Source organism: Anomaloglossus baeobatrachus, chromosome 3 (genome assembly GCF_048569485.1).
Source record: "Anomaloglossus baeobatrachus isolate aAnoBae1 chromosome 3, aAnoBae1.hap1, whole genome shotgun sequence".
Classification (NCBI taxonomy): domain Eukaryota; kingdom Metazoa; phylum Chordata; class Amphibia; order Anura; family Aromobatidae; genus Anomaloglossus; species Anomaloglossus baeobatrachus.
This window is the reverse complement of record NC_134355.1, coordinates 671,689,230-671,833,408: the sequence shown is the minus strand read 5'-3', so window position 1 is coordinate 671,833,408 and position 144,179 is coordinate 671,689,230. Positions and strand designations below refer to the sequence as shown.

Here is a 144,179-nt window from a genome sequence, read left to right as displayed (position 1 = left end):
GTTCTTTGGTCTTTTCTTTCTTTATTACTGTCTTTCCTTTCTTCCTTGGGACATGGTACTACATCTAGCGCGTACCAGCCTCTTTCACCTTGATGCAGGGTAAACTGTACGGAGTCTCCCATTTTTAAGTTTCTGCCAGGGTGTCCTCTGGGCAGATTAGCTCTGACGTCTCTTCTATTGACGAAGATACCTTCTTTGATACCAGGTGCTACGATGAACCCGTATCCTGACTTGAGGCTGAAGTCCTCCACTACTCCTCTGCAAAGGGGTCCTCGGACCTGTGCTTTGGCTCTTCTCAGGAACCTTTTTTCTTGTAGGTCTCTGGCCGTGATGTCATCTCTCTGCTCTGGGGATGGCGGTGCAGGGGAAAACTGAGTTCTGCGGCGGCGCTGTGTCTCGCGGGCTGGATTCTGCGAAGTGCAGCTTACAAGCTCCCAGGTGGGGCGGTTGGGCAGGTCTTCTTCTTCAGCAGGAGGTGTCAGGTCTTCCTCGTCCCAGCGGGAATATGGCAGCATCTCCGGCTCTGGGACTAGCACTGCTGCTGGCTCCGGGGGCAACTCCTCAGCTTCTTGCCCTCCTCTCCCCCTTAGTTCTTCGCTGCACTCTGGTCGTGGCAGCGCTGGGGATGAGTGTTCCTCAGCTGGCCCAGGCGGTGGACTCTTCAGCGTGGTTGCTGCAGGGGTTGCCTTAGGGGTGTGCGGAGGGAGCATGTACTGGTCCACCATCTCCTGTGGGAACTTGGCCTCCAGGTCAGCCTTCAGCTGCCAGTATGCGGGGTCCTCACCTACCAGGGATTTCCTAGTAGGGACTTCCTTAGGCTGGGGAGCGGTGTCTGCTCTGGCCCTGCAGGCCGGGATAAATGGTGATGTAGTCTTGTCTTGGCGGGCCGCGCAGGGCATCGCTGCGGCGGCCTGGTCTTGGCGGGCCGCGCCTGGCATGGCGGCGGCCTGGTCTGTGCGGGCCGAGCCTGGCGTGGCGGCGGCCTGGATCTGCGTCGCTGTTGCGGCCAGTTCTTGGCGGGCCGGACTGGGCATTGCAGCCGCGGTCTGAATTGGCGTCGCATCCTCGATGGGGTCCGTGCAGGTGGAGCTGGGCGTCGCTGCAGTGATCGGGGCTTGACGGGCCGCACCTGGCGGGGCTGCGGCCTGGTTCAGCATCTCACTTGCGGCTCGGACGAGCGTCGCTGCTGCGGTGGGGTCTTGGCGGACTGGGCTCAGCAGGGTGGCAGCCTGGGTCAGCGTCACACCTGCGGCACGGATGAGTATCGCCGTGGCAGTCGGACCTTTGCGGGCCAGGCGGGGTGTCGCTGCGGCGGCCTGGATTTGGCGGGCCGCACCTAGCGCGGCTGCGGCCTCGCTCAGCGTCGCCGCGCCGGGCGCCTCTTCTGGGACCGCGGTCGTAGCAGCAGGGGTCGGAGCACTTGCGCTGGCCGGGGCAACTCTGGACTCACCCATCGGTGGCACCATCGGGATCTGAGTCGTCGCCGCTCGGTCTGGCATGCGTCGCGCGGCTCCCTCCTCGTAGGTCCGAACCGCCGCAGCCATCTCCAGAAGCTCCATGCGTTCCTCTCTGAGCTGTCGTATAATCCTGGCCTCCAGCTGATCGCAGAAGATAGCAAGCTCCCGGCACCACCAGGCAGCAGAGCCTGGTTCTGGGTATCCACGTCCGGACTCCATTTCTTCTCTCTGCAGCAGCAGGCTTGTGGCTCTCTTTCCTTCCCGCCGTCTCTGGACGCTTCCGCTCTCTTCACAAGTGAGGTCCGAACTCTGCAGGGGATCTCTGGGTAGCCACACCTCTTCGTGGGCGGTAACTTCTTCCAGCGCGGGCTGCTGTTGTTTTTCAGCGCGCTTTTCATGGTGGCAATATGGCGGCGCTTCCAATTTTTCAAGCGGACCGCCCAGGCACATGGTCACCTGTCTGAACAGGTCTAGTCCTTATCCTGTTCGTGACGCCAGATGTGAAGCCCCACAGGTGTAGTGTCGGTGCATTACCTTCAGGGACTCCACTCGGCTGGATCTGTCACAGGTAGGAGATCTTCTTCTTGTCGTGACGCCACTCTCAGTATTGCGGTCAGTGGGGGACCGCCACTGCAGGTTGAGGGACGCCTGGGGCTGATGGTGAGTGCAGTTAGTTGGAATAGCCCCCTGAGAGTGAGGCAAGCCCCAGGGCCCTGTGTAGATGTGTAGAACTACAAGGCGCAGAATGACTCAACACAGGCAGGATGTCTTTCAGGGTTTTTACTCACAGTTGATGGCAGGGTGAGTGACCCGGGCGTAGCTGGGATAAACCAAGTGGGAACCAGGTGTCCTTCAGGCTGACTTGTGAGGGTGACTACTAACTCGCCTTCCTTAGCCCTTGGTGGTTTGGGGTAACCCCGACTTTGAGTCCCTATGGGGGTCACCCAGGGAAGATGCTGCAGCCTCTCTCCCCTTCGTTTGCCGTTTGCTTGTCGCCTGGACCAGGCCACTCCAGCTGCTTGCCTCCTGTGACCTATGGGCCCTAACTGTGGCTACGTGGCTGCGGCTTTTGTGGTGTTGTGGCGTGGGCTTTGAGAGCCCCACACCGGCAGGTTTAGCAAAAGAAAGCTGGATCTATCTCCGCTTCGGGATCTGCCGCCCGTTTGGGCCTGGTACTCTCTAGCAGTCTCCTTACTTCCCACTCCGTGCTCTCTCTTTAGCTGAAGATGGATTTCGGGTAGCACTCCTAGTTGACCGTTCTCCCCCGTCGGTAGCCACTGCGCGGACGCTGTCAGACTACAGCAGCCCACGGGATCTGCTCCTCCTTCTCTTTTCCCTTTTGTGCCTGCCTACGCCACCTAGCAACCAGGCTCTCTTACCACACCCCTTGAGAGGAGATGGAGGCTTTTGGCCCCCTCCACTATTCCAGTGGAGGTGAAGGCTTTTCCCCCTCCTGGGATCCCCAGGGGTCCTCTCATAGGTACATGTGTGAGAGCTGATTACTATGCGCCTGTGTAGTCACACCTCGGTCAGCCTTCTGGATTACCTGTATTGTACTGTCCCCAGCATGGGTGCAGTACTCAGTGGTGCCTGACCAGGTCAGGGGCGCCACAGACACATGAGGCATTATACACGGTTACAAGATATATGAGACGGTATACACGGTATATGAGGCGGTATGCAGGGATATATGAGGCAGTGTGCCCGGTATACAGGATATTTTTTTTTTTTTCTTTCCTCTTCTTTCCTCTCTCCTTAACTTTCTGTCTGCTCCTTCCTCCCCTTCTCTCCGCCCACCATTGTTCATGTCTGGTTCTTAGCTTATTTTAATCAGTCCATTTCATTCATTAGCTAGAGACAGACTAAGAACTATACAGTTCGAAACGCGTCCTCTCCGTTTCTTTGCTCTGGACCCTATTTGGACTTTTTAATATGTTTCAATAAACGTCATTAATTTTTAATACATTTCCTGGATTCGGTGCTGGATTTTTTTGAAAAAGTCTCCATACAAGATTGCCAGCTGGTTTATCCTTGCACGTGTCTGGGAAGAATTGGTCTCCTTCATACCACAGGTGAGCGGATACATACACTTTCCTTGTACCATGCTCAGGTGCTCAGTACTCGTAACTAGTGATGAGCGGGCACTACCATGCTCGGGTGCTCAGTACTCGTAACTAGTGATGAGTGGACACTACCATGCTCGGGTGCTCAGTACTCGTAACTAGTGATGAGTGGACACTACCATGCTCAGATGCTCAGTACTCGTAACTAGTGATGAGTGGACACTACCATGCTCAGGTGCTCAGTACTTGTAACTAGTGATGAGCGGGCACTACCATGCTCAGATGCTCAGTACTCGTAACTAGTGATGAGTGGACACTACCATGCTCAGGTGCTCAGTACTTGTAACTAGTGATGAGCGGGCACTACCATGCTCGGGTGCCCTGTACTCGTAACTAGTGATGAGCGGGCACTACCATGCTCAGGTGATCAGTACTCGTAACTAGTGATGAGCGGGCACTACCATGCTCAGGTGCTCAGTACTCGTAACTAGTGATGAGCGGGCACTACCATGCTCGGGTGCTCAGTACTTGTAACTAGTGATGAGCGGGCACTACCATGCTCAGGTGCTCAGTACTTGTAACTAGTGATGAGCGGGCACTACCATGCTCAGGTGCTCAGTACTCGTAACTAGTGTTGAGCGAGCACTACCATGCTTGGGTGCTCTGTACTCGTAACTAGTGATGAGTGGACACTACCATGCTCAGGTGCTCAGTACTTGTAACTAGTGATGAGGGGGCACTACCATGCTCGGGTGCTCAGTACTGGTAACTAGTGATGAGCGGGCACTACCATGCTCGGGTGCTCAGTACTCGTAACTAGTGATGAGCGGGCACTACCATGCTCGGGTGCTCTGTACTCGTAACTAGTGATGAGCGGGCACTACTATGCTCGGGTGCTCAGTACTCGTAACTAGTGATGAGCGGGCACTACCATGCTCGAGTGCTCAGTACTGGTAACTAGAGATGAGCGGGCACTACCATGCTCAGGTGCTCAGTACTCGTAACTAGTGATGAGCGGGCACTACCATGCTCGGGTGCTCAGTACTCGTAACTAGTGATGAGCGGGCACTACCATGCTCGGGTGCTCAGTACTCGTAACTAGTGATGAGCAAGCACTACCATGCTCGGGTGCTCTGTACTCGTAACTAGTGATGAGCGGGCACTACTATGCTCGGGTGCTCAGTACTCGTAACTAGTGATGAGCGGGCACTACCATGCTCGAGTGCTCAGTACTGGTAACTAGAGATGAGCGGGCACTACCATGCTCAGGTGCTCAGTACTCGTAACTAGTGATGAGCGGGCACTACCATGCTCGGGTGCTCAGTACTCGTAACTAGTGATGAGCGGGCACTACCATGCTCGGGTGCTCAGTACTTGCAACGAGTGATGAGCGGGCACTACCATGCTCGGGTGCTTGGTACTCGTAACTAGTAATGAGTGGGCACTACCATGCTTGGGTGCTCAGTACTCGTAACTAGTGATGAGCGGGTACTGCCATGCTCGGGTGCTCTGTACTCGTAACTAGTGATGAGCGGGTACTGCCATGCTCAGGTGCTCGGTACTCGTAACTAGTGATGAGCGAGCACTACCATGCTCAGGTGCTCAGTACTCGTAACTAGTGATGAGCGGGCACTACCATGCTCAGGTGCTCAGTACTCGTAACTAGTGATGAGCGGGTACTGCCATGCTCAGGTGCTCTGTACTCGTAACTAGTGATGAGCGGGTACTGCCATGCTCGGGTGCTCAGCACTCGTAACTAGTGATGAGCGGGCACTACCATGCTCAGGTGCTCAGTACTCGTAACTAGTGATGAACGAGCACTACCATGCTCAGGTGCTCAGCACTCGTAACTAGTGATGAGCGGGCACTACCATGCTCAGGTGCTCAGTACTCGTAACTAGCGATGAACGAGCACTACCATGCTCAGGTGCTCAGCACTCGTAACTAGTGATGAACGAGCACTACCATGCTCAGGTGCTCAGCACTCGTAACTAGTGATGAGCGGGCACTACCATGCTCAGGTGCTCAGCACTCGTAACTAGTGGTGAACGAGCACTACCATGCTCAGGTGCTCAGCACTCGTAACTAGTGATGAGCGGGCACTACCATGCTCAGGTGCTCAGTACTTTTAACTAGTGATCAGCAAGTGTGACACCCCAGTGGTCATGGGAGCCACGGTGGTGTTGTTCCCCTCACCAGGGGGGCAGTGCTATGCTTGGAAGCAGTGGGGAAAATCTTCATGTCAGCTACAATTACACACAACACCTCCTAACTCAGGCCAGAAGGGGGAGCTCAAGTCCTGTTTGGGGAGAGCTTCCCTGTGCATTCTGGGCTGGGGAGGGGTTAGACAGAGGAACAGGAAGAGGGACCTCAGAACAAAAGTGGTGAGGAAGTAGAACGGTTGCTGTAAGAGAGCTGTCTGTAAGCTTTCCAGGACCAGGCACAGAAATCGGGACACTGGGGTCATCGATTGTTGGGTGCAGCAGTATAACCCGGAGGGCAGGAGATTCCACATACCCTGGCTCAGCAGAGACTCCCAAGGCGAAGTAGCACTATAGAGCCCTAGGCCGCAGAAATATAAGCAGGCCACACATCCAGCTCGCGCTGCCAGCCACAAGGTTCAAGGCAAACTGCATCTAGGAAGAGGGACGCTGCACTGCTTCAGACCACAGCGACCCACACACAGAGCGCGTTAAGGAAGGCCTCCAATCCACCGGGCAACCAGATTCCTCACGGCTTACCTGCTGACCAGACCACTGTAACTTTGGGACCATCACAACTGACCAGTAAAGGTAAAGGAAACTACCGGCCTGTGTTGTCCAGTTACAGTCGGCGTCCTCAGCCCTGCACCCCAACGTACAACACCATAGACTGTCACCCCTATCATCCTCCCTGGGGCCTGGCTCTACCTGTTGGGAGCCAAACTCTCTGAGCTGCGTTACCATCTGCCCCAGAGGACATCACCGGCAGCAGTGGCTAATCCCCAGCCACACAACACAGGTGGCGTCACGAGACAACTAATCACATCATCCCATCATCCATCATGTCACGAAACCGAGCAGGGCCACCTATGACATCCCCTGACCCTCACCGGCCCGGTGACGAGTATTCCCAAGACCCCGTGGCGCCCATCACAAGCTCTACCATGCTTGGGTGCTCAGTACTCGTAACTAGTGATGAGTGGGCACTACCATGCTTGGGTGCTCAGTATTCGTAACTAGTGATGAGTGAGCACTACCATGCTTAGGTGCTCAGTACTCGTAACTAGTGATGAGTGAGCACTACCATGCTCAGGTGCTCTGTACTCGTAACTAGTGATGAGCGGGCACTGCCATGCTCGGGTGCTCAGTACTCGTAACTAGTGATGAGTGGGCACTACCATGCTCGGGTGCTCAGTACTCGTAACTAGTGATAAGTGGACACTACCATGCTCGGGTGCTCAGTACTCGTAACTAGTGATGAGCGGGCACTACCATGCTCGGGTGCTCAGCACTCGTAACTAGTGATGAGCGGGCACTACCATGCTTGGGTGGTCAGTACTGGTAACTAGTGATGAGCGGACACTACCATGCTCGGGTGCTCAGTACTCGTAACTAGTGATGAGCGGGCACTACCATGCTCGGGTGCTCAGTACTCGTAACTAGTGATGAGCGGGCACTACCATGCTCGGGTGCTCAGCACTCGTAACTAGTGATGAGCAGGCACTACCATGCTTGGGTGGTCAGTACTCGTAACTAGTGATGAGCGGGCACTACCATGCTTGGGTGGTCAGTACTGGTAACTAGTGATGAGCGGGCACTACCATGCTCGGATGCTCAGTACTCGTAACTAGTGATGAGCGAGCACTACCATGCTCAGGTGCTCAGTACTCGTAGCTAGTGATGAGTGAGCACTACCATGCTCAGGTGCTCTGTACTCGTAACTAGTGATGAGCGGGCACTACCATGCTCAGGTGCTCTGTACTCGTAACTAGTGATGAGCGGGCACTACCATGCTCAGGTGCTCTGTACTCGTAACTAGTGATGAGTGAGCACTACCATTCTGTGATCATAATTTACCCCCATGGTTAAACATTAAATTCTCTACTTGTGTGGAGCCCTGGACTACCCAGGTCGTCACAGGTACTGTAACACACACCCCCCACCCCGAAACGGGCATATCAGCCAGACACAAAAATCCTTGTTGCCTCCCTCCAGGGGCTGATGTCCACACCAGGTGGGGTGGAGACAGGCGATTGGCCCCACCCACTGAGGAGTTCACAGTCCTGCAGGCGGGAAAAGGAAGACGGAGTTGAGCTAGGGAAGTGCAAGGGAGAGGAGTGAAGGAGTGGAAGGAGTAAACTGACCGTGTCCGGGTGTGTGGCCCGGGCACTAAGAGCAAGGTTGGCAGACGGTGGTGGCCGTCTGCAGGAGAGGCAAATCAACGCGGAACCGTAGGACCGGGGTCGGGGGTGGCCCGCCGGTACCAAACCGGGGAGCGAAGTGAAGCCAGCACACACCGGCAGGGCCTGTGGACCCCGACCAGGCTTGTAGTCGCCATTAAGAGGTCAAATCCGTCAGTGACCGGAACCCCAGGGGTTTCCTAACATCCAAGACCCGATAGAAGGCAACTGTCCGACCAGTAGAAGGAAATACAGCTACCGCCACAGCTAGAGTTCCAAGGGCCAGAGCCTGCGGGCAAAAGGGCTCCTCCGGCACATATATGTCGCGGGCGGGGAGGAACGCCGCTGCGCTCGCTAACGCTCGGGTCCGGCGCTGCTGAGGTGGCGGCTCGGTGGCTCGAGCGGTGGGCCGGATCCGGGGACTCGAGCGGCGCTCCTCGCCCATGAGTGAAAGGGGGTAGTTTGGTTTCGGGATTTGGTCCGTGACGCCACCCACGGGTTGTGGTGAGGTTGGGCACCACCGCTGCTGATGACGGGGATCCCGGGAGCGATGGCAGGGAGCAGCTGGGATGTTGTTTTCCCCCTCCGTGGGTAGGGGTTGGTGGTCCCGGGTCCCGGTGAAATGACGGGGAGGCAGGGTTGGATGGGTGCAGGGTCGCTTGGACTGCGCAGCGCGGTGCCAGACGGCACGGTAGTACTCACTCAGCCACAAAGGTACGCAAAGTCTCTGGTAAACCAAACGGCTGGATGGACGGGTCCCGCAGCCGGCTGCTGTGGCTTCTCCTGGACGGTTAGTGGTGGCTGCCTTTCCCTGCACCTTTGTGTATGTTCGGTCCCGATGGATTCCCACCGGTAACCCGCTCCCCAGCGTATATATGTGCCGGAGGAGCCCTTTTGCCCGCAGGCTCTGGCCCTTGGAACTCTAGCTGTGGCGGTAGCTGTATTTCCTTTTGCTGGTCGGACGGTTGCCTTCAATCGGGTCTTGGCTGCTAGGAAACCCCTGGGGTTCCGGTCACTAACGGATTTGACCTCTAATGGCGGCTCCAAGCCTGGTCGGGGTCCGCAGGCCCTGCCTGAGTGTGCTGGCTTCACTTCGCTCCCCGGTTCGCCTGTCCCCAGTCCTACGGTTCCGCGTTGATCTGCCTCTCCTGCAGACGGCCACCACCGTCTGCCAACCTTGCTCTCAGTGCCCGGGCCACACACCTGGACACGGTCAGTTTGCTCCTCCACTACTGCTTCACTCCTCACTCCTTCTCTTCCCTAACTGATCTCTACTTCTCACTCACTGATCTGAACTCACTTCCTTTTCCCGCCTCCAGGACTGTGAACTCCTCAGTGGGTGGGGCCAACCGCCTGGCTCCACCCCACCTGGTGTGGACATCAGCCCCTGGAGGGAGGCAACAAGGATTTTGTGTCTGACTGATGTGCCTGTCTCAGGGTGGGGGTGTGTGTTGTAGTACCTGTGAGGACCTGGCTAGTCCAGGGCGCCACATATACACGCTGGGGAGCGGGTTACCGTTGGGAAGCCATCGGGACCGAACATACACAAAGGTGCAGGGAAAGGCAGCCACCACCAACAGTCCGGGAGAAACCACAGCAGCCGGCTGCGGGACCCGTCCATCCAGCCGTTTGTTTTACCAGAGACTTTGCGTACATTTGTGGCTGAGTGAGTACAACCGTGCCATCCGGCACCGCGCTGCGCAGTCCAGGCGACCCTGCACCTTGCCAGCCCTGCCTCCCCGTCACCTCAACGGGCCCCGGGACCACCAACCCCTACCCACGGAGGGGGAAAACAACATCCCAGCTGCTCCCTACCATCGCTCCCGGGATCCCCGTCACCAGCAGCGGTGGTGCCCAACCTCACCACAACCCGTGGGTGGCATCACGGACTAAATCCCCCAAACCAACCACCCCTTTCACTCAGGGGCGAGGAGCGCCACTCGAGTCCCCGGATCCAGCCACCGAGCAGCCATCGCAGCAGCGCCGGACCTGAGCGTTGCAGTGGCATCCTCCCCGCCCGCAACACTTGTATCTTCTCCAATGTTGAAAACCACTCTGAGTAGGGGCAATCTTACAAAATATTATGGGAGGGTACCAACCACTGCATCCTGCTTACCCCACACAAGACCTGACATTCACGAAATGCCCTGGACTAGTGGTCACAATTTGGTCCTTGTTCTAGTCACTAAGATCCCTCATCTTGCAAAGTATCTTACCTCCCAGCTTTTAAAAATCAGGGATACGCACTCATTTGTATACAAATGAGAGAAAAAACAGGGGTTTAAAGTCCATATAAAAAAATGGGAACATTTAATATGGAAAGATAATTGCAGGGATACATGGGGGGGCCTAAAAGTATGACCTTCACCCTGATCCCAAGAGTCACCAAATAAATGTAGTGTCACCGGGCCAGTGGTTTCGTGGGGTCGCTGTGACTGGCCTGACCCGGCTCCATGGTACCGTCGTCTACATGTAAAGGACAAACGAACGGGTGTCCACTGTAAATGGAGGGATGGAAGGAGGGCGGAGGGTCCTTGGAAGGAGTCACTGGTTGCAGCGGTGACTGGGGTCTTGGGCGCTGACCCCTGCTGCGACTTTTCTTCTTCCAGGGGCGGTGTTGGATGGCAATGGGGGATGCTTTGCAGCGCCACCCGTGGTGTGCGGCCAGGAATTAGCCACTGCTGCGAGATGTTGCTCTCCTCCTGGGCTGATATTAACGCAGCACAGATTGACCAGCTCCCCACAGGTGGAGCGGGCCCCAGGGAGGATGAGGACAATGAAGACAGCTGATGGTGCCCAAGTGCGGGACAGCAGCGCTGGCAATGACAAGAACGACACGGGGCTGCGGTTCAAAGTTCCGTTTACTCACAGTTCTTAAAGCTCCCCGGAGGTGCCGCTTTCCGCCGCCATGGATGGACTCCAGCCGTTCCCGGGTGAATGGGAAGCAATCACCGGTGTCTGTGGAAATGTGTGACACCTTCCTCCTTGTGCTGAATCACGGCTCCCCGTGGCCTGAAGCAACTTGAGGCTTCCGCTCTGTGTGTTAAGTGTCCCGTCCCGTACGCAGGTGACGCGGGTCCTCGCCGTGGGGCCTGGCTATAAACCCAACCTCGGATCCTATATGTCACTGTGCTACAGGAAAGTGGGTGGTGGGCGATGGGACATGAAATCCCCAAGCCGTGCAGATTTGTTAGAGTCCATGAAAGTTTCCCCAACTGAGGGTTCTGCACCCAGACTGCGCTGGCACTGTGGAAGCGGTTAAGCTCCCCCACAGCTGCCATTTCTCCTGTGTCTCACCATCTCCACCGGTCGCCTCTATCTCTCACTCTCTATAGTAGCCGTGGTACTACAAGTCCCATGATATTCTGGCACTCTCTCTTCCCCAAGATAGCTCCTAGGCATGCATCTCGGGTGGTCCCCCTGAGGGGAGCTGGGTGTAACTCTCCCCCAGGGGACCTGTTCTCTTCACTATCTCCCGCTGAAGTGGAACTGTTTGTGTCTTTCTACTCACTCACTGTGAGCAGCCCCCACCCTCTGGAATGACTCAGCAGTGCTAGGGAATTACCCGTTGCTATGGTGCCCACCTGCAGTCTGGCTTCCTGTATGTGGTGGCTCATGCTAGATGTTCTGTGTAAGGGTACTTTCACACCTCCGGTTTTTCTTCTGCGGCACAATCCGGCACTTTGCAGGAAAATCGCAACCGTTTTTTTTTGCTGACGGTTGCGATTTTCCTGCATAGACTTTAATTAGTGCCGCATTGTGCCGCATGGCCTTGCGTTCCATCCGGTTTTTGCCGCATGCGGCAGATTTAGCCGATGCGGCGGCCGGATGGAACGTTGCCTGGCACGTTTTTTCGTGCGGCAAAAAAAAAACGCATCGCGCCGCATTCGGCCGATGCGGCACATCTCTCAATGCATGCCTATGGCGGCCGGATGCGGCGCGATGCGGCAAATACCGCATCCGGCCGCCGCATGCGGTTTTTGCCACTGCGCATGCTCAGTAGCATGCCGCAAGCGGCAAAAACCGGGCGGGCCGCATGTAAAAAACTGATGCAAAGGATGCGGTGTTTTCACCGCATCTGTTGCATAGCTTGCACAGCCGGATTGAGCCGCAGGGCTCAAGCCGGATGTGTGAAAGTAGCCTAAGTGGCAAAAACCAGTGGTTAACCTCTTCTCACCTGGGAGAGAATTACAACTTAAACCAGATGCAATTCCCTGTGGCGACTTAGCCTCAGGGGTGCCACATAAACACCAACAAATGCTAGCAAAGATACATCAGATGCTAGGATAAACATGTAAAGTGCCACTATGTATATATACTACCGGTATATTAATTTTATCAAGTAAATTGACCAGTCTCTAGCTAAGCAGAAAATTGAGGAGAGAATGGAAGCATGTAAAGTTGGCACTTACCCCTTCAATATTGGTGATTCAGGGTAACAGGGGGACCTGGAAATGTGACCCCTGACAGCTATTTTGCAGGACTTCTTCCGGGAGGAGTGTGTATAGTACTCCTCCTGGAAGTATTATATACACTAGGTATAGTACTAGTACTATTAGGTCTGGCAGGACCTATTTAAAAGGACCTTTCCAACCGGTCACATGATCAAGTCGTGATTGGTGGAGCCAATCGCGCATGCGCAATCCCGTGCTGACACCAGACACAGAACAGGTTAATGCGCATGTCTAGGGGAGTCACCTGCGTCACAGGACCAAGGCAACAGGAGGAATGAGCGTGCATGCGCTCCCAGCGGGCAAACACTGGGAACAGCGCAAAATGGTGTCCATAGCTATCGCTAAAGACCACATTGCGCACTCGTGTCCCATAAATCGTCCAGACCTGCACCATAGAGGGAGTGAACCTGTCCTCAACACAGAATTTATGCAGGCCAAGGGACGCTCCCATTAGTCACCATGAGGACTACACATCTCCAAGTGTCCACAAGGCAAACAAAGGGGGGATGCGTCATCAGCCTTAGGCTAAGCGGACGCTCAAGGAGGGAAGCAGTCTCCATGGGGACAAGATGTCAAAAAAATTAAGTGCAGGTAAATAGGTACTGAGCGAGCAGGATAGCGCCGCTCAGTGCCCGAACTGACAATAGAAGGCAATTAAGAAGACAACTGAAATGGTAAGTTACACTGAGAAAAATAAATAAGTAAATAAATATGGGTGAACCACCCATTTAAGCCTATATAAATGAAGGGGCAATCACATGTGGCATAGTATACCATGTGAGTGGTGGTACATGAAATGTATTCTCTGATTTGGAAGGTTCGAGTCACGTCGGCAAAAGAAAAAGAATTCCCCCTGCCGATGTTCTCACATGCTACACAATCCCCACATGGAAAGCATCCCCTTCTTGGAGTACTCGAGCCAAAAAGGTTAGTGGTCACCTGGACATAGTGACTGTGCACCAGGAGGTCCCTACGATTCCTGGACCTCCTCGACGTCATAGACGAGGCATCAGGGAGCCAATGTCGAATGTAAGGTTCAGCTTGTAAAATTGGCCAATGTTTTCTTAGTATTGAGCGCATAGTGTCCCACTGCTGGTTATAGTTAGACATTAATCTGATTTTATCACTGTCACTTTTCCTAAGTCTCGATGGCTGAAGAAGTAGGTCTCTGGTGCTCTTGGTGGTTCTATTGAAGCCATTCCTGATTGGCCACCCACTGTACTTGTGATCCTCAAATCTACCTTTTAGGTCATTGGTTTGATGTTGAAAATTGGCCTCAGTGGAACATATCCACCTCATCCTAAGGAATTGACCAATTGGGATTGCCTTAACCCCTTAACGACTGTGGGCCATACAGGTATGCCCTAAGCCATATAGGTGTAATCACCTGCGGCTGCTGCGGCAGCCGGCGGTGATTCCTGCACATGCCAGCTGATTTGAACAGCTGACATGTGTGCCTCGCCTGTTAATTGCATTGTCAAAATGTGAGAGTGCTATGTAAATGTCCACCGCGGTAAATCACTCACCCGGTTCCATAGGCGGCGCCGTGACTTGATCACTGTGAGCCGACAGTTGCCATGGTAGCACAGGCTCACGTGATGACTCCTGTCACTATCATGACGTAGTTCCTGTTACAGCTGGCAGAGCAGCCGCTGTTACAGAAGACGAGCATTTCTCCTGTTCTGACATGTGCATCTATGATCAGGAGAAATGAATCTGTGATCAGACTGCTGATCCTTATAGTTCCCTAGAGGGACTAGTTAAATAAAAAAAAAAAAAAAGTTTTAAAAAATTAACACAAAAATTAAAAAAAACTAAAAGTTCAAATCACCCCCTTTCACTCCATTGAAAATTAAAGGGATAAAAAAACAAAAAAAATATACACATTTGGTATCGCCACATTCAGAAATGCCCGATCAAAATATAAAATCAATTAATCTGATTGGTAAACGGTGTGGCGGCAAAAATTTTTCCAAATGCCAAAATTACGTTTTTTGGTCGCTGCAAATTTTGTGAAAAAATGCAATAACAGGTGATCAAAATGTAGCATCTGCGCAAAAATGATGCCTTTAAAAACGTCAGCTCGAGACACAAAAAATAAGCCATCACCGAGCCCCATATCCCGAAAACTGAGAATGCTACGGATTACGGAAAATGGCGTAAAACGTGCGCCACTTCTTTTGGACAAACTTCTGATTTTTTTTTAACCCCTTAGATAAAAGTAAACCTATACATGTTTGGTGTCTACGAACTCGTACCGACCTGAGGCATCATACTGACATGTTAGTTTTACCACATAGTGAACATGGTGAATAAAATATCCCAAAACAATCGTGCAATCACACTTTTTTTTTGCAATTTTTCCGCACTTGGAATTTTTTTTTGCTGTTTTTGAGTATACTATATGGTAAAAGTTATGGTTTCATTTAAAAGTTCAAATCGTCCCGCCAAAAACAAGCTCTCACATGGCAAGATTGAGGGACAAATAAAAAAAAAAAGTTATGGCTCCCAGAAAAAGAGGAGCAAACAAAAAAAAAAACACACACACAAAAAAAAAAACACGAAACGCGGAAAATTGCCCGGTCATGAAGGGGTTAAATAAAATGAAAAATATGCAAGTTTGGAATTGCACTTACCCGGAGAATCATCTTATCAGGTCATTCTTACCGCAGAAAGAAAATAAAAAAAACAATGATGGATTTGCATTTCTTCACAAGGGATTTTTCTACCAGAGATCACACTACCGGTAATATCTTGACTGTTGTAGTTTCAACTATCGCCAAAAGAGGGCAGTGTTCATAGAAGGAGAAATATTACGGAAGGTTCTACCAAAAATTCATCCTTTCTGGCCACAGAATTAACAAACAAAGTAATATGAAGATTTGAGGGGTGATGTCACACCAACCATGGAAAAAAAATGCCCTAAAGATACATCCATTAATTTACAGAATTACTCTAGCAAGGGTGGGGTATTGATTAAATATTGATAATATTTATAAAGAGATGCTATAAGCTTCACACACCTTAGATCAGGGGTCTCAAACTCGGCTGGGTGTATGGGCTGCACAGAGGAAAAAAAATATAATTTGGGGGGGCCGCATTCTTTGCAGGACAAAGTGACATTTTTATTGGTACCATATTTTTCTTTCATGCACCTTTGGATCACGGTTTTTAACATTATTCACTTGTTTATTATAACAAACGTGCTCGTTTTTTGTTTAAATATACAAAAAAAAATACAGTTTTGATGGTGAAAAGAATTTCATGCCTTATTTTGATTTTTCTTTTCTTTTTACATTTTATTCCTTTCTTGTAACTAATAGTTTTACAGTTAGCACCATATAGTAATTTTGACTTTGGCCAACGTCACATTATGTAGTAATGTCCCCATCCTGTAGTAATGTGCTCATCGTACAGTATTGTGCCCATCGTAGTCCCCACCCGATAATAATGAGCCCATCTTTGTCACCAACCTAAAGTAACGTTTCCATCCTGTAGTAATGTGCCCATCCTGGTCCCCTATCCTGTAGTAATGTGCCCATCCTGGTCTTCTTCTTGTAGCAATGTCCCCATCCTGTAGTAATGTGCCCATCCTGTAGTAATGTGCCCATCCTGGTCCCCCATCCTGTAGTAATGTTCCCATCCTGGTCTTCTTCTTGTACCAATGTTCCCATCCTGTAGTAATGTCCCCATCCTGTAGTAATGTGCCCATCCTGGTCCCCCATCCTGTAGCAATGTCCCCATCCTGGTCCCCCCATCCTATAGTAATGTACCGATCCTTGTCTTCTTGTAGCAATGCCTCCATCCTGTAGTAATGTGCCCATCCTGGTACCCCATCCTGTAGTAACGTACCGATCCTTGTCTTCTTGTACCAATGCCCCCATCCTGTAGTAATGTGCCCATCCTGGTCTTCTTGTAGCAATGTCCACATCCTGTAGTAATGTCCCCATCCTGGTCCCCCATCCTGTAGTAATGTGCCCATCCTGGTCTTCTTGTAGAAATGTCCCCATCCTGTAGTATTGTGCCCATCCTGTAGTAATGTGCCCATCCTGGTCCCCCATCCTGTAGCAATGTCCCCACCCTGTAGTAATGTGCCCATCCTAGTCCCCCATCCTATAGTAATGTACCGATCCTTGTCTTCTTGTAGCAATGCCCCCATCCTGTAGTAATTTGCCCATCCTGGTCCCCCATCCTGTAGTAATGTGCCCATCCTGGTCTTCTTGTAGAAATGTCCCCATCCTGTAGTAATGTGCCCATCCTGTAGTAATGTGCCCATCACTGTCCCCTTTTACTAATTGCCCATGCAGGTCCTCTTCTTGTAGTAATATGCCCTTTCCTGGTCCTCTGTTTGTAATGTCCCATCCTAGTCCCCTATTGTGCCATTTTTCACATACACATAAAAAAAACAAACAAAAAAACCCCCCAAAAACACACCATTTTTCTCACCTGTCCCCAATTCCCTCGGCTGCCTCGTCTCTGCTTTTTGCTGCCCGCAGGCCAACAGTGGCACGGGCCTGTGAGCAGCAGGAAGCAGCCTGAGGGGTCGAATTCGGCGAGTGTTTGAGACCTCTGCTTTAGAGCATAATTCACACTGGAAATATAAAAGTCACAAAACAAAAGAAAAACAAAAGCACATAAACGTGTGTGGATACAACTCAGCGGTAGAGCACATGCTTCACATATATGAATCCCCGGCATCTCTATTATATGAAAAAGTTAAAGGGTTATTGTTTCCCATCTTGTAAATACAAGCACTTTTGTAATTTATTGCATGTTAAAACTTGCAGCTGTTCTTGAGATATTAATGCTCATCTTTGTTTACAGCTTGTTGCCTAGGAGACAGACCACTGCTATGGTCTAGCTTGTAAGCACTGCTCTGAAATTGCCTTGATTAGGAGGTAATAACAGCACGCTTAAGAGATCCTATTAGGGGCAGAACAATCGCAGTCGCAGGGACCACCAAGCTATGTGGGGACCACGGGGAAGACTATTCTCCTTATGGAGACCTGACAAGCCAGCTATAAGTCCCCTCACTGGCAGCCAGACTGGTTTGTCAGGTCTCTATAAGGAATATAGTCTTCCCCATGGTCCCCAGATAGCTTCTCATAAGCCAGATCAGATACCCACACTTTGCACCGACGAGGAGCAATCACCCCAAAACACTGTGTCTGCAAATTGGGATTCTGATCTGGCAAATAAATCCTAAGTCTTATGAAAAGGCTTGTTTAAAAAGCCACATTTGACGTTTAGGATTCCTACTTCCAATAGGTGGCGCTAGAGTTTGTCTCCTTCCTCACTGGAGAGACAGAACAGAGACATACTTACCAGAATGGGGACATATATACCAGGAGGGGGACAGTATATACCAGGAGGACCCCCCTGGAGGGGTCAGTAGATACCAGGAAGGGGACAGTCTATACCAGTAGGGTCCAGGATTTGGAAATATATACCATGATTGTGGACAAATATACCAGGATTGGGGACATTTTTACCAGAGTGGGGTCATACATCCCAGGATGTGGCCTAGAATGGGGAATATATAAACCAGGATGGGGAACATATATACCAGGATGGGGAACATATATACCAGAATGGGGAACATATATACCAGAATGGGGAACATACAGTCATGGCCAAAAGTTTTGAGAATGCTACAAATATTAATTTTTACAAAGTCTACTGCTTAAGTTTTTCTAATGGCAATTTGCATATACTCCAGAATGTCATAAAGAGTGATCAGCTTAACAGCAATTACTTGCAAAGTCAATATTGGCTAAGAAAATGAACTTCAACCCCCAAAACACGTTTCAACATCATTGCATTCCTGCCTTAACCCCTTCACGACCGCGGGCCGTAAAATTACGTCCTATTTTAACGTGACTTAACGACCAGGGACGTAATTTTACGGCCTAAACTTCATTTGATTGCCGTGGCCATAGCAACGGCTTTCAAATGATGTCCCCTGCTGTTTCTTACAGCAGGGGACCTTTGCTTGACCCCAGGGGGGGCGGCATCGCCACCCCCTATCGACGATCGATGTGATTGGCTGTTCAAATCTGAACCGCCAACCACATCGATCGCACTAATTTCGGCAAAAATAATGCCCGAATTAGTGCGATCCTGTGAGATCCAGCTATGAGATGCCGCAGCTGCAGCAGCATATCATAGGTGGACCTCAAACATGCCGCCCCCAGCCCCTGCAGCACTGATTGGAGCGATCGTGCTATGACGCGCAATCGCTCCAATCAGTGTGCAGTGGGGCGGTCTGATCTGCCGGTGGCCGCCCTCCCCAGGCCTGTGCTGGCCTGTGAGCCCTCCCCCAACATGTCTGCAGCGTGGAGTGGCTGGTACTTTTGGTACCACACCACCGCTGCTGCCGCCGCCGCCGCCTCTGATGTCTCCGCCGCTGCAGCTCTAATGGTAAGTATTCCGCTCCCTGCGCGCTCCCGTGAAGGCCCCTGCGCGCTCCCGTGAAGGCCCCTGCGCGCTCCCGTGAAGGCCCCTGCCCGTGCCCCCCCCCCGATCTGCCCCCCCTACGCCCCGATCTGCCCCCCCCGGCATCCCGATCTGCTACCACCGCTGCTGCTGCAAAGTGAGTACTGTGCTCACTTTGCAGCCCGTGCGCGCTCCCGTGGTGCCCCTGCGCGCTGCCGTGATAGCCCCTGCCGTGCCCCCCCCCGCGATCTGCTCCCCCCAACCACCCCCCCCCCCCCCCCGACATCCCGATCCGCTCCCCCCGCGATCTGACTGCCTCCCCCATTATTTCTATTCTGCTTCTGCAGCTCCCTCTCCGGTCTCCCCCTCTGCTCTCCCCCCCTCCCCCTCTGCTCTCCCCCCCCTCCCCCTCTGCTCTCCCCCTCTGCTCTCCCCCCTCCCCCTCTGCTCTCACCCCCCCCCCCCCTCTCCCCCTCTGCTCTCCCCCGACGCCCTCTTACCTGTCTTCACCGGCCTGATCACATCTGCGTCCATCGCTGGGTCCTTCCTGGGCATTCTGCTGATCTGCCTGCTGCTCCTGTAAAGCTGTCCATCTCTCTGCCATCTGTTCCTCTGCAGCTCTTCTGGTCAGTGATCCTCCTGCTAGTCCTGTGGGTACTGTGAGTATAACTTTTTTTTTTTTTTTTCCGTATCCCCTGTCCATTTTTACACCTCATCCGTCCGTGCGTCCCGCCAAGCGCTGATCAGGGATGCAGATAACGGATCTGCATCCCTGCTCAATTTTTGGCGTGACTTTTTTTTCCGTATCCCCGACGCTTTTTGTATCGCATCCGTCCGTGCGTCCCGCCAAGCGCTGATTAGGGATGCACATAACGGATCGGCATTCATGGTCAATTTTTGGCGTGACTTTTTTCCGTATTCACGACGCTTTTTGTATCGCATCCGTCCGTGCGTCCCGCCGAGCGCTGATTAGGGATGCAGATAACGGATCGGCATCCCTGCTCAATTTTTGGCGTGACTTTTTTCCGTATTTGCGACGCTTTTTGTATCGCATCCGTCCGTGCGTCCCGCCAAGCGCTGATCAGGGATGCACATAACGTATCTGCATCCATGGTCAATTTTTGGCGTGACTTTTTTCCGTATTTGCGACGCTTTTTGTATCGCATCCGTCCGTGCGTCCCGCCAAGCGCTGATCAGGGATGCACATAACGTATCTGCATCCATGGTCAATTTTTGGCGTGACTTTTTTTTTTACGTATCCCCGACGCTTTTTTTTATCGCATCCGACCGTGCGTCCTGCAGCGGCCGATCAGTGCACTGCGTCTGTGCGTTTGAAAAGTCAAATGGCGCTCCTTCTCTTCTGAGCCCCGCCATGCGCTCAAACAATTACTTTCCACCACATATGAGGTATCTGCGTACTCAGGAGAAAATGCACAATACGTTTTATGGTGCATTTTTTCCTGTTACCCTTGTGAAAAAAAAAGCTACCTAGTTGAAGCAACCGTTTTGTGGTAAAAAAAAAAAAATTCTTTTCACGGCTCAACGCTATAAACTTCTGTGAAGCCCCCAGGTGTTCAAAGTGCTCACCAAACATCTAGAAAAAATATTTGAGGGCTCTAGTTTCCAAAATGGTGTCACTTGTGGGGGAGCTCCACTGTTTAGGCACCATAGGGGGTCTCCAAACGTGACATGGCGTCCGCTAATGATTCCAACCAATTTTGCTGTCAAATGGCGCTCCTTCTCTTCTTAGCCCCGCCATGCGCCCAAACAATTACTTTCCACCACATATGAGGTATCTGCGTACTCAGGAGAAAATGCACAATACATTTTATGGTGCATTTTTTCCTGATAGCCTTGTGAAAAAAAAAGCTACCTAGTTGAAGCAACCGTTTTGTGGTAAAAAATTTTTTTTTTCTTTTCACGGCTCAACGCTATAAACTTCTGTGAAGCCCCCAGGTGTTCAAAGTGCTCACCAAACATCTAGAAAAATTATTTGAGGGCTCTAGTTTCCAAAATGGTGTCACTTGTGGGGGAGCTCCACTGTTTAGGCACCATAGGGGGTCTCCAAACGTGACATGGTGTCCGCTAATGATTCCAACCAATTTTGCTGTCAAATGGCGCTCCTTCTCTTCTGAGCCCCGCCATGCGCCCAAACAATTACTTTCCACCACATATGAGGTATCTGCGTACTCAGGAGAAAATGCACAATACATTTTATGGTGCATTTTTTCCTGTTACCCTTGTGAAAAAAAAAGCTACCTAGTTGAAGCAACCGTTTTGTGGTAAAAAAAATTTTTTTTCTTTTCACGGCTCAACGCTATAAACTTTTGTGAAGCCCCCAGGGGTTCAAAGTGCTCACCAAACATCTAGAAAAATTATTTGAGGCCTCTAGTTTCCAAAATGGGGTCACTTGTGGGGGAGCTCCATTGTTTAGGCACCTCAGGGGGTCTTCAAACCCGACATGGCGTCCGCTAACAGGTGCAGCTAATTTTGCACTCAAAAATTCAAATGGCGCTCCTTGCCTTCCGAGCACTGCTGTGTGTCCAAACATTTGATTTCCACCACATATGAGGTATCTGCGTACTCAGGAGAAAATGCACAATACATTTTATGGTGCATTTTTTCCTGTTACCCTTGTGAAAAAAAAAGCTACCTAGTTGAAGCAACCGTTTTGTGGTAAAAAAAAATTTTTTTCTTTTCACGGCTCAACGCTATAAACTTTTGTGAAGCCCCCAGGGGTTCAAAGTGCTCACCAAACATCTAGAAAAATTATTTGAGGCCTCTAGTTTCCAAAATGGGGTCACTTGTGGGGGAGCTCCATTGTTTAGGCACCTCAGGGGGTCTTCAAACCCGACATGGCGTCCGCTAACAGGTGCAGCTAATTTTGCACTCAAAAATTCAAATGGCGCTCCTTGCCTTCCGAGCACTGCTGTGTGTCCAAACATTTGATTTCCACCACATATGAGGTATCTGCGTACTCAGGAGAAAATGCACAATACATTTTATGGTGCATTTTTTCCTGTTACCCTTGTGAAAAAAAAAGCTACCTAGTTGAAGCAACCGTTTTGTGGTAAAAATTTTTTTTTTTCTTTTCACGGCTCAACGCTATAAACTTTTGTGAAGCCCCCAGGGGTTCAAAGTGCTCACCAAACATCTAGAAAAATTATTTGAGGCCTCTAGTTTCCAAAATGGGGTCACTTATGGGGGAGCTCCATTGTTTAGGCACCTCAGGGGGTCTTCAAACCCGACATGGCGTCCGCTAATGAGTGCAGCTAATTTTGCGTTCAAAAATTCAAATGGCGCTCCTTCCCTTCCGAGCTCTGCCGTGCGCCCAAACAATTGATTTTTACCACATATGGGGTATCAGCGTACTCAGGAGAACATGCACAATAAATTGTAGGGTGCACTTTCTCTTTTCTCCCTTGTAAAAATGAAAATTTTATGGCTAAAGTAACATTTTTGTGTTAAAAAGTAAAATTTTCATTTTTTCCTTCCACATTGCTTTGGTTCCTGTGAAGCACCTAAAGGGTTAATAATCTTATTGGATGTGGTTTTGAGCAGTGTGAGGGGTGTAGTTTTTAGAATGGGGTCACTTTTGGGTATTTTCTGTCACCTCGGCCTCTCAAAGTCACTTCAAATGTGATGTGGTCCCTAAAAAAATTATTTTGTAAATTTTGTTGGAAAAATGAGAATTTGCTGATGACCTTTGACCCCTTCTAACTTCCTAACGGAAAAAAAATTTGTTTCGAAAATTGCGCTGATGTAAAGTAGACAAGTGGGAAATGTTATTTAGTAACTATTTTGTGTGACATATCTCTCAGATTTATGGGCATAAATTTTCAAAGTTTGAAATTTGCGAAATTTTCAAAATTTTCGCCAAATTTCCTAAATTTTCACAAATAAACGCAAAAAATATCGGCCTAAATTTACCACTGACATGAAGCACAATATGTCACGAAAAAACAGTCTCAGAATCGCCAGGATCCGTTGAAGCGTTCCAGAGTTATAACCTGTCAAAGTGACACTGGTCAGAATTGCAAAAAATGGCCCGGTCATTAGGGTGTTTTAGTGGCCGGGGGTGAAGGGGTTAAAAGGAGCAGCTAACATTGTTTTAGTGATTGTTCCAGTAACACAGGTGTGGGTGTTGATGAGGACAGGGCTGGCGATCAATCAGTCATGATTAAGTAAGAATGACACCACTGGACACTTTAAAAGGAGGCTGGTGCTTGGTATCATTGTTTCTCTTCAGTTAACCATGGTTATCTCTAAAGAAACACGTGCAGCCATCATTGCTCTGCACAAAAATGGCCTAACAGGGAAGAGTATCGCAGCTACAAAGATTGCACCTCAGTCAACAATCTATCGCATCATCAAGAACTTCAAGGAGAGAGCTTCCATTGTTGCCAAAAAGGCTCCAGGGCGCCCAAGAAGGACCAGCAAACGCCAGGACCGTATCTTAAAACTGTTTCAGCTGCGGGATCGGACTACCAGCAGTGCCGAGCTAGCTCAGCAATGGCAGCAGGCTGGTGTGAGTGCTTCTGCACGCACTGTGAGGCGGAGACTGCTTGAGCAAGGCCTGGTTTCAAGGAGGGCAGCAAAGAAGCCACTTCTCTCCAGAAAAAACATCAGGGACCGACTGATATTCTGCAAAAGGTACAGGGAGTGGACTGCTGAGGACTGGGGTAAAGTCATTTTCTCAGATGAATCCCCTTTTCGATTGTTTGGGACATCTGGAAAACAGCTTATTAGGAGAAGAAGAGGTGAGCGCTACCTCCAGTCTTGTCTCATGCCAACTGTTAAGCATCCTGAAACCATTCATGTGTGGGGTTGCTTCTCAGCCAAGGGAATCGCACCACTCACAGTCTTGCCTAAAAACACAGCCATGAATAAAGAATGGTACCAGAATGTCCTCCAAGAGCAACTTCTCCCAACTGTCCAAGAGCAGTTTGCCGCCCAACAATGCCTTTTCCAGCATGATGGAGCACCTTGCCATAAAGCAAAGGTGATCACTAAATGGCTCCTGGAACAAAACATAGAGATTTTGGATCCAAGGCCTGGAAACTCCCCAGATCTTAATCCCATTGAGAACTTGTGGGCAATCATCAAGAGACGGGTGGACAAACAAAAACCAACAAATTCTGGCAAAATGCAAGCATTGCTTATGCAAGAATGGACAGCGATCAGTCAGGATTTGATCCAGAAGTTGATTGAGAGCATGCCAGGGAGAATTGCAGAGGTCCTGAAGAAGGGTCAACACTGCAAATATTGACTTGCTGCATTAACTCATTCTAACTGTCAATAGAACCTTTTGGTCTCATAATATGATTGCAATTATATTTCTGTATGTGATGTAAACATCAGACAAACACAATTAAAAACCAGAGGGCAACAGATCATGTGAAAATATAATTTTGATGTCATTCTCAAAACTTTTGGCCATAACTGTATATACCAGCATGGGGAACATATATACCAGGATGGGGAACATATATACCAGGATGGGGGCGGAATGTGTGTCTTTATAGGACTTAGAACAATAAATGTACACATACATACATACCTCTAGCCATCATGTGGGTGGAAGGTCCAAATTTTGCATCTGGGCCCATGGAACACTAGTTACGCCACTGGATCCTGCCCAGCTTCAAACAGTGGTTACAAACTGAATGGAAAAAAAGCTTGAAACCACAGTAGATATCTCAAGAACAGATGAAAATTTTAACTAGGAGTCAAAAGCAAAATATATATATTGTGAGGCAGGGGATATAGCTCAGCTGGTATCTTTGCTTTGGTCCAAGTGAGTGGCTATGGAGCCACAGATAACAGCGCAGACTGGCAGGCTCCACACAGGTACGACCACAGCCGGGTTTACACTTATCTCTCAGTGTTACACATGCAAAAACAGGAAAATAAACGTCTAAGGGACTGTGTGTGCCGCCCTGGCAAAACCAGGGTGTTACAGAGGTCTACATCCATCCTTTTGGTTCAGAGCCCACTCTCCCTTGGGGAGTTTCCCACACAGATACACACCAGCCAATCAGGCCCTACTCACCCCCTCCCCAGGAAAATGGGAGGGGGCGAGAGGAGCTTAGAAAGAGCAGAGCAGAGTTTAAGCAGCAGTCAGTCTGCACAGGAGGAGAGAGGTCTAGGAGCAGCCCCTGTGTGGAGCTAGGAAAAGTGGCAGTGAGGGCCTCAGGAATATATAAGAATAAGGCTGCACATCAAACTTAGATAATGGTATAATGCCTCAAGCATATGGAAAAATGTTGGAATATACAATGAAAAATGCTACTTGCTAATTTGAACATGTGAATAATGAATTGCATACCTGCTATGAATATTAGGAAAAAGGAGATATTTAGCAATCGCATTGATCAATGTAACTGAGCCCCAAAACCTCGTCAAGGTACATCTCTATATTGGGGTCCCTAGCTCTGTGACCCTAACTGTGTGTCATCTCATTGCAATTAAAAACTGCTATGGGTGGAGAGGGGTAACTAAGGACTTTCTTATATAGGAGATGGAAAAAACATGGCCGAAAGGGGCGGAGCTGTGTTCACATTCAGAAAAAAAACTACATATAACTGAATAGGATAACTGAAGTGAGCACTAATATATATATATGAGTGCAAGCCAAAAATACATACTATATATAAGAATAAGGCTGCACATCAAACTTAGATAATGGTATAATGCCTCAAGCATATGGAAAAATGTTGGAATATACAATGAAAAATGCTACTTGCTAATTTGAACATGTGAATAATGAATTGCATACCTGCTATGAATATTAGGAAAAAGGAGATATTTAGCAATCGCATTGATCAATGTAACTGAGCCCCAAAACCTCGTCAAGGTACATCTCTATATTGGGGTCCCTAGCTCTGTGACCCTAACTGTGTGTCATCTCATTGCAATTAAAAACTGCTATGGGTGGAGAGGGGTAACTAAGGACTTTCTTATATAGGAGATGGAAAAAACATGGCCGAAAGGGGCGGAGCTGTGTTCACATTCAGAAAAAAAAACTACATATAACTGAATAGGATAACTGAAGTGAGCACTAATATATATATATGAGTGCAAGCCAAAAATACATACTATATATAAGAATAAGGCTGCACATCAAACTTATCTAATGGTATAATGCCTCAAGCATATGGAAAAATGTTGGAATATACAATGAAAAATGCTACTTGCTAATTTGAACATGTGAATAATGAATTGCATACCTGCTATGAATATTAGGAAAAAGGAGATATTTAGCAATCGCATTGATCAATGTAACTGAGCCCCAAAACCTCGTCAAGGTACATCTCTATATTGGGGTCCCTAGCTCTGTGACCCTAACTGTGTGTCATCTCATTGCAATTAAAAACTGCTATGGGTGGAGAGGGGTAACTAAGGACTTTCTTATATAGGAGATGGAAAAAACATGGCCGAAAGGGGCGGAGCTGTGTTCACATTCAGAAAAAAAACTACATATAACTGAATAGGATAACTGAAGTGAGCAATGAAAAATGCTACTTGCTAATTTGATGACACACAGGGTCACAGAGCTAGGGACCCCAATATAGAGATGTACCTTGACGAGGTTTTAGGGCTCAGTTACATTGATCAATGCGATTGCTAAATATCTCCTTTTTCCTAATATTCATAGCAGGTATGCAATTCATTATTCACATGTTCAAATTAGCAAGTAGCATTTTTCATTGTATATTCCAACATTTTTCCATATGCTTGAGGCATTATACCATTATCTAAGTTTGATGTGCAGCCTTATTCTTATATATAGTATGTATTTTTGGCTTGCACTCAGAATATATATATTAGTGCTCACTTCAGTTATCCTATTCAGTTATATGTAGTTTTTTTTCTGAATGTGAACACAGCTCCGCCCCTTTCGGCCATGTTTTTTCCATCTCCTATATAAGAAAGTCCTTAGTTACCCCTCTCCACCCATAGCAGTTTTTAATTGCAATGAGATGACACACAGTTAGGGTCACAGAGCTAGGGACCCCAATATAGAGATGTACCTTGACGAGGTTTTGGGGCTCAGTTACATTGATCAATGCGATTGCTAAATATCTCCTTTTTCCTAATATTCATAGCAGGTATGCAATTCATTATTCACATGTTCAAATTAGCAAGTAGCATTTTTCATTGTATATTCCAACATTTTTCCATATGCTTGAGGCATTATACCATTATCTAAGTTTGATGTGCAGCCTTATTCTTATATATAGTATGTATTTTTGGCTTGCACTCATATATATATATATTAGTGCTCACTTCAGTTATCCTATTCAGGGCCTCAGGAATAGGCCAGCCGCTTGTGGGACCCGAAGTGGACCGGGAGAGGGTAGTGCCCCCCCCTCGGTGCCAGCTGTTGGGGCCCTATCCGGACCTGTGTACAAAACAGACACAGACATCAGGCAGGAGAACAACACCTGAATTACACGCACGGGTGTGGGACCCGTCCTCACAGCATCTGTGGGCACCAGTTACCAGCAATTTGGTTTACAAAAGACTCAGTATTTCTTCCATCTGCGTTCCTGACCCTCCACACCAATCCAGCTTCATCCAGCACCACGATAACCGAACGGTGAGTGTACTACTCCCTGCAATCCCTGCCACCACCACAACTCCCAATTGGGCCTCAGGACTACACCTCCCCTACCCGTGGAGGGGATCCCACCTTGCTGCCCCACACCACCAGTCCCGGGCACGGTCCCCAGGGGCAGCGGCGGTGTCACCATCTCATCACCGCAACCCACGGGTAGCGTCACAGACAATTTCCCTTACCTAATCCCCTTTTTGCTGTGGAGCCTGGGATCACAGACCGGGTCACGCCACCATGATACTCACAGAAGTGACCCCTTGGCCCGGATCTGAGTACCCCCTATCCCTGAGCGACACATGTACGCACTGGGAAATTTGTGTTTCTTAACTAAAATTCGCACCCTCTGGAAAAATTCCGCACCCGCAAAATTACTGCGGTTTGTTGCGGTTTTGGTGCGGTTGGTCCCTGCGTTTTTTTTACCATTATCTATGGCAAAACTGCATGTACCTGCGGAAAAGAAGTGACATGCTAGTTTTTGCTGCAGAAATTCTGCAGCAAAACCTATAGGGAAAAAACGCAACATGCGCACAGGATTTTGGATTTCCTTTAGATTTTGTTGGGGAAGGACCGCAGCAAGGTTATGAACAAAAACTGTACCAACTCTGCAGCAAAAACCGTGGCAAATAATGTGGTGTGTGTACAGGGCCTAAGGCCGTCTGGCCACTAATTAACAACAGAATGCGGACTACAAAATAAACCTATGCAATAAACAAAACAGTATTCTCTTACTGTGTGGGTTCCTCAGCACAGCAAGCGGAGGTATGGTGTCTCAGCACCAGCAGCCTTCAGCCTGGACCGTTCTCCTCAGCACAGCAAGCGGAGGTATGGTGTCTCAGCACCAGCAGCCTTCAGCCTGGACCGCTCTCCTCAGCACAGCAAGCGGAGGTATGGAGTCTCTGCACCAGCAGCCTTCAGCCTGGACTGCTCTCCTCAGCACAGCAAGCGGAGGTATGGAGTCTCAGCACCAGCAGACTTCAGCCTAGACCGCTGTCCTCAGCACAGCAAGCGGAGGTATGGAGTCTCTGCACCAGCAGCCTTCAGCCTAGACTGCTCTCCTCAGCACAGCAAGCGGAGGTATGGAGTCTCTGCACCAGCAGCCATGAGCCTGGACTGCTCTCCTCAGCACAGCAAGCGGAGGTATGGAGTCTCAGCACCAGCAGCCTTCAGCCTGGACTGCTCTCCTCAGTAGTCTCTTTGCATTGAATGCCTCCTGGTTACTTCACCTGATCCAGTGAGGAATCAACCTGGACTGAATGTGGAGAGAGGCGCGACCTGTTCTCTAGCACCTCTCCCCTCGGCATCGCACTATATCTATCTATATATATATACAGTGCCTACAAGTAGTATTCAACCCCCTGCAGATTTAGCAGGTTTACACATTCGGAATTAACTTGGCATTGTGACATTTGGACTGTAGATCAGCCTGGAAGTGTGAAATGCAGCAAAAAAGAATGTTATTTCTTTTTTATTTTTTTTTTTTTAAATTGTGAAAAGTTTATTCAGAGGGACATTTATTATTCAACCCCTCAAACCACCAGAATTCTGTTTGGTTCTCCTAAAGTATTAAGAAGTATTTCAGGCACAAAGAACAATGAGCTTCACATGTTTGGATTAATTATCTCTTTTTCCAGCCTTTTCTGACTAATTAAGACCCTCCCCAAACTTGTGAATAACACTCATACATGGTCAACATGGGAAAGACAAAGGAGCATTCCAAGGCCATCAGAGACAAGATTGTGGAGGGTCACAAGGCTGGCAAGGGGTACAAAACCCTTTCCAAGGAGTTGGGCCTACCTGTCTCCACTGTTGGGAGCATCATCCGGAAGTGGAAGGCTTATGGAACTACTGTTAGCCTTCCACGGCCTGGACAGCCTTTGAAAGTTTCCTCCCGTGCCGAGGCCAGGCTTGTCCGAAGAGTCAAGGCTAACCCAAGGACAACAAGGAAGGAGCTCCGGGAAGATCTCATGGCAGTGGGGACATTGGTTTCAGTCAATACCATAAGTAACGTACTCCACCGCAATGGTCTCCGTTCCAGACGAGCCCGTAAGGTACTTTTACTTTCAAAGCGTCATGTCAAGGCTCGTCTACTGTTTGCTCATGATCACTTGGAGGACTCTGAGACAGACTGGTTCAAGGTTCTCTGGCCTGATGAGACCAAGATCGAGATCTTTGGTGCCAACCACACACGTGACGTTTGGAGACTGGATGGCACTGCATACGACCCCAAGAATACCATCCCTACAGTCAAGCATGGTGGTGGCAGCATCATGCTGTGGGGCTGTTTCTCAGCCAAGGGGCCTGGCCATCTGGTCCGCATCCATGGGAAGATGGATAGCACGGCCTACCTGGAGATTTTGGACAAGAACCTCTGCTCCTCCATCAAGGATCTTAAGATGGGTCGTCATTTCATCTTCCAACAAGACAACGACCCAAAGCACACAGCCAAGAAAACCAAGGCCTGGTTCAAGAGGGAAAAAATCAAGGTGTTGCAGTGGCCTAGTCAGTCTCCTGACCTTAACCCAATTGAAAACTTGTGGAAGGAGCTCAAGATTAAAGTCCACATGAGACACCCAAAGAACCTAGATAATGTCACGCTCCCCGGGTCCCCTGTGCTGCCCTCCGGCTCACCTGTCACGCTCCCCGGCTCCCCCGCCTCGCTTCCCGGTTCCTTGGTCCGGTCACCGCCGCTCCCCGCTCTCCAGCACCCTTTGCCAGCGCGTCCCCAGCGTCCTGGTCCCCGCACCCGGCGTCCGTCGGCTTCACAGCCCCAGCCTGGCCCTGCTGCTTCCTCCTCGCAGCTTCCTGCTCTGGCTTCTGGCACTCGGGCCGCGCGCATGCGCATTAGGGCGCGCGCGCGGTCATTGACCCTTTCTTAAAGGGCCAGCGTCCATTAACAGGAAATGATGCAAAACAGGTACAGGGTATAAAGGGGTTTAATGTCCAAGGGGGCGGGGCCTGATCTTCGTGTTTCTTAAGCTAGGAGTCAGGTCTCCTGGTGTCTCTGTGTATATACTCACCTATCTCTCTTGTAGAGCCGTGCCTGCCTCGCCATCCGGTCCTGACCGAATCCCGAACCCCGAACGCTGTCCATCTGCCATCCTGACAGTCCGTACCATCTCGGATCCCTGCGGTGACCCGTCATTTCGCTCCAAAAGGTTCCGGACCCCGCCTGACATCTTCTCGGCTTCCGAACCTGAGCTGCGTCACCCGGACTACCACCAGTGACTCCGTGGTCCCAGGGACTTCTCCGTTATACTCGTGTGCACGGACTGTTCTGCTGCCTATAGTGCTCCAGCTACCGGACCCCTTACCACCATCTAGGAGTTCGGCCCAGTGGATCCACCTCCTGGGTCTGCCCGTCCACCTGGTCCTGACAGTAAGATCAGGCCATGGATCCCGCTGCAGCACTAGCAGCCGTACAGGAGGAACTCACACGCCAGCGTGAGACTCAGACCCGCATGCTGCAATTTATGTCTTCTGTGGACGCCCGCCTGAACACGCTACAAGCGGCAGTTACGTCTTCAGCATCCCGGGCCTCCACTAGTCAAGCCACGGCTCCAGCTCCCGTGGCGACGTCTTCAGATACTTCCAGACTTCGTTTGGCCTCACCACCCCGGTACGCCGGAGACCCCAAGACCTGCAGGGGATTCTTAAACCAATGCTCCCTCCATTTCACGCAGCTGCCGCATTTGTTTGCCTCTGACCAAGCCAAGGTCTCCTTCATCATGTCCCATCTAGAGGGTGAGGCACTGGCGTGGATGAACCCCTTGTGGGAGAAGGGGGATCCTGTGACCACGAACATCCAGGACTTCCTGCAGGCATTCCGTGGCACCTTTGATGAGCCCGGACGCGCCTCCGCGTCTGCTTCGTCTCTTCTCCGGCTACGTCAGGGGACTCTGACGGTGGGCCAATACGCAATCCGGTTTCGCACCTTGGCTTCGGAACTCGGGTGGAACAACGAGGCCCTAACCGCCGCCTTCTGGGAAGGACTCTCGGGGCGAATTAAAGATGAGCTGGCGGGTCGTGACGTACCGACCACCCTGGATGCCCTGATCGCCCTAGCGACTCGAGTGGACATTCGCTTTCAGGAGCGATCCAAGGAAGTGTCCCGTGAGAGACGTCCGGTACGGCATTCCTCTCCTCCGCAGAAGCCCGCCGTACTTCAGTCTTCGACAGCTGGGGTCCCCGTCCACGAGCCCATGCAGATCGACAGAGTGCGGCAGTCTGAACAACGTCGAGCTGAGCGGCTCGCCAAGGGCCTCTGCTTTTACTGCGGAGAGGGCACACACCTGCTACGCTCCTGTCCAGAGAGGCCGGGAAACTCCAAAGCCTAGGGTTGGTAGGAGAGGCCACCCTAGGTGCTGGGACTCTCTCAGACCCGGTTACGTGGACTGTGCAAGTGACAACGGGAGAGACGCGGTTCACGGCTGAGGCATACCTCGATTCCGGGGCAGCAGGCAATTTCATCCAGCAGGCCACGGTGGACAAGTACCAGGTGCCTGTTACTCCACTCGACAAGCCCCTCGTGATTGCCTCTGTGGATGGGAGACCCCTCTCTGACACCATCTCCTGGATCACCAAGCCGGTGGAACTGCGTATCGGTGCCCTGCACACCGAGAACATCGCTCTCTACGTCCTCCCACACATGTCCCATCAAATCCTGCTGGGACTTCCCTGGTTGCGGACACACGAACCATCAGTCAGCTGGGGCACTGGCGAAATCACCCAATGGGGCTCTTCGTGCCATGAGAAGTGCCTGAAGACCATACAACCCATCCGACGACCTCCGGTTCCAGAGAACCTACCGGGGCTGCCCTCGGCCTATTGGTCCTTTGCAGACGTCTTTGATAAAAAGGAATCCGAGGTACTTCCGCCACATCGTCCTTACGATTGTGCCATCGACCTGCTCCCTGGAACAACACCACCTCGAGGACGGATATATCCATTGTCTCCAGCCGAAACAAGGGCCATGTCTACTTACATCACAGAGAGCCTGGCAAGGGGATTCATTCGGAGATCCTCCTCTCCGGCTGGAGCAGGTTTCTTCTTCGTCAAGAAGAAAGAGGGCGACTTACGCCCATGCATAGACTACCGGGGTTTGAATCAAATCACCGTAAAAAACAAGTACCCTCTGCCGCTCATCCCCGAATTGTTTGACCGGCTTAGAGGAGCTCGTGTGTTCACCAAGCTGGATCTTCGGGGTGCTTACAATCTGGTACGCATCCGCTCTGGGGACGAATGGAAGACCGCGTTCAATACGTGCGATGGGCACTATGAATACTGCGTGATGCCCTTCGGCCTGTGTAACGCCCCAGCCGTCTTTCAAGAACTGGTGAACGACGTTTTCCGGGACCTTCTTTACGTCTGTGTGGTAGTGTATCTGGATGACATCCTTGTCTTCTCTCCGGACCTCCAGACCCACAGAGAGAACGTACAGCTGGTTCTACAAAGACTGAGAGAGAATCGTCTGTACGCGAAGTATGAGAAGTGTGTCTTTGAGCAGTCTTCTCTCCCCTTCCTGGGGTACATCATCTCTGATACCGGACTGCAGATGGATCCAAAGAAGGTCTCCTCCATTCTCAACTGGCCTCCTCCTTCTGGACTGAAGGCAATCCAACGCTTCCTGGGATTCGCCAACTACTACCGCCAGATCATCCCTCACTTCTCGGCTCTGACTGCTCCTCTCTCCGCTTTGACCAAGAAGGAGGCTAATCCAAAGGACTGGTCACCTGCGGCCGACGCCGCGTTTGGCTCTCTGAAGCGGGCATTTGCCTCCTCTCCTGTACTCCACCGTCCGGAGTTAAACCGCCAGTTCACCTTGGAGGTGGATGCCTCCTCCTCAGGAGCCGGAGCAGTGCTCATGCAGAAGTCCTCCTCCGGGAAGATGGTGACTTGCAGATTCTTCTCCAAGAGCTTCTCAGCGCCTGAACGCAACTACACCATCGGTGACCGAGAGCTCTTGGCAGTCAAACTGGCTCTGGAGGAATGGCGCTACCTTCTGGAAGGAGCAGTGTACCCCGTGATTATTTACACGGACCACAAGAACCTGGAATACCTACGGTCCGCTCAGCAACTGAACCCACGGCAAGCCAGGTGGTCCTTATTCTTTGCCAGGTTTGATTGTCAGCTCCATTTCCGACCCGTGGACAAGAATGTACGCGCTGATGCCTTGTCCAGGTCTTTCATGCCCATGGAGCAGGAGGAGGAGACTACCCAACCCATTATCTGTCCTAGCAAAATCATTCCGGTGGCCCCTGTCACCCTGGCCCAGATACCGCCCGGGAAGACCTATGTCTCTGAGACAGACAGGCAAAAAGTGTTACACTGGGGTCATGCCTCGAAAACAGCCGGTCATGCTGGTCAGAAGAGAACATGGGGTGCGATTGTACGTCATTACTGGTGGCCATCCCTTCGCACGGACGTCGCTGCTTTTGTCTCTGCCTGCTCCTCTTGTGCCAGGAACAAGACGCCCAAACACCTGCCATATGGCCGTCTTCTGCCTCTGCCGATACCCTCAGTTCCGTGGCAACACATAGCGATGGACTTTATTACGGACTTGCCATTGTCCTCCGGACACACAGTCATATGGGTCGTGGTGGATCGGTTCTCTAAAATGGCTCATTTCGTCCCTATGGCTGGATTGCCCTCTGCTCAGGAACTCGCGGACGCCTATATACATCACATCTTCCGCTTGCATGGCTTTCCATCACACATCGTATCCGATAGAGGAACTCAGTTCACCTCCCGCTTCTGGAGGGCTCTCTGCAAACATCTGGGAGTGACTCTGGACTTTTCATCTGCATACCATCCTCAGACTAATGGCCAAGTGGAGAGGGTCAATCAAATCTTGACCTCTTTCTTACGTCACTATGTCAACGCCCATCACGACGACTGGTCCACGCTTCTTCCTTGGGCTGAATTCTCCCATAACCACCACATCAGTGAGTCGTCCTCCAGCTCTCCCTTCCATGTCGTTTACGGACTTCAGCCCTCCGTCCCATTGCCTGTATCCCCTTCTTCGGATGTCCCTGCTGCTGATACTGTAGCCCGTGACTTTGCAACCATTTGGGACTCTGTCAAGGCGTCCCTTGGGCGTGCTTCCCTGCGGATGAAGAGACACGCAGACAAGAGACGTCTGGACCCTCCGTGTTTCTCTCCTGGAGATCTAGTCTGGCTTGCATCCAAGTACGTCCGATTGAAGATACCATCCTACAAGCTGGGTCCTCGCTACATCGGGCCGTTTAAAGTCCTCAACAAGATCAATGAGGTCTCCTACAAGCTACAGCTCCCGGCCACGATGAGGATACCCAACTCATTCCACGTCTCCCTGCTCAAGCCGGTTGTCCTGGGCCCCTTCTCCGCTTCTGCCAGTTCGGCTCCTCCACCTATTGCCGATGACGACATCTATGCGGTAAGGGATATCGTGGCCATGAAGACCGTACGGGGTCGACAGTTCTTCCTGGTGGACTGGGCAGGGTATGGTCCTGAGGATAGGTCCTGGGAGCCCCGGGAGAATGTGGGTACTCCGCTGATCCGTGCCTTCCTGTCCCGGTTGCGGGGAGGGGGGCGTGGGGGGGGGGTACTGTCACGCTCCCCGGGTCCCCTGTGCTGCCCTCCGGCTCACCTGTCACGCTCCCCGGCTCCCCCGCCTCGCTTCCCGGTTCCTTGGTCCGGTCACCGCCGCTCCCCGCTCTCCAGCACCCTTTGCCAGCGCGTCCCCAGCGTCCTGGTCCCCGCACCCGGCGTCCGTCGGCTTCACAGCCCCAGCCTGGCCCTGCTGCTTCCTCCTCGCAGCTTCCTGCTCTGGCTTCTGGCACTCGGGCCGCGCGCATGCGCATTAGGGCGCACGCGCGGTAATTGACCCTTTCTTAAAGGGCCAGCGTCCATTAACAGGAAATGATGCAAAACAGGTACAGGGTATAAAGGGGTTTAATGTCCAAGGGGGCGGGGCCTGATCTTCGTGTTTCTTAAGCTAGGAGTCAGGTCTCCTGGTGTCTCTGTGTATATACTCACCTATCTCTCTTGTAGAGCCGTGCCTGCCTCGCCATCCGGTCCTGACCGAATCCCGAACCCCGAACGCTGTCCATCTGCCATCCTGACAGTCCGTACCATCTCGGATCCCTGCGGTGACCCGTCATCTCGCTCCAAAGGTTCCGGACCCCGCCTGACATCTTCTCGGCTTCCGAACCTGAGCTGCGTCACCCGGACTACCATCAGTGACTCCGTGGTCCCAGGGACTTCTCCGTTATACTCGTGTGCACGGACTGTTCTGCTGCCTATAGTGCTCCAGCTACCGGACCCCTTACCACCATCTAGGAGTTCGGCCCAGTGGATCCACCTCCTGGGTCTGCCCGTCCACCTGGTCCTGACAGATAACTTGGAGAAGATCTGCATGGAGGAGTGGGCCAAGATAACTCCAGAGACCTGTGCCGGCCTGATCAGGTCTTATAAAAGACGATTATTAGCTGTAATTGCAAACAAGGGTTATTCCACAAAATATTAAACCTAGGGGTTGATTAATAATTGACCCACACTTTTATGTTGAAAATTTATTAAAATTTAACTGAGCAACATAACTTGTTGGTTTGTAAGATTTATGCATCTGTTAATAAATCCTGCTCTTGTTTGAAGTTTGCAGGCTCTAACTTATTTGCATCTTATCAAACCTGCTAAATCTGCAGGGGGTTGAATACTACTTGTAGGCACTGTATATATATATATACATACATACAACAACAGACGAAATGGAGGAAAGCTTGACACGCCCAATGGAATAGGTCACCACACATCCATGGAGTGCAACGATATGAAGTCTGCCAGGTGGACTATAACTTGAATAAGAGGAAAAATATCGGCACATCCAACGTAAAATAATTTCTTTCTTTATTTTCACATGGTATTAAAAAAGTCCATCCATATACAGAAGACCCTGACGCGTTTCCGACGCAAAAGAGCGTCCTTAATCATAGGCTAACATTTTTAGTGAGCTCTAGACATTTATAGGTAAAGATCAACAATATAGTTAGAGACAATCAGTAACACATGACTAAAAATCACACACTAAAAACAAAAAGTAGGATTGGACAAAAAGAAGGGGGAAGGGAATGTGAAACACCATAGTATAGAGTATCTCATATAAAGTACCATTAATAGTATCTCAGCAATGACATAGAGCAAGTCGTATTTAGGCTCTGTGCGCACTAGTGCGTTTTACCCGCGGATTTACCCCCGGATTTGCCGCGGAAATTTCTTGAGAAATGTCTGCAATCTTTGTGCAGACATTTCCAGCAAATTCTATGACAAAAAAAAAATAGCTGTGTGCACTGGTGCGGATTTTTCTCAAGAAATTTCCTTGAGAAGAATTTCTCGAGAAAATTTCTTGAGAAAATGAGCATGTCAATTCTTTTCCGCAGGTACCTTGCGGATTTCGGCAGTACAGCCTGCAAAATCCGCAGGGAACCACCCGCGGGAAAATCGCGGCTATTCCGCGGCAAATCCGCATGCGGATTTGGTGCGGATTTTTTCCGGAGGTCCGGAAATCTTTCACTCCCAGAAGTTTCTCAAGAAATTTTCTTGAGAAACTTCACATTTCTAGTGCGCACAAAGCCTAAAGTCCACTTTACACACAGAGATAAATCTGCGGCAGATCTGTGGTTGCAGTGAAATTGTGGACAATCAGTTCCGGGTTTGTGGCTGTGTACAAATGGAACAATATGTCCATGATTTCACTGCAACCACAGATCTGCCAAAGATTTATCTCTGTGTGTAAAGTGGCCTTAAATCTCATTGCAATGACCTGTGTGACTGAACACATTGGAAGGAGAGAAAAAAAAAAAAAAGGAAAAAGGGGGATTTTTTTCCTCCTTTCTTTTTATTCAATATAAATAATATAAATCGTTTCTATAATTCATACCTCCTGGAAATTTGGTTTTTAATGTAAGGATCCAGTAAGCTTCTCTCAAAGCTAGCTTTTTCATCCTGTTACCACCTCTAGTGAATACATTGACTTTCTCAATAGCAAAAAAAAGAGAAGCTATCCAGCCCTCCCCTATGTGCAGTTATAAAGTGTTTGGCAGCTCCTGAGTATGAAGCATTGCCATTATTAATGTTTGCAATGTGTTCAGCCATACATTTTTTTATTTTGCGAGACGTATATCCAACATAGCGCAATTCACATGTTGCACATTCAATACAATAAATCGCATGGTCTGTATCACAATTTATAAAAGATTGTATCGTATGCGTCTTACCAGAAGGAAGTGAAATCACAGTTTTTCTATTTTGGGCATAAGGACATACATTACATCTGGATCCCCCACACCTATAAAAACCTTTCACTTGCAACCAATGCTGTTGTCTGTTTACTGTGGGGAAAAAAGGCTGGGGGAAAGCAAGTTTCCTAAGGATCGGCCTCGTCTTGCCACACACATGCAACCGTTTTTTAGTACCTTTCCCAGGATGTCATCCTGATTGACAACAGGCAAATATTTGAGAATTATTGCTTTTATTTGCTGAAAATGAACACTATGTGCTGTAGAGAAAATTAATCTCTGATTTTTATCAGAATGACCCCTGGGAAGTTGGTGATTATTATAAAGTACGTCCTGTCTAGAACGACTACGTACGATATTACATGTGTGATTTAGGGCAGTAGTATGTGGCGCCCCTGACCTGGTCAGGCACCACTGAGTACTGCACCCATGCTGGGGACAGTACAATACAGGTAATCCAGAAGGCTGACCGAGGTGTGACTACACAGGCGCATAGTGATCAGGTCTCACACATGTACCTTTGGGAGGACCCCTGGGGATCCCAGGAGGGGGCAAAGCCTTCACCTCCACTGGAATAGTGGAGGGGGCCAAAAGCCTCCATCTCCTCTCAAGGGGTGTGGTAAGAGAGCCTGGTTGCTAGGTGGCGTAGGCAAGAACAGGAGAGGAGGAGCAGTGAGCCGGTTTAGTGCAGAGTCCAGGGAGCTCCGAGGAGAGCAGACCCCTGGGGCTGTTGCAGTCTAACAGCGCCCGCGCAGTGGCTACCGACGGGGGAGAACGGTCACCTAGGAGTGCTACCCGAAATCCATCTTCAGCTAAAGAGAGAGCACGGAGTGGGAAGTAAGGAGACTGCTAGGGAGTACCAGGCCCAAACGGGCGGCAGATCCCGGAGCGGGGATAGATCTACCTTTCCTCGCTAAACCTGCCGGTGTGGGGCCCTCAAAGCCCACACCACAACACCCAAAAGCCGCAGCCACGTAGCCACAGTTAGGGCCCATAGTTCACAGGAGGCAAGCAGCTGGAGTGATCTGGTCCAGGCGACAAGCAAACGGCAACCAAACGAAGGGGAGAGAGGCTTCAGCAACTTCCCTGGGTGACCCCCATAGGGACTAAAAGTCGGGGTTACCCCAAACCACCAAGGGCTAAGGAAGGCGAGTCGGTAGTCACCATCATCAGTCAGCCTGAAGGATACCTGGTTCCAGCCTGGTTCATCCCAGCTACGCCCGGGTTACTCACCCTGCCATCAACTGTGAGTAAAACCCCTGAAAGACATCCTGCTTGTGTGGAGTTATTCTGCGCCTTGTGGTTCTACACACCTACACAGGGCCCTGGGGCTTGCCTCACTCTCAGGAGGCTATTACAACTAACTGCACCCACCATCAGCCCCAGGCGTCCCTTAACCTGCAGTGGCGGTCCGCACTGACCGCAATTCTGAGAGTGGCGTCACGACAATCCTACAAGAAGGTTTCCTACCTGTGACCAGACTGAGCCAGTGGAGTCCCTGAAGGTAATGCACCGACACAGTGTTCTCGGGGCTTCACATCTGGCGTCACGAACAGGATAAGGACTAGACCTGTCCAAACAGGTGACCATGTGCCTGGGCGGTCCGCTTGAAAAATTGGAAGCGCCGCCATATTGCCACCATGAAAAGCGCGCTGAAAAACAACAGCAGCCCGCGCTGGGAGAAGTTACCGCCCACGAAGAGGTGTGGCTACCCAGAGATCCCCTGCAGAGTTCTGACCTCGCAAGTGAAGAGAGCGGAAGCGTTCAGAGACGTCGGGACAGAAAGGGAGCCAGAAGCCTGCTGTTAGAGGAAATGGCGTCCTGAACACAGAGACCCAGAGCCAGGCTCCACTGCCTGGTGGTGTCGGGAGCTTGCCGAGTTTTGCGATCAACTGGAGGCCAGGGTCGGAAGGCAGATCAAGAGAGGGACGTACGGAGTTTCTGGAAATGGCCGCGGCGGTTCAGGCCTATGAGGGGAGAGCCGCGCGCCGAGTGCCAGACCGGGGCGGTGACGACTCAGACCCCGATGCTGCCAACGATGGGTGAGTCCAGTGTTGCCCCTGCCAGCGCGAGTGCTCCGATCCCTGCTGCCATGCCCGCGGTCCCTGAAGAGGCGTCCGGCGCGGCGACGCTGAAGCAGGCCGCAGCCACGCCAGGTGCAGCCCGCCAAGCCCAGGCCGCCGCAGCGATGCCCTGCTCGGCCCGTAGAGAACCGGCTGCCACCGCGACCCTCATCCGCGCCGCAGGTGTGACGCTGACCCAGGCCGCCGCCATGCTAGGCCCGGCCCGCCGAGACCCCACCGCAGCAGCAACGCTCGTCCGCGCCGCAAGTGAGGTGCTGAACCAGGCCGCCGCCACGTCAGGTGCGGCCCGCCAAGCCCAGATCGCTGCAGCGACGCCCAGCCCAGCCTGCAAAGATCCCATCGCGACAGCGACGCCGATCCAGGCCGCCGCAGCGATGCCCTGCCCGGCCCGCCAAGAACCGGCCATAGTAGCGAAGCCCGCTAAGACGCCAGCTGCAACAGCGACGCTGATCCAGGCCGCCGCCATGCCAGGCGCGGCCCGCCAAGACCAGGCCGCTGCCATGCCGGGCGCGGCCCGCCAAGACCAGGCCGCCGCCATGCCAGGCGCGGCCCGCCAAGATAAGACAGACGTACCATTGTTTACCCCGGCCTGCAAGGCCAGAGCAGACACCGCTCCCCAGTCTAAAGAAGTCCCTGCTAGGACGTCCCTGATAGGTGCGGACCCCGAATACTGGAGACTGAAGGCTGACCTGGAGGCCAAGTTCCCACAGGAGATGGTGGACCGGTATCTGCTCCCTCCGCATACCCCCAAGGCGACTTCTGCAGCAACCACGCCAAAGAGTCCCCCGCCCGGGCCTGCTGATGACCACCCATCCCCGGCGCTGCCACAACAGGAGTGTTCGGAAGAACTAAGGGGGAGGGGAGGCCAGAAAGCTGAGAAGCTGACCCCGGAGCCATCAGCAGTGGATCCATGCCCAGAGCCAGAGATGTTGCCATACTCCCGCTGGGATGAAGAGGAAGATTTGTCCAGAAACCTCACCTGGGAGCCTGCAAGCAGTGAAGTAGCAGCCCAGCAGAATCCAGCCCGCAGGACACGGCGCCGCAGCAGAACAAAGTTTTCCCCTGCACCGCAATCTCCGGATAGAAAAGATGAAGTAACAGCCAGAGACTTGGAAGAGAAACGGTCTTTAAGGAGAGCTAAATCCCAGGTCAGAGGCCCACTTTGTCGAGGAGTTGTGGAAGACTTCAGCTTGAAGAGTGGATATGGTTTCATAGTTGCACCTGGTATGAAAGAAGGCATCTTTGTGAACAGAAGGGATGTTAGAGCCCATTTGCCTAGAGGACATCCAGGAAGAAACTTACAGATGGGAGATACAGTGGAATTCACAATGCATCAAGGAGAAAGAGGATGGTATGCACTCGACGTTACGCCATGTACCAGAGATTCCTATAGAAACCCAGCTGTCTCCATACCACAAGAAAAAGAAACAGATACAGAAGAAGAGGAAGGAAAAGACAAAGAACCCACTGATGAGACCACCACGGACGATGAAAAAGACCGAGAAAGCAGCAGGTGCCGCAGCCCTACAGGCCCAAGCCCTGGTGAGGAGGAATCTGCATAAAGTAAGAAGTACAACAAGTTACTGTTTTGACCAGTTTGAAAGTTTGCAACGTTACTGTTTAAGAGATGTGCCCACATAAACTAATGTGAGAAATGAACCTTAAGGCTATGAACTGGCTATAGCCACAAACTCTCGCAGTGTAAATAGTTACACCAGAGGGCACCACCACCACCAGAGTCAGCCTGTTTAGGGGCTTGGCTCGTCTGCAACCAGGGAGCACGTCCGTATATAGGGCCTTGGCTTACCTGCAACCAGAGAGCATGCCTGTTTATGGGGCCTGGCTCTCCACCACAAAGAGGGTACCTGGTCAGCACCAACTGTGAAGGCCGCCTCTGGATCCTGCCAGAAGTGGCTGAAGGCGCGGCTTCACCAGGCCAGGTATGCCCTGAAGACCACCAGACCATGAAAGCCGCCTCTACATCCTGCCAGAAGTGGCTGAAGGCGCGGCCAACGGGAGAGGCAGATTGGAGGAAAGGTCTGGGGAAGTAGATGGCCCAGATCTGGTTACCAAAAGGACCGGTGACCTGCCTCCTGAAAGGGTTTGGGTGGGTTAACGGACTTGTGGGTGGAGGGTGGTGATGTATGGTACCTGGTGGTTTTAAATGTTTTACCATGTTTTTACTGTTTTATGCATTTTAAAATGTTGTCTTGCAGCCCGAGGACGTGCTGGTGATAACTAAGGGGGAATGTGGCGCCCCTGACCTGGTCAGGCACCACTGAGTACTGCACCCATGCTGGGGACAGTACAATACAGGTAATCCAGAAGGCTGACCGAGGTGTGACTACACAGGCGCATAGTGATCAGGTCTCACACATGTACCTTTGGGAGGACCCCTGGGGATCCCAGGAGGGGGCAAAGCCTTCACCTCCACTGGAATAGTGGAGGGGGCCAAAAGCCTCCATCTCCACTCAAGGGGTGTGGTAAGAGAGCCTGGTTGCTAGGTGGCGTAGGCAAGAACAGGAGAGGAGGAGCAGTGAGCCGGTTTAGTGCAGAGTCCAGGGAGCTCCGAGGAGAGCAGACCCCTGGGGCTGTTGCAGTCTAACAGCGCCCCGCGCAGTGGCTACCGACGGGGGAGAACGGTCACCTAGGAGTGCTACCCGAAATCCATCTTCAGCTAAAGAGAGAGCACGGAGTGGGAAGTAAGGAGACTGCTAGGGAGTACCAGGCCCAAACGGGCGGCAGATCCCGGAGCGGGGATAGATCTACCTTTCCTCGCTAAACCTGCCGGTGTGGGGCCCTCAAAGCCCACACCACAACACCCAAAAGCCGCAGCCACGTAGCCACAGTTAGGGCCCACAGGTCACAGGAGGCAAGCAGCTGGAGTGATCTGGTCCAGGCGACAAGCAAACGGCAACCAAACGAAGGGGAGAGAGGCTTCAGCAACTTCCCTGGGTGACCCCCATAGGGACTAAAAGTCGGGGTTACCCCAAACCACCAAGGGCTAAGGAAGGCGAGTCGGTAGTCACCATCATCAGTCAGCCTGAAGGATATCTGGTTCCAGCCTGGTTCATCCCAGCTACGCCCGGGTTACTCACCCCTGCCATCAACTGTGAGTAAAACCCCTGAAAGACATCCTGCTTGTGTGGAGTTATTCTGCGCCTTGTGGTTTCTACACACCTACACAGGGCCCTGGGGCTTGCCTCACTCTCAGGAGGCTATTACAACTAACTGCACACCCACCATCAGCCCCAGGCGTCCCTTAACCTGCAAGTGGCGGTCCGCACTGACCGCAATTCTGAGAGTGGCGTCACGACAATCCTACAAGAAGGTTTCCTACCTGTGACCAGACTGAGCCAGTGGAGTCCCTGAAGGTAATGCACCGACACAGCGTTCTCGGGGCTTCACAAGTACAGTAAACCTCTCTCTTTTAATTGTTTTTTTATTATTGAACTCTCCCTATCAAAGCTGGGCATCACTAGAACATAGGCGTCTTGCCCGCATGAATTCTCCATGTGGTATTGCATTAAAGGGAACCTGTCATCAGAAATTTAGCTATAAAGCTAAAAGTTCCCCCCCTCTGCAGCTCCTGGGCTGCATTCTAGGAAGCTTTCCTATAGTGTTTTTTGGCACCTTTTATAACAAAATAAACACTCGTATAAATAAATCGTCCATGGGGGGGCGGGCTGCCTGGGGTCCGTTGTTGTCCCTCCTGCAGATTTACGCCGCCCCCCGAACGCTGAATTTCAAAAGCTCAGGATGCCGCCCCTGGGTGCCCGTGGTCCCGCGCATGCGCTGTTCCATTGTAGCGGTGCCGTGCACTGCGTGCACGTAGTGACCGCTAGTGACGCTTGGCGCGGGGCACGAGGTTATGGGCGGCGCTGTGAGTGAAATAGAAATTTGCATACGAAAAAGGTACCAGTTTACAAAGTGTTTATTTTTGTTATAAAAAGGTGCCAAAAAAACTATAGGAAGCTTCCTAGAATGCAGCCCAGGAGCTGCAGAGGGGGGAACTTTTAGCTTTATAGCTAATTTTCTGATGACAGGTTCCCTTTAATTGTGTGACGGAGGGATGATTGCTTGAAGCAAGGAGTAAAGTATTACCTGCGGTTTCTTTCCTATAAAGACAAGAATTAACTGATTTCGTACAAGGATCACCAGTGAGTGTAATATCCAGAAAAGGAACTTGTGGGCCACCATGACTATAGGTAAAACTCAAATTTCCTTATGCCCAAAATAGAAAAACTGTGATTTCACTTCCTTCTGGTAAGACGCATACGATACAATCTTTTATAAATTGTGATACAGACCATGCGATTTATTGTATTGAATGTGCAACATGTGAATTGCGCTATGTTGGATAGAAAGGAGGAAAAAAATTCCCCTTTTTCCTTTTTTTTTTTTTTCTCTCTCCTTCCAATGTGCCATTGCACATTGCAATGAGATTAAATACGACTTGCTCTATGTCATTGCTGAGATACTATTAATGGTACTTTATATGAGATATTCTATACTATGGTGTTTCACACTCCCTTCCCCCTTCTTTTTGTCCAATCCTACTTTTTGTTTTTTAGTGTGTGATTTTTCGTCATGTGTTACTGATTTGTCTCTAACTATATTGTTGATCTTTACCTATAAATGTCTAGAGCTCACTAAAAATTTCAGCCTATGATTAAGGACGGCTCTTTTGCGTCGGAAACGCGTCAGGGTCTTCTGTATATGGATGGACTTTTTTAATACCATGTGAAAATAAAGAAAGGAAAATTATTTTACGTTGGATGTGCCGATATTTTTCCTCTTATTCAAAATACATACATACAGTATATATACACTATATAAAGCAGACAGAGACCATAGGACACTTTTCTTCCCACTGTTGGGTCATTCGGAGCGTGTTGTTACATGTGAGATATACTTGTGACACAATTCCTTAGGGGCACTTTGCACACTACGACACCGCAGGTGCGATGTCGGTGGGGTCAAATCGAAAGTGACGCACATCCGGCGTCGCAGGCGATATCGGAGTGTGTAAATCCTTTTTGATACGATTAACGAGCGCAAAAAACGTCCAAATCGTATCATCGGTATGTAGCGTCGGTCATTTCCATAATTTCGGAAGGGCCGATGTTACAATGTTGTTCCTCGTAGCTGCGGCAGCACACATCGCTGCTGTGTGAAGCCGCAGGAGCGAGGAACATCTCCTACCTGCGGCTCACGCCGGCTATGCGGAAGGAAGGAGGTGCGCGGGATGTTTACGTCCCGCTCAGCTCCGCCCCTCCGCTTCTATTGGCCGCCTGCCATGTGACGTCGCTATGACGCCGCACGACCCGCCCCCTTAATAAGGAGGCGGGTCGCCGGCCAGAGCGACGTCGCAGGGCAGGTGAGTGCGTGTGAAGCTGCCGTAGCGATAATGTTCGCTACGGCAGCTATCACAAGATATCGCTGCTGCGACGGGGGGCGGGGACTATCACGTTCGACATCGCAGCATCAGCTTGCGATGTCGTAGTGTGCAAAGTGCCCCTTACTCTGAGCCGACTACTGAAAATTCATCATTTTGCTTTTTTTTTCTAATTTAAAAGGGTTAGTCACAAAAAAATGCAAGTTGTCCCCATATCCATAGAGTAGAGGATAACTTAGTGATCGCTGGAGTTCCAATTACTGGGAACGCCAGCAATTCTGATATTGGGGCTCTGCTCCTGGATAGAGTGGGGGTGTCTTTGCTCCATTCAATGTCTATGGGACTGACGCAAAAAGCCGAGTGCTACCGGTATCTATACAATAGGGGATAATTTGCTGATCAGTGTGACCCCAAGAATGGAGCTCTGGAACCCCGAGAAGGTGGGACAATTTTGGATAAAAGGTTTATCAAATTTTCCCATACTGATATAGTAGAGGATAACTCTGCTCTACAGCCCCTTTTTAGAAAGCAGCGGAGAAGAGCGTGTGCAGCCTCCACTACATTCATTGCTGGGTGCAGTGTTCTACTATCTCAGTCAGTCCCATAGACACTGAATGGAGCCCAGATAATGCATGCGCCCATCCTCTGCATTCATTGTCTGTCTGCTGGTGCAGCGTTTCTACTGTCTCTGTCAGTACCATAGACAATGAATGGAGCGCAGATTGCGCATGCATTCTTCCTCTGCATTCATTGTCTTTCTGGTGGGTACAGCATTCTACTGTCTCTGTCAGTCCCATAGACCATGAATGGAGCGCAGATAATGAATGCACCCCTCCTCTGCATTCATTGTCTGTCTGCTGAGTACAATGTTCTACTATTTCTATCAGTCCCATAGACAATTAATGGAGTGCAGATACCGCATGCGTTCCTCCTCTGCATTCATTGTCTGTCTACTGGGTACAACGTTCTACTATCTCCATTAGTCCCATAGACAATGAATGGAGTGCAGATCACTCATGCACCCCTTCTCTGCATTCATTGTCTGTCTGCTGGGTACAGCATTCTACCCATCTCTGTCACTCCCATAGACTATGAATTGAGTGCAGATCGCACATGCGCCCCTCCTCTCAATTCATTGTCTGTCAACTGGTTACATCGTTCTACTATCTCTGTCAGTCCCACAGACAATGAATGGAGCGCAGGTCACTCATGCGCCCCTCCACTGCATTAATTGTTTGTCTGCTGGGTACAGCATTCTGCTATCTCTGTCAGTCCAATAGACAATGGATGGGGCGCAGATTGCACATGTGCCCCTCCTCTGAATTCATTGTCTGCTGGGTACAGCATTCTACTGTCTCTGTCAGTACCATAGACAATGAATGGAGTACAGATCACTCATGCGCCCCTCCTCTGGATTCATTGTCTAATTGCCGGGTACAGCATTCTGCTATTTCTGTCAGTCCCATAGACAATGAGTGGAGCGCAGATCGCACATTCGCACCTTCATTGTCTGTCTGCTGTCTGTCTGTTTTTTGGGAGCGAATCTTTTATGCCAAAATTTGTCAGCACAAGTCACAGATTCTGCATAACAATGTGCACGTGTGATCGGCTGAGACGCAGTGTTCACACACTGTCTGTATCTGCAGCGGATGCCGTGTGCAAAACCCAGAGAGGAGAAGAAAAAAGAAGGCTTCATTCAGGGTGTAAATGATTGACAGACTGGAATTCTAAAGAACAATCAATGTATTCCCACCAGGGGATGTAGCTCAGTGGTAGAGCGCATGCTTCGCATGTATGAGGCCCCGGGTTCAATCCCCGGCATCTCCATGTTTTGAAAAAATATATTTACAAATAAATTAGTAAAAAAAATTTTTAGGAAAAATAATTGTCGATTGAGAAGGCAAAGATGGTTTATTACCAACGCTGCCTTACCTATTGCTGTGCATTCAATATAGAAAGCACTTACCCTGCTTCCTCCTCCGGCCCCAGTGATCATGTGATCGCTGGGTCCTAACTGATGGGGATCAGCTCTGCAGTGCAGGAATCAAAATTTACCCCATAACTAGAGCCACAATACCAGCCTCAGCTATATATAAAACCGGCAATAATAAAAAAATATATTTAAAGGGGTTGTCTACCTTTTGGGACAATCTTTTTTTTTCTTACCTAAGTGCATGTATTTTGGGCTCAAAATCATTTTTGCAATTGGGTTTCATTAAAAAATTTGCACCAGTTCCCTTTTTTAACCTCTGACGGCAATGAGTTAACTGAGAATCCATCAGCGAGCTCCTTCTGACAGTGTTATGGGAGAGTTTGTAAGTCTTTTAGTTATATTTTTCTATGTCCCCCCAGCTGATTTATGGCCACAGACCACATCAAAGTTGAATGTGCAGAGAGAGGAAGAGCCAAAGAGTGGAATATTTTAATGAAATCCAAATGTAAAAATTATTATTAGACCCAAATGCAAAAAAATCCCCAAAAAACCCCAAAACGGAAAAAAAAAAAAATGTAGTTCAGTTCTGATAATGCGAATGAAACTGTTGTAATACCAGGCACAACCTGAGGTCAGCGGTGGCGCTGTTTCTGGGATAAAGGTGTCATTTTTGTAATCATGCACTGATTCTAATGCCTGGTATGGGATATATGCAAATATATATAAATAAACCACATAGTTAACAGGACAAATGGTGATTTTTTAAAGTGCTCAGAAAGAAAACATTGTGCAGTCCAAGAAGGCTAATCTTATACACCCCCACATATTGAAAATGGAATCGGCAACTCCATGCATAATGTGCGGAGAGGAATCAGGAACTGTGCTACAATAGGGGTGTAATAATACATACATCCGCTATCTGGAGAAATGGTTTAGCCCGACCAAACAACGTGGAGAGGATCCAAATTCAGCTCTCCCTATTCAGTAGAAATGGAACTGTCCAATTAGTGCAAAAGCCCCGGAACGGAAGCAGTCAATGGGCTATTATAGGGGGTATAATAATTTCTGGCAATTCAGAATGGTTTAGTCCACGGTTTCAAAACTGCGGTGATAGAGATCATCCCCTGCTGTGCAGTGGCAAAGAGTGACTGGTAAATTGTCCAAGTAGTGAATAGGGGAACAAACCTCCCTGTGTAATGGAAATGGAATCGTCCAAGTAGTGTAAAACATCCACAGCTGAATCAGGGAATGTGCTGGAATAGGGGTGCGAGAGGGTTGTTTGTGGGGTTTTTTTTTTGTCAGCACTATGAACAGGTAATGTAATGTGTGACTACAAAGTAGGATGCAGGCAGCTGCTCTGCATTTACATCGTGTGCAGCTTCTAACGATTTTATGTAAGTTCTAATATCATTATTTATATCTTATTGTAGGTCATACAAATTATATTCTATTTTTTTTTTTTTGTGACCTGCCATCTCCATAAAAATATATATATATATATATATATATATATATATATATATATATATATATATATATATACACCAACTTTTGGGCTATGGCCTACATGGAGGAGCTGAGTGGTGGGTATATTCAGCCACCTCTTTGTACTAAATATGACCCCCCCCCCCCCCCCCTTCACATGTAAACTGCAGCTGTGCCCTCTATAGTGCCCATGCTGGGCTTAATGAGTGCACTGACATGGCAGATGGGTGCCTGCAGCTACCATTGTGAGGTTTTCGATGACTCCATATTTCCAACCTCTTAGATGCTGTTGTTAAAATTGACCTTTTGCTTCTAAGGGGTTAACAGGCTGTGATTGGAGCAGCTTATTATTGTAGCAGTTCAGATACCAGCCATATATCCCTGCTGCAGAACCTGCATCAAACAGGTCGTGTGCACCTGCCTGTGTACATACATTACATATCCTGAGTTACCTCCTGTATTATACTCCAGAGCTGCACTCACTATTCTGCTGGTGCAGTCACTGTGTACATACATCACATTACATATCCTGAGTTACCTCCTGTATTATACTCCAGAGCTGCACTCACTATTCTGCTGGTGCAGTCACTGTGTACATACATTACATTACATATCCTGAGTTACCTCCTGTATTATACTCCAGAGCTGCACTCACTATTCTGCTGGTGCAGTCACTGTGTACATACATTACATTACTGATCCTGAGTTACCTCCTGTATTATACTCCAGAGCTGCACTCACTATTCTGCTGGTGCAGTCACTGTGTACATACATTACATTACTGATCCTGAGCTACCTCCTGTATTATACTCCAGAGCTGCACTCACTATTCTGCTGGTGCAGTCACTGTGTACATACATTACATTACTGATCCTGAGTTACCTCCTGTATTATACTCCAGAGCTGCACTCACTATTCTGCTGGTGCAGTCACTGTGTACATACATTACATTACTGATCCTGAGTTACCTCCTGTATTATACTCCAGAGCTGCACTCACTATTCTGCTGGTGCAGTCACTGTGTACATACATTACATTACTGATCCTGAGTTACCTCCTGTATTATACTCCAGAGCTGCACTCACTACTCTGCTGGTGCAGTCATTGTATTACTGATCCTGAGGGAGAGCTTCCTTCTCTAGCTTTCTTGCCTGACATCAGGCACTGCACTCCTTCCAGCAGTGCTGCGGGTCTTCTGGTCCCGGGGGCTCACATTACATTGTGACGTCACGTGTGCCCCCACCATAATCAGCTGTGGTTTTCCCGCCATTAGACAGCGTTAATGAATACGAAGTGAGCACTGCAGCCGAGTGCAGGTCCTGATCATTGCTGTTGTGTGTGAAGCCTGGGAGGCAGAAGTCAGCGCTGACTAGATGCAGGGCAACAAGACCTAAGCGCAGAACACGTGCTCCAGTGTTTCATGGAACTCCATTTTCATTACATGTCTATGGGAGCCTTGTCCTGGCTCTCATAGTTTTGCATTGACCTTTCGTGATGTAGCGTCTAACTTCCAGGCAGTAAGTTGTTGTGGGCACAAGATCGCGCTGCGGGACCGGAACGGCGTACGTAAGAGGTGAGTATAGAACAGGGGCTTAGATTTAAAGCGCCACTCCAGCTCTGGAAAAATAAAAGCCGCTGCAATGGTGCATTAAGGTCCATTAGTAATCCGTTAGAATGGATCCAGCAGCAATATGTAGACAGAAAGTTGTGGAAACTTTTTATTTTTTTTTATTTTTGACAATTTTGAAAAACTGATTTTTGCAGAATCGTGTGTGTGTGTATATATATATATATATATATATATATATATATATATATATATATATATATATATATATATATATATATATATATATATATATATATATATATATATTATAATTATTTTTTTTTTTTATTTACATTGAAGCCTATGGAAAACGGATCCATTAGCCAGTTACGATTTTCTTTCTATCTGAAACTGATCTGTATTCCAATGTTTAAAGGTCGCGGTTTTTATTTTTGTATTAATAGTGATTATGAAATCAAGTATTTTTTTTTAATACAAAATTAAATTCACCGTTTATTTAGTCTTCATTTAATTCTAGTTTTACTGGAGGCACTGGGGGCTGCCATCTTGGATTTGGTGTTTTGTAACGACAGTTACTCCCCTCCTTTATGGCAGCCCCTGTGCATAGAGGACAGGCGTCGGAATCCGACCCCCATTTAGTAACATTAGAGAAGGCGTCTACTGTGAAATGGACGCGCCCCCTGAACTGTCCAGATCACAGCAGAGGGAGGAGATCAGCGCCATCTTTGTGGAGCTCACATTGTATGCTGTTTGCTCCACTTTCCCTCAGTCACCCGCAGGGATGGATGGGGTGAGTACTGGCGCCGGGCAACAGTGATTGCACCATTACTGATCCTGGTGTGCTGCTCCTTCTGCACTCTGCCACGCACCCCTCCACCACTCTGCCATTCAGCCCCCCCCCCTTTCCGCCGCTTATGTCGCGGGCAGAGGAGGGGACACTGCGCTCTCCCACTGCTCGGGTCCGGCTGCTGCTGCTCGGTGGTGGCTCGAGCGGTGGGCCGGATCCCGGGGACTTGAGCGGCGCTCCTCGCCCGTGAGTGAAAAGGGTGGGGATTGATTGTGGGGATTTGGTTATTGTCCGTGACGCCACCCACGGTTGTGGTGATATTGGTGACACCACCGCTGCTCTGGACGGGGATCCCGGGAGCGGTGACAGGGAGCAGCTTTGATGTTAGTTCTCCCCTCCGTGGATAGGGGGTTGGTTGTCCCGGGGCCCGGTGATGGGGTAGGGAAGGATGGCAGGCGGGTTACGGGGCCTGGTAAGGTGCAGGGTCGCAGGGGCAGCGTTGTGCCGCACGGCACGGTGGTACTCACTCAGCCAATGATGAGGACACAGTTCTCGGTAAAACACTCGGCTGGATGGACGGGTCCCACAGACGGCTGCGGTGTTTCTCCTCCCGGCAGGTTGATGGTGACTGCCTTTCCCTGCACCTATGTACTGTAAACGGTTCCAATGGGTTCCCACCGGTAACCCGCTCCCCAGCTTGGAGGTTGCTGGAGGAGCCCCTTTTGCCCGCAGGCTCTGGCCCTGGGAACTTTAGCCTTGACGGTGACTGTGTTTCCCTCTCACGGTTGGACTGTTGCCTTCTGTCAGGACTTGGCTACTGGGAAACCCAGGAGGTTCCCTTCGCTAACGGATTTGGCAAATTCACGGCGACTCCTAGCCTTGCCGGGGTCCGTAAGCCCCTGCCGGTTGGTGCTGGCTTCTCTTTGCGTACCGGTCCGGTACCGCCGGGCCACCGCGCGTCCACGGTCCTTACGGTAAACTCCGATAGGCCACTCCTGCAGACGGTCACCACCGTCTGCCAACCTTGCTGTACCGCCCGGGCCCCACACCTGGACCAACTTCAGGCTGCTTAACTGCCACTTTCCTCCTTCCACTTTCAACTCTTAACTCTAATCTCTCTCCACTCCTCAACTCATCTCAAAACTGATCTGCCTGCTTTTCCCGCCTCCAGGACTGTGAACTCCTCGGTGGGCGGGGCCAACCGCCTGGCCCACCCCCTGGTGTGATCATCAGCCCCTGGAGGAAGGCAACAAGGGTTTTGTGTCTGACTTTGATGTGCCTGACCGGGAGTGTGGGGTGTGATGGTGTTGTTCTCTGTGGCCCCTGGCTTGTCCAGGGCGCCACACTTACACCACCGCCGCCGCTCACCCCTCCTCCCACTTGTACTCACCTCCTGGCTTCTATCCGCTGCTCATACTGTGATTGCTGACAGGACATCCTGCCGGGGGCGCAGGTCTGAGGTGAGTGCATGCGGCTGGGAGCGGTGATTTGCAGCCTGAGTGGCACTGCACTACGGATCACCCCTCCTCGCCGCATGTCACCTCGGATCTCCGATCCCGGCCGGCAGCACAGTATATGGGGGCGCGGGATACAGTGAGGCATACCGAAACAGCCAGCAGCGGGGCATAGGGATACAGTAGAGCACTATGGAGCTGTCCGCGGTGACAATTTGGACATATTATCACTTTGCGGCCAACAACAAAACTGCTCCGCACTGTGATCCTAAACTTCATCTTCTCTTATCCTTTTGGAAACCCCTAGATTGGGAGGTGACATCACACACAGGAGAGCAGACTCCGCCCACTTTACTGCAGCTGAATTCCAGGCTATTTCTACAGTGGGATTTCTGTAGGATTTCAGCAGCTGCTCCCCCTAGTGTTTAAGGGTGGGAAATATCAAACTTTAAATTTTTTTAAAAAAAATTCTGAATTAAAAACAAATATTTAAACATAACATTAATACTCTATATTTTTTCAGTTATCGAAGACATTTTTTTTTTGACACCTTCCCTTTAAGAAAAGACCAAACAAAAAATAAGTTTGGTCCTGTAAAAAAATTTTTAAGCAAAAAAAAATGGATATGATCCTGAAAGTGGTGTGTGTAGATATGTATGTGTCAATTTTTCTTTTTTTTTTTTTTTTTTTTTGGACAAGATAATCGCCAGTGCTAGTGATAACATTGTGTGAAAGGCTCTAGCAGGGCTCTAGTGAAGCTTCTCCAGACATTCCTGAGCAGGTGATTTAATTCTCCCTTATTTCAATACAGACTTATTGACCCAGAAATATTTTTGTCTCCAGACTTCAGAAATGCCAGAAGGACCCACAGTGCGGCGCTTCTGCTCCCTCGTCTCTCCCTTCGTGGGACAGCAGGTGGTGAAGGTTGGCGGCAGAACCAAGCAGATCGCCCTGCAGGATTTAATGGGGCAGTGGATTCAGGAGTGTCAGGTAATAAAAGGGGTTATCACATGTTATACAAATAAAGATTTGACGGCTTGTTGATTGTATAGCGGCGAGCAGGATTGGACCCACCGGACCGCAGGGGACCCCTGGACTTCTCCTTTAGAGGGTTTAACTAAGCGCTCACTTTGAGCCAGGCGCCAGATACCACTCCCAGGGCAGCGACCGGGACTGTGGCAGATATCCCCTCAGGGTAAGGACTGACACAGGTGCAGACAGGCAGTCCCTAGAGTAGCAGGTCCAGCCGGGATGGATGTGGCGGATGGACAGTCACTCATACTACAGGATCACCGGGACAGCAGAAGCAGATGGCACAGCCAGGGTGGACCGACAGTCACTCGTACTACGTTGACAGCTGGGAGGGACGGACACTGGTATCGACAGGACCGGGAGATGGGAAGGGGGGGGGATACTGATACGGGAAGCACAGCGTACAAAGAGACCTGACAACTGGCTGGCTAGGGCACTGGACTTCTAAGTGAACATGGTGATCAGGCACCTCCCCTAGTGGGAGAGTGCCTTAAGTATCCAGTGCCTCTCAGTAAGTACCCAGTGTTTTGCAGCAATACTCTGAGAGGCACTTCCAGGGAATGACACTCTGGCCCTTTAAGAGAAGAGTAGCGGCGCGAGCGCACGCCCTAGGGACACTCCCAGAGGACCTGTGCCGTGTGCACAGGCCGTGGGGGGGGGGAGGGAAACGGGAAGCGCCCATGTGGAGTACTGCGGGGAAGCTGGGTAGTGTGGTAAGCTGACTGCGGCGGTGACTAAGTGCGCTTCTCTACAGGGAGGGAAGTGAGGTGTGCAGGGATGCCAACACTACACTTGTGATATGGAAAAAAATGTTTCCACATGTGTGACAGTGCCATTTTAGTAAAGACAGTCAGTCGCTAAGGAAGGGTGGCATGGAATAAAATGGCCCAAATCATTAAGAGTGTCTTTCTCAGTAATATAGGCTGGACATGAGCGCAGTATGTCTTCATTGTCTTATACACCAGCACAGCTTCTATCCTGCACTTATTTCCTCCTCATTTACAGCTGGTATTCCCTGCCCTCCCTGAAACTGTACATGCTTTCTCCCCTCTCCATACTGTTGAGATTTGTGTACAACCCAGGGGGAGAGCTGTCATAATCAGGAGCTCTGATAGACTTGTAACACTTCTGCAAATCACTCAGATAATGGATTTTAGAATGCTGCAGCACAAAATGGTAAACCTGGTCTAATGAAGACTATTTAGAAAGTTGTGTATCTCTTGAACAGAATTTGTTTATTGTTCTCTTTAAATCTCCAAAAACCGTTTAACTTTTGTTTCCTCAATTTTGAAACTTTCAAAACTCAAACTGTGAAATTCTTAACAGTTTCCTTCCTGTTGCGCTCGCTGCCAGAACACCTCAGCCCTGGTGTACTCCGGGTCTCAATGAATTCTTGGTGACATGGCATGACTAGTGTTGAGCGGACCCGGATCTTAAAAGTCCGGATCCGCACGGTTCGAGGTTCCGATCCGAGTCCGACCAGCACCCGGGATCCGGGGTGCATGATCCGGATCCGTTTTTTTTTTTGTTTTTTTTTTTGTCTCTGTCTGTGTCTGTCTGTAACCCGATCCGGATCCGTTGGACCCGGATTATAGCCGATCCGCTCAACTCTAGACATGACCAAATGCTGCGGACAAGAAAGACCTCCTATCCCGTCGTAGTGACTGGATATTGTGTGCCCTAATAAAGTTTAGTGAAATGTGTGCCTCTTTATGGGTATGGTCAGATTGTGCTTGTAAATACAAGCACTTCCTATTAAAATTATCAGCCATTCTTGAGCTATTAACTATTTTATTTACTGCTTGTTGCCTTGGAGACTGACCACTGCAGCTAGATGGCAGAACATGCGCAGTGCTCCCAAGTTCTCTTCTATTGGGCTTGTAAGCACTACTTTGAAGCTGGCCCGATTTGCTGATGTGCTTTTACCCCCAGAATACTTTCCAACTTCAGCACAATGCTTACAATCTAGGTTGCAGAGGTGGTTTGTTTCCTAGTAAACGAGTTTTGTAAGGAAAGAGTTAATATCTCATGAATGGCTGCGAATTTTGATAATCAGTAAATTGCAAAAGTGTTTGTATTTAGAACTATCAAACAATACCCAGGGGCAAAACAATGATGAAGGTTCAGGGGGCCTGAGGATCTCAGCAAGTGGCGTGCGGAACAGTGGACACTGAGGAGACCAGAGAAGTGGGGGAATGAAGAGAATTGAGTATATGTGGCCAGTGGACTATGGGGGTTGCATAATACTATATGGGGGCTGCATAACACTATATGGAGAAATATAAGGGCTGCATACTACTATATGGGGGTTGCATTCTACTATATGGTGGAATATAAGGGCTGCATAATACTATATGGCAGAATATAAGGGTTGCATACTACTATATGGGGCTGCATTCTGCTATATGGTGGAATATAAGGGCTGCATTCTACTATATGGTGGAATATAAGGGCTGCATTCTACTATATGGTGGAACATAAGGGCTGCATACTAATCTATGGGGGTTGCATACTACTATATGGGGCTGCATACTGCTATATAGTGGAATATAAGGGTTGTATACTACTATATGGGAGCTGCATAATGTTATTTGATGGAATATACAAATTTTGCATCGGACCTATCGAACTTCAGTTACGCCACTGACAATAACCTTATGTTAAGATAGGGAAATAACCCTTTAAGCTTGGGTTTACATATTGTGCCACTCATGCAATGGGCAATGGCTGCATGACTTTGCAGGTAACTTAGTTTTGCATACAAAATATAAAAAGATTGCAATTGGCCACTGCCTGTGGATGGGTTCTTGGAGGCATATGCATTGGCTGCACATGGTGCCCACATGTAAAAATGGAGCATAATCATAAGGTCCCCGCTGCGTTTTTGTTTTGGTTGTTTTTGTTGGGGCCATATGGTGACTTTTGGTCATTTGTAGGCTTCATTTAAAGTCATTGGGTCCTCACAGGTGACATAAGTCATGGTGTCCTCCTGTATCTGCAGGTCCATGGGAAGAATCTGTATGTGGCGTTTGGCTCCGACGTAAGACACAAAGCTCCTTCTGCTAATATCCAGGAGCTGGATGATGACCACTCAAAAAAGGAGAGTGTGGATGTTTCCGTTACCACCACGAGTCCTGATGACCTCGGCCCTTGGGAGAATGAAGAAGCAAGTCCCAGATGCAAATGGCTGCGCTTCCACTTTGGGTTGTACGGGAGTATTCGTGTCAATGAGCTAGCTCGTGCGAGGCAAGGGAACAAGAAAGGCGATTGGAAAGACCCGACACCCAGGTACACAGCTCCACCTCTGGGGTTTGAGACCCAGCAGTCCAGCTAAAGGTTCTGGGTATGGCCTCAGTGGTAGGTTTGACTTTTGGGAATCTTCTATGGTGACCAGTTGACTTGGTCGCCTTTGACAATTGAGAAAATCCTATTCCTGTTCTATGAACATATAGTTGTCAGGAATGGTTAAAATTCTTTTCTTGTTCCTCGTTAGGTTAATTCTGCACTTCTCCGCGGGGGGTTTCCTTGTGTTCTACAACTGCCGGATACTGTGGTGCTCGTCCCCACACGTGGAGCCCACCTGTGATATCCTATCTCTGGATTTCGATAAAGAAAAGGCTCTGCGTGCGTTGTCCGGTCCCCGACCGGTCTGTATCAGTCTGATGGATCAGCGGCACTTCTCTGGAGTAGGTAGGATTTCCAATACAGTAGTTTCTCTCCTAATATTGGATAACTACAACTCCCAGCAGATTTGGAGACCACAGCTCTAATCTGTATCACGTTATAATATAATTGTCTCCAGGGAACATCATTAAGAACGAGATCCTGTTCCTGGCACAAGTCCACCCTCTGTCGTTGGGGTCGCTGCTGCCAGCGGACACCCTGCGTGCCGTCATTGATCACGCTATAAGCTTCACCGCCCGGTGGTTGCGGATCAAGATGCAGAGAGAACCGCTGCACTACAGTATCTACATGAAGGAGCTCTGCCCGAAGGGGCATAAGGTGGTGAAGGAAACCATCGGACCTCCGCGTGGCCTGCAGAGACTCACCTGGTATTGTCCTACGTGTCAGGAGCGGGTACAACCGGAGGAACGAGCCTAACTCTCCACATGCAGCGCAGGGTTCATCCCAACCGGTCAATACACAGCAAAATACTCGATACATGTGGATTTCACCCCGGCTAAACTGCAAGTTGTGAAGATCTGCAACAACCCTACAACAGAAGGCAAATCTGCTCCTTGTGGCCCTGGTCACACCTTTTAAAGGGGCTGACTAGGAATTGTATACTGAGGTCCTATCTAGCACCCCACCACCATGCATTAAATATTGGGCACTGGAATCAGATTGCACAAATCTCAACCTGCATGTGGTGGACTTATTTCTGCTTGTAAATATGAGCATACAATGGAGACTGGGTGAAATCCGAATACAATCCACTGCGAAATCACGGGATATCACACATGCGGATTCAGATATAGTTTAATGGCAGGAAAAATGGCCGCTCTATTGCTGGTTCCTTGCAAGTTGCATTCGTTTTTTTAATTTTTTTTTTTTTTGTTTTGCCTATAAGCGGCAGTATTCAAATATATATTATTTATATATATATATATATATATATATATATATATATATATATATATATATATATATATATATATATATATATATATATATATATATATATATATATATATATATATATATATATATATATATATATATAATCTCATAGAACAGTTGCCACCTTGTCCCTGTATTTTAGCAGCCGGCACTGATGGAGTTCATAGATTCTGGCCTTAGTCCTAAATCTACACATTTAATACTGTGTATCAAGGGCTGCTATTAATAATATTTATATATATTTTTTTTTTCTCCCTAGCTACTATGAAAAGAATAGCATTACGAACTCCCCCCTTACCAAAAAAAATTTTTTTTTTTTTTTTTTTTAGAATTTGATGAGAAAAAAAATCTGGGTTGCTTTTGTCAGCCACTTTATTACATCACTGCCTGGTACTTTGACTACACAGTATATATATTGTTTTGTTTTGTTAAAAATAAAATAAATGTAGACCTCACTTCTGGTCCTCCATGGCTGGTTTTTTTTTTTATTTTTTTTTTTGTCTTCCGTATAGAGGAGTAGGGTATATTATTGCAAGTGAGTGACACTGGCCTTCTCTATCCATAAAGCACTGAAGACTACGACCACCTACTGTATCCTCTGTCCACTGGAGAGTAGTGGTTATCTAGAAGTCGCCATCTTTACATACTGGAATTGCGCAAGTGGCTGCTACAGTGATCTGATGAGAAAGGGTGGTTAAGTTTAGCTACTAGGCCCTCACATCGTATCCAAAATGACTGTTCACCCCGTCCTCTGCTCCCTGTGCATTACATGTAGCAAATCCACACAGAATACATCCTAATGGCTGATAAATTGCTCAATGATGAGCAAATGATCAGAGGCACCAAGAATGGAAAAGTTTGTGCATCAACAGGGTTACTCCCATTACAGAGAGTAGTTGCGTATTGAAAGTTTTATTTTTTTATTAACTTATTTCTACTCCCACAGCTGTACCCACCGGATATTTTTTTTTTATCCACTCTTCTTCCACAAAACCCTCTAAAGTACTTATTCCAGTAGTTTTTTTATTTTTTCTTTACTTCAATTTGACATGGCTGTCTTTTGTGGGAAGAGTTGTAGTTTTGCAAGAAATAATTCATTATTCAATTATATATATATATATATATATAACCACTGGCCAAGGGTGCACGCTCCAAAGAGGAAGATATGGCTAGGTTCACACACTGCGTTTTTTTTTTTACGCTGCGTTTTTTTGCGGCCAAAAACGCACCCGCGGCATAACGCATGCGTTTTTACCACATTTTGTGCGTTTTGCTGCGGATTTGCTCACTGCGTTTTTATGCAGTTTTTATCAGTGAGCAATGCCATTAAAGATTGTTGAAAAAAAATAAAACTAATTTCCTTCCTCAATATGTTCTTCATTCTCCACTAGTGTATGCAGGAGAGCAGATAGCTGCAGAACTAAAAGGCTCAGAATGCTCCATCCAGGACTTGTAGTTGTGCTCCCCCTGCCTCTCCCTCCAGCACAAGACTCAGCCTCCTCCATCCAATAGTGTATGCAGGAGAGCAGAAAGCAGCTGCACAACTACAAGGCTCAGCATCCTACATCCAATAGTGTATTGAAGCCTACAAATGATCATTGGTTATCAATAAACCCATAAATAACAATCCAATTGGACACGTCTTTATCTGAAAAATTGTATATAAATCTTTATTATCAAAATTAATTTTTGTGAGGGCACACAATATGGATAGACAGTGTTGTTAAAAACATGTGTAAACCACCATATTAAAAACCAACAGGGCAGTGTGGTCAGTAAGTAATATCATTCAAATGAAGCATAATACAGCGGTCATGGTTAAACATCACAGGCTCAATTGTCCCCAAAAGGATAGTGATCAATGCATTACAATTTGTATAACAGCTTAAGATGGTGTTCCCCAGGTCACATACACTGGGAAACTTCAATCCATAAAGCACAAATGTCACGTCTGCAAATAATCCTGACAACCAGCAAAATAGTGCAATTTATTGGCAACATATATAGAGGTAGTCAATATTTAACCTCATTATTATAGATAATGTGATCATTTTCATCAGCCAAAATTGCAAACATAGTTGCGGGTAGTCATAAATCAAACATGATTATAGATATTACATCCAAAAGGGGGACATGCTTGCAGTTAATGAAAGTACATCTAGTTAATGCACATAAATGTAGTTAGATAGTACAGCCAGATACATCAATCCATATATGCAACCACGGCTATAACAGATTTCTAGCAGTCAATCAAGAATACACAATTGTATATCAGAATTATAAATAGCATCATATGCCATGGAGTTTATCATAGACATTGAGCCAGGAAATAATATAGGCGTAAGCCCAGGATTTAGATAAACCTTAGAGTGTTTGTCTGAAGATACAGACCCGCTGTAGCCATGGTACCAATCCCGACCACACTGCCCTGCACCTCGACGCGTTTCGCAGGAAAGCTTCGTCCAGGAGGTGCAGAGGCAGTGGGGAAGGCACTTTTTAAGGACACCAGAATATGACGCACCTGTGTGCATCGGCGCACGCCATCCGGCCAGGCCACCATCACCACGGCTCCCGGCGTCCCGGAAGCCAGACCGCGCATGCGCGCGCGGAGTGGATCCGATAGGACGCCAGGAGTCACGGGGAGGGAAGGACAGACCCGAACAGCGCGCGCACACCACAGTGCTGCTACTACGGCCATATCATGTAAGGGCAACCTGAGGGCAAACCCTCTCCAATGGGTAAATATTGTCAGTATAGTGCATTAGTCCACACAGGAGAGCACAACTGTACAATAACAGACATCATGCAATGTATATAAATATATATGATGTAAAGCATGGTTATTGTACCAATTTTCTAAGGAACTATATTTGCAGATTTTTGTACATATTATAGAGTCCTCACACCCTGTCTACAGCAGCGCAGACAAATGCAAATACATAAACACCAATGCGACAAATGACATTAATAAATCATCTTTGCTTGATCTCAGATGTCCTTGAGCATATTCATTTATGAATTTATATTTGTGCCAATCCACACAGCCCTGTAAATTAAGAAATATAAAAAACACACATTAAAAACAGTGCTGGAGACAAATCACCGCAGTCATTGTTATATACAGCGGAGAGCTACAGGAAAGGTCTGAAACTGATAGCATCATTTAACCCTTTCCGTTTGATTGTATCCAAAAGGGTAATCCACTTGGCCTCTTTCTGAGCAAGTAGGTTTTTGAAATTGCCTCCTCTCGTCCCTGGATATACCTTATCAATTCCCCTAAATTTCAGGAGTCTCCAGTTATTCGCATGAAATTCCCTAAAATGCTTAGGGATATTTTTAAGGGCTTCCACATCTTCCCTACTGACGGCTTTGCTGGCATTCTTGATATCTCTTATGTGTTCCATAATCCTCACTCTGAGTTCTCTAGATGTCAGCCCCACGTATATGAGCCCACATGGGCATATAGCCCAATAGATGACTCCTGTCGTGCGACAGTTTATGTAATGTAGGATCCTATACGTGGTGCTGCCATCATTTTTAGAGAAGTCACTAACCCTCATAAGCTGTGAACAAGCGCCACAATCGCCACAAGGGTAAGACCCCCATCTTGGGCCCTTTATACTGCCCAAAAAGTTATTAGGAGGGGGGACATAGTGGCTGCGGACAACTAAATCCTTGATGGTTTTGGATTTTTTGGGGGTTATAGCTGGTCTGGGTGTTAAGACACCAGCTAGATCGTTATCTGACAGCAGGATAGGCCAGTATTTGTTAATGATATTCGTCATTTCACGCCATTGGGCGTGGTATGGGGTGATATATCTTACCTTATGATCTTGTTCTCTTATTGCCGTTTTAAGAAGCTGGGATCGTGGAGTTTCTTTTGCCCGTGTATAGCCCTTATGTATGGAGTCCTCCCTGTAATGACGGGAACGAAAACGCCGTTTTAGGTCATTTGCTTGATGTTCAAACAACGTGTTAGTTGAGCAAATACGTTTAGCACGTAGGAACTGACCTATTGGGACAGCTTTGATGGTTTGTGCCGGATGTGAGGACCTCGCACTCAACAAGGAATTGACAGCAGTTCCTTTCCGATGAACGTCTGTTATCAGCATGCCGTCACATCCTTTTGATACTTTGACATCCAGGTATTCAATACTTTCGCTGCTGAAATTAAAAGTAAGTCCGATGTTTAGCCTATTGTTATTAAGTCCATCCATGAACTGTTTTAGCTGTTGGATCTCCCCCTCCCAAATCATAAATACATCATCTATAAAACGCAGCCACATGTGGACTGCGCCAGTTGGACCAGACGGAAATTCAATGGACCGCTCCCACCATCCAAGAAAGAGGTTAGCGTACGAGGGCGCACAAGACGCCCCCATTGCGGTCCCCCTCTCCTGGAGGTAGTAGCGGTCCTTGAATAAAAAATAATTGTGGGTTAACACAAATTTTAAAAGTAAGAGGAGGAGATCCACTAGCTGTTGGTCCATGTCTGTCATTCTCAAATAAAACTCAGCTGCACGAAGTCCATCCTGATGCGCTATAGAAGTATATAGCGATTGGACATCAGCGGTGACCATGACCATGTCGGCTTCCATGGTCAGATCTTCTAGCCTGTTCAAGAATTCCGTGGAGTCCCTTATGTAAGAAGGCAAAGTACACACACTGATCTTAAGGTAGTGATCTAGGAATCTACATATTGGCTCACACAAGCTATTATTTCCCGATACTATAGGTCTTCCGGGAGGTTGTTCTATACTCTTGTGTATCTTAGGTAAGAAGTATATTGTGGGAGTCACCGGATGTTCTTGTATAAGACCCTCAAAGACTGATTTGGGAATAATCCCCTCATCATAAGCCTTCTGGAGTATGGCCAAAAGCTCAATGCTAAATTTAGTTGTTGGATTCCCCTCAAGTTTAGTATAGCAGGCTTTATCATGTAGTTGTTTATAGGCCTCCTGCTCATAAGCTTTTGTGGACCAAATAACCACGTTTCCACCCTTGTCTGCCTGCTTGATCACTATATCCTTCATCAATTGTAGTTCTTTTAATGCTTGTCTCTGATGGCTACTTAAATTGTCATGAGTTCTTTTTGATGGTAGAGATCTAAATTCTTGAACTACCATCTTGACAAATAGCTCTATAGTGGGGCAGGCCGACAAGGGTGGAAAGGTGGTTGATTTCTTTTTAGTGTACGAGGGGAATCTTGTAAGATCAGTTGAGCTTTGTTCTGCCAAAAGGGACTCCAGAATCTTAATTGCCTCCTGTTCCTCCCTAGAAAATCCAGTCAGATTACCCGTATCCTTTTTCGCAAAGTATTTTTTAAGCAGAAGTTTGCGTCCAAACAGCTGGATGTCCTTTATTCCCGTGAACAGATCGAAATTGGCCACGGGAGAAAAGGACAACCCCAGCTGCAGCACCTCAAGCTGGGCCCCAGTCAGAATTTTATCTGTTAAATTTATTACCTTTAGGGTATCCTTGGCATGGGGACCATCTTTCCTCCAATTTTCCTGATTATGTCTGGTTTTATAGGAGTTTCTGGTTTCCACACCTCCTCGATAGGGTACCTGCCCATGGGCCTCGCGGTTTGAAATTTTTGAGCTGCCAGCACTTTCTGCTGATGAGACTGATTCTGCCAGGGACTGATTAGAAGACCTATGGTTAACCGGACGTCGACCATTCCTTTCATGATACCATTTGAAGACCGTGTTGTTTCTATAATCTGTTAGGTCTCGTTGAAATTTGCGTGCTTTCTTGGTCTTAATATCAGTTTCCCACTGTTTAAATTCTTCCTCCAACTCAATATCGAATTGAGCCAGTGATTCCTTGGATAATTTTTGTTTTATTTCAAGATTGAGCATTTCTATGTCCTTCTCCAGCTCATCAAGGCGTTTTTTGTCATGACCTATTAGAAGTTCAATCATCGTACGTGAGCACATCCTGCATGCTTCTTCCCACCTTTCTTTAAAATTCTCATCTTCAACTGGGAAGGCCGGAAACACCTGGACCCGGAGCCCCCTAGGTGTTATATCCTTACTCAGGTATTGCTTCAAAGAGGCCTTGTTCCACCAGGTTTTCGTTCTTTTAAGCAAGTAGGATTTTAATTTAACCTGTAGCTCTCTGCACTGCATAGAAGGTGACTGTACCGCTGTCTCTCCAGCACTGCCGAACACGTCTGCCAACTGTGTAGCCCAATTAGCATCTCTGCTGCGATAGTCCATTGCTAGACCTAAATTCACCAAAAAAATCAACAAAACCACCATTAATTGAATAAGATCCATAGTATCATGAATTTTAATATCTCTAAACCATGATCCCAAAATCTACATTGAAGCCTACAAATGATCATTGGTTATCAATAAACCCATAAATAACAATCCAATTGGACACGTCTTTATCTGAAAAATTGTATATAAATCTTTATTATCAAAATTAATTTTTGTGAGGGCACACAATATGGATAGACAGTGTTGTTAAAAACATGTGTAAACCACCATATTAAAAACCAACAGGGCAGTGTGGTCAGTAAGTAATATCATTCAAATGAAGCATAATACAGCGGTCATGGTTAAACATCACAGGCTCAATTGTCCCCAAAAGGATAGTGATCAATGCATTACAATTTGTATAACAGCTTAAGATGGTGTTCCCCAGGTCACATACACTGGGAAACTTCAATCCATAAAGCACAAATGTCACGTCTGCAAATAATCCTGACAACCAGCAAAATAGTGCAATTTATTGGCAACATATATAGAGGTAGTCAATATTTAACCTCATTATTATAGATAATGTGATCATTTTCATCAGCCAAAATTGCAAACATAGTTGCGGGTAGTCAATAGTGTATGCAGGAGAGCAGAAAGCAGCTACAGAACTACAAGGCTCAGCATCTTCCATCCAGGACTGTATGCAGGAGTTTTTTGCCCCCCCCCCTCCCCCCTCCCCCTCCCCCTCCCAAAAATGACGTGGGCTTTGCCATATTTTTGTATGCTAGCTAGGTACAGCAGGCAGCTACGGGCTGCCCCCAACCTCCAGATGCCTATTTGTACCCGGCTGGGAACCAAAAATATAGAGCCCCCTTTTTTTTTTTTTTTTTTTAAATGATTTCATGAAGTTCATGAAATAATTAAAAAAAAAATTACTTGGGCTTCGCCCAATTTTTGAGTCCAGCCAGGTACAAGTAGGCATCTGGGGATTGGAATCTGCAGTTCAGAGTGCCCAAGCTTTTTGGGCACCCCTGCTGGGAATTGCAGTCCACAGCCGCCCCAGAAAATGGCGGTTTCATAGAAGTGCTATCTTCTGGCGCTGTATCCAACTTTTCCAGCTGCCCTGGTGACGGGTGGCTCGCTAGGTAATAATGGGGTTAGGGCTAGCTGTATATTATCAACTGGCCCTAAGCCCGAAATTTCATGGTGTCACGCCAATATTAGACATGGCCACCATGAATTTCTAGTAAGAGTAAAAAAAACAACACAGAAAAAATATTTTTATTAGAAATAAAACACAACACAATTAGTGACTCCATCTTTATTGCAATAAAGACCCCCCTCCGCAGTAATCCTGGGTCAGGGTCCCGCGCCGTCCAATCCAGATGCAATATCATCTGATTGGTTTGCTGGAAGGCAAAGCGATCAGATGTCAGGTTCAATTATGTGAATCACATGACACAGCAGCTGATTGTATAAGCGGCTTTTATACAATCAGCTGATGCATCAGTGCAAAAAAAATAAATAAAAAATACTCACTTATGTGCTGATTACCGGCAGCTCCTGGAGCGGAGTCTGATCCCCTCTGATCGCTGCAGGAACTGCTGGTAATCAGGGATGAAGTCTCCTGATGGCAGGATCAGCTGATAGGTTAAGCCGGCCGGGCGCTAAAAACCCGGCGTCACCGCGAGACTTGCGGTCACCTGACGCATCAGCTGATCGTATCAGGTGATCCACCGCCAGGTCCTGCAGGCATCGTACGTGCCCGGGGAGACTGCACACAGCCAGAGTGGCGGTACCGGGAGAGGAGCTGGGAGCGGGCATGGCACCGGGAGTCTGCAGACAGGTGAGTATGACATATTGTTTTTTTCTGCTGTTCACTTTTGATTTCACAGCTGCCTCCACCTTCCGCCCGGCCATGGCGCCGCACGGGAACAGACATGCACAGGACGGGAGGTGGACGCAGCGGTGACGGTACCGGGATGTTCACGCTTCTGTGTTTACAGACAGAAGGAATCCTCTTCCTGTACACGTCACTTTACTGCCCACCCCTTGCGTTTATAGCTGCGTTTTTAGTCATAGAAACGCACTAAAACGCAGCTATATTTGCAATTTGCGTTTTTCATTGCGTTTTTCAGCTTCTCATTGAACTCAGTGGGTGGAAAACGCAAAAATAATTGACATGCTGTGTTTTTGTGAGCACCACAGAAACGCAGCTAAAAAAAAACAAACTGTGTGCGGACGCAAAAAAGAAAACTCATAGACTTTGCTGGGTAAGCAAAGTCATGCAGTTTTCTGAGCAAAAAACGTGCAAAAAACACGCTGTGTGAACTTACGCTATCTCCCCGATTATTCATATGAGAAGAAAACAGCGGCAGTGTTCATGGCTCAAGCATAAAAACCTGCTTTAGCGGGGGAAGAGGCCGGGTGCAGACGCGCAGGACTATGGCCGTTTTGTGGTGGATTGCACTTCAACGGGTCCTTGGATGTGAAACGGAATGCCCCCCCCCCCCCTTCCTAAACGAGGTGCATCCGGTCCTCGTGACTCTTCTAGGGGAGATTATTGCATTTCCCGTGGAAGTGCAATCCAGCACAAAACGGCCATAGTCCTGAGAGCGTCTGCGCCCGGCCTCTCTCTCCCCACCCCACCACCCCCAAAAGCGGATTTTTATGCTTGAGCCATGGACACTGCCGCTGCTTTCTTCTCATATGAATAATATATATTTGTAGAATTTGTTTTATTTGTATTTTAGAACCTGCGATTTTTTTTTTTTTTTTTTTGCTTTGTTGTCTCCATAAGGCTGTAAAATACCTATACTTTACCTACAATGGTTCCTACCTTTAGTTCGGCCCAGCCCCACCTCTATATTGGGGCACAGACCCGCATCACAGCCTTTTGCAAGTCTCCTAAAAACACCTTTTATATATTTTATTTACAGTTTTTGGATTTCACAAGGCCTAACGAAACATCTGCTTGGTTACCCATAGCAACCAATCACAGCGCAGCTTTCATTGTTTTCTAGCAGTTTCAGAAATGAAAGCTGAGCTCTGATTGGTTGCGATCAGCACCGTGGCGGGTTTTTCTGCCTATTGATACATTTTTCCCTCCTTATATAAAACACCAGTGTACGTAGGAGCAAAGATGTAATAATCCAAATATTCACTAAAGTCTTAATCTTATAATTAACTTTTATTTGCATCTAATATTTATTTTGCTACCGGAATATGTTTTTTATAATGTGTGAAGATTTACAGTTCCACGTGAATGGACATGTTTTTATAATGTGCGTGGATATGTTCCTCATGAATGTAGAGCTTGCAGGGGAGTTTGGGATTTGTAGTTTTACAATATATCAGCTAAGTTCATTTTAGTGTCTGAAAAACTACACTTCCCGGCATGCGTCACTGTTCATCCGATTTCCCGTTGCTTCACCTTTCCCTGTAATCACTATAGCCCCGCCTACATTTGCGACAGTCTTTACGTCATATTTCCCCCTCAACCAATCACTTCTCAGCGCTATGCGTCACCCCAGCAACAGGTCTTCTCTAATTGGTTGGCGTTCTCTGGTACGAGAGCCGTCTATCCAATCAGAGTCGTCAGTCCACAGTGGAGCTGCGCAGTTATTGGTTCGCACTGACAGGTGAGGCGGCGCTACGGGGATAGACGTCTGACGAGTATAGCGGTGCTCGCCGTGATGCTGTAGCCGGTACTCGAACTCCATCCTCGGCGGCCATGGACTTCCTGAGGTCGCTGGGACACCCGGAGGAGATCTACAACCTGTGCAGGTTCAAGATGGCGGGCTGCCGGGCTGTGCTGAGCAGGCAGGAGCGGGTAAGGAGGGCACTGAGGGGTTGTCAGCAGCGGCTTATCCTCAAGGTTGTCAGAAGGAAACAGCAGCTTAATAATCTGCTGTTTCTAATGTACAGGCGTTATTTAGATTTACAGTCGTCATGGCAACGCTTGTCTTGTCCGTTTTTTTTTTCTCCCCCGCTGTTGTCAGCGGTTACAATTTTTGAAAATTTCAAATCTTTTATTTAAAAATAAAGAAAAATTCAGTTGAGTGGGGGCGGGGCTTCTCCGCGCCTGTGATAGAGCTCCACAGCGCTATCTTTATTTCCAATTTTTTGGTTTGTATTTTAGCACCGGATTTGTATTTTGCGGTTTTCTTGCATTTACCAGTCACGATGTGGTAAAAATGGGTAAAAAAAAAAAAAAATTGGGGCATTTATTGACAGGACAGCACCAAATGTCTGAGAAATGGCGCCGAGCCCAGCCTGGGGACCCTTATAGGGATTGGGGGCTCGGTACACACCATCAGAACTGAGGCGGGTATTCTGCTCTCATTAATTTCCATGGGAAGCACTGATAACCTACCATAGAAGTGAATGGAGAAAACTGCACATACCTCTGTTCTGCCAATACATACTCGTGCATCTCATATTAGAAAATCATCAAAAGTCCATTTATTTCAGTAATTCAATACAAAAATACATATTATATAGTCATTACACACAGAGGGATCTATTCCTATATATTATATAGTCATTACACACAGAGGGATCTATTCCTATATATTATATAGTCATTACACACAGAAGGATCTATTCCTATATATTATATAGTCATTACACACAGAGGGATCTATTTCTATATATTATATAGTCACTACACACAGAGGGATCTATTCCTATATATTATACAGAGTCATTACACACTGAGGGATCTATTCCTATATATTATATAGTCATTACACACTGAGGGATCTATTCCTATATATTATACAGAGTCATTACACACAGAGGGATCTATTCCTATATATTATACAGAGTCATTACACACAGAGGGATGTATTCCTATATATTATACAGAGTCATTACACACAGAGGGATGTATTCCTATATATTATACAGAGTCATTACACACAGAGGGATCTATTCCTATATATTATATAGTCATTACACACAGAGGGATCTATTCCGATATAATATATAGAGTCATTACACACAGAGGGATCTATTCCTATATATTATATAGTCATTACACACAGAGGGATCTATTCCTATATATTATATAGTCATTACACACAGAGGGATCTATTCCTATATATTATACAGAGTCATTACACACAGAGGGATCTATTCCTATATATTATATAGTCATTACACACTGAGGGATCTATTCCTATATATTATACAGAGTCACTACACACAGAGGGATCTATTCCTATATATTATATAGAGTCATTACACACAGAGGGATCTATTCCTATATATTATATAGAGTCACTACACACTGAGGGATCTATTCCTATATATTATATAGCCATTACACACTGAGGGATCTATTCCTATATATTATATAGTCATTACACACTGAGGGATCTATTCCTATATATTATATAGTCATTACACACTGAGGGATCTATTCATATATATTATATAGAGTCATTACATACAGAGGGATCTATTCCTATATATTATATAGAGTCACTACACACTGAGGGATCTATTCCTATATATTATATAGTCATTACACACTGAGGGATCTATTCCTATATATTATATAGAGTCATTACACACTGAGGGATCTATTCCTATATATTATATAGAGTCACTACACACTGAGGGATCTATTCCTATATATTATATAGAGTCACTACACACTGAGGGATCTATTCCTATATATTATATAGTCATTACACACTGAGGGATCTATTCCTATATATTATATAGAGTCAATACACACTGAGGGATCTATTCCTATATATTATATAGTCATTACACACTGAGGGATCTATTCCTATATATTATATAGAGTCATTACACACAGAGGGATGTATTCCTATATATTATACAGAGTCACTACACACAGAGGGATGTATTCCTATATATTATACAGAGTCACTACACACAGAGGGATCTATTCCTATATATTAGAGTCACTACACACAGAGGGATCTATTCCTATATATTATATAGAGTCATTACACAGAGGGATCTATTCATTTATATTATACAGAGTCATTACACACAGAGGGATCTATTCCTATATATTATATAGTCATTACACACTGAGGGATCAATTTCGCGTGTTTATTTCTATTAATGTTGATGATTATGGCTTAGTCAACGAGAACCCAAAAGTCATTATCTCAGAAAATAAGAATAATTACCACAAAACACCTACCAAGCTTCTACCAAGTAGAGCTGCTTGTCGCACTCGTAAAAGACCGGGACCGGCAGATCGTTGCTCAATTAAAAAAAAAAAACCTGATCCGCTCCAGAATCTAGTGCCCATATAAGTCTATGAGGACCAGAATCCAGAGATTAAAAACATTGGTGGAAGGAATAGGGGGGCAGGAACAAGCACGGCGTAGTCACCCGAGGCTGTGACATGGCAGCAAACTCCTTCCGGGTCACGCTTTTCTCTTCCGGAGCCGACAATTGACTGTTCACTGCTTTGCCCGCCCACCGGTGCGTGTAATTGGTTGCATCTAGACACGCCCCCACCCTGTGTGTCAGCTGACTGCAACCAGTCACAGGCTCCAGGACGGCCGGTGGGCGGGGAAAGCAGTGCAAGTGTCTGCGGGTCAGTATGGTGAGCATGCATGTCTTTCAGAAACACATGCCACGTTCCGGTCAGAAGTGTGCTGCTATGCCGGTGCTGCCACACTAGATTCGCACGAGTCCCTCGCAAGTGTGACTCCGGTCTAAGAGAAACCGCATGTGACTTTTTTAAAATAATTAAAAATAAAAAAAAGACGTGCGGGCCCCTCTAATTTTCATCCCCAGCCACGATAAAGCCAGCTGGGGGCTGGCATTCTCAGCCTGCAGCCACCCGGTAATGCCACATCCATTAAATGTAACAATCCTGGTGCTTTACCAGCTCTTCCCGTGGCCCTGGTATGGTGGCAATCAGGGTAATAAGGGGTTAATAGCAGCGCACAGCTGCTACTAAACCCTAGGTTAGTGATGGCAGGTGTCTATGAGATATCTGCATAACAAACCTGTACAAAAAGAAGTACAAACACAGAGAAAAAAAAATCCTTTTATTTGGAATAAAATACATAACCACCCCCTCCTTCACCACTTTATTAACCCCCAACATCCTGCAGCCCCGGCGTAATCCACATGAGTTCCCATGATGACGCATCCAGCTCTGCTATATCTCACAGCTAACAGCCATAGAGAACGACCTCCGGCTGTGAGTGTAGCCTATCACTCAGCCGCGATGACTGCAGGCAGAGACTGTCACAGGCTGAAGGCTCATCTAACTGCAACAAATCACAGAAGACAGGACGGCCGGTGGGCGGGGAAAACACGGAAAGCTGTACTGCACAGTACAGGAAATGAATACCCGACCCGGAAGCAGTGTGCAGCCATGACACAGAGTCTCGGAAATATTAAACTGTCACTTAATTCTTATTTTCTTTATTTTTCAATGAATTTCCCCAGTGCCGGATCATGCACCCGGAATGCTGGGTTCGGCAACTGGGTGTCATTGAAACCGTGCGGATCCGAACTTTTACAGTCCGGATCTGCTCAGCCCTATTACTAAGCAATTAAAACGTTCCCTTAGTCTGGTTCAGTAGACTACACAATCATGGGGAAGACTGCTGACTTGACAGATGTCCACATGGCAGTCACTGACGCACTCCACAAGGAGGGTAAGCCACAAAAGGTCATTGCTATATAGAAATAGATCCCTTTGTGTGTAATGACTCTCTATATAATATATAGGAATAGATCCCTCTGTGTGTAATGACTATATAATATATAGGAATAGACCCCTCTGTGTGTAATGACTCTATATAATATATAGGAATAGATCCCTCTGTGTGTAATGACTCTACAGTCATGGCCAAAAGTTTTGAGAATGACACCAAAATGATATTTTCACATGATCTGTTGCCCTCTGGTGTTTAATTGTGTTTGTCTGATGTTTACATCACATACAGAAATATAATTGCAATCATATTATGAGACCAGAAGGTTCTATTGACAGTTAGAATGAGTTAATGCAGCAAGTCAATATTTGCAGTGTTGACCCTTCTTCTTCGGGACCTCTGCAATTCTCCCTGGCATGCTCTCAGTCACCTTCTGGAGCAAATCCCGATGATCGCTGTCCATTCTTGTATAAGCAATGCTTGCATTTTGCCAGAATTTGTTGGTTTTTGTTTGTCCACCCGTCTCTTGATGATTGCCCACAAGTTCTCAATGGGATTAAGATCTGGGGAGTTTCCAGGCCATGGACCCAAAATCTCTGTTTTGTTCCATGAGCCATTTAGTGATCACCTTTGCTTTATGGCAAGGTGCTCCATCATACTGGAATAGGCATTGTTGGGCGCCAAACTGCTCTTGGACAGTTGGGAGAAGTTGCTCTTGGAGGACATTCTGGTACCATTCTTTATTCATGGCTGTGTTTTTAGGCAAGACTGTGAGTGGTGCGATTCCCTTGGCTGAGAAGCAACCCCACACATGAATGGTTTCAGGATGCTTAACAGTTGGCATGAGACAAGACTGGTGCTAGCGCTCATCTCTTCTTCTCCTAATAAGCTGTTTTCCAGATGTCCCAAACAATCGAAAAGGGGATTCATCTGAGAAAATGACTTTACCCCAGTCCTCAGCAGTCCACTCCCTGTACCTTTTGCAGAATATCAGTCGGTCCCTGATGTTTTTTCTGGAGAGAAGTGGCTTCTTTGCTGCCCTCCTTGACACCAGGCCTTGCTCAAGCAGTCTCCGCCTCACAGTGCGTGCAGAAGCCCTCACACCAGCCTGCTGCCATTGCTGAGCTAGCTCGCCACTGCTGGTAGTCCCATCCCGCAGCTGAAACAGTTTTAAGATACGGTCCTGGCGTTTGCTGGTCCTTCTTGGGCGCCCTGGAGCCTTTTTGGCAACAATTGAAGCTCTCTCCTTGAAGTTCTTGATGATGCGATAGATTGTTGACTGAGGTGCAATCTTTGTAGCTGCGATACTCTTCCCTGTTAGGCCCTTTTTGTGCAGAGCAATGATGGCTGCACGTGTTTCTTTAGAGATAAGCATGGTTAACTGAAGAGAAACAATGATACCAAGCACCAGCCTCCTTTTAAAGTGTCCACTGGTGTAATTCTTACTTAATCATGACTGATTGATCGCCAGCCCTGTCCTCATCAACACCCACACTTGTGTTAATGGAACAATCACTAAAACAATGTTAGCTGCTCCTTTTAAGGCAGGAATGCAATGATGTTGAAATGTGTTTTGGGGGTTGAAGTTCATTTTCTTAGCCAATATTGACTTTGCAAGTAATTGCTGTTAAGCTGATCACTCTTTATGACATTCTGGAGTATATGCAAATTGCCATTAGAAAAACTTAAGCAGTAGACTTTGTAACAATTAATATTTGTAGCATTCTCAAAACTTTTGGCCATGACTCTATATAATATATAGGAATAGATTCCTCGGTGTGTAATAACTCTATATAGTATATAGGAATAGAGCCCTCTGTGTGTAATGACTATATAATATATAGGAATAGATGCCTCTGTGTGTAATGACTCTATATAATATATAGGAGTAGATCCCTCTGTGTGTAATGACTATATAATATATAGGAATAGATCCTTCTGTGTGTAATGACTCTATATAATATATATAGGAACAGATCCCTCTGTGTGTAATGACTCTATATAATATATAGGAACAGATCCTTCTGTGTGTAATGACTATATAATATATAGGAATAGATCGCTCTGTGTGTAATGACTCTAATATATAGGAATAGATCCCTCTGTGTGCAGTGACTCTATATAATATATAGGAACAGATCCCTCTGTGTGTAGTGACTCTATATAATATATAGGAATAGATCACTCTGTGTGTAGTGACTCTATATAATATATAGGAATAGATCCCTCTGTGTGTAGTGACTTTATATAATATATAGGAATAGTTCCCTCTGTGTGTAGTGACTCTATATAATATATAGGAATAGATCCCTCTGTGTGTAATGACTCTATATAATATATAGGAACAGATCCCTCTGTGTGTAGTGACTCTATATAATATATAGGAACAGATCCCTCTGTGTAATGACTCTATATAATATATAGGAATAGTTCCCTCTGTGTGTAGTGACTCTATATAATATATAGGAATAGATCCCTCTGTGTGTAGTGACTCTATATAATATATAGGAATAGATCCTTCTGTGTGTAGTGACACTATATAATGAGTTTCTTTTTTGTATTGAATTACTGAAATAAATTAAATTAACTTTTTGAGGATATTCTAATTTACCGAGATGCACTTGTACCGAGCCCCTGATAAGGGTCCCAGGACTGTAACCTGTATCTGGAAATCGTGAGCTATCAGGAACATAGGAGGTGCGCATGTGCAGCTGTCTCCATTCACTGCACACAGTTGAATTTCTTTTCCCCTAACTGAATTTCAGAACTGCAGCGTTCATTTACCAATAGAAAGCAATTAGAAAGTGAAAAAACAAACACACACATTTTGGTTTTGAAGCTTTTTTTTTTTTTATTGAATAAAACAAAACATACTGTAAAGTACAAATTATCTGCAACAACTGCAAAAAGGGCGTTTTTAGCAGATTTTAGCATAATTTTGAATGCAGCTCTGAAGTATAATACAGACTATAACTTAGGATCAGTAATGTAATATATGTGCACAGTGACTGCACTAGCAGAATAGTGAGTGCAGCTCTGAAGTATAATACAGACTATAACTTAGGATCAGTAATGTAATATATGTGCACAGTGACTGCACTAGCAGAATAGTGAGTGCAGCTCTGGAGTATAATACAGGAGGTAACTCAGGATCAGTACAGGATCAGTAATGTATGTACACAGTGACTGCACCAGCAGAATAGTGAGTGCAGCTCTGGAGTATAATACAGGAGGTAACTCAGGATCAGTACAGGATCAGTAATGTATGTACACAGTGACTGCACCAGCAGAATAGTGAGTGCAGCTCTGGAGTATAATACAGGATATAACTCAGGATCAGTACAGGATAAGTCATGTAATCCATGCACTGATCCTGATTTACATCCTGTATTATTCTCCAGAGCTGTACTCACTATTCTGCTGGTGCAGTCACTGTGTACATACATTACATTACTGATCCTGAGTTACCTCCTGTATTATTCTCCAGAGCTGCACTCACTATTCTGCTGGTGCAGTCACTGTGTACATACATTACTGATCCTGAGTTACATCCTGTATTATACTCCAGAGCTGCACTCACTATTCTGCTGGTGCAGTCACTGTGTACATACATTACTGATCCTGAGTTACATCCTGTATTATACTCCAGAGCTGCACTCACTATTCTGCTGGTGCAGTCACTGTGTACATAAATTACTGATCCTGTACTGATCCTGAGTTACATCCTGTATTATACTCCAGAGCTGCACTCACTATTCTGCTGGTGTAGTCACTGTGTACATACATTGCATTATTGATCCTGAGTTACATCCTGTATTATACTCCAGAGCTGAACACACTATTCTGCTGGTGTAGTCACTGTGTACATACATTACATTACTGATCCTGAGTTACCTCCTGTATTATACTGCAGAGCTGCACTCACTATTCTGCTGGTGCAGTCACTGTGTACGTACATTACTGATCCTGTACTGATCCTGAGTTACCTCCTGTATTATACTCCAGAGCTGCACTCACTATTCTGCTGGTGCAGTCACTGTGTACATACATTACGGAGTGTGATACAAGATGTAGCTCCGGGTCAGTGATTAGTTGCGTTGCTTCTGGGGACGTCTTCTCCTCATGTATTAGCTGTGTTGTATCTTCCGCGGTGTGAGGTTTCTTCTCACCTGGAGGAATCTTCTTTCCTTGGTATTATATATATTGCATTCAAGTGTAATAATATTCTATGGGGAAAAAAATAATTATTTTTTTTTGTTTTTTGTCTGTGGCCTCTTAACTCATGAGGTTTCTGAGCGAGTTCATTCCATAAATCTCCCAGGGGCAGTAATAGCATATAGGGGTCACCAAACAGCCCCAGATGCAAGAAGTGGCCGGTGGGTGCAGTATTCCCTGCGCTGTGCAGGACCCCTGGATGACATGTCACTGCCCCAGAGGGGCTTCATCCAGGGTAGAGAAGAAATGGAGGGTCACTGTGGCTCCGGCCTAGAAAATCCCCCCTAATTGCAGTAAAGCTGCTTGTCCTCTACTGTGACCTCCTCAGCAGCTGTTTCTCCAGAGCTGCACTCATACTGCACATTCAGGTTCTCCGCTCCCCTCCCCCAGGGTCAGAGGACACTGAGGTATAAGGAGTTGTTTGTTTGGTGGAAGTGACTATGCTGCCCCTGTGCAGGTAGAGGAAGAAACCCTGTATTTACTGGTGATTTCAATATTATAACTTAAAGGGGTTGTCCAGTGCTGCCCACCGTGCCTGTCCTGATTAAAGGGGTTGTCCAGCGCCACTCACCAGGCCAGTCCTGCGTAAAGGGGTTTTCCAGCGCCGGTCACCATGCTTGTCCTGCCTAAAGGGATTGCCCAATCCTGCTTAAAGGGGTTGTCCAGCATTGCTAATCAGGCCAGTCCTGCTTAAATGGAGTTGTCCAGCACAACTCAGCAGGCCTGTCCTTAAAGGGATTGTCAGCACTGGTCACTTCCACATTAGGATTGCAGCACTGCTCCACAGTTATGACATCATCTGCGGTGCTAACCACTGAGCCAACACAAGACTGCGGTGCTAACCACTGAGCCACCACAAGACTGCGGTGCTAACCACTGAGCCACCACAAGACTGCAATGCTAACCACTGAGCCACCACAAGACTGCAGTGCTAACCACTGAGCCACCACAAGACTGCAGTGCTAACCACTGAGCCACCACAAGACTGCAGTGCTAACCACTGAGCCACCACAAGACTGCAGTGCTAACCACTGAGCCACCACAAGACTGCAGTGCTAACCACTGAGTCACCATGCCGCCCTTCCAATGCAGGAGTCAGTGGCACCAACAATCCTTTTAAGAGGGACTCTCCAGAAGTATCCAGACCCTGTTCAGATTTAGGCTTTGTTCACACATAACTTTTTTTTCTTTTCCTGCATGTTAAAAAAAGCTGCTTACAAAAAGTAGACTTTTCCATTTTTTTTTTTTTGGTGCACATTATATGTCATTTGTCTACAGAACGCGTTTAATAAAGTTAGTTTTATTCACACACAAAAAAAACCCCACCCTGTTGCATCTTTGCACTTTTTTCATTGCTTTCTATGGTAAAAGAACACAGCAAAAAACGCAGAAAGAACCGACAGGCTGCAAAAAAGGGCGTGCAAGAGATTTCTAAACCGTTAGCATTGCAGAAATAAACGCCCCGTGTGAATAGTGCAATGTGCACGGCCGCTGTGGAGCCACGTGTCCTCCGGGCGGGGCGGGGGCTTGGAGCAGAGGCTTGTTTACTTTTTTGGGGGGAGGTGTGTGAGGGGTTAATGTGTTGCTGCCCCGCCCTGTGCGGGGTGTGTGCTGCGCACTTGTGGGGGCCCTGCTGCTGCTGCAGCCGCCGCCGGACACCAGGGCACATGGGCGGTGCGCGTCCCCTCCGGAGCTGTCACCCCCCAGGCTCTGCCCTTGGGCGCCGCCGCCGGTGATCGCTCGCAGCCGGGGAGCGCGTTTCCTGCACGGCTGGCACATGGCCAGTGTCAACTGCAAAGTGGCCGCGTCCCTGTTCAAGAGGACGCTGATCCTGGGCCCCGGGCAGAAGCCGGGCGGGCAGCGCTCCCTCCTGACAGTGGGCCGGCTGCACGAGCGGGGGCTGCGGGAGGGCCGCACCGTGCACCGCCTCACCCCGCACCCCGCGGCCGTGTGCTGCAAGCTTCACTGTGTGTCTGTGTCCCCCCGGCAGGAGGCCATGAGCGACAGCCTGCGGACCTGCTACACCTACCTGAACCAGACCAGCAGGAGCTTCGCCGCCGTCATCCAGGCCCTGGACGGGGAGCTCCGGTGAGTGCCCTCCCTTCTGCACTCCTGTAATCCGGCACCACACTCTGGATTATCGGACAGCCCAACAGTCTGAAGGGGAAGTCCCTACTCTGGACTATTGGACTGTCCTATAAACCCTTTCACCTATAAATTTCAGTTCCCAAAATTCCTTTAATCCAGCATATAATACCAGATTTCTGGATTATTGGATGGTTAAAATGACCCCATAATGAGGCAGCCGAATAGTTCACTTATAATGTGCTGTAAAGTTCTCCAATCCAACCTTGGTGCTGGATTATCAGATGTTTTGGATTATCAGACATGCTGGATTACCAGGTGCTCCAGTAAACAGCTGTCATTGGGTTTCTACTGTGAAGCCACCTTTTAGAATACTGTAATCCGGACCCATCAGATGCTCCGGACTATTGGACACTCCTATAAACAAGATTTGTACACTGTTCTAGATTATCAGATGCCGGATTATAGGAAGTTTATCGTCATGTTATGATGTTACTGATTGTGATTGGAGGTGATGGAAGCGATCAGCCAGTGAGAGACTACAACCCACAGTGAGCAATGCTGGGAGCTATAGTGCTGGAAGAGCCAGAGAGCTGCACATTGGTGACCCCTCCCCCAATAACAGAGCACAGGGCTGCCCCTCCCCTCTGTCATCTGTCAGATCGGCTTAACTCCGTCATGTCTGGTAGGTTTGGTTTTTTTTCTTTATTTACTTTTTTAGATTTTTTTTTTACAGCTTTCATTGTGCTGTAAAATTAATCTGGCAAAATGATTCCCCAGCTCCGGGAATTTTTTTTAATTTTTTTTTGGGGAGGGAGAAAAGGTGTTTTTTTTTTTGTTTGTTTTTTATTTGTATTTTTTTTTTCAACTTGTGACGTTTTTTCAGATCTGTAATGTTCTTTGTTCCATTGATAGAAAATACCGTTATTGATACCATCTTGTGCACATTAGCTATTTTTTTATTTGTACTTTTTTTTTTTTTTCTGTGGTAGGTAATTGAGAAACCAACCTAATTCTGATGTGGTTTTTGTCTTTTTTTTTTTTTTTTTCTACTTTGATTTTTGATTTTGATAGACTGGATTTTTGACACTTGTTAAGAAAAGTTTACTTTTATACATGAAAGAAGGGGGTATCTGTTAAAAAAAAAATATAAATTATATTATATATATATATATATATATATATATATATATATATATATATATATATATATATATATATATATATATATATATATATATATATATATATATAATTTTTTTTTTTTTTTTTTTTTTTTTAAAAATTAAAGTTTTAAAAACTTTATCTTTTTTTTATTTTACTTCGTTCATACCTTTTTGGTTTCCAGGCTTCAACTTAATCCTGCCCTCTTCCTGCGCCCACTCCCTACTCCTCTAGTCCAGACTATGGTGTCCATGTCCGTCGCACGTTGGGAAGGGCTTTGCTGACATCAGGAGATGCCCTCTAAGCCTCCGAGGAGCTGATGCTGTGGAAAATGTGAATTTTCCAGGGTCTTGCAAAGAACAAGGGCTGAGCCCAATGTGGCATTTCCACTTGGAATCCTCTGGATTCTGCCTCTGCGGAGCTGATGTTTCTTAAAGGGAACCTGTCACCAGATTTTTCACTATTAAACTAAAAGTGTCCCCTTCTGCAGCTCCTGGGCTGCGATCTATGAAGGTGCACCTTGGCCCTGACTCCCCTTCCACACCCCAAAAATAACTTTATAAAACATGACTATTACGTATGCTGATGACCTGTGTGGGTCAGATGAGCGGGCTCATCCTCCTGCTGTTCTCTGTCCTCCTTTCTTGATTGACGTGGTGATGCCACCGTCATCCTCCTCGTTGCTTTTTCAAATCTCGTGCCTGTGCAGTTCTGTCGGCTCCCGCAGGTGTAGTTTGCTCTTCCATATCGCGGGCAGAGCAGAAAGCAGTGGCCCTCGCTAGCGCCGGTGAGCTCAATGCGCAGCAGCGAGATTATGGTCAGATATCAGGATGACGCAGCGAAGCCATACACAGCGCCAACCATAATCTCGCGCCTGCGCATTTAGCTCACCAGCGCGCACGAGGGCAGCTGTTTTCTGCGAACTGCGCCTGCGTGAGCCGACAGAACTGCACAGGCGCGAGATTTGAAAAAGCGACGAGGAGGATGACTGAGGCGTCATCACATCAAGGAAGGAGGACGGCAATCAGCGGCAGGAGGGGGATAAAGGAGCAGAAAATGAGCCCGCCCATCTGAGCCACACAGGTCATTAACATACGTGGGGGTCATGTTTTCTAAAGTTATTTTTGGGGTCTGGAAGGGGAGTCCTAGAACGCAGCCCAGGAGCTGCAGAAGGGGACAATTTTTTAGTTTAATAGTGAAAAATCTGGTGACCGGTTCCCTTTACAGAGAATCTGTCACCAGGTTTTTGCCACCTAACCTGTGAGCAGCAGAATACAAAGACCCGGATTCCAGTGATGTGTCACTGGACTGCTTAATTTCGATAAAAATCACTGATTAATCAGCAGGAGATTATCATTACAGGACTACTTGGCGTGCTGCAGGTAGTCCAGAATATTCATGAGCTCTGTATAACTGCAGAGGAGTCGGCAAACAGCTAAGTAAGTGACTCATTGCTGGAGTCAGGGTCTCTGCCCCTACATTATGCTACTCTGGGATGAAGGAGTGAAAACCTGGTGACGGAGACCCTTTAAAGTCTGAATCCAGGAGTGATGTGAACCTTGTGCCCCCTAAACATAGAGAGGCCACAAGGGGCGCCACCTCTGTATCTACGCCCCTGAGTGTTAGACATAGACAGTGGACCCATGCCTCTGTTAATTCACATTAATAAAGCAATGGGTACACGCTGATCTGATCGCAATGGCAGCCGGTGAGACGGCACTGACCACGGAGATCTGACTACTCCTTCCCTCTCGTAGACACGCCGTGTGCATCTTCTACCTGGTGCTGCGGGCGCTGGACACCGTGGAGGACGACATGACCATCAGTCTGGAGACCAAGGTGCCCATGCTGCACAACTTCCACACCTACCTGTACCAGGCGGACTGGAGGTTCACCGAGAGCAAAGAGAAGGACCGCCAGGTGCTGGAGGACTTCCCCACGGTAAGCAGGACTAACGCTGCAGAATACCGGCACCCTGTAGCGCAAGTCACCAAAAAGGGACAGAAAACGTAAAAATAAAACATCCCTGGAAAAAAAGGCAGCTAAGAGGAGACCATAAGTGCAAAATACTGATGAGACCACCACTCACAGCCCACCACACAATTCATGGAGGAGCTGATTGCTAGTATTACACATGCACACAGATGAGGCTTGTATAGAGCGCCGGTCACAAGAGGAAGAGGAAAATACATAAGGTTGTACTTTTGCCTAAAAGACACAAACTCGCAAATCACCGAAAAGGACATAAAAAAAACACAAAGCAGTTTTTGGTGCAATACAATGACAACCTAATACTGTACCTGTATAATGGTGCTATACACTGACCACGTAATACTGTACCTGTATAATGGTGCTATACACTGACCACGTAATACTGTACCTGTATAGTGGTGCTATACAATGACTACCTAATACTGTACCTGTATAATGGTGCTATACACTGACCACGTAATACTGTACCTGTATAATGGTGCTATACACTGACCACGTAATACTGTACCTGTATAGTGGTGCTATACACTGACCACGTAATACTGTACCTGTATAATGGTGCTATACACTGACCACTTAATACTGTACCTGTATAGTGGTGCTATACACTGACCACGTAATACTGTACCTGTATAGTGGTGCTATACACTGACCACGTAATACTGTACCTGTATAGTGGTGCTATACACTGACCACGTAATACTGTACCTGTATAGTGGTGCTATACACTGACCACGTAATACTGTACCTGTATAGTGGTGCTATACACTGACCACGTAATACCGTACCTGTATAGTGGTGCTATACACTGACCACGTAATACCGTACCTGTATAGTGGTGCTATACACTGACCACGTAATACCGTACCTGTATAGTGGTGCTATACACTGACCACGTAATACTGTACCTGTATAGTGGTGCTATACACTGACCACGTAATACTGTACCTGTATAGTGGTGCTATACACTGACCACGTAATACCGTACCTGTATAGTGGTGCTATACACTGACCACGTAATACCGTACCTGTATAGTGGTGCTATGCACTGACCACGTAATACCGTACCTGTATAGTGGTGCTATGCACTGACCACGTAATACCGTACCTGTATAGTGGTGCTGTGCACTGACCACGTAATACCGTACCTGTATAGTGGTGCTGTGCACTGACCACGTAATACCGTACCTGTATAGTGGTGCTGTGCACTGACCACGTAATACCGTACCTGTATAGTGGTGCTGTGCACTGACCACATAATATCATAGTAACATATCTAATGGTTCTGCATACAGCTATACATTATCTTTATACAGTGGTTACCACCATACCCAGCTTCTATAATGGTCCCATACAGTGCAGACATATCGCTATACACTTCCAGTCACTGCTTAATTAAAACCACCATTGATATCGGTGACAAATAATGTGCTGCCATACCCGCACTTTATGTATCGCACACTATCCTGCCGCCTATAGATTGTGATCTCCCCATATTCCTCTGCGGCAGATTTCCCTGGAGTTCCGGAGCCTGGCGGTGGTCTACCAGGAGGTCATCGCCGACATCTGCCACAAGATGGGGCTGGGCATGGCAGAGTTCTTGGAGAAGCAGGTGGAGTCTCTCCTGGAGTGGGATAAGGTAGGGGATTGATCTTTCAGCCCTTTATTGCCAGGTGCAGCTGTTTTGTATATACATCTCCTCTGCAGACTGGTCTGTCTCCATGGTAACAGACTACAAACAAACACTGTGTAGTCTGACCATGCACTCCTGATGTGTGAAGACGCAGGGCCAGATGCAGGGTCACGTGCCGCCCTGGTGTCTCTATCCTGCACACAATATCTCACCCCTGTCAAGGGAGGAATTTGGGTGTAGACTTCTAATAGAGTCTTCGTTTGGGATATTCAGAGACGGTGCCGTATTAGCTGTATACCAGTGGCGATATATCATAGTATCAGATAATGAATACATAAGACATGTTCTCCTTGAGCCAGCATCACCAACTGACCCGTGTATTAGATAGATCCAATTATACAATATGCATGAATAACCTTGAGGCTAAACAGGGAGTTTTCCACTCTTTGATTTCTTACAGCACATTGTTTTTCTTGTACATTCTTTCTGTGTGAAGCTACTGATAAGACTTTTACTCATCATTAAGAGACTTTCATCGGTTGTACATCTGTTCTCATTCTTGGTAACCCCTTCATGACTATACAACTTTAAATTATATTATGGGTCTATGCGATGGCTACATAGACAGATAATTATGCAACTACATCTACATTTTGATTATTTATATACAGATATTCTTATTACGTTTGAACAAACATACTACAGCTCAGACGACCTCCACACCCCTTTTTGGTTTTAGACGCACCATTACTACTTCTCCCAACCACTACCAATCCTGTGTCTGCTGTGCTACCCCTCCCCCAAAACACTGCCCTGCGGAGTTGGTGGCATACCTATAGTCAGAGTGCCAATCATTGAGCCTTGAAGCACATAAGGACCTCCCAGAGCCCAGGCCTGTCCATACAATAAGCCCACCAGCCCTGAGGTTTCTGCGGGGGTCCCGTACACGTACATGCCCAGTGTCCTGAGTAATAACCCCACTGCTTTGATCCTCAGTACTGTCACTACGTGGCCGGCTTGGTGGGCATCGGTCTGTCCCGGCTGTTCTCCGCCTCAGAACTGGAAGACGCCATCGTCGGGGAGGACAGGAGACTCTCCAACTCCATGGGGCTGTTCCTGCAGAAGACCAACATTATCCGAGACTACCTGGAGGACCAGCTGGAGGGCAGAGAGTTTTGGCCCAGAGAGGTGGGTGTAGACTGATGCCCCATCTCCTGGGGTGGCACCCCCACTGTGGTGATTCCTCGCTGAACCGCCTGCTTCTGTCCTCAGGTGTGGAGCAAATACGGGAAAAAACTGTCAGAGCTGGCCAAATCCGAGAACATTGTGCCGGCGGTGCAGTGCCTGAATGAGCTGGTGACCAATGCCCTGCAGCACGTGCCCGACGTCCTGCTCTACCTGTCCCGGCTGAGGAACCAGAGCGTGTTCAACTTCTGCGCCGTCCCTCAGGTGAGTGCCATGTACACAAGAGGGCGAAACCGGAAAACTGCACCACAGATGGGGAGGCAGAATCGTGAAAAACACGATGTAGATGGGAGGGCGAAACCTGCAACACGGATCTCAGAGCGTAAAACCCACTGGTGGGGGATGCAAGGCATGAAACTACAGCAATCAGAGCTGGCTGTGATCACCGCTGATTGTGCAACAAATCCTCTGAGCTCCATAAACTCGCTCCTCTATAGGAGGAACCTGACCTGTAAAAAATAAGTCCTATTCATTCGCTCTCGCTTTCTCGCTCGCTCTCGCTTTCTCGCTCGCTCTCGCTTTCTCGCTCGCTCTCGCTTTCTCGCTCGCTCTCGCTTTCTCGCGCGCTCTCGCTTTCTCGCGCGCTCTCGCTTTCTCGCGCTCGCTCTCGCTTTCTCGCGCTCGCTCTCGCTTTCTCGCTCGCTCTCGCTTTCTCGCTCGCTCTCGCTTTCTCGCTCGCTCTCGCTTTCTCGCTCGCTCTCGCTTTCTCGCTCGCTCTCGCTTTCTCGCTCGCTCTCGCTTTCTCGCTCGCTCTCGCTTTCTCGCTCTCGCTTTCTCGCTCTCGCTTTCTCGCTCTCGCTTTCTCGCTCTCGCTTTCTCGCTCTCGCTTTCTCGCTCTCGCTTTCTCGCTCTCGCTTTCTCGCTCTCGCTTTCTCGCTCTCGCTTTCTCGCTCTCGCTTTCTCGCTCTCGCTTTCTCGCTCTCGCTTTCTCGCTCTCGCTTTCTCGCTCTCGCTTTCTCGCTCTCGCTTTCTCGCTCTCGCTTTCTCGCTCGCTCTCGCTTTCTCGCTCTCGCTTTCTCGCTCGCTCTCGCTTTCTCGCTCTCGCTTTCTCGCTCGCTCTCTCTCTCGCTCTCTCTCTCGCTCTCTCTCTCGCTTTCTCTCTCTCGCTCTCTCTCTCGCTTTCTCTCTCGCTCTCTCTCTCGCTTTCTCTCTCTCGCTCTCTCTCTCGCTTTCTCTCTCTCGCTCTCTCTCTCGCTCTCTCTCTCGCTTTCTCTCTCGCTCTCTCTCTCGCTTTCTCTCTCGCTCTCTCTCTCGCTTTCTCTCTCTCGCTCTCTCTCTCGCTTTCTCTCTCTCGCTCTCTCTCTCGCTTTCTCTCTCTCGCTCTCTCTCTCGCTTTCTCTCTCTCGCTCTCTCTCTCGCTTTCTCTCTCTCGCTCTCTCTCTCGCTTTCTCTCTCTCGCTCTCTCTCTCGCTTTCTCTCTCTCGCTCTCTCTCTCGCTTTCTCTCTCTCGCTCTCTCTCTCGCTTTCTCTCTCTCGCTCTCTCTCTCGCTTTCTCTCTCTCGCTCTCTCTCTCTCGCGCGCGCTCTCGCTTTCTCTCTCTCGCGCGCGCTCTCGCTTTCTCTCTCTCGCTCTCTCTCTCGCTTTCTCTCTCTCGCGCGCGCTCTCGCTTTCTCTCTCTCGCGCGCGCTCTCGCTTTCTCTCTCTCGCGCGCGCTCTCGCTTTCTCTCTCTCGCGCGCGCTCTCGCTTTCTCTCTCTCGCGCGCGCTCTCGCTTTCTCTCTCTCGCGCGCGCTCTCGCTTTCTCTCTCTCGCGCGCGCTCTCGCTTTCTCTCTCTCGCGCGCGCTCTCGCTTTCTCTCTCTCGCGCGCGCTCTCGCTTTCTCTCTCTCGCGCGCGCTCTCGCTTTCTCTCTCTCGCGCGCGCTCTCGCTTTCTCTCTCTCGCGCGCGCTCTCGCTTTCTCTCTCTCGCGCGCGCTCTCGCTTTCTCTCTCTCGCGCGCGCTCTCGCTTTCTCTCTCTCGCGCGCGCTCTCGCTTTCTCTCTCTCGCGCGCGCTCTCGCTTTCTCTCTCTCGCTTTCTCTCTCTCGCGCGCGCGCTCTCGCTTTCTCTCTCTCGCGCGCGCGCTCTTGCTTTCTCTCTCTCGCGCGCGCGCTCTCGCTTTCTCTCTCTCGCGCGCGCGCTCTCGCTTTCTCTCCCTCATGAATATTTTGCAGCTCTTTAGACATCATCACTGTCCCCATTGGGGCTCACAATCTACATTCCTTATCAGGCTTCGGAGTGTGGGAGGAAACCCACAAAAACAAAGGGAGAACATACAAACTACTTGCAGATGTTTGCTTTACGACCTGCTGCAAATCCCTCACCCTGTCGGGAACTCCTGCAGGACCGTCCTTTGGTCAGATGATTCTCCCTGTAAATCTGACACTTGTATAATTTGCACTTAACCTAATTTTCCTGTCTTTTTACCTGTCTGATATCAGTTTGCACCGTTTCCTCATCTGACGCCTGTAACAATTTTTTGGGCCGAAGTCTATAAGTTTTCGATGCCTCCGTACTAATGAATCGTCCTTGTGTCCTCAGGTGATGGCGATCGCCACCCTGGCCGCCTGTTACAACAACCAGCAAGTGTTCAAGGGAGTGGTGAAGATCCGCAAGGGCCAGGCGGTGACCCTGATGATGGACGCCACCAACATACAGGCGGTCCGAGCCATCATGTACCAATACGTCAACGAGGTGAGTGGGGTCTTCACTGTACAGATTCTCCACACGAGATGAACATTAGGCTGTCAATCATTCTTAAAGAGCAGGCTTTCATTAAAGGGACGGTCAGGTGCTCAGTTTTGCATTGGGAGCTGTGCTGGAGGTCGCTCCCCTGTGAGTGCCTGAGCCTTTTAACCCTTGCAGTATGACCGTGAATTGGGGTTACAAGGTTTGATTTAAGGCTCGGACATTGACTTAGGAGTAGTTTCCTCCTCTAGTGGGCACTAGCAAGATGTACAGTGTTTCTCAGAAAATAAGGCAGGGTCTTATTTGTTTGCTCCAAAAGATGGGATAGGACTTATTTTCAAAGGAAAATGAGGGGTGTGTCTTATAATCCGACTGTAGCTTAGCGGGGAGCGGTGGAGAGGGTGTCACAGGAGGCAGGAGCGATGCTGCGGGCTGTGCTGGGGCTGCGGGCTGTGCTGGGGCTGCGGGCTGTGCTGGGGCTGCGGGCTGTGCTGGGGCTGCGGGCTGTGCTGGGGCTGCGGGCTGTGCTGGGGCTGCGGGCTGTGCTGCAGGTCCCATCATGAAAATGTCGGCGGTGCGGACTTTAACTAATAGCGCCCGGAGTTAACGTGTGTGCAGGTTGAGCTCTCAGCTCATGCTCTCATCTGCGCACGCGTTACCTCCCACCCATTGATCTCCCAGCAGCGGATTTAAGGAAAATGGCGCCCAGAGGTGGTGCGTGCGCAGCTGAGTTCTCGGCTTGTCATTGAGCTGAGACTTCATTCTGTGCACACACTGACTCTGGGCGCCATTTCTTTGAAGCCTGCACCGCCAACCGTTTCTGGATGTTGCCTGCCTCACAGTGCTCGCAGTGCGCATCCGGGACACCCGCCGCATCACCCTGCTCAGCCTGTGACCCCGCTCCACCATCGCCCTTGCCTCCTGTGACCCAAACCCCCCCCCCCCCCTCCACCATCACCCCTGTCTCCTGTGACCCCCCCCCCCCCCCCGCTCCACCATCGCCCCTGTCTCCTGTGACCCCCGCTCCACCATCGCCCTTGCCTCCTGTGACTCCACAATCGCCCTTGCCTCCTGTGACCCCCCCCCCCCCGCTCCACCATCGCCCCTGCCTCCTGTGACCCCCGCTCCACCATCGCCCCTGCCTCCTTTGACCCCCGCTCCACCATCGCCCCTGCCTCCTGTGACCCCCGCTCCACCATCGCCCCTGCCTCCTGTGACCCCCGCTCCACCATCGCCCCTGCCTCCTGTGACCCCCGCTCCACCATCGCCCCTGCCTCCTGTGACCCCCGCTCCACCATCACCCTTGCCTCCTGTGACCCTGCTCCACTGCGGGCCCCCCCCTCCCGGTAAGACACCGCCAGATTATAAGATGGAGCACATTTTTAAAATTTTTATCTATTTTATTTTTTTCCCCCTCTAAATTTGGGGTGCGTCTTATAAACCAAAAAATACTGAATATTGTATTCTGGAACATATACATAACTCTCCACACTGTAGGTAGATATCCATGTAACATATATCTTAACCTCAGAATACAAGCTCCGCACGGCCGGGACTGTGTAAGTGGGGCCCAACTTTTGGAGTATTAGAGCGGATATTTCAATACTCCTGAAATCCTGTAAAATGCTGCTGGGGCTTAACTAGTTTTATTTTCGGGGGAAAAACGCTGTAGATTTCCATCTGTCTTAAGCCTGCTTTACACGTTGCAATTAGTTGTACAATCGCATTTGCGATGTGACACGCCCAGGTTGCATACGGGATCTTATGAGATTGCACGTTGGTCGTTCATTTGCTGTCACACCAGCGTTAGTAGTCTATGTTAAATTGATCAATTTCTTTGTCGCTCCATTGGGAGACCCAGACCATTGGGTGTATAGGCTATGCCTCCGGAGGCCGCACAAAGTATTACACTAAAAGTGTAAAGCCCCTCCCCTTCTGCCTATACACCCCCCGTGCTCCCACGGGCTCCTCAGTTTTTTTGCTTTGTGCGAAGGAGGCAGACATGCACGCACAGCTCCACAGATTGGTCAGCAGCAGCTGCTGACTATGTCGGATGGAAGAAAAGTGGGCCCATATAGGGCCCCCAGCATGCTCCCTTCTCACCCCACTCTTGTCGGCGGTGTTGTTAAGGTTGAGGTATCCATTGCGGGTACGGAGGCTGGAGCCCACATGCTGTTTTCCTTCCCCATCCCCCTCAGGGCTCTGGGTGAAGTGGGATCCTATCGGTCTCCAGGCACAGGAGACCGTGCTCCATCCACAGCTCCTGAGGACACTGCTGGATAGGAGCCGGGTACCGTTCAGGGACATGGCCCTGCTACTTGGAGGTACTCTGTATCCCTGTGGGGACCGCGCACAGCAACACTACAGCTTTGCTGGGTGTGCTAGTGCACCGGGGACCGCGGCGCTGACCGGGTTAAAATGTGCCATTACACACTCAGCGTTGCTGAGTGTGTTTTATGTATAGGGACTGCCGCGCTGACCGCCGCTGCCGCGGAAACACTGCGGCGCGGCTGGGACTTGTAGTGCGCCGGGGACTTCCGCGCTGGCCGCGCATATACGGCGGCCGCGCTTATTACTCGAGTCCCCGGCTTTTTGCGGCCTAGTTTCCTTTTCCTCCCGCCCTCAGCCCTGACAGGCAGGGGAAGGGCGGGAAGCTGCACAGAACGAGCAGCACTGAGGGCTTGAGCATGCTTTGCATACTCCACCCCTCTCACTGTGCACAGTGCGGCTCCAGTTCCCGCACTTTCTCGGCCACGCCCATGACTCCCTCCTCTCCTCAGGACGCCGGCAGCCATTCCTGTCAGCTCCTCGGACGCAGCAGAGGGGGACAAAGTCTGGGAGACCCAGGCAGGGACTTGGGTGGCCTCACAACCTCTTGAAGCGGGTGGTAAGCAGCACCTGTGGTGCTAGCCCCATTGTGCAGTAGTGTAACTATACTGTATATGTTTATGGTATATACTTTACACTGTATGGTGCACAGTTGATTTCTGGCTATATACCCTATTGTGTTGCTCAGGGAAGATAATAGCATGGCGCCCACGAAAGGCAGGGTTGCCAAAACACAGGCTTATTATGCTGCCTGCGCCGCATGTACGACCCCGCTACCGGCAGGTTCCACTGACCCTCATTGTCTGCACTGTTCGGCCCCTGTGGCACCTGCTCAGCCAGAGCCTCTGCTAGGGGGGGCCCAGGGGGAGCCACCTGCTGACAATGTCCAGGTGACGGGGACAGAGTTTGCAAAACTCTCTGAGACTATGGCTAAGATACTAGAAGCCTTGCAGTACAGGCCGGTATCTCAGCACAGGGACTCTGTTGAATCTTTGCTCCCTGGCCCCCCTCAGTTGGACCAACAATGTCCTCCAGGGGTATCTCATAGATCCCAGGCTGAGGGTTCTGACACAGACCCCAGCCCCAGACCGATTAAGCGAGCTCGCTTAGATTTTCCCTCGACATCATCATATTGTTCAGGGTCTCAGCGAGGGGAATCTCGAGTTGATGAAGCGGAGGTAGCTGATCAGGATTCTGATCCTGAGGACGCTCTCAATCTAAATACTCCGGACGGGGACGCCATAGTGAACGATCTTATTGCATCCATCAATCAAATGCTGGATATTTCTCCCTCAGTCCCTCCAGCAGAGGAGTCGGCTTCTCAGCAGGAGAAATTCCGGTTCAGGTTCCCCAAGAGTACACCGAGTATGTTTCTGGACCACTCTGACTTCAGAGAGGCAGTCCAGAATCACCATGCTTGTCCAGATAAGCGTTTTTCTAAGCGCCTTAAGGATACACGTTATCCCTTTCCACCTGACGTGGTTAAAGGTTGGACTCAGTGTCCCAAAGTGGATCCTCCAATCTCCAGACTGGCGGCTAGATCCATACTTGCAGTGGAAGATGGGGCTTCACTCAAGGATGCCACTGACAGGCAGATGGAGCTCTGGTTGAAATCCATCTATGAAGCGATCGGCGCTTCTTTTGCCCCAGCATTCGCAGCCGTATGGGCGCTACAAGCTATCTCAGCAGGTCAAGCGCAAATTGAAGCAGCCACATGCACGTCCGCGCCACAAGTGGCGTCCATTACCACTCAGACCTCGGCATTTGCGTCTTACGCTATTAATGCTGTCCTGGACTCTGCGAGCCGTACGGCGGTGGCAGCCGCCAATTCGGTGGTACTCCGCAGGGCCTTGTGGCTACGGGAATGGAAGGCAGATTCTGCTTCCAAAAAGCGCTTAACCAGTTTGCCAATTTCTGGCGACAGATTGTTTGGCGAGCGTTTGGATGAAATCATCAAACCATCCAAGGGAAAGGATACATCCTTACCCCAGCCCAAACCAAACATACCCCAACAGAGGAGAGGGCAGTCGAGGTTTCGGTCCTTTCGGGGCGCGGGCAGGTCCCAATTCTCCTCGTCCAAAAAGCCTCAGAAAGAGCAAAGGATCTCTGATGCATGGCGGTCTAAGTCACGTCCTAAAAAGGCCACCGGAGGGGCAGCTAACAAAGCGGCTTCCTCATGACTTTCGACCTCCTCATCCCGCATCCTCGGTCGGTGGCAGGCTCTCCCGCTTTTGCGACACCTGGCTGCCACGAATAAAAGACCGCTGGGTGAGAGACATTCTGTCTCACGGTTACAAGATAGAGTTCACCTCTCGTCCCCCGACTCGATTCTTCAGGTCATCCACGCCTCCCGAGCGAGCAGAGGCTCTTCTGCAGGCGCTGCGCACTCTGAAGGCAGAAGGAGTGGTGATCCCTGTTCCTCTTCAGCAACAGGGCCACGGTTTTTACTCCAACTTGTTTGTGGTCCCAAAGAAGGACGGGTCTTTCCGCCCTGTCCTGGACCTGAAACTGCTCAACAAACACGTAAAAACCAGGCGGTTCCGGATGGAATCCCTCCGCTCCGTCATCGCCTCAATGTCCCAAGGAGATTTCCTTGCATCGATCGATATCAAAGATGCTTATCTCCACGTACCGATTGCTCCGGAGAACCAGCGCTTCCTGCGCTTCGCCATAGGAAACGAACACCTGCAGTTCGTGGCACTGCCGTTCGGTCTGGCAACAGCCCCACGGGTTTTTACCAAGGTTATGGCTACTGTAGTAGCGGTCCTACACTCTCAGGGTCACTCGGTGATCCCGTACTTGGACGATCTGCTGATCAAGGCACCCTCTCAAGAGGCATGCCAACGCAGCCTCGAAGCTACCCTGGAGACTCTCCAGAGTTTCGGGTGGATCATCAATTTTCCGAAGTCAAATCTGACACCGGCCCAATCGCTGACATATCTTGGCATGGAGTTTCATACCCTCTCAGCGATAGTGAAGCTTCTGCTGATCAAGCAGCAGTCACTACAGAAAGGGATACAATCTCTCCTTCAAGGCCAGTCACACCCCTTGAGACGCCTCATGCACTTCCTGGGGAAGATGGTGGCAGCAATGGAGGCAGTCCCTTTCGCGCAGTTTCACCTGCGTCCTCTTCAATGGGACATCCTACGCAAATGGGACAGGAAGCCGACGTCCCTCGACAGGACTGTCTCCCTCTCTCAAGCGACCAAAGCTTCCCTTCGGTGGTGGCTTCTTCCCACTTCATTATCAAAGGGGAAATCCTTCCTGCCCCCATCCTGGGAGGTGGTCACGACGGACGCGAGTCTGTCAGGGTGGGGAGCGGTTTTTCTCCACCACAGGGCTCAGGGTACGTGGACCCAACAAGAGTCATCGCTTCAGATCAATGTTCTGGAAATACGGGCAGTGTACCTTGCCCTGAAAGCGTTCCAGCAGTGGCTGGAAGGCAAGCAGATCCGAATTCAGTCGGACAATTCCACAGCGGTGGCATACATCAACCACCAAGGCGGCACACGCAGTCGGCAAGCCTTCCAGGAAGTCCGGCGGATTTTGCTGTGGGTGGAAGCAACGGCCTCCACCATCTCTGCAGTTCACATCCCAGGCGTGAAAAACTGGGAAGCAGATTATCTCAGTCGCCAGGGCATGGACGCAGGGGAATGGTCCCTTCACCCGGACGTGTTTCAGGAGATCTGTTGCCGCTGGGGCATGCCGGACGTCGACCTCATGGCGTCCCGGCACAACAACAAGGTACCGATGTTCATGGCACGGTCTCAAGATCCCAGAGCTCTGGCGGCAGACGCCTTAGTTCAGGATTGGTCGCAGTTTCAGCTCCCTTATGTGTTTCCTCCGCTGGCACTGTTGCCCAGAGTGTTACGCAAGATCAGGGCCGACTGCCGCCGCGTCATCCTCGTCGCTCCAGACTGGCCGAGGAGGTCGTGGTACCCGGATCTGTGGCATCTCACGGTCGGCCAACCGTGGGCACTACCAGACCGACCAGACTTGCTATCCCAAGGGCCGTTTTTCCATCTGAATTCTGCGGCCCTCAACCTGACTGTGTGGCCATTGAGTCCTGGATCCTAGCGTCTTCAGGGTTATCTCAAGACGTCATTGCCACTATGAGACAGGCTAGGAAACCAACGTCCGCCAAGATCTACCACAGGACGTGGAAAATTTTCCTGTCGTGGTGCTCTGCTCAGGGTTTTTCTCCCTGGCCTTTTGCCTTGCCCACTTTTCTGTCCTTCCTTCAATCTGGACTGGGAAAGGGTTTGTCGCTCGGCTCCCTTAAGGGACAAGTCTCAGCGCTCTCTGTGTTTTTCCAGAAGCGCCTTGCCAGGCTTCCACAGGTACGCACGTTCCTGCAGGGGGTTTGTCACATCGTTCCTCCTTACAAGCGGCCTTTAGAACCCTGGGATCTGAACAGGGTGTTGAGGGTTCTCCAGAAACCTCCATTCGAGCCAATGAGAGATATTTCTCTCTCACGCCTTTCACAGAAAGTGGTTTTCCTAGTTGCAGTCACTTCTCTTCGGAGAGTGTCTGAGCTAGCAGCGCTGTCATGCAAAGCCCCTTTCCTGGTGTTTCACCAGGACAAGGTGGTTCTACGTACGGTTCCGGAATTCCTCCCTAAGGTGGTATCCCCCTTTCATCTCAATCAGGATATCTCCTTACCTTGTTTTTGTCCTCATCCAGTTCACCAATGTGAAAAGGATTTGCACTTGTTAGATCTGGTGAGAGCACTCAGACTCTACATTTCTCGTACGGCGCCCTTGCGCCGCTTGGATGCACTCTTTGTCCTTGTCGCTGGCCAGCGTAAAGGGTCACAGGCTTCCAAATCAACCCTGGCTCGGTGGATCAAGGAACCAATTCTCGAAGCTTACCGTTCTGCTGGGCTTCCGGTTTCCTCAGGGCTGAAGGCCCATTCTACCAGAGCCGTGGGTGCGTCCTGGGCTTTGAGGCACCAGGCTACGGCTCAGCAGGTGTGTCAGGCGGCTACCTGGTCGAGCCTGCACACTTTCACGAAACCCTATCAGGTGCATACCTAGGCTTCGGCGGATGCCAGCCTAGGTAGACGAGTCCTTCAGGCGGCGGTTGCCCACCTGTAGGAAGGGGCCGTTTTACGGCTCTATTACGAGGTATTATTTTACCCACCCAGGGACTGCTTTTGGACGTCCCAATGGTCTGGGTCTCCCAGTGGAGCGACAAAGAAGAAGGGAATTTTGTTTACTTACCGTAAATTCCTTTTCTTCTAGCTCCAATTGGGAGACCCAGCACCCGCCCCTGTTTTTTTGTGTACACATGTTGTTCATGTTGAATGGTTTCAGTTCTCCGATATTCCTTCGGATTGAATTTACTTAAAACCAGTTTATAATTTTTTTCCTCCTTCTTGCTTTTGCACCAAAACTGAGGAGCCCGTGGGAGCACGGGGGGTGTATAGGCAGAAGGGGAGGGGCTTTACACTTTTAGTGTAATACTTTGTGCGGCCTCCGGAGGCATAGCCTATACACCCAATGGTCTGGGTCTCCCAATTGGAGCTAGAAGAAAAGGAATTTACGGTAAGTAAACAAAATTCCCTTCTTTGTGTGCGATCCTTTAGATCATGTGTTCTGTGACGTATGCATTGGGCACCTTTTTTTTTTTTTTTTTATTTATTGACTTGACAAGCGTGTGTATGTGTAGGGATGCGTTTTTACTATGTCATCTGCCATTCAGCTCTGCTACATGGCCGCTGACAGCAGACACAGACAGCAATGTAGCAGAGCTGAATGGCAGATGACAGCAGACACAGACAGAGCCGCACTGTCAGAATGAACTCGGGTGAACTTCACCCGACTTCATTGTCATGCTGCGGCTCTGTCTGTGTCGCGCCCTGATTAGCGGTCACCAGTGAAGGACTCACCGGTGACCGCTAAACTCCTGAGTAACTGAATTGAGCAGCCCTCTCTCATACTCACCGATCCCCGGTGCTGCACGGCGTTCACACTGCTCCGGCGGCTTTTACTATTTTGAAAAAGCCGGCCGCCCATTAAACAATCTCGTATTCCCTGCTTTCCCCGCCCACCGGCGCCTATGATTGGTTAGTGAGACACGCCCCCACGCTGAGTGACAGGTGCCTCACTGCACCCAATCACAGCAGCCGGTGGGCGTGTCTATACTGTGTAGTGAAATAAATAATTAAATAATTAAAAAAAACTGCGTGCGGTCCCCCCCAATTTCTTTATCGTTCCTATGGGAGACCCAGACCATGGGTGTATAGCTACTGCCCCCGGAGGACACACAAAGTTACTACACTCAAAACGTGTAGCTCCTCCCTCCTAGCATATACACCCCCTGCTAGCCAGTCCTAGCCAGTTTCATGCTTTGTGTCAGGAGGATCACACACACACATGCATCCTTTTTTGATTTTTCATTTTTTCTAAAGATTTGGAAGAAAAGCGGGTCCACTGGACTCCCGGCATGTCCCTTCTCACCCTCCTGGCGGCGGTGCTGTTAAGGTTGACTTCAGGGCAGGAGCCCTTCATGCCGCGCTCCTTCACCATCCCTTAGGGGCTCTGGCTTGAAGTTAGAGCCAACACGGTTCTCACTGCCTTGCAGGAGACCGGCCTCCATCCGCAGGCCTTTTGCAGGACCCTGCTGGACGGAGCACTGAACCCCCACCCCACCCAGGGACTGGGCCCTGCGTCTCAAAGCTAAGTATAGAGACGTTATTCAGAGGGTCCTTCTGCAATGTGGGGCACTTTTATTGGGGGGAACAGTGATTTACTTTGATAATGTTGCTTTTTACGGTGTTTCCGGCCGGTTCCACGGTTTTTACTGAGATCCGCGCCGATGATGCCTGATTGTCGGCCGCATGCATAACTCTAGGCCCCGGCTTCAGCCGCGGCCTAGTTTCGTTTCGTTCCCCTGTATGTCAGTCATGCAGGGGGACACTGCAGCGTCGCCCGCCGGCCGCTCTGCACAGGGGAGGACACTCCTTTTTGAGGAGATGATTCCCTCCCCTGTACATCTCCTTAGCCCTCCGATTCCCGCTCCTGGGTTAACCCCCGCCCTCCCCCTCACTCTGGCGCCATTTTCTCAGCGTCCTTAGTACACTGGTCGGCGCTGGCTGCTCTGCAGTGCAGAGGGAGTGAATATCTGGCTGGGGGTCCAGGCTTGGAATCCGGGGGGCACTCATATAGCGGCCTGATAAGTCACAACCTCTGGTTGTGCACTTTTATACACTCTCAGGGCATACTGAAGGAGTTAATTCTTTATTATAGAACCTCCTCCTCAGCAGCATGTCTCACTCTAGGAGCAAAGCTCCAAGGCTGTAAACTACATGTTCTGCATGTAAGCTGATATTGCCTGAACCGGCACAGACCCACACTGTAATGGTTCTTATGTGGTGGTACCTCAGCCTGGAGTCTCCCCAGGCTGAACCCCTGTCTTGGGTATTCTAGACATTCTAGACAGAGCCCCCACCTCTGCAGCATGTCTCACAGAGCAAGGCTGCAGGCTGTTTTTATTGTCCACTGCAGGTAGTCTCGTACGGCTGTACCGAGCTCATAACCACTGTGGCCCCTCAGCTTGGAGGCTCATGCATGGTCCCTCCAGCTGCTCCGGGTTCGGTGGCTGACCCCTGGGGGAATCTATTTCCAGGGGTCGGCTGTCCCGGCATCTGCTGAGCATGCAGCCCCCTTCTCAGGGCGTTTTCTGCTTCAGCTCGCTCAGCAAAGCTCACAAGGGACTCTCCTTCTGGGCTCAGACCCCGTCCTCCTGACAGGGAGACGCAGGGTCCCCTGTCCTCTCCGTCCCGCAGCTCCGATTACGAGCTGACTCACTGGACGAGGAGGATGTCTCTACCAGGGGCTCGGACGCTACCTTATGTACATTGATCCGTCCGTAGGTGACGCAGATGCGAATGATTGGATTGCGTCCATTATACTTGTACTGGACATCCATCCGCCTGTGAGTATTCCCCGCTGGCAGAAAGGCATCAGTATACCTTTAACAGGACGAGGAGTGTGTTCCTTAACCACTCCAGTTTTCAGCCCGCTGCGTCCAAGCCCACAGCCTGTCCTGCAGACCCCACAGCGGGGTTCTGCTGCCTGTCTCCCCCTCCCATCAGAGGTGGTCAAGGAGTGTACTCATTCGCCAAGGGTGGCCACTCCGGTGTCTAGACTTTCAGCCCGGATAGTTGTATCAGTGGCTGACGGCACCTCTGTAAGGATCCACGGTACATTAATTTTGTACTGGACCTCAATCCGCCAGAATTACCTTATCTAAGTGAACACAACGTGTGTTCCTTAACCACTCCAGTTTTCAGACCCCTGTGACCAGCCCAGGGTCCGCTCTGACAGTCGCTTCCCATGAAGCGTGATTCTGAGGACTGTGTTTCCCATGTCCACCAATGGTGGTCAAGAAGTGGGCTCATTCACCTCAGGTGGCTCAGCCCGGACCGTTATGTCAGTGGCTGATGGCTCCTCACTTAAGGATTTTGCGGTCCGCCCGGTTGTCCTTTTGGCCAAGTCGGTATGGGGGCGGCAGGAGCTTCGTTCTCCTCAGCTTTACAGCAGGCGGGTTTTTTTGTACCTTCTCTGCTCTTCTGGAGGAGATGCGTTCCCTCACAGGGACTCTATGCCCAAAACGGTTGCCTGAACTTCAGTCTTTTCATCCTCTGCCAGGTCTGCCATGCTGGACTCCGCACGGCGGTGGTCTTGGCTACTTTTCACTATCCGCAGGCCCCTGTGGCTTCGGAGGGACCAGTTTCCTTTCCTCGGAACCAACTGGATGAAATTAAGGAAGCTCTTGGCGGGGAGTGTTCTTCCTTGCCACAAACCTAAACCAGGGAACCTGTCCAGGGCAGGAATCAGTTGAGGTTTCGGTGGTTTCCGTTCCTCCATCTGATAGTCCTCTAGCTCGGCCTAGGTTCATAGAACCAAATGGCTCGTAGCTGCGTCTTCAGAAGACCGCAGGAGATGCTGCCACTGAGTCAGCTTCCTCCGAGCTATCTAGCCACGCCAACAACCTCCTTGGTCGGGGGCAAGCTCTCTCCACTTGGCGACGTAGGGTTCTAACACGTCTCCGTTCAGTGGGGGCGGGATTATATCTCCCATGGCTACAGGATGGAATTCTGTCCACCCGCCAAACAGATTTTTTCTGTCAACTCCTCCCGGCTCCAAGGCCGCCGCCTTCTCACAGGCCGTGGCATTTCTTGCAGGCCAATGGAGTAATTGTACCGGTTCCCGACTGGGAACGGTTCTGAGATTTTTGCTTAAATCTATTACTAGTCCCCGAAGAGGGCGGTGCCTTCCGACCTGGATCTTTAGCTTTTCAAGCATAGTCAGGTGTGGCGTTTTTCACATGGAGTCTCGGTTTTGTTCCGTGTGTTTTTCACCGGATCAATCAAGAACCCAAGGAGATTCCCTAGCAGCCATCGGCATCAGAGATGCCTATCTGCAGGAGTCAATCGCAGTTTCACACCAGCGTTGACTACGTTTTGACAATCGGAGTAGTCCAATTCGTGGCTCTTCCCTTGGGGTTAGCCACGGCCCCTCGAGTATTCTCATTGGGGCAGCTGTGATTAAGGTCCTGCACCCCTAGGGATTTGCAGTGATCTTTTGCCCTGGACGGCCTTCTTGAGACTCTGTCGGCACTTGTGAAGCTGCTCTTAGTCGATCAGTAGTCCCTCCGCTGGCGGTCGACGTCGTTCTATCAGACACCATATACAGGTGCTGGTCAGACGGTGGCGTCAATGGAAGCGATTCCTTGCCCAGTTCCTCCTGCGTCCTCTGAGACTGGATGTTTTCCGCTGTACAAGCGAACTCCCTCCTCCCACGGGGTGGTGGCTTCGCCACTGACCAGGGGCTCGTTTCAGTGGTGGCTTCGGCCACTCTGTCTCAAGGGCGCTCCTTCCTGGCCCCGTCCCGGGTGATCCTCACCAGGATGCTAGCCTATCCGCCTTGGGAGCAGTATATCTCCACCGTGGAGCGCAGGGCGCTTGGACTCTGTCCGAATCAGCCCTCTGGATCAATGTGCTGGAAATCAGAGCTGTATTTCTAGCTCTGTAAGCCTTCACCATCTGTTGGCGGCTAGGCACATTCGAGTCCAGTCGGACAACGTGACAGCGTTTTCCTACATCAGCTTCCAGGGCGGGTCTCTCAGCCGCCTGGCAATCTTGGCGGCTCAACATTCTTCAGTGGACAAGGGACTCCTAGTCCACCGTATCCGCAGCCCACATCCTAGATGTGAAAACTGCGAGGCAGACTATTTCAGCTGTCCAACCGTGGTCCACAATCCTCAGGTTTTGCGGTAGACACACTGGTTCATGTTTGATCCCAGCTTCGTCTCTTTACGTATTTCACCCTCTACCTCTTGTTCAGAGTCCTGCGCAAGATCAGTAAAGGGGGCCGTCGGGTCATTCTCATACTCCAGACTGACCCAGGCAGGCTTGGTACTCTAACCTGCTCCTTCTGTCCGTTGGGTTGCCATGGCATCTTCCGGACCGTTCAGACCTTTTCTCAAAAGGTCCGTTTTTTTCCGTCAGAATTCTGAATTCTCAGATTGACGGCGTAGCTCTTGAGTCCTGGATCTTGGCGACTTCTGATATCCTTCCTGAAGTCATCTCCGCTATGACTCGAGCTCCAAAGTGTCCTTTGACCTTTTTTGTCCTTGCCGACCCTCCTGTCCCTTCCACAGTCCGGTCTACAGATACGACTATCCCTCATTAAGGGACAGGTCTCGGCTCTGTCAGTATGTGCCAGCGGCGTATCGTCCGGCTGGCTCCGGTGCGCTCCTTTGAGGGCGCATCTCAACATCATTCCGCCTTTCCGGCGGCCTATAGAGCCCTGGGACCTTAATCCGGTCCTTACGGGTCCCGGAAACCCCCCTTTGCGCCTCTTGGGGAGGTTTCTTTGTTTCATCTTTCACAGAAAGTATTCTTTCTAGTGGCTATATTTTCCCGCCAGAGAGTTCTGGCTGCACTCTCTCGGAGTCACCCCCTTTGTTTGGTCTTTTGCATCAAGACAAGGTGGTCTTCGTCCGACTCCGGACTTTTTTTCCCTAAGGTGGTTACTCTTCCACCTTATCCGGGGCAATTTTCCTGCCTTCCTTTTGTCAGGCTCCTGTTCATCGCTTGAGGAAGCGTTGCATATCCTGGATCTGGTGCGGGCGCTCCGGATCTATGTGTCTCGCACCGCCGTTTTTAGGCGGTGCACCTCTCTCTGGTGCTGACTGCTAGTCAGCGTAGCGGTCTCTCGGCATCTAAGCCGACCCTAGTTCGTTGGCTTAGGTCGGCCATTTCCGAGACCTACAAGTGTACTCAAGTGCCTTCCCCGCTGGGGATCAGAGCACATTTGATCAGACCTGTCGGCGCCTTTTTGGGCTTTCAGGCACCAGGTTACGGCTCAGTAGGTCTGTCAGACTGCAGCTCGAATTAGTCTGCATACTTTTTCGGAGCACTACCCAAGGCATGCTCATGCTTTGGCAGACGCGGGCTTGGGCAGACGCATTTTTCCGGCGTCTGTCGCCCATTTGTGAAGTTAGGTTTGCCTGCTTCTCAGTTGTCTGTTTATTCCCACCCATGGACTGCTTTTGAACGTCCCATGGTCTGGGTCTCCCATAGGAACGATAAAGAAAAAGAGAATTTTGTTACTTACCGTAAATTCTTTTTTTTTATAGTTCCGTCATGGGAGACCCAGCACCCTCCCTATTGCATGTTGGCAGGTTTCTTGTTCCGTGTGTCTTCACCGGCTGTTATTGTTGTAGACAGAGGTTCCGGTTCTTCCGGATTTTACTCCGTCTCTTCTTGTGGGTGGATGTCCTCCTTCAGCTTTTGCACTAAACTGGTTAGGACTGGCTAGCAGGGGGTGTATATGCTAGGAGGGAGGAGCTACACGTTTTGAGTGTAGTAACTTTGTGTGTCCTCCGGGGGCAGTAGCTATACACCCATGGTCTGGGTCTCCCATGACGGAACTATAAGAAAAAGAATTTACGGTAAGTAACAAAATTCTCTTTTTTAAAACCAGCCAGATAAAGCCATACGGCTGAAGGCTGGTATTCTCAGGATGGGGAGCCCCACAGCTCAGCTGATCGCGCAGCTGTCTTCATTAGCTGCGTGGAGCTGACAGGAGCGGCGGTGTCTGCTGCAGGTTCGGTCACCTCCATGCAGCAGCGCTGGAAGCGATGCTGGAGCATCCTGGATTACGCCGGACATGGAGGGCTTTTTGGGGCTGATTAAAGTTGTTAACCAGGGTATATGTTAGTGTTTTTTATTTCTAATAAAGGATTTTTCGAGTGTGTGTGTTTATTTACTGTAATTTACAGATTAATCATGGAAGGAATCTCGGGGAGACGCCTGACATGATTGATCTAGGACTTATTGGCAGCTATGGGCTGCCATTAACTCCTTATTACCCCGATTGCCAATGCACCAGGGCAAATCGGGAAGAGCCGGGTACAGTCCCAGAACTGTCGCATCTAATGTATGCGGCAATTCGGGGCGGCTGTTGGTTGATATTGTTAGGCTGGGGGGCTCCCCATAACGTGGAGCTCCCCATCCTGAGAATACCAGCCTGCAGCCATATGGCTTTATCTGGCTGGTTTTAAAATTGGGGGGAACCGCACGCCGTTTTTTTTAATTATTTATTTCACTACACAATATAGACACGCCCACCGGCTGCTGTGATTGGGTGCAGTGTGACACCTGTCACTCAGCGTGGGGGCGTGTCTCACTGTAACCAATCATAGGCGCCGGTGGGCGGGGAAAGCAGGGAATACGAGATTGTTTAATGGGCGGCCGGCTTTTTCAAAATAGTAAAAGCCGCTGGAGCAGTGGGAACGCCGGGGATCGGTGAGTATATGAGAGAGGGGGATAGACTGACATGGACAGAGAGTGAGGGACAGAGATAGTGACCGACTGACAGAGATTAGTGAATGACAGACATTGTGAGGCGCTTCAGAACGCAGCTTTTCAGCTGCGCTCTGAAGCGGTCCTTTTTTAAGCTTTCGGTGCACAGCGCACACCTGCGCACATAGCATCAGACACCAAAATCGTATGAGGGATGTCACACGTTACAATTCACTAGGTTCGTGCAACAAAACGCTCAATTCTAGACAAAGATACGATGTGTTTGCGATCAACGGTTTTGCGTTCAATCCTGATCGCACGTAGATGTCACACGCAGATACCTCACAAACGATGCCGGATGTGCGTCACTTACAACTTGACCCCGACGACGGATTGTGAGATATATTGAAGCGTGTGTAGCGGGCTTTAGAGAATGCTAATCTGGCCATTCCCTCACCCCAATTCTTCCATTATTTCATATTCAGCTGGTCTCCCTTAGGAAAGACAGACAAAAAAAAATAAAATAAGCTTAGGCCGCTCTTGAGAACTACTACAATAAACCCCTCCATTACAGGACTTGTCACCCCCTTTCTCCTGCCACCAGTTTCGTATTGAGATTTTAACAGTCATGAAACGGTTAAATGATTTCATCAGCCGCTGCCCTGGACAAAGCCAAAAAAACGACAATTTTTACTTGTTTTTTTTTGTTTTTAATTTTTCTTTATTAAAAGTTGGGCAAGACTGCAGTTGAGTCAGACGGCACATGACACAGTTAACTCCCTAATGCCCAGGTTTAACATACAGGTCTTGTGCCCAGAATCAGTACCAAACATGGCCAGAACCAACCAAGGACATACCGGTACATCCTACATCATGAAGGGGTGATCACCGACTGCTGCTGTGGTGAGTCAGTGGTGATCCCCCGCACACGTCAGCTGATTTGTACAGCGGACATGTGTGCCTCGCAGGTGCAGGTGGATCTGTGATCCTCCTACGCCTGTTAATCCCTTAAATTGTGCTGTCAAAAAGGGACAGCACAATTTAAATGCCCGCAGCAGGTAATGCGCACTTGCCCATCTTTATCGGAGGCCCCGTGACATGAGCATGTGGAGCCAATGATTGCCATGGTAGCACAGGGTCATACGATGACTCCTGTCACTATCATGACTCACTTAATGTTACAAGCGGCAGAACAGCGGTAACAGAAGACTAGCATTTCTGCTGATCACAGCTGTGCAGCTCAGATCAGTAGAAATGAATGAGCGATCAGACTGCTGATCCTTATAGTCCCCTAAAAAGACTAGTAAATTTAAAAAAAAAAAAAAAAAACTAAAAGTCCCCGTTTGAAAATTAAAGAGTTAAAAAAATAAAAAATATACACACTTGGTATCGCCACTTTCAGAAATGCCCGATCGATCAAAATATAAAATCAGTTAATCTGATAGGTAAACGTGGTGGCAAAAAAAATTCCAAACGCCAAAATTACGATTTTTGTAGTTATAAATTTTGCGCAAAATACAATAACAGGCGATCACAATGTAGCATCTGCACAAAAATGATACCATTAAAAACGTCAGCTCGAGACGCAAAAAATAAGGCTGCTTTCACACCTCCGGTTTCTGCAATGCGGCACACTCCGGCACTTTGCAGGAAAATCGCAACCGTTTTTTTTTTTTTTTTTTTTTGCTGCCGGTTGCGTTTTTTCTGCATAGACTTTAATTAGTGCCGCATGGACTTGCGTTCCGTCCGTTTTTTGCCGCATGCGGCAGATTTAGCCGATGCGGTGGCCGGATGGTACGTTGCCTGGCACGTTTTTCGTGCGGCAAAAAAAAACCGCATCGCGCCGCATTCGACCGATGCGGCGCATTTTTCAATGCATGCCTATGGCGGCCGGATGCGGCGCGATGCGGCAATAACCGCATCCGACCGCCGCATGCGGTTTTTGCCACTGCGCATGCTCAGTAGCATGCCGCAAGCGGCAAAAACCAGACTGGCCGCAAAGGAAAAACTTATGCAAAGGATGCGGTGTGTTCACCGCATCCGTTGCATAGCTTGCACAGCCGGATTGAGCCGCACAGCTCAAACCGGATGTGTGAAAGCAGCCTAAGCCGTCACTGAGCCATAGATCCGAAAAATGAGACCGTTGTAGGTTTTGGAAAATGGCGCAAAACGTGCACCACTTTTTTTGGACAAACGTCTGAATTTTTTTTCACCCGTTAGATAAAAGTAAACATATTCATGTTTGGTGTCTATGAATTCGTACTGACCTGAGGCATCACACCCACACATCAGTCTTACCATATAGTGAACACAGTGAATAAAATATCCCCAAAAAATTGCACTTTTTTGGCCATTTTTCCACACGTGGATTTTGTTTTTTTCCCCCAATACATTATATGAGAGAACTTTTTTGGTTTCATTTAAGTTAAAAAAAAAAAAAAAAGCTGTATCCTGGTAGAGTATTAGTTTTTGGCCTGGGCGATGTACACACTGCAGCGCATCTTTGCTGTAAGTAATTCATTTAAAAGTACAACTCGTCCCGCAAACAATAAGCCCTCATATGGCAAGATTGACGGAAAAAAAAAAAAATTACGGCTATCGGAAGAAGGGGAGTGAAAAAAAAAAAAAGTGGAAAATCGCCCGGGGGAAGGGGTTAAAGTGTGGTTTTTATGGCCTACATTGTTGAAAAACACAGCCATGATACTGCTCGCAAGGGGAATCCTGACAGTGTGTGCACCGCACCCTGTGACTGCAGACTTTTGGGTCAGCCCTTGACCTCAATGATAGTGAGCCTATGGTCCTAATTATTTGCGGAAATGTTTTCATATGACATTGGGTTTTCCTAAAACCAATGAACCGGTTTACATTTAAAGGGTCCGGAAGAGGAGCCCCTGGCTGATTAATCGCGGTCATTATATTGTATACACTGTACTGACATTGGTTCTTTTTTTTTTCTTTTTTTTTTCTTTATCGTTCCTATGGGAGACTTAGACATTGGGTGTATAGCTTCTGCCTCCGGAGGACACACAAAGTACTACACTAAAAAGTGTAGCTCCTCCCTCTGAGCTTATACACCCCCTGGAGATCCAGATCTAGCCAGTTCAATGCTTTGTGTTCAGGAGGTCACATCCACACATGCATTCTCATCTGATTTTTGATTTTTGGAAAGAGTTTGAAGAAAAGCGGGTCCAAGCCTGGACCCCCGGCATGTCCCTTCTCACCCCACTGTGTCGGCGGTGTTGTTAAGGTTGATTCCAGGGCTGGAGCCTTACATGCCGCGCTCCTTCACCATCCCTCGGGCTCTGGCTTGAAGTGGGAGCCAGCACGGTTCTCCCTGCCTTGCAGGAGACCGGTCTCCATCCGCAGCCCTTCAGGATCCTGCCGGACGGAGCACTCATCCCCATGGACTTGAAACCCTGCGTCTCACAAGCTAAGTATCTGAGACGTTATTTTCGGGGGGTCCCTTGTACTTTATTGTTGGGGAGAGTGGGCTGTGTATCTGTTATGACATTTCCGGCCGGTTCTCTGGTTTTCACCTGAGAACCGCGCCGATGGTGCCTGCGCGCCGGCCGCATCGCTTAAATTTAGGCCCCGGCTTCGCCTGAGGCCTAGTTTCGATTTCACTGCCCCTGCATGTCAGTGTGTCAGTCATGCAGAGGGACAGTGCGGCTCCGCCCAGCGGCCGTTCGGCACAGGGGAGGGACACTCCTCTCTGAGGAAATGTCCCCTCCCCTGTAAATCTCCTTGGCCCTCCAGATCCCGCTCTCAGAGTAGGCCCCGCCCCCTCTCCTCGCTCCGGCGCCATTTTATCAGCGATCGGCGCTGGCTGCAGCATCTCTGCTAATCTGTCTGGGGGTCCGGGCTGTGGGATCTGGAGGGCACACAAACGGTCTGGTAAGCCACAACCTCCGGTTGTGGACCTGCTTATATACTCTCTGGGGGCCATTCTGGCTCAGAGCCCCCACTTCAGCAGCATGTCTCACACGAGGAGCAAGGCTGCAAGGCTGTACTCAATATGCACTGCATGTACGCTCGTGCTGCCTGAACCGAGCACATATCCACATTGTGATGCCTGCTCTAACCTGGCAATGCCTCAGCCTGGAATCGCACCCACAGTGGTCCCTCCGGCTGCTCCGGGTCCTGTGGCTGAACCCCCGGCTTGGGTAGAATCCTTCTCTAGGTCAATCTCCCAGTCTTTTGCCGACTCCATGGGACAGCTGTCCCGGACTTTGCTGACCATGCATCAGCCCCCTTCTCAGGGCGCCTCTGCTGCTAGGGCTCTCTCAGCGGAGCTCACAGAGGATTCTTCATCTGGTCCCAGACCCCGTCCTCCTAAAAGGAGACGCAGGGCTCCCTCTCCTTCCTCGTCCCGTGGCTCTGATTCAGAAGCTGACTCGCGGGACGAGGAGGATGCCTTTACAGGGGGCTCAGAGGCTACCTCCATGTGCCCCATTGATCTGTCCGAAAGTGACGCAGATGTTAGTGATTTGATTGCGTCCATTAATTCTGTACTGGACCTCAATCCGCCAGTATCAGAGGAGCAACCCTCTTTGGCAGAAAAGCACCAGTTTACCTTGTCTAAGAGGACAAAGAGTGTGTTCTTTAACCACTCCAGTTTTCAGGCCACTGTGACAAAGCCCAGAGCCTGTCCTGACAAACGCTTCCCAAAGCGTGGTTCTGATGACCGTTTTCCCTTTCCACCTGAGGTGGTCAAGGAGTGGGCTAATTCACCAAAGGTAGACCCTCCGGTGTCTAGACTCTCAGCCCGGACAGTTGTATCGGTGGCTGATGGCACCTCTCAAGGATTCCACTGACCGCCAGGTTGACCTTCTGGCCAAATCTGTATATGAGGCGGCAGGGGCCTCGTTCTCCCCATCTTTTGCAGCAGTGTGGGCTCTCAAAGCCATCTCTGCTTCTCTAGAGGAGATGCATTCCCTCGCCAGGGAATCTATGCCCGAAATGGTTGCTTTAACTTCCCAAGCTTCAGCTTTTTCATCCTATGCCATGTCTGCCATGCTGGAGGCTTCTCACCGCACTGCGGTGGCTTCGGCTAATTCCCTCGCTATCCGCAGGATCTTGTGGCTTCGAGAGTGGAAGGCAGATGCTTCTTCAAAGAAGTACCTTGCTGGGCTCCCATTTGCTGGGTCCAGGCTGTTCGGTGAACAGCTGGATGAAATTATTAAGGAGGCTACTGGCGGGAAGAGTACTTCCATGCCACAAACTAAAACCAGGAAACCTGTCCAGGGCAGGAACCAGTCGAGGTTTCGTTCCTTTCGTTCCTCAAACTGGTCGTCCTCTAAGCCCTCGGCCTCGTCCACTAAGGGTACTTTCACACCTCCGGTTTTTCTTCTGCGGCACAATCCGGCACTTTGCAGGAAAATCGCAACCGGTTTTTTTTGCTGCCGGTTGCGATTTTCCTGCATAGACTTTAATTAGTGCCGCATTGTGCCGCATGGCCTTGCGTTCCATCCGGTTTTTGCCGCATGCGGCAGATTTAGCCGATGCGGTGGCCGGATGGAACGTTGCCTGGCACGTTTTTTCGTGCGGCAAAAAAACCCGCATTCGGCCGATGCGGCGCATCTCTCAATGCATGCCTATGGTGGCCGGATGCGGCGCGATGCGGCAAATACCGCATCCGGCCGCCGCATGCGGTTTTTGCCACTGCGCATGCTCAGTAGCATGCCGCAAGCGGCAAAAACCGGGCGGGCCGCATGGTAAAAACTTATGCAAAGGATGCGGTGTTTTCACCGCATCCGTTGCATAGCTTGCACAGCCGTATTGAGCCGCAGGGCTCAAGCCGGATGTGTGAAAGTAGCCTAACTCAGCCAAGGACCAAAAACCCAACTGGCGCACGAAGCCGCGTCCTCAGAAGACCGCAGGAGCTGCTGCCACTATGGCAGCCTCCTCTTGACTATCTGGCCGCGCCAGCAACGTCCGTGGTCGGTGGCAGGCTCTCCCACTTTGGCGACGTGTGGTTTCAACATGTCTCCGATCAGTGGGTGCGGGATATCGTCTCCCACGGCTACAGGATAGAATTCTCTTCCAGCCCGCCAAACAGATTTTTTCTGTCAACTCCCCCCTGCTCCAAGGCCGCCGCCTTCTCACAGACCATGGCATCCTTGCAGGCCAACGGAGTAATTGTACCGGTTCCCGCCCGGGAACGGTTCAGAGGTTTCTACTCAAATCTCTTCCTAGTCCCCAAAAAGGACGGTTCCTTTTTGCAGCAGTGGTTGCGGTTCTGCACCTCCAGGGGTTGGCAGTGATTCCTTACCTGGACGACCTTCTAGTCAAGGCTTCATCCAGTGCAGACTGTCAGCGGAGTGTCTCGCTCACTCTCGCCACTCTAGTCCAATTCGGGTGGCTTGTCAATCTGCCCAAATCCACTCGGACTCCGACCCAGAAGCTCACGTACCTAGGGATGCAATTCGAGACTCTGCTGGCACTAGTGAAGCTGCCCTTAGTCAAACAGCAGTCCCTCCATCTGGCGGTGCGCTCTTTGCTGAGGCCCCGCCGTCATTCCATCAGGCACCTAATGCAGGTGCTGGGTCAGATGGTGGCGTCAATGGAAGCGGTTCCCTTTGCCCAGTTCCATCTGCATCCTCTGCAGCTGGACATTCTCTGCTGTTAGGACAAGCGTACTTCTTCCTTGCACAGGTTAGTGGCTCTGTCGCCACAGACCAGGGGCTCCCTTCAGTGGTGGCTTCGGCCCCTCTCTCTGTCTCAGGGACGCTCCTTCCTGGCTCCGTCCTGGGTGATCCTCACCACGGATGCCAGTCTATCCGGCTGGGGAGCAGTATATCTCCACCACAGAGCGCAGGGCACTTGGACTCCGTCCGAATCAGCCCTCTCGATCAATGTGCTGGAAATCAGAGCTGTGCTTCTAGCTCTTAGCCTTTCACCACCTGTTGGCGGGCAAGCACATTTGAGTCCAGTCAGACAACGCGACAGCGGTTGCCTACATCAATCACCAAGGCGGGACACGCAGCCGCCTGGCAATGTTGGAGGTTCAACACATCCTTCAGTGGACGGAGGACTCAAAGTCCACCATATCCGCAGTCCACATCCCAGGCGTGGAAAACTGGGAGGCAGATTATCTCAGCCGTCAAACCGTGGACAGCGGCGAGTGGGCTCTGCATCCGGCAGTGTTTCGGTCAATCTGCCGCAAGTGGGGCACTCCGGAAGTGGATCTAATGGCATCCCGGCACAACAAGGTTCCGGTTTACGTGGCTCGCTCCCACGATCCTCAGGCCTTTGCAGCGGACGCGCTGGTTCAAGATTGGTCCCAGTTTCGTCTGTCCTACGTGTTTCCCTCTCTAGCTCTCTTGCCCAGAGTCCTGCGCAAGATCAGAATGGAGGGCAGTCGGGTCATCCTCATTGCTCCAGACTGGCCCAGGCGAGCTTGGTACCCAGACCTGCTCCATCTGTCCGTAGAGGTGCCGTAGCATCTCCCAGACCGTCCAGCCCTTCTCTCACAAGGTCAGTTTTTCCGCCAGAATTCTGCGGCTCTCAGATTGACGGCGTGGCTCTTGAGTCCTGGATCTTGACGACTTCTGGTATCCCTCCAGAAGTCATCTCCACTATGACTCGGGCTCGGAAGTCTTCCTCGGCCAAAATCTATCACAGGACCTGGAGAATTTTCCTGTCCTGGTGTCGCTCTTCCGGCCATGCTCCTTGGCCTTTTTCCTTGCCGACCCTCCTGTCCTTTCTACAGTCCGGTCTGCAGCTAGGACTATCCCTCAATTCCCTCAAGGGACAGGTCTCGGCTCTGTCAGTGTTGTTCCAGCGGCGTATCGCCCGGCTGGCTCACGTGCGCACCTTCATGCAGGGCGCATCTCACATCATTCCGCCTTACCGGCGGCCTTTGGATCCCTGGGACCTCAATCTGGTCCTCACGGCTTTGCAGAAACCCCCCTTTGAGCCTCTTAGGGAGGTTTCTTTGTTTCGTCTTTCACAGACAGTGGTCTTTCTGGTGGCCATAACTTCCCTCAGGAGAGTCTCTGATTTGGCTGCGCTCTCTTCGGAGTCACCTTTTTTGGTTTTTCATCAAGACAAGGTGGTTCTCCGTCCGACTCCGGACTTTCTCCCTAAGGTGGTTTCTCCTTTCCACCTTAACCAGGACATTTCCCTGCCTTCCTTTTGTCCGGCTCCTGTTCATCGCTTTGAAAAAGCGTTGCATACTCTGGATCTGGTGCGGGCGCTCCGGATCTATGTGTCACGCACCGCTGTTCTTAGGCGGTGCACCTCTCTTTTTGTGCTGACCACAGGTCGGCGTAAGGGCCTCTCGGCTTCTAAGCCGACCTTAGCTCGTTGGATTAGGTCGGCCATTTCCGATGCCTACCAGTGTACTCAAGTGCCTCCCCCGCCGGGGATCAAGGCACACTCGACCAGAGCTGTCGGTGCCTCTTGGGCTTTCAGGCACCAGGCTATGGCTCAGCAGGTCGGTCAGGCTGCCACCTGGGCTAGTCTGCATACCTTTTCGAAGCACTACCAAGTGCATGCTCATGCTTCGGCAGATGCGAGCTTGGGCAGACGCATCCTTCAGGCGGCTGTCGCCCATTTGTGAAGTTAGGTTTCGCCTACTTCTCAGTTTTCTGTTTATTCCCACCCATGGACTGCTTTGAGACGTCCCAATGTCTGGGTCTCCCATAGGAACGATAAAGAAAAAGAGAATTTTGTTACTTACCGTAAATTCTTTTTCTTATAGTTCCGTATTGGGAGACCCAGCTCCCTCCCTGTTGCCTGTTGGCAGTTCTTGTTCCGTGTGTTATCACCGGCTGTTGTTGTAGACAGAGTCTCCGGTTGTTCCGGTTCTTGCTCTATCTCTACTTGTGGGTGGCTATTCTCCTTCAGCTTTTGCACTAAACAGGCTATATTTGGTTATCCAGGGGGTGTATATGCTCAGAGGGAGGAGCTACACTTTTTAGTGTAGTACTTTGTGTGTCCTCCGGAGGCAGAAGCTAAACACCCAATGTCTGGGTCTCCCAATACGGAACTATAAGAAAAAGAATTTACGGTAAGTAAACAAAATTCTTTTTTTTTTTTCCTCCTCCCCTTTTTCCAAGAACCATAACTTTTTTTTTTATTGTTCCGTTAATATAGCAGTATGAGGTTTTGGGTTTTTTTGTTTTTTTTTTCTTTGGGCGAGCTGTCCCACTTAGGATGATTGCAGCTTCAAGTCCCCTATCGCTTGTGCTGTGCAGAGCAATCCTTAGCATCAGCCAAAGTGTCGGCTCCTCAGTGACCCTCCTCCCTTCTGATGCTGCTGAGATCTAACACTGCTCAGTACAAGCTGCGGATTTCGGTCACACTGGGTGGGCAGACAGTAAATATACTTATATGTATTGGGGGCTCTTACTCTACAGATGAACTCGTATAATATCCAAATCATACAGCCACTGGATTATCACAGTCAGTACATCAGCCTCATCAGGTCTATTTTGAAATCTGATTCTGTTTTAAAATGTATGCACCAAGATCAAGAAACATATATATTTTATTTTTCCTTCAGATCTACCAGAAGATCCCGCTGACGGACCCCTCCTCTGGCCGCACACAGAACATCGTCTCCACCGTGCAGAAGCTGAGCCTCTCCAGCGGCCCCCTAGTGTCCCGCCACAGCTTCTCCCCCATTTATTTGTCGTGTGCTATGCTGCTCGCCGCCCTCAGCTGGCAGTACCTGAGCACGGTCCAGGCCTCGGAGGAGGTGCACACAGGACAGTGACCCCCTCATCCCACCCCTCTAGGACCAGATACCTTCCATCATTACAGCCCTCCATATGGTAGTAATCAGTAACGTGTCCCCTCTTGTCTTTCGGGATTACGGGACCGGTCATAGTGCTTTTCTCAAACATGGTCTGATGTAGACTGATTCCTTGGGATACTTGACCCCGGGAAGGGGATCCTCCTAAATCATTTCTGGGGCTTTTCCATCAGTATGTGCAGTATGTTCGGTGGTGGGATGACCCATGAGTAAGTGGAGGACTTAGCTCTGGAATATAGGAGGTCATTGATCGATACGATGGCCAGACCAGAGCATCTGCTGAAGTCAGTATGGACTGGACTATAAAGGGATACGCGGGAGCAGACTCCGCCCCGTCGAATGTGATAGTTAAGGCGGATCCTGACCAGCATCAGCGTCACGTTTTATAAGGGGACGCTGGACCCTCATCCAATCAAGAAACTGAACAGGATGACTTTATTCCTGATTGATGTTTTCCTTGAGATGAACCGCATCAAGGATTTCTGTCACCGGCCTCCGATTAATTGAAGCTTTTATGGGTAAAATATAAAATGTGGACAAAGATTATGGTCGTCGATGTTCCTGAAAAATCTCCATTTTTGATTTTGTTAAAACTTTTTCTCATCTACTGGCTTTAAAAAAAAAAAAAAAAAAAAAAAAAAAATGGCTGCCGCGGGGGCGCGTTGACGAGACGGCTGCCGCGGGGGCGCGTTGACGAGACGGCTGCCGCGGGGGCGCGTTGGCGAGATGGCTGCCGCGGGGGCGCGTTGGCGAGACGGCTTCCGCGGGGGCGCGCTGCCATAGACTCGGCTACACGCTTAGCCCGGTCATGGTCAGTACAGTTGCCTGTCGGCAGAGCGTCGATCCCATTGTGCCCGCTGTGGCAGCCGCTCCCCGGAGGCCACGTCAGGAATGGTCGTATCGTGACATTGTTATACAATGTGTTCTCATTTTTTATTAAATAAAATTTAAGAACTGATTTAAACCGCTGTCATTTTTATGGGAAAAGCTTTTTAAAGAGACAGTAGTACTTTTATAAATATTGCGGTCATGGTGACGCTGGACTTTGAGGTGTCGGTGTTATAGAAATCTGACTTGTTGCCTGTTTTTTTTTTTTTTTTCCCCCTGTAGCTCAACTACTGTGTTTTCCGGATTATAAGACGCATCCCAACCCCAATCCCAAGAGGTGCGTCTTATAATCCGGATATGGCTTACCGGGGTGGCGGTGGTGGAGCGGGATCCCAGGACGGAGGGTCGTCGATACTGAGGGCTTGGAGGAGAGGGTGTCACTGCAATGGAGTGGCTCAGGAGGGTCACAGGGCGGGGTATCGTGGCCGCCGTACCATTGATCCGACTTAAGGCTCCATTGAATCGCCCGCGGTTGATGTGATGGACTTCATGAAAATGGCAGCGGAGTCCTAATTGCGCATGCGCCCTATTCTTGAGGTCCATCTCGTCAACCTCAGGCGATTCAATGGAGCCCGCAGTCAGATCAATGGCATCGGCCGCCACGATACCCCACCCTGTGACCCTCCTGAGTCGCTCCACTGCAGGGACACCCCCACAGTCATATCAATGGCGCCCACCGCCGGGACACCACCAAGCCCGCAGTATTGCCGACCTCCCACTGAGCCTGCAGCATCACCGTCCCGTTCTCCTGAGCCTCTCCACCACCGCTGCTTCCCCCCCCGGTGAGCTGATTAAATGTTAAAATGAGGGTCCGTCTTATAAAGATTATTTTTAACTATTTTCCTGCTCTAAATTTGGGGTGCGTCTTATAATCAGGGCCGAATAAAACGAAAAAATATGGTATATGGCCATGTGTGCTTATACCAGTCCCAAGCCACCGCTATATACCAGACTCTACTTCCAATTCTGCACCTTCTTCAGTTTCTCTTCCAAAAAAGTAGAAAATTTACTTTAGAGAATATTAAAGCTGATTTCTAGAGATAAAGAAATCCATAAAACACTGAAGAAACTGTACAGATAGTTTGTGACTACATAAAAAGAAGACTGCAGACGTAATTGATAGGATGAGAAATAAGAGCCACATTATAATTTTGCTGCTGCTGCCAATCACATTTTATTTATGCAGGAGCAAGCCCCCAATATTACAGAAAAAAAAATTAGATTTGCAACAGCCACATAGTGTGTTGCCCACAATATTGGCCATTTGCCCTCTTTGGTGTGTGTATTCGCAGTGTCAATGCTGCAGCTCAATGCTCCGTTGATTCCTTTTGGTGCTTATGTAACTTTTTTAGTTGCTGTTTTTAGTAAGTGGGGAATAAAGTTTAACGCCTTTGCGACCAAGGATGTACCAGTACGTCCTAAATCATAAAGGTGTAATGGCTGCTGCGGTGAGCCCGGCAGTGATCCCTGCACACGTCTGCTGTTGAAATCAGCAGACATGTGTGGCTATCAGGTGCAGGTGGATCCGTGATCCACCTGCGCCTGTTAACTCCCTTAGATCGTGGTTTCAAAATGTGACAATGCAATTTAAAAAAAAAAAAAAAATCGCAGCGAGGAACGCGCCTTACCCTGCCACTATTTGAGGCCTGTGCCGTGATCACTGGGAGCCAATGGTTGCCATTGTAGTGACAGGTCATGTGATTACTCTTGTTGCTATCATGATGTAGTTCCTGTAACAGCTGACAGTGGCTGTAACAGAAATGCAGCATTTCTGCTGATCAGAGCTGTGCTGCTCTGATCAACAGAAATGAATGAGTGATCAGACGGGTGATCCTTATAGTACCCTAGGGGAACTAGTAAAATAAAATAGAAAAAAAAGTTAAACCTAAGTTCACATCACCCCCCTTTCACCCCATTGAAAATTAAAGGGTTACAAATATATACACACATTTGGTATCGCCGTGTTCAGAAACGCTCGATTTATCAAAATATATAATCAATTTGATCAGTACACGCCAAAATTACGTTTTTTGGTTGTCACAAATAAAATTTTTTATTAATTATATAATTAAAAATGTCAGCTCAAGACGCAAAAAATAAGCAGTCACTGAGCCATAGATCACGAAAAAAGAACGCTATGGGTCGTGGAAAATAGCACAAAGTGCGCCACTTTTTTTTTTTTTTTTTTTTTTTTTTTTGACGAACTTCTGCATTTTTTTTTTTTAACTGCTTAGATAAAGCTATATATGTTTGGTGTCTGCGAACTCGCACCGACCTGAGGAATCACACCAACACATCAGTTTTACCATATAGTGAACATGGTGAATAAAATATCCCAAAAACAATCATGCAATCATAACTGGATATTATTTTTTTTTGCTGTTTTCCAGTACACTATGTGGTAAAACTTATGGTTTCATTTAAAAGTACAACTCTTCCTGCAAAAATAACAAGCCCTCACATGTCAAGATTGACGGAAAAAAAACCCGTTACGACTCCTGCAAGAAGGGGAGCAAAAATATAAAGATTGAAAAATAACTATTGTATCTCTCTGTCTACATACAGTGTGTCCACCCATATCCTATCCACCGCCATTAACTTGAGAACGGCGGCAGCTATAGGCATACAATTGGTGTCTAGGTATAGTAAAGTAGCCATGCGCTACGCAATGAAACCACCTATAGCGCCACCTGGTGGAAAACAATGGAGTTAGCATTTTTATCTCGAAAACGGAACGAGATAAAGTGAATTACAAAGTTGTAGGGCATCATCAATTCAATACGAATCGAAAGGGCCAAATAACCATGGCCTTTCCCACCCTAATATCAGCCCCAGTTGTCTGCTGTAGCTTGGCTAGTTTAGAAAAACGAGGGGGGACCCCACATCATGTAAAACAAATAATTTAAGAAGTGTGGGATCCCCTCTATTTTTCATAACCAGCCAAGGTACAGCAGAGAGCCTGCAGCTGCTGCTGTTCATGTGTTAGATAGGAAAAATGGGGGGTACCCCACATCATTCCCCTCCCCCCCAAAAAAAAAAGCTGGCCAATCTAGCTATCCCTCTATCAAGCTATTATGTAGCTATCTATCAATTATCCTATCATATTTTGTTTCTACGCTAAAAAATGCTGTGACAGGGTCCTTCTCCAATATCACATAATCAACAGAGCGAGAGCTGGGTGAACAATCCAGAGATCCTTCATTCTAAGCAAAATCAGACTGTCCATGAAATAATCCACCACCCAGAGGGTAAAATAGTCCAGAAACACGTATATATTCCAGTAAGCGATAAATGTCCAGGTATATGGGGAGCCCCGGCTTCTCCCACAGAGGATGAAACTTCCTGCTTCTGTCTTGAAGTTCTCAGACAGACTGAGTAATCTCTCAGGTAAGCAGAGTGTTTCGTAAATCTCAAGGCCCCCTCCGCCAGACTTGGGGACAAAGCCTGGCAAGGGGTGATAACCTTGCAAACAGGACAATGTACATAGAATGGACAGAGCACCACACCTAAAATGCAAACCTACACAAAATTATACACAACCCCCCCCCCCCCCCATATCACACCATCACAACCTCTCCCTAATAAGTGAGTACGCCATGAGGTCTACACAGACCTCTGGCCACCCCACTTAAGTCCATGTTGCTCAGCTGTGGATAGTCTTTTGTACAGCGGTAGGGTTGGAAGGACAAGCTTCCCTTTGTGTCCTCTTTCACTCAAACTGTGTTTCCTGCACCCACAAATTGGCATTGTAGATCTCCCACATCATTTGCTAGCAGAAAATCTGCAGGCAGGCCGCTCATCACCCCAACCACACATTGCTTGATCCCAAAGTCAAAGACCAGATGTACAGTCGCCTTTGGGATATTCCTCCTTTGTCCTCCTGCCAATTCAATAACCATCCCTGGTCCATGATGTATCGCCTCTGGCCGAACTACTCTGGGATCAGCTATTGTGATAAATGCCCCGGAGTCACAAAATCCAATGACTCTCAGTTAGGGCTGAGCGGATCCGCCAAAAACTGGGACTGGCGGATCACAGCCAGATTTTACAAAGAGTGATTCGCTCTGGAATCCGGTGCCCATATAAGTCAATGGGGACCGGAATCTGGAGATTAAAAATGTTTGTGGAGGTGATGGGGGTAGGAGCCAGCGTGGCAGTCACCGGGCCAGTGTTATGGAGGCACACTCCTTCCGGGTCACGCTTTTACTTTACGGAGCCGACAATTCAATATTCATTGTTTTGCCCGCCCACCGGTGCGTGTCATTGGTTTTAGTTAGATGAGCCCACACCGAGTGGCAGCGTGTCAGCTGACTGCAACCAATCACAGGCGGCAGGACGGCCGTTTGGCGGGGAAAGCAGTGTATCCCTCGCAAGTGTGACTCAGTTTTTTTTTTTTGTTTATTTAAATAAATAATTAAAGGGAACCAAACATCAGGTTTTTCGTGTATAAGCTGCAGCCAGTGCAGTACTGGCACTATCAGGCACAGTGTGTACATACCATCAGGGGGCAGCTCGGGTGTTTAGGCAGCGAAATCCAACTTTATAAAGTTTGAAAATTCGTGCACTTTTTGATTGACGTGTGCACCTCTCTCCTAATGTCCGGGCATGTTATGCACTTGTATCCCCGTCGCCTGTTCCTCCCTCTCTCCTGATGTCCGGGCGTGTTATGCACGTGTATCTCCGCCCCCCCCCCCGCCTGTTCCTCCCTCTCTCCTGATGTCCGGGCGTGTTATGCACGTGTATCTCCTCCCCCCCCCCGCCTGTTCCTCACTCTCTCCTGATGTCCGGGCGTGTTATGCACGTGTATCCCCGCCCCCCGCCGCCTGTTCCTCCCTCTCTCCTAATGTCCGGGCGGGTTATGCACTTGTATCCCCGCCGCCTGTTCCTCCCTCTCTCCTGATGTCCGGGCGTGTTATGCATGTGTATCCCCGCCCCCCCGCCTGTTCCTCCCTCTCTCTGGCTGTATTTAAATTTCCCTCTTCAGTGACATGACGTCGGAGTTGGCGCCTGCGCATAGCGCTTATCTCTGGCGCCATGTTACTGAAGCCCGCTGTACCGTGCAGCCGGGTGCACGAGAGGGCGGCGCATGCGCCCTCGCTTCTTCAGATCCCGTTGTGACCGCGGGAGCGTGCGCGGTTACAACAGGACTGGAGATGAGCTGACGCGATTGCTACGCTACCAGCACAGCAGCCGCCTAGGACACCGGGGCTCAGGTGAGTTCACAATGCTGTGCGTGCGCCCCTGTGTTGACCTGAGCTCACCTTCTGAATGCCAGGTCACCGCAGGAAAGACCTGGCATTCAGTGTGTCTGTGCTATGTATGTGTGTGATTCTGTGCAGTGTGTGTGCGCGCATGGTGCGTGTGTGTGTGCGCACGCTGTGTGTGTGTGTGCGCACGCTGTGTGTGTGCGCCGCGCGCGCACGCTGTGTGTGGTGTGTGTGTGCGCACGCTGTGTGTGGTGTGTGTGTGTGCACGCACGCGCACACTGTGTGTGTGTGTGTGTGTGTGTGTGTGTGTGTGTGTGTGTGTGTGTGTGTGTGTGTGTGTGTGTGTGTGTCCTGAATCCAGGCCTGGCATTACTGGAGTTTCCTCCGGTACGGTACCCAGTCCGACGCTGCACTGAACTGTGTAGTTTTTTTTTTTTGCCCCAGATGATATTGGATCCGGATTGGACGGCGCGGGACTCTTGACCCAGGATTACTGCGGAGGGGGGTTCTTTATTTCAATAAAGATGGAGTCACTAATTGTGTTGTTTTATTTCTAATAAAAATATTTTTCTGTGTGTTGTGTATTTTTTATGTTTACTAGAAATTCATGGTGGCCATGTCTAATATTGGCGTGACGTCCATGAATTTCGGGCTTAGGGCCAGTTGATAATATACACCTAGCCCTAACCCCATTATTACCCAGTGAGCCACCCGGCATCAGGGCAGCTGGAAGATTTGGATACAGCGCCAGAAGATGACGCTTCAATGAAAGCGCCATTTTCTGGGGTGGCTGCGGACTGCAATTCGCATCTGGGGTGCCCAGAAAGCTTGGGCACTCTGCATTGCGGATTCCAATCACCAGCTGCCTAGTTGTACCTGGATGGACTCAAAAATTGGGCGAAGCCCATGTCATTTTTTTTCTATAATTATTTCATGAAATTTAAAAAAAAAAAAGGGCTTCCCTATATTTTTTAGTTCCCAGCCGGTTACATGGAAGAATGGGAAGAAATCCTGCATACAGTCCTAGATGGAGGATGATACTAAGTGTCTGAAAACTACTACATGGGGGCAACAGAACCTATTCCCAAAAAACAAAACAATTAATTATTTTAAAATGTTTGTTTTTTAATTTAAACAAAGGTATTGAAATATTGAGAAATAAGAATTATTCTTACCGTTAATTCGGTTTCTAGGACCTTCCACGACAGCATAGGAGGTTGTCTCTCCACGCCCTAATTGAGACAGGAAGCACAAAGAGGTTAAAAGGACCCTCCCACCTCCCATAGCCAGTGTCTTACAAAGAACCCATAGCATATGAGAAGTGCAACACATCCAGGAACATCGAGGATAAGGGAGGGAATTACCTGCTGTCGTGGAAGGTCCTAGAAACCGAATTAACGGTAAGAATAATTCTTATTTCTCTAGTCCCTTCCACGACAGCATAGGAGGAATACCAACGAATTGATACCTAGGGGGGACCACAGCCTGCAGGACTTTCCTGCCAAACGCCAAATCCCTGTAGGAATCCAGATCCAATGATAATGCTTCGCGAAAGTATGGAGGGAAGACCACGTAGCTGCCTTGCAGAGCTGCTCAGGAGAAGCCCCTGCCCGTTCAGCCCAGGAGACAGAGGTAGCCCTGGTGGAGTGCGCCGTAAATCCGGTAGGTGGAGACAGACGCTGAGCGATGTAGGCTTCACCAATGGCCCGCACAATCCAGTTGGCAACAATACTCTTATCCACCCACCTGCCCTTATTGTGACCAAAGGGCTGAATAAATAAGGTATGATCAATACTCCAAGGTGCAGGAAGATCCAGGTAGCGGAACACCGTCCGACGAACGGCCAAAGAATGGAACACTTCCATCCCCGGAGTCTGAGGATGCAGACAGAAGGAAGGCAGGACGATGGACTGGGAACGGTGAAATCTGAAACCACCTTGGGAAGGAAGGAAGGGTCCAGCTGAAAGACAATGATGTCATCTCTGACGGTCAGGTAAGGCTCCCGGATGGATAATGCCTGAAGTTCCCAGACTCTCCGAGCAGACGGAATAGCCACGAGAAAAACAGTCTTGTGAGAGAGAGAACGGATGCCACAGGAGGACAGAGGCTCAAAGGGCGACTGAGAGAGTCCGGTAAGGACCACCTTGAGATCCCAGCAAGGTGTCAGGATCCTCCGCCGCAGACAGAGCCTACTAGCGAACACCCTGAAACGGCGGATCCAGCGACGATCTGCCAGAGCCGTGACAAGACTGCACTGAGTGCCGAGATCTGCACCTTCAGGGTGCTGGGCCGAAGGCCTAAGTCCAATCCACTCTGGAGGAAGTTGAGAATCTGCGCAATGGTAGGCCGGAGCGGGTCAGGAGGCCGAGAACCACACCAGGAGGAAAATCTCATCCAGATTTTAGTGGAAATACTATTAGTCACTGGTTTACGGTTCTTCTGTAGAGGAGCCATGACCTTGTCAGAAAGTCCTTGGGCCTTCAGTGCCCGGGCCTCAGAAGCCAGGCAGCCAACTGGAGCTTCTGGGGGACCGGATGGAATATCGGTTCCTGAGACAGGAAACTGGGGTCTGAACCCAGGAGGACCGGTCCGTCGAGTCTGAGAGTCAGGATCAGGCAGTACCAACTCCGCCGCGGCCACAGAGGAGCTACCCGGATGGTCGTGGCTCCGTCGTCCCTCATCGTCCTCAGGGTTCGTGCGAGAAGAGGAGTAGGCGGGAAGGCGTAGGCGAGGCAAAAAGGACCAATTGTAGCAGAAGGCGTTCACCCCCAACGCGTTGCCCCGAGGGTTCAGGGAGAAAAATGTTGCGACCCTGCGATTTCCTGCTGAAGCAAAGAGGTCTACCTCTGGAGTACCCCACCTTGCCACTAGAGAGCAGAACACCGCTTGGGCCAGACTCCACTCCCCTGGGTGAACAACCTGATGACTCAGGAAGTCAGCTTGAAGGTTTAGGGATCCTTGTAGATGGACTGCGGAAAGGGATAGCAGGGACTGTCCTGTCCAGCGGAAGATCCGGGAGGACACGGACTTCAGGGCGCCTGACCTAGTACTGCCCTGATGGCGGAGATGTGCCACTGTGGAGACATTGTCCCAGTAGACCAGGACGTGAGTGTCCCGGATGGGATCCTGGGCAGCGAGGAGGGCTTCTCCGACCGCGCTGAGTTCCCGGTAGTTGGATGACTGGGTGCCGACATAAGGGCTCCAGCCCCCCTGAAACTGAGAGTTTGCCACCATAGCCCCCCAGCCCCTCTGGCTGGCATCGGATGCCAGTGTAACCAGGGGTGACCGGGTCCAGGCAACCCCAACCATCAGGTTGTAGGGACACACCAGAGAAGGGACGAGGAGACGGGTGCCGAGAGAGGCGAACCCGGTGTTCAGGGAGGAAGGGAGTCCGACCCAATGAACCAGGATACGATCCCGTAGACAACGAGAGTGGGCCGGAGCCCACAAGACTGAGGGAATGCAGGACGTCATAGAACCCAGGGCCGATATAGCGCCTCGAAGGGTCGGGCGCGCATGTCTGTGAAATGTCGAGAGTTTGGCCAACAGCGTCAATCTGTGATCCTCTGGGGGAAGGATGCCAGTGAGGTTGAGGCGAACCCTGCAACGGAGGAAGGTGACCACCTCAGCCCTGATCTTTGAAAAGAGTCTTGGAGCCGAGGAGAACCCGAAGGGAAGTACCTGTAATTGGAAATGAAGCATGGCCCCTCCGTGCAGAACCACAATTTTGAGGTACTGCCTGAGACAAGGATGGACGGGCACATGGAACTAGGCGTCCCTCAGGGCAATCGAGGCCAACAGGTGGCGGAGACCGAGCAGGGGAACAACAGATTTCACAGACTCCATTCTTGAAACGTCGGTATCTGACCCACTGGTTTGAGACGCTTCAGATAGATGATAATCCGGACGTCTCCAGATGGTGTTTTGACAAGGAAGAGACGGAGTAGCGACCTACTCCTACTTCCTGACTCGGGACTGAGGAAACGACCCCCGAATGGATTAACTCCCGAATCATCGAGCACAGGAGATCCTGTGAACCCTGTGACGACAGGGCAGTGACTCGGAGGCCTGGGGGGGGGGGAGGAGTCTACCAATAGACCCTCTGAGACGAGCTTGTAGGACCCATGGGCAGGCGGAGAAGGCCCGCCACTGGGGAAGAAAGGCAGAGAGCCGTCCCCCCACCCGAGCCGACTCACTGTTCGTCATGCTGAGGACTTTGTGGATGGGAAGGGATGAGATAATTACTCCCCCCACCCTAAGGATAGCTCCCATGGTCAGACTCCCCTCTCCCCTTGGGCTGGGAGGCCCGAGGTATCGAGGGACGAAAGGACCGTTGCCTGGAGGGTGTCGGATCCGGCAGGCCTGACGATCAGTCGCCCTGTCCAGAATATCATCCAGGGCAGGCCCAACCCTAAGTACCCCTTAAACGGAAGGGAGCAAGCCTCAGTGTGGAAGTAGAGTCCCCACTCCAAGCCTTTAGCCTAGAGCTCGTCTGTCCGAGTTAGACAAGACTGAGGTCCTGGCAGCCAGGCAGACCGACTACACAGAGGTACCTGTCAAACTAGTAGCCTTCCTAAGTAAGGGAAGGGATTCCAGTAACTCATCCCTAGGAGTTACCCCAGGAATATGAGCCTCCACTGGTCGAGCCTCCGAAGGAGGGACAGGGGGACCTAAGAGGAGGGCAGTATGGGCCCGAATGGGAGACGACGAAGCCTCCCAGGACTTCTTCATGACTCTTGACCTACCTATTAGATTCCTAAGCTGGTAATCGGCCGCAAGGGGGAGCGCTGTTTGTATAGCGACCTTGGCCACCTGCATGGGAATCTCCAAAGCAACCCAGAACTCTCCAGGGGAATCTGTGTCAGAGGACACTCCGGAAAGCTCCTCAAGGAAATCCCATTCAGAGAGAAGATCCAGGACAGTAGCATGGACAAGAAACCCCCTTGCCCAGTGGTTTTCAGGTCCGCGAACATTTCGCCCTGAACGGAGGGGAGGACCTACTCATCCTCCAATCCCCTAGTGCCCCAACTGCTCCATTAAGATCCTCCAATCATCTGAGGGGAAAAAGAAAAGACTGGTCAGGCCTCCCGGAGGAAAACCTTTATCGGGAGCCACCGAGGCGGAATCAGCCTCAGGATCAGACGACTGGAGGTCACTTTTTTGTGGCAGAAGGGTCAGCAGCAGGGAGGGAGGCTAGTGAGGCCTGAAGCTCCTGTATCATCATGGACCGCAGCTTGGCATAAGGGACGGTGTTCAGCCCTAAGCAGCTATACACACGATGCCTGTCCTCTCCACTCAATTGAAACAGAGAGGCGTCATCAGACCAGGCAGCCAGCCCATGCCGTGATACAGCAATATCCAGGAGTGTCCACTGGGATGCAACTCCCAAGCTCACACACCCAAGGCCATCAGCTACCAGTAGCCCATGGAAGGGACAGACGTACCTGCTGGCAAAGTTTCCCTGAGTCTTGCACACTTGTCAGACTTGACACATATACCAGCAGGCACATCCTCCTGGAAACCACAGACCAGAATTGAGCCACCATGTCAGCCTGAAACCAGGCATAAGGGACCGGTCCCTCAGCCTCTTACTGAGGCAGGGGGAAACGCTGGGCTCTGCAGAAGCAGAGGAAGACCTGGCAGTGCACACAGAAGAATGCCTTACTGTGGTTCTGATGCCTTCAGGGCAGCCTTCCTGTGGAAAGGCCTGCCCCCCCCAGCGACCGGTGACGTTCCCCGCCTCCCGCATCAGGTCCCTGACAGGCCGTGGAAGCGACGGCGTGTCCGTCACGATGCCTCCGCTGACCGGAAGCGCCCATTACCGGAAGGACTCGAGACCGGAAGTCCCGCCCGCGGCAGCACCTTCCGGGTCGCACTGCAGCGTGCATACAGGAGGCGGCCGGCGGCTCAGGGAGGACGCCGGCCGGGGAGCTACACAGCCTGCATCACCCCAGAGGAGCTCTGGAAGGCTGGAGCAGCGGTCCCCCACAGAGTGAGGGAACAGTAAGGGAGGAGCGGCGAAGGCCCGACCGATACTGCCCGGCTAAGGTAGGGAAGAAAAAAAATGCATACTGCAGTTCGCCGGCCACCACAGTATAGGAGAAAAAACAAAAACCTCTCCATGCCCCATGGGGACAGGAAAGACACTGGCTATGGAGGTGGGAGGGTCCTTTTAACCTCTTTGTGCTTCCTGTCCCAATTAGGGCGTGGAGAGACAACCTCCTATGCTGTCGTGGAAGGGACTAGAGAATATGTACAAGAACTTGAGCAGCTTTGCAGACAACTCAATGGCTATGACCGCACGCTGCATCTTTTTTACCTGTGGTCACAAAACACAGCTTCTGACCAAAAAAAATACGAAAGATCAAGATTTTGGCAACGTTTTTGTTAATGCATTTATCAACTCCTTAACAAATCCGTTTAATTTTTTACGCCCCTGCACTCATTTTGGTAATCCAAACTGGCAGCCGCAGATAGCCAGCAGCGATCAGCGCAAATGTCAGCTGATTTGTGCAGCTGACGTGTGCCTTGCAGGCGCGAGTGGATTCGCTATCCACCTGTACCTGTCAACCCCTTAAATAGCACTGTAAAAATTCTTACAGCGCCATTTTAATGGCGATCACTTTATTCGCATAATCACCAGCCTCCACAGGAAGTCACGTGATGGGATCACGTGGATCCGATGGTTGTCGTGTTAGCACTGGGTCTTGTGATTACTCCTGTAGCTCACGTGACGCAGGTCCTATAACCAGCAGCCGAGTACTGCAGGTTACAGGAGATGAGCATTTCTCCTGATCTGAGCGGTTCTGCTCTGATAGGGAGAAAAGAATGAGTGAGCAGACAAAAACGCACCCGTGGAAAAAAAAGCATGCGTTTTTACCGCATTTTGGTGCTTTTTTGCTCACTGCATTTTTATGCGTTTTTTAACAGTGAACAATTCCATTAAAGATTGTTAAAAAAAAAAGAAAAAAGGTCTGATGTAATTTCCTTCAATATGTTCTTCATTCTCCACTAGTCTATGCAGGAGAGCAGACAGCTGCAGAACTACAAGGCCTCAGCATGCTCCATCCAGGACTGTATGCAGGAGGGAGAGGCAGGGGGAGCAGAACTACAAGGCTCAGCATACTTCATCCAATAGTGTATGCAGGAGAGCAGACAGCAGCTACCAAAGTACAAGGCTCAGCATCCTCCATCTAGGACTTGTATGCAGGATTTTTTGCACCGCACCGCCCCCCCCCCCCCCCCCAAAAAAAAAAAAAAAAAAAAAATGACATGGGCTTCACCATGTTTTTGTAAGCTAGCCAGGTACAGCAGGCAGCTACGGGCTGCCCCCAACCCCCCAGCTGCCTATTTGTACCCGGCTGGGAACCAAAAATATAGAGAAGCCCCTTTTTTTTTATTTCACGAATTTCATGAAATAATTAAAAGAAAAAATGACATGGCTTCGCCCAATTTTTGAGTCCAGCCAGGTACAACTAGGCAGCTGGGGATTGGAATCCGCAGTGCAGAGTGCCCAAGCTTTCTGGGCACCGTGCAAATTTTTAGGCCACGCCCCCTAACCACACCCATTTCACAGTCACGCCCATATCCACTCCCCATCCACACCCATTCAGCATGGACACGCAGGCAGCCGGCGGGCCTCCAGCATGGACACGCAGGCAGCCGGCGGGCCTCCAGCTATGGACACGCAGGCAGCCGGCGGGCCTCCAGCATGGACACGCAGGCAGCCGGCGAGCCTCCAGCATGGACACGCAGGCAGCCGGCGGGCCTCCAGCATGGACACGCAGACAGCCGGCGGGCCTCCAGCATGGACACGCAGGCAGCCGGCGGGCCTCCAGCATGGACACGCAGGCAGCCGGCGGGCCTGCAGCATGGACACGCAGGCAGCCGGCGGGCCTCCAGCATGGACACGCAGGGCAGCCGGCGGGGCAAATTTTTAGGCCACGCCCCCTAACCACACCCATTTCACAGTCACGCCTATATCCACTCCCCATCCACACCCATTCAGCATGGACACGCAGGCAGCCGGCGGGCCTCCAGCATGGGCACGCAGGCAGCCGGCGGGCCTCCAGCATGGACACGCAGGCAGCCGGCGGGCCTCCAGCATGGACACGCAGGCAGCCAGGGGGGCAAATTTTTAGGCCACGCCCCCTAACCACACCCATTTCACAGTCACGCCCATATCCACTCCCCATCCACACCCATTCAGCAGGACACGCAGGCAGCCGGCGGGCCTCCAGCACGGACACACAGGCAGCCGGCGGCCTCCAGCACGGACACACAGGCAGCCGGCGGGCCTCCAGCACGGACACGCAGGCAGCCGGCGGGCCTCCAGCACGGACACGCAGGCAGCCGGCGGGCCTCCAGCAAGGACAACGCAGGCAGCCGGCGGGCCTCCAGCACGGACACGCAGGCAGCCGGCGGGCCTACAGCACGGACACGCAGGCAGCCGGCGGGCCTCCAGCACGGACACGCAGGCAGCCGGCGGGCCTCCAGCACGGTACACGCAGGCAGCCGGCGGGCCTCCAGCACGGACACGCAGGCAGCCGGCGGGCCTCCAGCATGGACACGCAGGCAGCCGGCGGGCCTCCAGCATGGACACGCAGGCAGCCGGCGGGCCTCCAGCATGGACACGCAGGCAGCCGGCGGGAGCAAAATTTTTAGGCCACGCCCCCCTAACCACACCCATTTCACAGTCACGCCCATATCCACTCCCCATGCCACACCCATTCAGCATGGACACGCAGGCAGCCGGCGGGCCTCCAGCACGGGCACGCAGGCAGCCGGCGGGCCTCCAGCACGGACACGCAGGCAGCCGGCGGGCCTCCAGCACGGACACGCAGGCAGCCGGCGGGCCTCCAGCACGGACACGCAGGCAGCCGGCGGGCCTCCAGCACGGACACGCAGGCAGCCGGCGGGCCTCCAGCACGGACACGCAGGCAGCCGGCGGGCCTCCAGCACGGACACGCAGGCAGCCGGCGGGCCTCCAGCACGGACACGCAGGCAGCCGGCGGGGCAAATTTTTAGGCCACGCCCCCTAACCACAGCCATTTCACAGTCACGCCCATATCCACTCCCCATCCACACCATTCAGCATGGACACGCAGGCAGCCGGCGGGCCTCCAGCACGGACACGCAGGCAGCCGGCGGGCCTCCAGAACGGACACGCAGGCAGCCGGCGGGCCTCCAGCACGGACACGCAGGCAGCCGGCGGGCCTCCAGCATGGACACGCAGGCAGCCGGCGGGGCAAATTTTTAGGCCACGCCCCTAACCACACCCATTTCACAGTCACGCCCATATCCACTCCCCATCCACACCCATTCAGCATGGACACGCAGGCAGCCGGCGGGCCTCCAGCACGGACACGCAGGCAGCCGGCTGGCCTCCAGCACGGACACGCAGGCAGCCGGCGGGCCTCCAGCACGGACACGCAGGCAGCCGGCGGGCCTCCAGCACGGACACGCAGGCAGCCGGCGGGCCTCCAGCACGGACACGCAGGCAGCCGGCGGGCCTCCAGCACGGACACGCAGGCAGCCGGCGGGCCTCCAGCACGGACACGCAGGCAGCCGGCGGGCCTCCAGCAAGGACACGCAGGCAGCCGGCGGGCCTCCAGCACGAACACGCAGGCAGCCGGCGGGCCTCCAGCACGGACACGCAGGCAGCCGGCGGGCCTCCAGCACGGACACGCAGGCAGCCGGCGGGCCTCCAGCACGGGCACGCAGGCAGCCGGCGGGCCTCCAGCACGGACACGCAGGCAGCCGGCGGGCCTCCAGCACGGACACGCAGGCAGCCGGCGGGCCTCCAGCACGGACACGCAGGCAGCCGGCGGGCCTCCAGCACGGACACGCAGGCAGCCGGCGGGCCTCCAGCACGGACACGCAGGCAGCCGGCGGGCCTCCAGCACGGACACGCAGGCAGCCGGCAGGCCTCCAGCACGGACACGCAGGCAGCCGGCGGGGGCAAATTTTTAGGCCACGCCCCCTAACCACAGCCATTTCACAGTCACGCCCATATCCACTCCCCATCCACACCCATTCAGCATGGACACGCAGGCAGCCGGCGGGCCTCCAGCACGGACACGCAGGCAGCCGGCGGGCCTCCAGCACGGACACGCAGGCAGCCGGCGGGCCTCCAGCACGGACACGCAGGCAGCCGGCGGGCCTCCAGCATGGACACGCAGGCAGCCGGCGGGGCAAATTTTTAGGCCACGCCCCTAACCACACCCATTTCACAGTCACGCCCATATCCACTCCCCATCCACACCCATTCAGCATGGACACGCAGGCAGCCGGCGGGCCTCCAGCACGGACACGCAGGCAGCCGGCTGGCCTCCAGCACGGACACGCAGGCAGCCGGCGGGCCTCCAGCACGGACACGCAGGCAGCCGGCGGGCCTCCAGCACGGACACGCAGGCAGCCGGCGGGCCTCCAGCACGGACAGCAGGCAGCCGGCGGGCCTCCAGCACGGGACACGCAGGCAGCCGGCGGGCCTCCAGCACGGACACGCAGGCAGCCGGCGGGCCTCCAGCAAGGACAACGCAGGCAGCCGGCAAGCCTCCAGCACGAACACGCAGGCAGCCGGCGGGCCTCCAGCACGGGACACGCAGGGCAGCCGGCGGGCCTCCAGCACGGACACGCAGGCAGCCGGCGGGCCTCCAGCACGGACACGCAGGCAGCCGCAGGGCCTCCAGCACGGACACGCAGGCAGAGACGGCGGGCCTCCAGCACGGACACGCAGGCAGCCCGCGGGCCTCCAGCACGGACACGCAGGCAGACGGCGGGCCTCCAGCATGGACACGCAGACAGCCGGCGGGCCTCCAGCATGGACACGCAGGCAGCCGGCGGAGGCAAATTTTTAAGGCCACGCCCCCTAACCACACCCATTTCACAGTCACGCCCATATCCACTCCCCATCCACACCCATTCAGCATGGACACGCCGGCAGCCGGCGGGCCTCCAGCACGGACACGCAGGCAGCCGCGGGCCTCCAGCACGGACACGCAGGCAGCCGGCGGGCCTCCAGCACGGACACGCAGGCAGCCGGCGGGCCTCCAGCAAGGACACGCAGGCAGCCTGCGGGCCTCCAGCACGGACACGCAGGCAGCCGGCGGGCCTCCAGCACGGACACGCAGGCAGCCGGCGGGCCTCCAGCACGGACACGCAGGCAGCCGGCGGGCCTCCAGCATGGACACGCAGGCAGCCGGCGGGCCTCCAGCATGGACACGCAGGCAGCCGGCGGGCCTCCAGCATGGACACGCAGGCAGCCGGCGAGGCAAATTTTTAGGCCACGCCCCCTAACCAAACCCATTTCACAGTCACGCCCATATCCACTCCCCATCCACACCCATTCAGCATGGACACGCAGGCAGCCGGCGGGCCTCCAGCATGGACACGCAGGCAGCCGCGGGCCTCCAGCACGGACACGCAGGCAGCCGGCGGGCCCTCCAGCACGGACACGCAGGCAGCCGGCGGGCCTCCAGCACGGACACGCAGGCAGCCGGCGGGCCTCCAGCACGGACACGCAGGCAGCCGGCGGGCCTCCAGCACGGACACGCAGGCAGCCGGAGGGCCTCCCAGCACGGACACGCAGGCAGCCGGCGGGCCTCCAGCACGGACACGCAGGCAGCCGGCGGGCCTCCAGCATGGACACGCAGGCAGACGGCGGGCCTCCAGCATGGACACGCAGGCAGCCGGCGGGGCAAATTTTTAGGCCATGCCCCCTAACCACACCCATTTCACAGTCACGCCCATATCCACTCCCCATCCACACCCATTCAGCATGGACACGCAGGCAGCCGGCGGGCCTCCAGCACGGACACGCAGGCAGACGGCGGGCCTCCAGCATGGACACGCAGGCAGACGGCGGGCATCCAGCATGGACACGCAGGCAGACGGCGGGCCTCCAGCATGGACACGCAGGCAGCCGTCGGGCCTCCAGCGTGGACACGCAGACAGCCGGCGGGCCTCCAGCGTGGACACGCAGACAGCCGGCGGGCCTCCAGCATGGACACGCAGGCAGCCGGCGGGGCAAATTTTTAGGCCACGCCCCCTAACCACACCCATTTCACAGTCACGCCCATATCCACTCCCCATCCACACCCATTCAGCATGGACACGCAGGCAGCCGGCGGGCCTCCAGCACGGACACGCAGGCAGCCGGCGGGCCTCCAGCACGGACACGCAGGCAGCCGGCGGGCCTCCAGCACGGACACGCAGGCAGCCGGCGGGCCTCCAGCAAGGACACGCAGGCAGCCGGCGGGCCTCCAGCAGGGACACGCAGGCAGCCGGCGGGCCTCCAGCATGGACACGCAGGCAGCCGGTGGGCCTCCAGCATGGACACGCAGGCAGCCGGCGGGCCTCCAGCATGGACACGCAGGCAGCCGGCGGGCCTCCAGCATGGACACGCAGGCAGCCGGCGGGGGAAATTTTTAGGCCACGCCCCCTAACCACACCCATTTCACAGTCACGCCCATATCCACTCCCCATCCACACCCATTCAGCATGGACACGCAGGCAGCCGGCGGGCCTCCAGCACGGACACGCAGGCAGCCAGCGGGCCTCCAGCACGGACACGCAGGCAGCCGGTGGGCCTCCAGCACGGACACGCAGGCAGCCGGCGGGCCTCCAGCACGGACACGCAGGCAGCCGGCGGGCCTCCAGCACAGACACGCAGGCAGCCGCCGGGCCTCCAGCACGGACACGCAGGCAGCCGGCGGGGCAAATTTTTAGGCCACGCCCCCTAGCCACACCCATTTCACAGTCACGCCCATATCCACTCCCCATCCACACCCATTCAGCATGGACACGCAGGCAGCCGGCGGGCCTCCAGCATGGACACGCAGGCAGCCGGCGGGCCTCCAGCATGGACACACAGGCAGACGGCGGGCCTCCAGCATGGACACGCAGACAGCCGGCGGGCCTCCAGCATGGACACGCAGGCAGCCGGCGGGCCTCCAGCACGGAGACGCAGGCAGCCACAGTGAGGCGGCCGGTCGCCCGCAGAGACAGGCGGCCGTCCGCCCGCAGAGACAGGCGGGCGTCCGCCCGCAGAGACAGGCGGCCGTCCACCTGCAGAGACAGGCGGCCGGCCGCCCGCAGAGACAGGCGGCCGGCCGACCGCACAGAGAGGCGGCCGGCCGGGGGGGGGGAGAGGGAGGGGAATCAGTGCTGGGGAGATTATGTTTACATACCTTAGCAGCAGCACAGAGCAGTTTCGGGCAGCTCGCTCCTCTCTGTTATGCACGTCACGTGTTAGGATGGTAGCAGGGAAAAGCAGGGAGGCGGGGAGAGAGTGGGTGGGCGGAGCCCGGGAGACGGCCGTCCCGCCCGTGGCAACGGGACAAACAATGCAAAGCGTGATAGTCCCGCTGTATCCGGGACGGTTGGGAGGTATGAAAATGCACACACACACACCGTGCGCGCGCACACACACACACACATAGCACAGACACATAGCACAGACACATAGCACAGACACACAGCTGTGAGTGCTTTCCTGCGGTGACCTGGCATTCAGAAGGTGAGCTCAGGTCAACGCAGGGGCGCACACACAGCATTGTGAACTCACCTGAGCCCCGGTGTCCTAGGTGGCTGCTGTGCTGGTAGCGTAGCAATCGCGTCCTCCTGTCAGCTGATCTCCAGTCCTGTTGTAACCGCGCGCGGTCCCGCGGTCACAACGTGATCTGAAGAAGCGAGGGCGCATGCGCCGCCCTCTCGTGCACCCGGCTGCACGGTACAGCGGGCTTCAGTAACATGGCGCCGGAGATAAGCGCTATGCGCAGGCGCCAACTCCGACGTCATGTCACTGAAGAGGGAAAGTATACAGCCAGAGAGAGGGAGGAACAGGCAGCGGGGCAGGAGGGAGGGGGGGCGGAGATACACGTGCATAACACGCCCGGACATCAGGAGAGAGGGAGGAACAGGCGGCGGGGATACAAGTGCATAACCCGCCCGGACATCAGGAGAGAGGGAGGAACAGGCGGGGGGGGAGGAGATACACGTGCATAATACGCCCGGACATCAGGAGAGAGGGAGGAACAGGCGGGGAGTGGGGGTTTGGGGGGGTGAGGGTTTGGCGGAGATACACGTGCATAACACGCCCGGACATCAGGAGAGAGGGAGGAACAGGCGGGGGGGGGGGGGGGGGCGGGGGGGGGGGGGGGTTTGGCGGAGATACACGTGCATAACACGCCCGGACATCAGGAGAGAGGGAGGAACAGGCGGGGGGGGGGCGGGGATACACGTGCATAACACGCCCGGACATCAGGAGAGAGGGAGGAACAGGCGGGGGGGGGGGGCGGAGATACACGTGCATAACACGCCCGGACATTATCTGCAGAGGTGCACACGTCAATCAATAAGTCAATAAGTGCACGAAATTTCAAACTTTATAAAGCTCGATTTCGCTGCCTAAACACCCGAGCTGCCCCCTGATGGTATGTACACAATGTGCCTGATAGTGCCAGCACTGCACTGGCTGCAGCTTATACACGAAAATCCTGATGTTTGGTTCCCATTAAAGAAAATACGACGTGCGGTCCTCCCCAATTTTCATCCCGAGCCATGATAATGCCGGCTGGGGTCTGGTAGTCTCAGCCTGCAGCCGCTCGGTATTGCCACATCTGTTAGATACTGGCCCTTCCTGTTGACCTGATGCGGTGTCAATCGGGGTAATCGCAGGGGTTAATAGCGGCGCACGACTGCTACTAAGCCCTAGATTTGTGATGGCACAGGCGTCTATCAGATACCTGCATCACACAAACCTGTAAATAAACAAGACATAGAAAAATTCTTTATTTGGAACTAAGCACAAAACGCCCCCCTCCACCTTTTTATTAACCCCCAACACCCTGCAGCTCCGGCGTAATCCACACGAGGTCCCACGATGACACATCCCGCTGTGCTACATCTCAGAGCGAGCAGCCATAGAGAAGACTGCCCGCTCTGAGTGTAGCCTATGACTGAGCCGCGATACTGCAGCAGACACTGTGACAGGCTGGGGGCGTGTCTTTCTGCAACCAATCACAGATGACAGGTCGGCCGGTGGGCGGGGAAAGCAGTCCAAATATCTAGGGGTCAGTATGGTGAGCGTGCATGTACCTAGAAACACATGCACGCTCCTGTCAGAAGTGTGCGGCTGTGCCGGTGATGCAATGTCAGAATCGTGCGGGTCTGACATGACATCACCCGGCACAGCCTGCCGCTGTCTGAGCATGAGCGTTGCTGTACCTAGAAATACATGCACGCTCCTGTCAGAAGTGTGCGGCTGTGCGGGTCTGACATGACATCAACCGGCACAGCCTGCTGCTGTCTGAGCATGTGTTTCTGTCTACATGCACGCTCCTGTCAGAAGTGTGCGGCTGTGCTGCGATGTCAGACTCGTGGGAGTCCCTCGCAAGTGTGACTGCGGCCTAAGAAAAACCGCATGTGCACCGCCCCGGTGTTGGTCGGGATGCTCGGATCCGGGATCATGGCTCCAGTGGGGTTCTGGACCCGGCTTGGTGGAATCTTTTTAAAGGGGAATATTTACAGGAGAGAAGTTCGTGATGCCACCTGTGGGTTGCGGTAATAGGAGTACCACCGCTGCTGTAAGGAGTACCGGGGCAGATGGTGGGGAGCAGCCTGAAGTTAGTCCCTCCACAGGTAGGGAAGGCCCCGGGCTCAGGGGTTTGGTGGTTATTTGGGAGGACAGGGGGCAGGATCAGGGTACTCACTGCGGTAGTTGTGGTGTTGGATGAGGTTTATAAAGCAGACGCACACACTGTGGTAAACTAAAGTCTCTGTGCACCGCTGCCACTGCGGGGAGCCCGTCCAGGTGTCCGCTCCCACCGGTGTCACTTGGTAATCCGGACTCTGCCTATGTGCACAATTGTAGTTGTTTGTTGTAGCCCCTTGGCTTGAAGCTGTTAGGATCCCGCTACCTATGTGTAGTGTAGCTGTGCTCTTGATGGCTGGCACTTGGGACCTCAGTGGGTTGCTTTATCTGGAGAACCCTATCCCCTGCGGTGTGTTGTCGCCTTCAATCTCTGAGCACCTCCAGGGAAGTTCATGAAGATACTCTGCCTCCCAGGTTAATTATCAGGACGTTGAATCGGTACCTGACCTAGGGTCCTGTACCCCGTCGTGCTCAGTACCGGTCCGGTTATTGGGCTTTCTGGTGCCAACAGTCCTCCAAGACTATGTCTGTCGCACCCGTTTCCAATGTCACTGCTTCCAGTCTCTTCTACCAGTCTCCGACTCCTGTGGTCCCGGACCACCGTTTGCGGCCCAACCAAGGTCTCGCTCCCCGGGAGCTACAACTCCCAGGTCCTCACTCTTTGAGGGCTGCCACTTAACTGCCTACTTCCTCCCTCTTACTAGTCTGCCTGCCCCCTAGGTGGGTGGTCCTGCTCCAGCTTGGCCATCCCACTGGTGTGTCTGAAAGGTTTGATGTGAGGTGTGGCTGGGATTTGTGGTGCTGATGGTGTGACACCGGTTATTGGGAACCTGGAACCATGGGGGGGTAGGTCCTGCACCCTTGGGGACAGAATGTGGTTTCCTGTAGCACCCTGATATAGTCAGGGGCGCTACACATGCATTTTTGTTTGTTTTTTTTTATTTATATAATTAAAAAAAAATATTTCCCAGACTTAGGGACAAAAGCCTGGCAGGGGGTGATAAACCTGCAAACAGGACAATGTACACAGAATGGACAGAGCACCACGCCTGAAATTCGAACCTACACAAAATTATACACAGCCCCCCATATTCCACGATCAGAAACTCATTTCACAAAAACGCGGCAAAAACGTCTCATTTTACTGTCGTTTTTTGGTATCAAACGCAGTGTTTACAGTTGTAAAAGTCTGCCAGAGGGTGCAGTTTTATTCTCAAACCAAAAACGCAGTATGTGCACGTACCCTTACTGTTCTCATTTCTTGTGTACTGTTTATTATAAGTGCAAAGTAGTGAAATTGCTCTTTTATATTTATCATTCTTTTATTTTTGTTAGATCAGTTGTGAAATCCTCTGTTATGTGCACACGCCAAGTTCCCATATTTTCTTCTATCTATTTTATGCAAACTGCTATCTTTGCTGTGTAGTTTATGATATTTATGTGATTTTCGGATGGTGTGATTTTCGGATGGTGTGATTTTCGGATGGTGTGATTTTCGGGTGGTGTGATTTTCGGGTGGTGTGATTGGTGAATGCAGTGATTGATGGATGCAGTGATTGGTGGATGCAGAGATGGGCGGGACATATAACATTATAAATGGGGGCTGGTGCAATGCAGATGTTCTTTGCGGCAGTCGGCATCGTACTGGAAGGTTGTGTATAACAATGAGTTTCTGTCCGAGGAAAATTAATTCTATCCTAATGTGGATTAAAAGATTTATCGTCCAAGAATCTGGAGAAGATGATAACTTAGAAGAAATAGCGGAAGAAATACACGTGACTGAACCCAGTACCAACCCGGTATGCTGCCATGTACCGGGAATATCTAATAGTATGACATATATGAATAATATTATAGATTTCATCTCATTGTCCCGTACAAATGATTTTCTACGTTGGGCCTATCACACGGCTGATAATATCGCATGGCGGGCCGGCAGAATACGTGATTTTCTACGTTGGGCCTATAACACGGCTGATAATATCGCACGGCGGGCCGGCAGAATACATGATTTTCTACATTGGGCCTATCACACGGCTGATAATATCGCACGGCGGGCCGACAGAATACATGATTTTCTACATTGGGCCTATCACACGGCTGATAATATCGCACGGCGGGCCGGCAGAATACATGATTTTCTACGTTGGGCCTATAACACGGCTGATAATATCGCATGGCGGGCCGGCAGAATACGTGATTTTCTACGTTGGGCCTATAACACGGCTGATAATATCGCACGGCGGGCCGGCAGAATACGTGATTTTCTACGTTGGGCCTATCACACGGCTGATAATATCGCACGGCGGGCCGGCAGAATACGTGATTTTATGCGGTGGGCCGGAAGCTTTAATATCCTCCCACTGTGGGTTCGTCGTGGAGTCGATCGTATCACACACATCGCTGATAGAGTGGTTTGTGTAGCTGGATGGACTAAAATAAGCATTATTGTATTGAGTATTGTCGTGATAATAATATGGCTGCGTTTCCATATCTGGCAATCGCAGTAAATCCATAAAACAAGAATAAGTCCGATGTTTTTGTTGTTTTCTCTGCTTTTTTTGTACATGTATTTGTTGCATTAGATATTTTGTTATTCCGGGCCTGATTAAGGAAACCTTATGTTCTCTCATATGCTTGTATTATTCATGTTATCTTTGTTTGAGAATAAAATTACTCAAATCTACAAGACTATTGTTTTCTGTCTCTCACTAGCGGGGGGGGGCATACACATACTGGGGAGCATATACACTACTTTACATTACTGGGGGGCATACATATTACTGGCGGCATACACATACTGAGGAGCATACACACATACTGGGGAGCATATACACCACATTAATGGGGGCATACATATTACTGGGGGGCATATCTGGGGGCATGCACATAATGGGGAGCATACACACTACATTTATGGGGAGCATACATATTACTGGGGATGATATATACATACTGGGGAGAATATACACATACTGGGGGGCATACACATACTGGGGGGCATACACACTACATTTATGGGGAGCATACATATTACTGGGGAGCATATGCACATACTGAAGAGCATATACACTACATTAATTGGGGGGCATACATATTACTGAGGAGCATACACATACTGGGGAGCATATACACTACATTAATGGGGGCATACATATTACTGGGGGGCATACACATACTGGGGAGCATATACACATTACGGGGAGCATTCACATAATGGGGAGCATATACATTACATTACTGGGGGCATACACATTACTGGGTGAATATGAAGAGGGGAGTCAGGTGATGGCGGACAGTTCGGTGCCCTGCTTCAGACAATATGTATGTGTGTATGCGGCTCCCATCTGGACTGTAGACATCAGCCGTTACCTTCGAGATCGCCCCCATTTCTCTTCTGTGTCTCCTCGTCTTGGACGGGGGATGATCGGCAATAATCACACGTCAGTCTCTGGTAAAACAACTGGAACTCCTTTATTATGGCACTCTTCAAAAAAAACTATGGTCTATAGGCCCGCTCGTGCTGCTTCCAACTAAGCTCGAGGGAAAACATTGTTTCCGGTCCACTTGCCCTGGGTACTGTGCTCCAGCAGCTACGTCCCTTGTAACTTTTCCCCCTTGAATCCCTTGTGTTTGGCTACAGTGTGTCACTCATGCCCCTGTCCGGGCACACAGCCGCTCCTGGCCAGTACAAGATCCTGCTGGGGTCTCCGAGTCCCAACGTCCCACCGGTCCGAGATCAGCCTGCCACCCATTCACCGAGTGAGGTCTTGACACCTGGGGGTACCCCCTTGCTGGGCAGGCCCTGACACTGGGCCCGGCCCTATCCTTTAGCTCACTAATTTCCATCTGCAGACATGCTGTACCCCTCAGCTTCTCCTCCCCTCCTGGCTCAGTTTCCTTGACAACCCTCTGTCTGCTCCATCCTGTGTTCCTACTCAATCTGCCCATTCTCCCTCCCCTGCTGCTGGATCCCTAGTCACCATTTATATCATCCATCCATCCATCCATCCATCCAATCTTATTACTAATACTACACTTATCCTTAACCCTAGAACGCATCCCTGGGGCCGCGCAGGCCTGCTAGGTTACTTGTTTTCTATTTTCTGCAAGATTGGTTGCGCGTTCTAGGGTTAACCCTTAATCTGCATCTATACTACATCCCCTGCGTAACGCAGCACGAGGGGTCAGTATTCTCTATACATGTTACACAGTATTTACAGTACAGTAACATACATATTTTCCTACTACATGGCCTATACCAGCAGTGACCGCCAGGTGGAGCCGAACGGCGCGACAGTTCAGCTCTGCTACATTCTCATACACTTTACAATAGACAATATACTTTCAAACACATAATTTACCCTAATACTGTTTTTGCAGGAGAGGGCACTGTTTGCCCCCCTCCTACACATACATATTACTGGGGGGCATACACATTACTGGGGACGCTAGGGGCCATACACATTCCTGAGGACGCTGGGGGGCATAAACATTCCTGGGGACACTGGGTGGCATACACCTTACTGGGGACACTGGGGGGTCATACACCTTACTGGGGACACTGGGGGGTCATACACCTTACTGGGGACACTGGGGGGTCATACACCTTACTGGGGACACTGGGGGGGGGCTATACACCTTACTGGGGACACTGGGGGGGCCATACACCTTACTGGGGACACTGGGGGGCCATACACCTTACTGGGGACACTGGGTGGGGGCCATACACCTTACTGGGAACACTGGGGGGGCATACACCTTACTGGGGACACTGGGGGGGCATACACCTTACTGGGGACACTGGGGGGCCATACACCTTACTGGGGACACTGGGGGGGGCCATACACCTTACTGGGGACACTGGGGGGGCTATACACCTTATTGGGGACACTGGGGGGGCCATACACCTTACTGGGGACACTGGGGGGGCATACACCTTACTGGGACACTGGGGGGCCATACACCTTACTGGGGACACTGGGGGGCATACACCTTACTGAGAACACTGTGGGGGCATACACCTTACTGGGGACGCTGGGGGGCATACACCTTTATACACCTTACTGGGGACGCTGGGGGGGTATACACATTACTGGGGACGCCGGGCGGCATACACATTACTGGGATTCAATGAGTGGGAAGTGTCAGTGGGGATGTTGAAGTTACCCATGATTATAGTGTAGATGACAGCAGAAAGGAAATGAAGTAGCCAGGTGGGGCAGTGGTCAAAAAAGGTGGTGGTTGGTCCTGGGGTCCGTAAATGATAGCCAGTTGGATGGGGAGTAGATGAAAGCTGGCAGTGGAATTGGGGTGAAGGAGCGGTTATCAGACATGAGAAAACCAACTCCTCCACCATGCTTGTTCCTGCTGCGGGGTGTGTGAGAAAGATGGAGACCACCATAAGAAAGTGCAGTGTCAGAGGGGGTGCACCCTGTTTTGGTGATGCTGAGGAAGAAGAATTAATTAGTGATGAGAAGGTTATGGATGTATAAACGTTTGTTGCAGACAGAGCAAGCGTTCCATAGAGCTTCTGTTAGAGGGACTGGGTAAGCCAGGAGCTACGGGAATGGGTATAAGGTTACCGAGGTTGTGGAAATTCATGGTAGATTGTGGATGTGGTGAAGAGGGCCAGGATTGGGGGAGATATCTCCAGAAATGAGGAGCAGCAGCAAGAGTGTTAGAAGGTGGGAGCAGGAGAGGCCATGAGGTGGTCTGAGACACAGGGTGAAATGTTGAGTAACAGATATAAGGAGGAGGTGAGATGGGTGGGGAGGATGGAGGGGGAGATGACCAGGTCATTATTAGGTGTATTCATTGGAGGGTTAGTAGGAAGTAAAGATCTATAGGAGAGATAGTGGAAAGAACAGAAACATTGCTTACAGTGCCTATGTATCCAGTTACCTTCATTTTCCTTTTGGTTCAGTTCTTGTCTAATTCATTGCAGTACACTTGTAAGATACTTCCATGATGCACATAGTTCATTAAAAATGGACAAAAAAAAGCTGTGTCTGCAGAAACCTTTTGCCAACAGATTGCTGCTGACGGATAATCACTAGACATGTGAAATAAGCCTTACATAGATCTGCAAAGGTTGGAAAGACATTTATTAGGAATAATGTAAGTACAATATTCTATGTAAGTAAGCTAACATGTCTATGTTTCTCTGCTAGGTAATGTGAGCTGGGGCGAGTAACTAATTTGTATGGTAACAGAACAGATGGGTTATTATCCTACAATTATGGTACGTTCAGCGAAAGGTTTTGTACTGTACCCCCCTTCAACTACCCCAGCAATAAATGGTGACCCTAAGATCCCCAACTGTGACCTCCACACAGCTCTCCATGCAGTATAATGCGCCCACATATAGTATAATGACCCCTACTATCCCTCTAAATCATATAATGGCCTCCACAGTCATCAACCTCACACAAACCTTCACACTGAATATATGCTTGCAAACAGTATAATGACCTTCAAATAATTCTAGATAAAGTATAAATGCTCCCTTACAGCCCTACATATATTATAATAATCCCACAAAGCCTTACATATAGTATAATGGCTCACACATAGTCCTCCATATAGTATAATGCCCCCTATAGTCCTCCATAAAGTATAATGGTCCCACATAGTCCTACATATAATATAATGCTCCCCCAGTCCTCCATAAATTATAATGCACCATACAGTCCTCCATATATTATAATGCACCACACAGTCCTCCACATAGTAATGGGCCCCACATAGTCCTCCATACAGAATAATGGGCCCCAAATAGCCCTCTATACAGAATAATGGGCCCCACATAGCCCTCCATACAGAATAATGGGCCCCACATAGCCCTCCATACAGAATAATGGGCCCCAAATAGCCCTCCATACAGAATAATGGGCCCCACATAGCCCTTCATACAGAATAATGGGCCCCACATAGCCCTCCATACAGAATAATGGGCCCCACATAGCCCTCCATATATTATAATGGTCCCACAAAGCCTTCCATATAGTATAATGCCCCCTATAGTATATATAACTATTCACCTCTCCTTGGTTCCCCTGCTGCTCCTTATTCCCCAGCAGCACTCTGCACATCTCAGCACAGTGGCGCACAGTAGTGACATCATTGCATTCCTCTGTGCTGAGCTGTCAGAGCGCCAAAGACACAGCGAATGATGACTGCTCATCCCCTCTCTCATCATTGCTTTCAATTGTATCGCCATCTGTGATGCCAATACAATTGAAAGTGCGATGCTGGGTGAAGGGGCCAATGCCGGTGCTGACACTGGGACTCATGGGCCCCATAGCAGCCACCTGGTTTGCCGCCATTCGTGGCTTGCCACTGCAGCTGCAAGCCAATGGTGCAGGCTGGCAGGAGTACAAGGCCAGTAAAAGAAGATGTCGGGACTTTAACAATAATGGCCTATCTTTAGTGTCCAGTGCATCTTATAAGAGTGTACTATAATGAATTAGACCAGAATTTAATATGAGTCACTTGGTCATCTTTCATCGCTGCTCTTTATTCATCGTGTCTACTCTTTCCACAGGTATGCATCAACTAATACCCAGCTTTCCCAACATCTGATCTCCTTTTCCGCTGATGCTTGTGTCAAGGGAGGAATTTGCGTTGAAGACTGCTATTGGAGCCTTCGTTTGGGATATGCAGAGACGGTGCCGTATTAGCTGTATATCAGTGCCTACATATCAATGTATATAAGACAAAGAACATAGACATGCTCTCCCCGAGTCAGCATCAGCAACTGAGCTCGTTATTATATTGAAAGAAACTTAATTATTACAGAAGGCACTTTCGGCCTTGAAAATGATACACAGAGTTTATGGGAGTATCACTCCCCTATTTCTCCACGCATATTGTACAATACATCTGTTCATTAAAACATTCTTTCTGTGTGGACACTACTGATAAGAGTTTGTAGCTTCACATTTTGGCTTCATTATCTTTGGTTAACCCCTTCATGACTACACAACTTTGAATTATACTATGGGTCTATGCGATGGCTACTTAGACAGACAGATAATTATGCATCTACATCTACATTATTTATATACACAGATATTCTTATTACGTTTGAACAAACAAGCTATAGCTCAGTCGACCTCCACAGTCCCCCCTTAATAAAATAACTGTGAATATCATGAACATGAACCTTAAATTTTTAAATTTTCCCCATTTAGATATATTTTATTATTTGGGACTTATTTGTGACCTACTGCCTTTGGGACTTTAATCATATCCATATCTATATATGTGGGCTTTCTATGGGATTGTTGGTTAATTTAACACTACAGACTTTAACTCCCCCCTTAAGTACTTTTTTTTATTTATTAAACATAACTCTATGGTTTATAGGGACTATTAGGATTGGCGTTATTCCTCTCATTGGGGCACATTATCCTGATTAAGAAAGATTGAATCTAGACCTTATTTAAAAATTAGCACATAATTAAAAAACAAAAAAACAAAAGAACATTTGCTACAAATTGTCTATGGTTCTTCTTTCCGGATATAAAACAAAAAGAAAATGCTTGGTTAGCACTAGTCCACTTAGGGCCACTTTATGAACCTGGATAATCTGCTATTGATAAAATAAAAACAAAACATGATGAGGCTTCATGTATACAGTTTATGGTGCAGACTTGGAAAAACCTTCTGGGATAATGGGTAGAATAGTGGCCACTTTCTGCTTCGGTTGTGTCGGGTCCATCGGTTTCTGAGACGTGACGTCAACTCGCGTATCACTGACAGTGCTCAGCAGACTAGGCTGGAGAGACATCAGCCTGATGGGATAGGCTCTTCCAAAACTTTTCCCGAGATGAGAGAATCCATAGCTAGCATTTTATATTAAGGAAAATCACTGAATATATTCATATGAGCTAGTAGGAGACAAAAACAATTGTAAATGGTTAGCTTACATTAACCAAACCACATTTTTGGGTCTATGAAAAGGCTGAATTAAGTATTTTAGATTACTCAATTCGTACCCTCAACAGTCCCCCCTTGACTTACTTCTGCCATTTCCAAATACTAAGGGTACTGTGTTCCCTTAGGAAAAGAGGAAGAAAGATCTGTTGGGAAATCCTGCCTGACTGAACGTTGAGGCATGGGTGGAGAGGGGAAAGGGGTTTCTTCACCGGTTTGAGACCAAGGACTCCTAGGCGAGTCCTCACCCTTTGTAGTTGGACTTTCACATGTCTCAAGGTTCTCTAAGTCCTCTCTTCTAACTGTTTCGACAATGACGGTTTGGGACTGTACAGGTTTTTTGTAAAGGATAAAGATGAGCAGGACGCTCAGTGCAGCTCCGGTGGATCGACGCTTCTGCAATGCGGGGCGTGAATCCATGTTGTCCTGCCGTTGAGCTTTATAGAAAATTCTGTGTCCTTTTAGGATTAATCAGTCTCCTGACTGAAAACCATATATTACTAACTCTGATTTAGGATCTGGAATTAGAAAATACACTTGTTTATTTCTCTAATTAGTCAATCATATAAAAATTATACATGCTTTGCACTAGACCAAAAAAACATTTTACATTGGAACCTGTTTATTACTAAAGAGAAACACAACACACACTAAAGAGAAACAAAACACGCATTGGTTTACAACTTATTAGTTTGTTTTTTACATACCACTTGCATTATGTGGATTTTCAGCAATGACATCGTTTTCTGCACTGGAAAGCCTCTGACTAGACCTGGAAAGAAATCTACACAACACGCACAGACTTGCATACATGATAACCATCTATAATCAGTTTGCAGTCTCTAAGAATGGGTACAGCAGGTGCAGGGTGTTTCTACGGACTCTTTACAGTTTTTCCTCATTATTTTAAGAACGTGCTTCACAAGACCGGGTGAGTTTGCCTACCTGGGTACTGAACCCTGGCATCACCAAAGCGCACACTGATATCCAACTTTCACAGATGTTAGTTCATGTTACTTGGGCCATCATTAAGAAGAGATCTCATGGCAGAGAAAGCTTACCGCCCTTCATCCACAGACCTTCCTTAGTCAGCCGGCTCCCTGCGTCTCGCACTCCACTCCTTATTGGTTCGCTTGATCCTGTAGGGATTTAAGAACATAAGGAGTGACAGAAGTCACTGACGTGACAGATGTCACCGAGGCATGGTCTCTATGCATGGTAAAGGACTCCTCAACTCTAGGCCCGTTCACTGCTTCTTGGTCAGCTGCACCTGTGCCCCCGCACTCCATCTCCATCCGATTCCATCAGCTCAAATGTAGACTTTTTTTCTGGCATACCTAGCTTATTTGACAACAGGAAAGATCTACATCCTACATACATTTTGACTATCTTACCTACCTCTGCTCCACCCATCTAGAGAGGCACTTACATCACTTCCTCCTGTACCGATAGGAGGGGAGGGAGTGGCCCAAATTTAGACTACCTCATGTTGTGGAAACCATAGCATATCCAGTACAGAATCGACCACCATCTGATTCCATCTATAAAAACAAAAACTAAAAGAAATATGCATTAGATCATTCTTATAACAGACATGTTTCATAGTAGTCTAATAAAGATGACACAACTGTTGCAAAAGAAAGGCCAGCTTTAAAGCCTATCCAAT

The 144,179-nt window shown here is 50.0% G+C and overlaps 2 protein-coding genes, 1 long non-coding RNA gene and 1 other non-coding gene across 5 annotated transcripts; 3 read left to right on the top strand and 1 right to left on the bottom strand.

Moving 5' to 3' along the window:
• The first annotated feature begins 46,918 nt into the window (after nucleotides 1–46,918).
• Nucleotides 46,919–46,990, top strand: TRNAA-CGC (transfer RNA alanine (anticodon CGC)). Its single transcript has one exon. It is a non-coding gene; the product is annotated as a tRNA-Ala (tRNA).
• A 6,254-nt stretch (nucleotides 46,991–53,244) lies between these two features.
• On the top strand, nucleotides 53,245–57,946 carry NEIL2 (nei like DNA glycosylase 2). Its single transcript, XM_075338835.1, has 4 exons — nucleotides 53,245–53,382; nucleotides 56,426–56,712; nucleotides 56,918–57,114; nucleotides 57,227–57,946. Exons 1-4 carry the CDS (start codon nucleotides 53,245–53,247, stop codon nucleotides 57,523–57,525), a joined length of 921 nt encoding a protein of 306 aa, XP_075194950.1. The 3' UTR covers nucleotides 57,526–57,946.
• Nucleotides 57,947–61,607: 3,661 nt separating this feature from the next.
• On the bottom strand, nucleotides 61,608–64,056 carry LOC142295745 (uncharacterized). The gene is made up of 3 exons (XR_012751540.1): nucleotides 63,510–64,056; nucleotides 62,057–62,208; nucleotides 61,608–61,959 (listed from the first exon to the last, which is right to left on the bottom strand). It is a non-coding gene; the product is annotated as an uncharacterized LOC142295745 (long non-coding RNA).
• A 3,842-nt stretch (nucleotides 64,057–67,898) lies between these two features.
• FDFT1 (farnesyl-diphosphate farnesyltransferase 1) lies at nucleotides 67,899–112,781 on the top strand. Of its 2 annotated transcripts, XM_075341245.1 has the most exons (8): nucleotides 67,899–68,085; nucleotides 78,126–78,223; nucleotides 81,142–81,325; nucleotides 82,887–83,015; nucleotides 84,006–84,197; nucleotides 84,282–84,458; nucleotides 86,772–86,924; nucleotides 111,572–112,781. In XM_075341245.1, exons 1-8 carry the CDS (start codon nucleotides 67,987–67,989, stop codon nucleotides 111,782–111,784), a joined length of 1,245 nt encoding a protein of 414 aa, XP_075197360.1. In that variant the 5' UTR covers nucleotides 67,899–67,986; the 3' UTR covers nucleotides 111,785–112,781. The 2 variants fall into 2 exon arrangements, with proteins under 2 accessions (XP_075197360.1, XP_075197359.1); XM_075341244.1 differs by lacking the exon at nucleotides 67,899–68,085 and having other exon boundaries at nucleotides 77,752–78,223.
• Nucleotides 112,782–144,179: the final 31,398 nt, after the last annotated feature.

What these genes read in the sequence shown, in the direction of transcription:
- FDFT1 (XM_075341244.1), top strand. Translation starts at nt 77,913, where the DNA reads ATGGCCAGTGTCAACTGCAAAGTGGCCGCGTCCCTGTTCAAGAGGACG. An exon ending in GCCCTGGACGGGGAGCTCCG is followed by an intron (nt 78,224 to 81,141) that starts GTGAGTGCCCTC and finishes TCCCTCTCGTAG; the next exon opens with ACACGCCGTGTGCATCTTCT. An exon ending in TGCTGGAGGACTTCCCCACG is followed by an intron (nt 81,326 to 82,886) that starts GTAAGCAGGACT and finishes CCTCTGCGGCAG; the next exon opens with ATTTCCCTGGAGTTCCGGAG.
- NEIL2 (XM_075338835.1), top strand. Translation starts at nt 53,245, where the DNA reads ATGCCAGAAGGACCCACAGTGCGGCGCTTCTGCTCCCTCGTCTCTCCC. An exon ending in TGGAAAGACCCGACACCCAG is followed by an intron (nt 56,713 to 56,917) that starts GTACACAGCTCC and finishes GTTCCTCGTTAG; the next exon opens with GTTAATTCTGCACTTCTCCG. An exon ending in GCGGCACTTCTCTGGAGTAG is followed by an intron (nt 57,115 to 57,226) that starts GTAGGATTTCCA and finishes AATTGTCTCCAG; the next exon opens with GGAACATCATTAAGAACGAG.